This window comes from Phacochoerus africanus, chromosome 11 (genome assembly GCF_016906955.1).
Source record: "Phacochoerus africanus isolate WHEZ1 chromosome 11, ROS_Pafr_v1, whole genome shotgun sequence".
Lineage (NCBI taxonomy): Eukaryota > Metazoa > Chordata > Mammalia > Artiodactyla > Suidae > Phacochoerus > Phacochoerus africanus.
Window position 1 is genome coordinate 122,794,889 of NC_062554.1, and position 127,240 is coordinate 122,922,128.

The 127,240-nt window shown below is 44.9% G+C and overlaps 2 protein-coding genes across 3 annotated transcripts; both read right to left on the minus strand.

The window, feature by feature from the left end:
• Positions 1 to 35,789: 35,789 nt before the first annotated feature.
• Positions 35,790 to 38,515, minus strand: ZNF648 (zinc finger protein 648). The gene is given in 4 exon segments (XM_047754408.1): positions 35,790 to 36,914; positions 36,917 to 37,292; positions 37,640 to 37,802; positions 38,179 to 38,515. Coding segments are annotated over 4 exon segments (1,749 nt in total). The 3' UTR covers positions 35,790 to 36,041.
• Positions 38,516 to 72,707: 34,192 nt separating this feature from the next.
• Positions 72,708 to 120,449, minus strand: LOC125111644 (uncharacterized). 2 transcript variants are annotated; one of them, XR_007130913.1, is made up of 6 exons: positions 120,349 to 120,449; positions 118,564 to 118,811; positions 113,963 to 114,746; positions 103,939 to 104,066; positions 81,527 to 82,013; positions 72,708 to 74,699 (listed from the first exon to the last, which is right to left on the minus strand). XR_007130913.1 is itself a non-coding variant. In XM_047753661.1 (3 exons), exons 1-3 carry the CDS (start codon positions 113,971 to 113,973, stop codon positions 81,769 to 81,771), a joined length of 384 nt encoding a protein of 127 aa, XP_047609617.1. In that variant the 5' UTR covers positions 113,974 to 115,140; the 3' UTR covers positions 80,192 to 81,768. The 2 variants fall into 2 exon arrangements, 1 of the variants encoding a protein (XP_047609617.1); XM_047753661.1 differs by lacking the exons at positions 72,708 to 74,699; positions 118,564 to 118,811; positions 120,349 to 120,449 and having other exon boundaries at positions 80,192 to 82,013; positions 113,963 to 115,140.
• Between the last annotated feature and the right edge of the window lie 6,791 nt (positions 120,450 to 127,240).

Here is a 127,240-nt window from a genome sequence, read left to right on the forward strand (position 1 = left end):
CATCTAAGCTAGAAACCCCATTATCCCACCATCAACCTTCTTTGCAGCCTTCTATTGGAGTAATCACCAAATTCTCTTAATTCCACTTTAAAAAGGCCCACCGTCCCTATTCTCCAAACCATTTCTACTGCCCTAGTTCAATCTGCTGTCATCTCTCACCTGGATTATTAGCACAACTGCCTCCAGTCTTATCCTTTCTCCACTCTCCTAAAATAATGAGCTTTCTAGAATTCAGAGCCCTTCTAGAATTCTAAGCAGTTACGGCCCTCTTCTGCTTAGAATTCCACAATGGTTCCCCCTACACAGGGCAAAATCTGAAACCATCTGCCTGGCATATAAGCGCCTTCGTATCATTTGACCTCTGCCCACATGCCTGACCTCACCTCCCATCTCTGCTCCCACCCCGCCCACGGCAGCATGACTGAACTGATGACAGCCCTCTCAATTTGCACTCATCTTTCCCATTTTCTTCCTGCATATCATTTTGCAGCTGCCTCTCTGGAATACTCTCTCACTCTACTTTGTGAGTCTGAGAGCCAATTTTGACTTTTTCTTCAAAACTCATCTTAAAAGAAAGTAAGTCCTTTGAAAATATTGAAGAGGAGGTCAGATGAGGACAGGATCAGCTCTGTAGTTCTGCTGCATCGCTTTGCATAAAAGCACTGGCTGGAGCTATCAGTGTGGAAAAATTCTCAGGACAGCATGAAATGAGAGACAAGCCGTCAGCCACATTAGAAGGCAGAAGAAGGGAAAGAAAAAAAAAAATAGGAAACCAAGAGGAGCGTAGACACATGCAATCTCCCAGAATCCAAGGGAGGGGAGAGGTTTAAGCAGAATGGTATGACGAAAACTGTCAAATGCAGAAGAGAAATGGAGTAGGGTGATAACCTCCAAGGGGGCACTGGTTTTGATACTGAGGAGGCTTTTGTAATCTTGGAGCAGTTTCAGGGGGAGATGGAGGCAAAATCTGACTGCAGGTGTTTGGCTGAAGAAGAAATGGAGTTGACAACTCTAAAACTACGCTTTCAAAGGATGGGATTAAAGTTGGAAAGAGGGCCATTGGGTGATGGCTTGAGGGGTAGATAGGATAAGAGAAGGATTTTTTTTTTTTTTTTTGGTCTTTTTAAGGCTGCACCCATGGCGTACGGAATTTCCCCAGCTAGGGGTCCAATCGTAGCTGCAGCTGCTGGCCTATCCCACAGTCACGTGGGATTTGAGCCACATCTGTGACCTACACCACAGCTCATGCAAATGGCAGATCCTAAATGCCCTGAGCAAGATCAGGGATCGAACCCACATCCTCATGGATCCTAGTCAGGTTCGTTAACCACTGAGCCATGAAGGGAACTCCTGTTTTTTTGTTTTTTGTTTTTAGGAGGGAGTATCAGCGAGCATAGAGGACAGAGCAGGGGAGGAGGGAGTGATGAAAGACACAGATCTGAGACAGAGGAAGATCTCTGAAGACACCAAAAGGGGTGTGATCAAGGGCCCAGACGAAGGACGAGGTGTCATGGGGGAGAAGGGACCACCCGAATGTAGGAAAAGAAAAACAGGCTGTTATGTGATCCTCAATCCCCAAAACATTGCATGAGGCCTTGTTAAAGTCTGCCAAATGATCTGAAGAGAAAAGAAGATATGAGAGGATTTCTATATACTTCACCATATTACTTCTGGCCAGTTTTGAAAGTGAGTGGCAAGGATTTAGCGATACATGCGAATATGAAAAATGGCAACTCAAAGTAACTCCCTTGGAAGGGAAAGGGAAAAGGTGGTGTTAGTTCGCAAAGAAGGTGAGGGAAAGAAGGGAGGGCATGATGAAGGTAAACCGAGGAACGCACAGTCTTTGGAACCAGACAAACCTGGAAGCAATGTTGGCTCTACCACTTACTTTGATTTTAAATATGTTTCTTAACCTTCTCTGCTCCTGAGTTTCTTCTTTCAAAATGCTCTGAATAATACTTGCCTCCTGGGATTGGAATGAGAATCAGAGACAGTATATTTGAAAAAAAAAAAAGTAGTACATGTTTTTCACCTTCCATTCCCTCTTTTCCAGGAAATATCACCTGGAGATATTTATTGACTATATTTAAGTGATCTTCATTAAGGTGTGTGCCAGGGAAGTTTTTAAAAGAAATATGCCATGTATAGATAAATTAAGATGGTTACCTTAAAAAATATTCAGTAAAAAATGAATAGCATGAGGAGTTCCTAGTGGCTCATTGGGCTAAGGATCTGGCACTGTCACTGCCATGGCTCAGGTTGCTTCTGTGGCTCAGGTTATTGCTACAGCTATCATGCGGCCAAAAAAATAAAGATGAATAGCATGAGGCCAGAATGAATGGGAGGAAAGGCAAAACATACATAGCTTTATAGCTTGTGGCTATAAAAGATAGTAAAAGAAACAGTACTTTTAAAGATAATATTGGTAGAGAAGTCTTAAAAGAAAGAAGGAAAGAAGAAGAAAAGAGAAAGAAAGAAAAAGAGAAAAAGAAAGAAATTAAGAAAGAAAGAAAGAAAAGAAAAGAAATATTATTCATAGGGAATATTGTAAAGTGAAAATAGAAGAGAACATCACTTTTCTAGTATGAGTCAGTATTTGCTTTTATACCATTTCATCACAATAAAGTAGAATCATTGATTCAGCTCTGTGTAATCAAAAGGGCACAGATTTGGGAGCCAGACAGCCATGGCTTTGAGTATTGACTTTGTCTCACACTAGCTGGATGATCTCAGACAAGTGACAAATTCCTTGAGTCACCGTGTGTTAGTTTCCTAGGCCTGCCCTAATGAAGTACCAAAAACTGGATGGCTTGAAACAACAGAAATTTATTGTCTTATAATTCTGGAGGCCAGAAGTCCAAAACTAAAGTGTCAGCGGGGTGATGCTCTCTTGAAGCCTAGGGGAGGATCTCTTCCTTGCCTTCTTCTAACTTCTGCTAATCCAGGTGGATCTTGACTAGCAGACGCATCACTCCAATCCTCTGTCTTCATAGGGCATCCTCCCTGTGTGTCTCCGTCTTCATGCGGCTGTCTGCTTACAGCAACCAAGTCATATTGGATTAGGAACCCACGCCATTCCAGCAGAACCTCCTCTTAAATAACTATAGCTGCACTGACCCTACTTTCAAATACAAGGTCACATTCCAAGGTGCTGAGGGTTAAGACTTCGACATAGATTTTTTGGGGAGACATAATTCAGCCAATAATACTCATTATCTTCAATCCTTAGGTGAGACTAAAAGTACATTCTTTGCAATGTTGTTATGAGAATCCTGTGTAAACTTCCGGAAAAATACCGAGCATGATATACAACACACAGTAAATGAGAAAAATGAAGAGGAATCAAAATCAATCATCAAAACTGTCTTTTGGTGTCACGATCCGATTCCCTCTGAGTTATGCGCCAAGAAGTATTGGTGGAGAGGTCTTAGCAGGTTCTGTGGCTCTTTAACACGGCATTCACGGGTGACCTGGGTTCAACATTTACTGACCACTTACTGTATGTTCGGCATTGTACCAGATACAGAGGGATACCTGGGGAGGAGACCTGAGGCCACTTCTGTGGTCTTCTGAGGTGGTTTATAGTCCATCTCCCATCCCAGGTAGCCCTCCAATCTAGAAGCCATGGTCTAGAAAAGGGGTCAGCAAACCATGACCCGCGAGCCAAACCCAGGCCACTGACTGTGTTTGTAAATAAAGTTTTATTGCAAGATAGCCGTGTCCATTTGTTTATATTTGTCTGTGGTTATGTCTGTTTCCACAGCAGAGTTGAGGAGTTGTGACGGAGGTAGGCCCACAAAGCCTAAATGATTTCCTACCTGGGTTTTCATAGACATGTTACCTTTCTGATAATGCAGACTTTGACTTATATTCTCTTTCTTTTTTTCCATCGTAGGAGACTTAGACCCTTCGCAGTCCACAGGCTTATCAATTCCCAGAGCTTCAAGTTCAGGTAGAGCTTGGGTCCTGATCTCTCTGACAACTTCGACTTGTCTCATTTTGAGGCCCCACACCCTGGGGTTAGTCATTCATAATAATGCATCAGTAGTAGTTCACCACCTGTCACAAATGTACCACACCAGTGTAAGAAGATAATAACCAGGCAGGTATATTTCCCACCATCCACTCTTAAACTTGGTACTCTGCCTACCTCCATTCTTTTTCTGGATCCTATTGAATAATTTGTTATTTCTTTTACATTTGAAAAGATACAATACAGAAAAAATTCATTCTTCAGCAAACACTTGTTGAATACCATTTACTAATTACATAAGTTTTACTATAATAATACTAAAGTACTGGAACATAGTGCTTTAATACATTTCTGATGAGATCTGAAAGTTAGATTCATTTGTAATAGATGGTATTTTGGCTCAAAATATCCATTGCCTCTTCCATAGGGCCCCAGCCTATGGGAGGAAGACATACCTGCGCTCAGAGCAGGCTTGGTCATGCGACTTGCTTTGATCCTTTGATCATTGGAATAGGACTGGAGCAGACCCACTTTTTTTTTTTTTTTTTTTCCTTTTTAGGGCTGCACCCACAGCATACGGAGGTTCTCAGGCTAGTGGTCAAATTGGAGCTACAGGCTGCCCGACTACACCACAGCCATTGCAACTCGGGATCTGAGCTGCTTCTGCGAACTACACCACAGTTCACAGCAACATCAGATCCTTAACCCACTGAACGAGGCTAGGGATCGAACCCGCAACCTCATGGTTCCTAGTCAGATTCGTTTCCGCTGCGCCACGACGGGAATGCCTGTCCTATTTCTGAAAGAGTTTTTCAGAGTCATTCTCTGGTCGGTCACCACCCCCTCTTTTTCATTCCGACATGAAACTGCCATGTTTTAGATAGGGGCTGCATTTTCATCCTTGGTTCTGGGATGACAAAGACATGAAACTGAGTCAAACCTGACCCCAGTATAGACATGAGAAATAAATCTTTGTTGTGAGCCATTAAGGTTTTGAGATCTTTATTGCCACGTAGCCTAGACTGAAGGAAAAATCACTGACTATATTTCTTCGCATTTTTCAGATCGAATAACATTTAAGAGTTCTTTTTCTAACTTTCATATTATGGATGACAATTTGCAACTTAAAGATAATCAAAATAAGGCCTAGAAATAAATGTCACTTGTGAATTAAATAGAAGTATCCAAACTTCTAGTTGGCAACTTAGAGTATTACGCATAGTGTCTAATTATATAAATCCTATTTGACTTATACTGCTGCATACTCTCTATTTTAACATTTTACTGTGCTTACTTTATTCACATATCTAAGCATGTATCCATCTAACAACCCACCGTATTTTCTGAGGTATTTTACGTAAGTTTCAGGTGTTAGTTACACTTCACTCCTGCACATTTCAGCATGTATATCATTACCTGGATTTCAATATTGGCTTATGATTTTTTCTTTTGAGGCAAAATTTATATATAACGTACAAATCTTCTGTATATCACTCAATGCGTTTTGCTAAACAGATGCCCCTATGCGACACAAATCTCTATCAAAACATAGAACACGATCACCAGCCAACAAAATTTTCACTGTTTATTTTAGCCCATATATTTACTCTGTGTATGTGCTTCTGAATGTTGCATATATTTTTATTCTGAGCTTTAGATATACAGAGATTTAAATGCATTTCTAGAATTCACAGTTCATGTCTCCAGAGCTTATGAATGATCCACTTGGACAGGAATTTGTTCCTAAAAATAATTTTTTTAACATTTGATAATTTATAGATTTTTTTTCTGGATAATTTTCTTTCTCTGCTTTTGCTTTTCGAATAATAATTTTGTTTCTGTAATAGCCACCCAACAGAAGATGTCTCTCTACCACATCAAGCAGTAGCATCATTTCCACTAATTGAAACTTTGGCAGTCTCATGTTCTACAAGAGTCACTGGAGGTGCTGGGATGTATTTTTCTGTTGCTAATCACGATGCAATTATGTTGGCTTCGACTGGTTAGGGCTGAGGCTAGTTACTAAAAGTAGGAAAATGGCAAAAAAAAAAAAAGAGAGAATAGAAGGTTTATACTAAATGTTTGTGGCTGTATACATGTAACAGACTGGAGGAATAAATTATATCTTGAGTAGATGGGCTAGCATGGAAAAACAGGGAGAAATATGGGCTGGTTTTTATGCCACTTGGAATGTGGTCTTCATTTTCTTCTACTGCTTCCCTGATCCCATCCCTTTTTTGGCCTCCAAGATAACATGTACCCATATCACAAAAAATAAACATTGTAGCAGAGCAGTCTGTTTATATATTATTATACAATATGCATGTAAAATGCTCATACCTAAAATCTACAGATTGAGGTGTTGAGTCCTATGTTATTCATACAGAGAGAGGTAGCTTTTACTGGAAATTAGTTTAATCAATGGCTTCTATTGATTAACTTCACTCTTCAGTACTGTTCTAGTCATCTTTCTCAAGATATTTGTCTTTCAGGATTTAGGCACCAAGATTTAATGCAATTAAGTCAGATGTTGCAGAAATTACTATAAATTAACGGGAACTAATATGCACCCTGTTTCCAGGAAATCTACAGTAGAATCCAATTTGGGAAGAAAAGAATTGCTGGACAACGAATAAATCCTGCTGAGCACAGCGTAAAGGAATTCATGGCTGAATTGAGGTATCCAACTACACTTAATCTTGAAAATCTTTTCATAATGATCTTTCTTGGCTATAATTTAAAAGGCCAGAAATAGAAGAATGAGGAAAAAGAGAACAGACACCATGAACAATCTATAAAATCATCTATGATCTTTCTTTCTGTATTTCTTCTGAAGATCCTTTTTATCCCAGCTCACTGTCTGCTCCTCTCCAGGTACCTTCCTAGCTTCCTCTTGAGATATTCCTTGGACTCCCTGTTTGTGAAACTTTCTCAGACACAAATTAGTAGAGAGGTTATTATAAGCTTGGAGGCAGAGTCAAAAATCCCTTGAATGAAGTAATCTATCAGCAAATCATTCTCCCAGCCCCTACTTATCCCAGACCCATCACTGAAAAATTACTGCATTTCCTCTATTTATTGAAGTACATAAATGTGTTAATTTTGTAATTAGGAATAACTTAGAGACATGATTATTCTCTTCAGTATCTTAAGAGCTATCATTTCTAAGATGAACTTCTCTTTATATCTCCTTAAGGTGAAATTAAGTTTTATAAGTAGACTTATCTATAGGCCAGTTTGGGGCTACTCTAGGGAAAGCCTTTCCAATAACTAGTCAGATAGTAGGATGGAATACCTAATGACTAGGAGAGATTTCTATCATTGAAGTCACTTGAAGGTCACGGAAGAGGCTAGGTGACCACCTGAATGAGTTTCCTGAATACAGTGGTCCTTTATCAAAATTTTGTCTTGGAGATACTTAAACCCAAGGACTTTACATCAGATTTTCATTGATCTAACCATTTGTCTACTTATCTATCATATCATATTGGATGTCACAGTCAAGGGTTTGCAGTCGATAGGTATATTTCTTACTGTTAGTAAGCTTGCTCTGGGTTTATGAGATCCAGTAAAGATACAGCTACATCAAACTGTTTGTCTTTATGTTATTCATCAGTCGACCACCTCTCAAATCCATATCCTTGGCACTTGTCTGAACATGTGAGACAGGAGCTTCAAAATGCTCTATCAGAGAAGGGTATACTTTTGGGAATTAGAGAGACCGGCATATTACTAAGAAGTAAACCCATGTATGTGATTGCAAAATTCTACAGGTAGTCTTCAAGAAGTTTCATGTTCATATTCTGTGCTTAATTCGGCTTCATATTTTCTCTTTAGAAGGGTTTGTATAAGGACATTGTTATTCTGGCTGACAGTTTCATACCCCTGCTTTTCCAGTAAGAAATGACCTCAGGAGTTCCCGTCGTGGCGCAGTGGTTAACGAATCCGACTAGGAACCATGAGGTTGCGGGTTTGGTCCCTGCCCTCGCTCAGTGGGTTAACGATCCGGCGTTGCCGTGAGCTGTGGTGTAGGTTGCAGACGCGGCTCGGATCCCGCGTTGCTGTGGCTCTGGCGTAGGCCAGTGGCTACAGCTCCAATTCGACCCCTAGCCTGGGAACCTCCATATGCCGCGGGAGCGGCCCAAGAAATAGCAACAACAACAACAACAACAACAAAAGACAAAAAAAAAAAAAAAAAGAAATGACCTCAAAAATGGCATGGCCCAAGGTCTGTGCTAAAAAAATTAAGCTTCTTTAGAATTTGACTCCCAGAAAAGTTGTACTGTATTTTTATATATTACAAATATGCACTATATTTGTAATTCATGCTGCTTTGAAGCTGAATCTGTGGTTACTCCACTGAGTCCATATTAAAGCAATTCCCTGATTGTATATTATACTCATGAGATTTGGTGATTGATTATTAAAATTCTTAGAGTTAATTATGTTTATTGCACCAATCCTTGCTGAAGGAAACTTGGGAATTGTCTTTCTCATCCTTAATTATTAAATCATAACATGCAATTCTGAGGACATGGGAATTATTTTCCTTTGCTCAAAAGCCTGACCCACCAATTTTACTAAACAAAAATGTCTCTTGATACTGGATAAAACATTTTAATTTTACTATTAAAATATAAAAGGATATTCTACTCAATAGCAGATCAGCTTTTGTCCTTAATTGCTGCTTCCTCCTTTTACATTTTTAAGGGCAGAAAGGTTTTATTTTTTCCTTGCTTAAAACATATGTTTCTCTTTAAAGAACGAAATTGTCTTACAAGGTTATAAATGTCCTATTAGTGCGCTAGGGCTTCTATAAGAAAACACCAAAAATTGAGTGGCTTAACAACAGAATTACTGTCTCACAGTTCTGGAGGCTAGAAGTCTGAGATCAAGGTATCTGCAAGTTTAGTCCTTCTGAGGGATATGAAGGAGAATCCCTCTCCTTAGCTTGTCAAGGGCCCTCTCCTCGTGATATGTGTCTGACTCTATGTCCATTTCTCCCCTTTTTATAGAGACATTTGCCTAAATAAATAAATATCTCTCTTTAGTTTGTCAATGGCCCTCTCCTCCTGATAGCATCTGACTCTATGTCCAATTCTCCCCTTTTTAGAGAGACACCAGTCACACTGGATTAGGACCCACCCCAATGACCTCATTTGAACTTTAATTCTGTAAAGACCTTATCTCAAAGTAAAGTAACATTCTGAGGTGCTAGGGGTTGGGACTTCATCATGAGCACTTTGCAGGGGGCAGGGGGTGCATAATACAACCCAGAACCAAGTGTCATCATGGAAAATGTCTTACAATGTAAGTTACTTGTCCAGCAACATTTGTTATTTCTTAAAAGGAGCTGGAATTATCTTTGCAATCAATGTTACCTCTTTACTTTTTTCCTATATATTTTAAACCATGGAAAAACAGACAAATCCATAATCATAGTGGGAACTTTTTGTACATATCTACTTTAGTAATTATAGAGCAAGTAGACAAAAATTTAAGGATACGACACCATGAAAGAATAATCAAGAAACTTGACCTAATGGACCCATATAGAATACTCCACCCAAGTATTTCAGAACATACTTTCTTTTCAAGCACATATAAAACATCTGTAGAGGAGTTCCCATCATGGCTCAGGGGAAATGAATCTGACTAGTGTCCACGAGGGTGCAGGTTCGATCCCTGGCCTCATTCAGTTGGTTAAGGATTCAGCATTGCTCTGAGCTGTGTTGTATGTCACAGACTTGGCTCGGATCTGGCATTTCTAAAGCTGTGGTATAGGGCAGCAGCTGAAGCTCCAATTTGACCCCTAGCCTGGGAACCTCCACATGCCACAGGTGGGGCCCTAAAAAGACCAAAAAAAAAAAAAATCTATAGAAATTAAATATAAACTGCATCATTTTTTAAACTTATAAATTGAATATAAGACTGAGGCAAGTCTTATCAAAATTCAAATTAATTAAATTGATTAATTTGATTCTACTGTAGGTAAGATAGAAATGGATAACAAAGGATAACCAGAAAATTCTCATATATTTGGAAATTTAGGACATATTTTAATAACCCATGGTCAAGGAAGAAATCATAACAAAATTAGAAAATATTTTGAATTGAACAATATGACAATATTACAAATCAAATTTTGTATAATTTAGCTAAAGAAATCCTTAGAAGGAAATTTGTGGCCTTCAAATCATATAGTAGAAAAGAAGAAAGACTGTAAATTAATTGAGCAAGCATTCTATCAATCTAGGAAAGTTATAAAAGGACTAAAAAAATAAGTATGTGAAAAGAAGAAATGAAATAACAAAGAGCAGAAAGGAGGCAGAAAATACATATACAGCAGAGAATCAACAAAACGAAACAAAAAATTTTAAGGACTAACAAAATCAACAAGCCTCTGGTGAGACTTTTCAAGAAAAATAAACAGACAAAACAAATATCCAATAAAAGTAATGAAAAAAGAGACTATCCTCCAGATCCTGCACACATTAAACATTTGGTAGGAAGAAAACCTAAGAACTCTTTCAGACAGAAATTCTTAATGTCTTATCCTCTCCATTCTCAGCTTTGAGAGACTGTCAAAATCACTGCATAAAATAAATGGACTATTGGATAGGCCTTGCATACATTTATCCTACAGGAAGCAATAATACGGGAGCCAGCTCCTTATTATTAATGCAAATGAAGGCTATTGGAAATTCCTACAATTAAATTTGGGGAGTAATCATCAAGTCGCCTTTAAATCAATAGTGTTAGGAGTTCTCTGGTGGCCTCATGGGTAAGGATCCAGCATTGTCACTACTGTGGCTTGGATCACTGCTGTGGTATGGGTTTGATCCCTGGCCCAGGAACTTTCACATGCCGTAGGCATATCCTGCCGAAATAAATAGTGGCAGTTCTTTTTTCTCACTAAAATGTAATTAATTCTCCCAACACACAGTAAAATAGACCGATTTTAAGTTTCACTCTCTCTCTTTCCACTGGAGGTAGGGTCAGTACAAGGTGCAAACATAAATGCTGTTAGGAAGCCAAATGTTAGACAAATCTAAATTAATTTGCTTTTATTATATGAGCATAACTTGAAATACTGAACTAAGGAAGCCATTTGCAAGAGGCCGGTAATTTTACATAGAAGTTGTAATGAACTATATAACATGTAACTCAGCAATATACAACTTTTGTATTATTAAATAAATTCCTAACCTCCAAGAGAATTTCCAGTTTAATTACATAAATCAAGATAAGAGTCAATGTTTTATCACTGCAGAATATTTGGCCTCCACAAGGCATCACTTGTGACCCTACATGCTCCTTATTAGACTGACATTTCCATAAAATTAGGAACACCTATTAGGCAAATAAGAAACACTATCTTCTGTTGATAAGTATTTTTTTCTGAAACTCTGATACAAAGTTGTCCATAAGCTGAGACACATGGAGAGTTGTAGAAACAGGCCTGACTTGACAGGTGCTTCCACCATGGAAATTGTAATTCATCAGAGAAATGAAAAACTTCAGGTTTGTTCTGCTTTTTTGGACAACGCAAAAGGTACAGAAAAGTTCAGAGGATAATAGAGCAAACACTCAAATATCTGCTACCCAGAACTAACCAAAATTAACACTTGGGAATATTTTCTTCAGATCTTTTGATGTCTATTCGGGGAGGAAGGGGCAAAGAAAGAGAATTTTACCGAAGAAGTTTAAGCTCCATATAATCTCTTTTCTGGTGCTCATCTCCTCCATTCCCCACCCCTCAAAGCAAGGACCAGGAACTTGTCTAGGCAGTGCTTTTGTGTTTAGGACAGATGTAAATATCCATAAATAATACAGCATTTAGGAGTGTGTCTTTATTGTTCTGCAACTTCCTTTTCTCACTGGACATTTTCCAAACCAATCAGTGTAGATACAGCTCTATTTCATTCATTTTAACTGTTATTTAGTATCCCATCACATGAATAAAACACAATTTATCTTTTCTCTTACTGATGAACATGCAAGATATTTCTAAATTTTTGCTATTGAAAATCATGTTGTGGTTAATGTTATTATATATGTATAATTCCTCATGAAGGTTGAATTTCTTTCTTTTTTGGCCACCCTGCAGCTTATGAAGTTCCGAGGCCAGGAATCAGATCTCAGCCGCCACTGTGACCTGCCACTGCAACTAGGGCAACTCCGGATGCTTCAACCCACTGTGCAGGCCTGGGGATTCAACCTGTGTCCCAGTGCTCCAGACACACCCCAGATGCCATTAAGCCACAGGGGGAACTCCACGCTTGAAGTTCTTTCTTTCTTTTTTTTTTTTTTGGATTTTTTTTTTTAGGGCCATTCCCGAGGCATATGGAGGTTTCCGGGCTAGAGGTCCAATTGGAGCTGTAGCTGCTGGCCTACACCACAGCCACAGCCATGCCAGACCTGAGATGTGTCCTCAACCTACAGCACAGCTCACCGCAGTGCCGGATCCTTAACCCACTGAGCGAGGCCAGGGATCGAACCCACAACCTCAAGGTTCTTAGCTGGATTTGTTCCCGCTGCGCCATGATGGGAACTCTCATGCTTGAATTTCTTAAGGGCAGTGGTCTCCTGCTTTGTTCATCAGGTTACCCTTTTAAGAAAACATTTAACTGCCTATCCCCAATATTTCTATTTATTTACAAATTACACAAATGTCCTTTCATACAATATCCACTTTTTTTCTTAAAAGATCAAATAAATAAATCCAAAGTTCCATTATTTTCTTCCCACATCCCATCAGAATTGCTGGGGTGCAGAATATAAACGTGTTCATCTTTACTTATATTACTGCCATATTATTATCATATTATATTATTATGTATCAATATAATACATTATTATTATGATATTACTCTGCAAAGACCTGTGCTAATTTGTCTCCTTTCTAGCAGAGTAAAATTGCCATTTTCTAACAACCCTTCTACTGCTTGATATGAATGTTTTAAACATTTTATTTGAAAAAAATTTCAACAAGCAGAAAAGGTGCTAATGTCACAATGACCTCCTAGATAAGCTTCACTAGATCCACCATTAATACTTCACTGCAATGAATTCTTTCTCTAGTCTTTCTTCTTTCCTTCCTCCCCCCACTTCCCTTCATATGTATTTATCTTTTATTTCCATATTTTTTCCTGAGCCATTTGAAAATAAGCTGCAGAACGTTTGACCTGTTTGTCCCAAGTACTCCCACGTGAGGCTCCCATGAGCAAAGACATTCTCTTCCACAGCCATGGTACGTGGCCAAATTCAAGAAGCCCAACATTGATAAAGAACTATAACATTTCACCAATTCTTCCACTTAAGTCCTTTTTTGGAGTTCCCGTCGTGGTGCAGTGGTTAACAAATCCGACCAGGAACCATGAGATTGCAGGTTTGATCCCTGGCCTTGCTCAGTGGGTTAAGGATCCGGCGTTGCCGTGAGCTGTTGTGTAGGTCGAGTTGCTGTGGCTCTGGGGTAGGCGGGTGGCTGCTCTGATTCAACCCCTAGCCTGGGAATCTCCATATGCCATGGGAGCGGCCCAAGAAATGGCAAAAAGACAAAAAAAAAAATCTATCTGGAGTTCCTGCTATGGTGCAGTGGGTTAAGAATCTGACTACAGTGGCTCAGGTCACTGTGAGGGCACGGGTTCGATCCCCAACCTGGGGCAGTGGGTTAAAGGATCCAACATTGCTGCAGTTGTGGTGTTCACATCTGTTCAATCCCTGGCCCAGGGACTTCCATGTGCCATGGATGCAGCCATTAAAAAAAAAAAAAAAAAAAAAAAGGGAGTTCCCGTCCTGGTACAGTGGTTAACGAATCCGACTGGGAGCCATGAGGTTGCGGGTTCGGTCCCTGCCCTTGCTCAGTGGGTTAACAATCCGGCGTTGCCGTGAGCTGTGGTGTAGGTTGCGGACGCGGCTCGGATCCCGAGTTGCTGTGGCTCTGGCGTAGGCCGGTGGCTACAGCTCCGATTCGACCCCTGGCCTGGGAACCTCCACATGCCTCGGGATCGGCCCAAGAAATAGCAAAAAAAAAAAGTCCTTTTTTGTGTTTTATTTTTTTTTTCTGACCCAGCACCACGTTGCCTTTCGCTGCCATTTCTCTTTAGTCGCCTTTAATCTAGAGCCGTTCCTTAAATGTTTTCTTTTTCATGACATTGACCTATTTGAGAGTACAGGCCAGTTATTTTGTGTCCTGTTCCTAAATTTGCATTTGTTTGATGATTTACACAAGAGTAAACTGGGTTACGTATTTTGGGCAGCAATACTAGATAAATGATGTGGTGTTCTTCTCAGTGAATTGCATCAGGAGGTTGTCAGATTTTCCTTTTTTGAAAGTTTTATTGAAGTATATAGTTCATTTACAAGGCTGTGAAAATTTCTGCGGTACAACAAATGGACTCAGTCATACATATACACATATCCACTCTCTCTGATTCTTTTCCCACATAGATGATCACGGAATCCTGGGTAGAGCTCTCTGCGCTACACAGCAGGCTCCTGCTGGCCAATCGTTTCATATACTGACCGCTCTGTGCATTTGCCAATCCCAAGCCCCGAGTCCATCACTCCCACCTCCTCGACCTGTTCCCTTTGGTAACCATAAGTTTTTCAAAGTCTGTGAGTCTGTTTCTTTTTCTTTCTTTCTTTCTTTGTTTTTTGTTTGTTTGTTTGTTTGTTTGTTTTTTGTCTTTTTGTCTTTTTAGGGCTGCACCCGTGGCATATGGAGGTTCCCAGGCTAGGGGTCGAATCAGAGCTGTAGCCACCGGCCTACGCCAGAGCCACAGCAACGCGGGATCCGAGCCTTGTCTGCGACCTACACCACAGCTCATGTCAATGCCAGATCCCCAACCCACTGTGCAAGGCCAGGGATCAAACCCGCAACCTCATGGTTTTCCTAGTTGGATTCATTAACCACTGAGCCACCAACAGGAACTCCTCTGTGAGTCTGTTTCTGTTCTGCTAAGTTCACTTGGTTGTCATATTTCCTTAAATTTTGCCAATCTAGCGGACGAGAAATGGAATTGCATTTTATTTTACATTTCCTTGATTCATCGTAAAGTTGAACATCTTTTCCTGGGAAATTCAAGTTCCTTTTAAAATTTTTAAAAATAAACTTTGCCTATTTTTCTTTTGAGTTTTTAAATTGATTCATCTGAGTTATTTGACAGTTATATGTCAGAAATGTTCTTCTAAACTGTCACTTGTCTTTATTTATGCTACCCTTTGCTTTACAGATCTTTAAAGCTTTAGCTTCTGATTCCTTTTATTGTCTTATTTAAAATAAAATCCCTCCTATGCTGTAAAGATATCGTAAGTTTACTTCTTACAGTGTTAACATTTGTTTTTCACATCTGGCTATTTAATACTTTAAGATGTAAGAAAGAAATCTTTTTTTTCCTATATGTATATTTTGTTGTCCCAAATATATTTGGTTGAACCATTAACTTGTTCTCTGACCACTGATTTACCTGCTTTATCATATACTAAGAGCCTATGCATGCTTGGATTTTTTTCCCCAGGCTCTCTATTCTGTTTTACGGATTTGTCCAAACTTGCATCAATATAAAACAAATTTAAAATGACTTGCTGTGTCATATATCTTACTAACTAGTCAAGCTACTCCCCCTGTTGTTTCTTTTTATGCCCCACCCCCAATTGTTTTGGCTGTTTGTGGGCCTTTAACTCTTCCATGTAAGTTTTCAAATCAGTTTTTTAACATCCTTAAAGCATTCATATTGAGGTTTTTATTGGGAGTGCATCGACTTTATAGATTAATTTACAACAACTTAATCTTTATAATATTGACTCCTTCCATCCGTGAACATGAATTTGATCTATTTGGATTTAATCATGTCTGTTATGTTCCTCAATAACATTTTATAATTGTCTCCATGAGTCCTGCTCACATTTTATCGGATTTTTATTCCTAAACATCATAAAAGTTTTATTGCTTATGTAAACGTTATCTATTTTGTTACATTTTAAAATTATTGCTGGTGTATAGAAATCCATTGATTTTTATAAATGAATCTTGTGTTTAGATCCAATGGTTTGTCCATTTTTTAGACTTTTTTAATAGACAGATCATCTCCAAATAAAGATGGTTTTGTCTCTTTCAAACTTGTATCCTTTTTTCTTTTTTCTTATTTATAGCACCACGTGGGTCTTCAAATAGCCATAATGAGAGATATTCTTGCCTTGTTCCAGACTTGAAAGAATTTCACCAGTACAAAGCTAGTCGGAGCTTCTCGTTAGGTCAAGGTAGTCGATATTTTGGGTGCCCAGCATCACACCCCTCTGTCCTTCTCTAAATTCATCTGTACCAATAGTGAATGAACGTCGTTGATGCCTGCTAGCGGTATCTCACCTCAAGCATATGTCATGTGTCTTTGGGTTTTTGTTTTTGGTTTTCCCCAGTGGGCTTCTCTGTAATAGCAGGCCTTTTTAGAAACCAGAGGAACCCACTCAGTCCTTGTGTGGAGACACTCCATAGGAGTGCTGAAGGTCACCCTGAATCCAGGGTGAATGGAAGCTCATGGAGAGATGCTCCAGCCTCTAGTCTTTTCTTCCTCTTTCTTTGTTTCTATGTTTCTAGGGCTCTCAAGTGGTATCGATAACAGTGATCTTAACAACACACATTTATACGGACTTACCTTCCTCGTTTGTTTCATTCTGTGACCTCACAGTCGTTGCCTGGAGTCACCTCCCAAATAAGGTATTCAATTGTTTGGTCGTTGTTTGAAGCTCTGTTTTCAAAGAACTTGAAAAAAGTGTCTCCATTTTGTAATTTTTATCATAAATTTCTAGTGAATTTTATTGTATGTTTTCTGTCATATCTGTTGAGACAATCCTATGTTTCTTGTAGTTTAATTACTGTGGTCAGTTACTTTAATAAACTTTTTCTTTTTTTATTTAATGATTTTTATTTTTTTCCACTATAGCTGGTTTACAGTGTTCTGTCAACTTTCTACTATACAGCAAGGTGACCCAGTTACACATACACCTATACACTCCTTTTTCTCACAGTATCATGCTCCATCATAAGTGACTAGATATAGTTCCCAGTGCTATACAGCAGGATCTCATTGCTTATCCATCCAAAGGCAATAGTTTGCATCTATTAACCCCAAATTCTCAGTCCATCCCGCTCCCTCCCCCTTGGAAACCACAAGTCCGTTCTCCAAGTCCATGAGTTTCTTTTCTGTGGAAAGTTTCCTTTGTGCCTTATATTAGATTCCAGATGTAAGTGATATCATATGGTATTTGTCATTCTCTTTTTGACTTACCTCTCTTAGTAAGTCATAAGTAAGTCGTAAGAACTTAGAGAGTCTCTAGTTCTATCCACACTTTAATAAACTTTCTTGATGTTGAAACAGCTTCTCATTTTTGAGACAAACCCTTTACAAAATGTGTGTATTTTGTTTCATTGTTTTTTTCTTGGCTTTAGATTTTATTTCCTGCTGGATTTGATTTCTTAGTATTTATTTAGGATTTTTGAATTTGTATTTATATGTGAGATTTGGCCATATTTTTCTTTCTTTGTATTGTCCTAACTAAACTTGATATGAAAGTTCCCTTCTCTCTTTTATTCTCTAGGATGACTTGCATTAGAAAAGGATTATATATTCTTTGAAGATTTATTAAATTTAGTGTGAACCACATAAGCCTTTTTTTTAGGTTGAAAGAAAGACTTTAAATAAAAGATTAAATTTTTAGTATTTATTATTTAAGTTTTAATCTCCTTGCAGTCATTTTGATGATTTGTATTCTTTTAGAAATTTTTTCATTTCATTTAAGTTTTTAACTATATGGGCATCAGATTACTTTATCAATATACTTATTCCAGTTTTTAAATTTCCTACTGAAATGTAATTTTGCCTTCTTTTTCATTTCCAATATTTTTGTGCTCCCTGACTTTTCCCTTGGTCTGTCCTTTGTTTTTTTTTTTTTTTTCAATTTAATTCTATTGACATACAGTTGATTTACAATTAGTTTCAGGTGAACAGTAAAGTGAATAAGTCATACATACACATAAATCCATTTTCTTTTCCCATATAGATTATTACAAACTACTGAGTAGATTTCCCTGTGCTATACAGTAGGTTCTTATTAATCATCTATTTTATACAGTAGTGTGTATATGTTATTCCCACTCTCCCAACTCCTCCATCCCACCAACAGCTGTACCTATGGTAACCATAAGGTTGGTTTTGAAATCTGTTAAGTTTGTTTTTGTTTTATAAATAAGTTCTTTTGTATTATTTTTAGTAGATTCCACGTATCAGTGATACCATATGATGTTTGTCTTTCTCTGACTTAATTCAACTCAGTATGGTAATTTCTAGGTTCATCCATGTTGCTGCAAATGGCATTATTTCATTCTTTTTATGGCCAAGTAATATTCCACTGTATATATGTACCATATCTTCTTTACCCAGTCCTCTGTTGATGGACAGTTAGTTTGCTTCTATGTCTTGGCTATTGTAAATACTGATGTAATGAGCATGTGGGTACATGTAGCTTCTTAAATTATGATTTTCTCTGGGTCTATGCCCAGGAATAGGATTGCTGGATCATACAGTAGTCCTATATTTATTTTTTAAAGGAACCTCCACACTGTCCTCCATAGTGGTTGCACCAGTCTACATTCCCACTGACAGTGTAGGAGGTCACCAATATTTATTGTTTGTAGACTTTTTTTTTTTTGGTCTTTTCTAGGGATACCCACAGCATATGGAGGTTCCCAGACTAGGGGTCTAATTGGAGCTGTAGCCTCCGGCCTATGCCAGAGCCACAGCAACATCAGATCCAAGTCACACCTGTGAACTACACCATAGCTCAGGGCAACGCCAGATCCTTAACCCACTGAGTGAGGCCAGGGATTGAACCTCCAACCTCATGGTTCCTAGTCAGATTAGTTAACCACTGAGCCAAGATGGGAACTCCATGTTTGTAGACTTTTTGATGAAAGTCATTCTGACTGGTGTGAGGCTATACTTCATTATAGTTTTGACTGGTGTTTCGCTAATAATTAGTAATGTCAAGGATTTTTTCAATGTGTTTTTTGCCTTTGGATAAATGTCTATTTAGGTATTCTGCCAATTTTTTTGATTAGGTTTTTTGTTTTTTTGGTAAAAAGCTCCATGAGATATTTGCATATTTTGGAGAATAATCTCTTGTTGGTTGCTTTGTTTGCAAAGATTTTCTCCTATTCTGTGGGTTGTCTTTTTGTTGCTGTTTTTTTAAAAATGGTTTCCTTTGCTGTGCAATTCATTTGTCTATTTTGCAAGTGCTTTCTCTTTTTGCTTAGTGTTTTCAAAAAACCAGTATCTCCTCGTCATTTTTTTTCTGTTTTCTAGATTACTATTTTTCTCCTCTCTTGATCATATCCTTATTTAGTAGCTGTATCTGCTTCTACCTTCTACTCTAGGTATATGGCTTTAGATAAGCCAACTCACAGGCTGTGAGCACACATTCTTTGAGAACTCTAAAACGGCTGTGGAAAATGGTACCATGAAAAACAACCAATAGAATGGGAGAAAAGAGTTGCAAATGATGCAACCAATAAGGACTTAATCTCCAAAATACACTAACTCATACAACTCAACAACAAAAAAACAAGCAACCCAATCAAAAAAAATGGGCAGAGGCATAAAGAGACATTTCTACAAAGAAGACATATGGATGGCCAGCAGGCACGTGAAAAAATGTTCAATATCACTAATTATTAGAGAAATTCAAATAAAAAATACAATTAGGTACTACTTCACACTGGTCAGAATGGGCATCATTAATAAGTCTACAAATAACAAATGCTTGAGAGGGTATGGATAAAAGGGAATCTCCTACACTGTTGGTGGGAATGTGGATTGGTACAACCCAACCACTATGGAAAACAGTACGGAGGTTCCTCAGAAAACTAAATATAGAACTACCATTTGATCCAGAAATCCCTCTCCTGGCATATATCTGGACAAAACTACAATTAAAAAAGATACATACACCTGTATGTTCACAGCAGCACTGTTCACAATAGCCAAATTATGGAAACAACATAAATGCCCACAACAGATGAGTGGATTAAGATGTGATACACATAGACAATGGAATGCTACTCAGCCATAATAAAAGAATGAAATAATTCCATTTGCATGGAATATAGATTCCATGGATGCGACTAGAGATTTTCATACTAAGTGAAGTCAGAAAGAGAAAGACAAATACCAAATGATATCACTTATATGTTGAATCTAAAATATGGCACAAATAAACCTATCTATAGAACAGAAACACACTCAGACATGGAGAACATACTTACGGTTGCCAAGGGGGAGAGGGAGGGAATGGGATGGACTGGGAGTTTGGGGTTAGCAAATGCAAACTATTGCATTTAGAATGGATAAGCAATGAGGTCCTGCTGTATAGCACAGGGCACTATATATAATCACTGTAACAGAACCTGATAGAAGATAATATGAGAAAAAGAATGCATATATTTATGTATGACTGGGTCTCATTGCCATGCAGCAGAAATTGACAGAAAATTGTAAATCAACTATACTTTAATACAAAAAAAAGATACTGTGAGAAATCCCTGGTCTATCATGCACCTGAACTATCATAATTCAGATGAAACACAGAAAAGGAAGACTCCAAAACATACATCTATCTGTCCTGTTTGTTGTAAGGGGTTTTGTAAACCATATCTTCTACGGAAGCATAAGGTGATCTATTGGCAAGACAAGCCATACAAATGCCAACAGTGTGGTACGGGCTTTGTCAAGCTGGTCAGGTTAAAAAGACACCAATATTACTACAGAAAAGTAAGTGAAAAAAGGGATTAAGAATGGATATTAAAAGAAGAATCTTTAGGTAGGTTTACTCCTAGGTATTTTATTCTCTTTGATGAAATGGTGAATGGGATTGTTTCCTTAACTTCTCTCTCTGATCTTTTCATTGTTAGTATATAGGAATGCAAGAGATTTCTGTGCATTAATTTTGTATTCTGCAACTTTACTGAATTCATTGATGAAGTCTAGTAGCTTTCTAATAGTATCTTTAATAGTATCTTTAAGATTTTATATTTATAGTATCATGCCATCTGCAAAAATCATGTTATCTGAAAACAATGACAGTTTAACTTGTACTCTGAAAGCTATAAGATACTGATGAAGGAAACTGAAAATGACACAAACAGATGGAAAGAAATACCATGCTCTTGAATTGGAAGAACCAATATTGTCAAAATGACTATACTACCCAAGGCAATATGTAGATTCAATGCAATCCCTATCAAACTACCATTGGCATTTTTCACAGAACTAGAACAAAAAAATTTAAAGTTTGTATGTTGTTGGATTCAGTTGGCTAAAAGATCATACACCATAACCAAATGGGATTTATCCCAGGTTCACAAGGTTGGTTCAACATATGCAAATCAATCAATGTCATACACCACATTAACAAAAGAAAAGTCAAAAACCACATGATCATCTCAATAGACGCAGAAAAAGCATTTGACAAAGTCTAACATCCATTCATGATAAAAATTCTTACCAAAGTGGGTATAGAGGGAACATACCTTAACAAAACAAAAGCCATTTATGACAAACTCACAGCAAATATAATACTCAATGGAGAAAAGCTGAAAGCCTTCCCACTAAAATCTGGAACAAGACAAGGATGCCCACTCTCACCACTTTTATTCAACATGGTATTGGACGTCCTAGCCACAGCAATCAGACAAACAAAAGAAATGAAAGTATCCAAATTGGAAGAGAAGAGGTAAAATTGTCACTCTGTGCAGATGACATACTATATATAGAAAACCCTAAGGACTCCACACAAAAACTACTCTAACTGATCAATGAATTCAGCGAAGCAGCAGGATATAAGATTAATATTCAGAAATGGGTTGCATTTCTGTATACTAACAATGAAATATTAGAAAAGGAATATAAAAATACAACACCTTTTAAAACTGCACCCCCAAAACATCAAATACCAGGGAATAAACCTAGCCAGGGAGGTGAAAGACTTATATGTTGAGTACTATAAAACATTAATCAAGGAAATTAAAAAGGATTCAAAGATATGGAAAGATATTTCAGGCTCCTGGGTTGGACAAATTAATATCATAAAAATCACTATACTACCCAAATCAATCTACAGATTCAATGCCATCCCTATCAAATTACCCATGACATTTTTCACAGAACTAGAACAAACAATCCAAAAATTTCTATGGAACCATAAAAGACCCAGAATTGCCAAACCAAACAAGAGACATAACTCTCTCAGACTTCGGGCAATATTACAGAGCCACAGTAATCAAGATAGCGTGGTACTGGTACCAAAACAGACATAGAGACCAATGGAACAGAATAGAGAACGCAGAAATAAACTCAGACACCTACGGTAAATTAATCTTCAACAAAAGAGGCAAGAATATAAAATGGGGAAAAGACAGTCTTTTCAGCAGGAGGTGCTGGGAAAACCAGACTGCCATATGTAAATCAATGAAACTGGAACATACCCTCACAGCATTCAAAAAAAAAAATAAATAAACTCAAAATGGCTTAAAGACTTAAACATAAGATAGGACACCATCAAACTCCTAGAAGAGAACATAGGCAAAACATTCTCCAACATCAACCTTACAAATATTTTCCAGGTCAGTCTCCCAAAGCAACAGAAATAAAAGCAAAAATAAACCAATGGGACCTAATAAAACTGACAAGCTTTTGCACAGCACAGGAAACCATGAAAAAAACAAAAGACAACTTACAGAATGGGAGAAAATAGTTTCAAATGATGCAACTGACAAGGGCTTAATCTCTAAAATATACAAACATCTTATACAACTCAACAGCAAAAAAGCCAACGACCCAATAGAAAAATGGGCAAAATACCTGAATAGACATTTCTTCAAAGAAGATATACAGATGGCCAAAAGATACATGAAAAAAATGCTCAATGTCACTGATTATTAGGGAAATGCAAATCAAAACCACCATGAGGTACCACCTCACACCAGTCAGAATGGCCGTCGCTAATAAGTCCACAAATAACAAATGCTGGAGAGGGTGTGGAGAAAAGGGAACCCTCCTACACTGTTGGTGGGCATGTAAATTGGTACCACCACAATGGAAAAAAGTATGGAGGTTCCTCAGAAAACCAAATAGATAACTACCATATGACTCAGCAATCCCACTCTTGGGCATATATCCAGACAAAACTTTCCTTGAAAAAGACACATTCACCCATATGTTCATTGTAGCACTATTCACAATAGCCAAGACATTGAAACAACCTAAATGTCCATCAGCTGATGAATGGAATAAGAAGATGTGGTACATGTACACAATGGAATGATACTCAGCTATAAAAAAAAGAACAAAATAATGCCATTTGCAGCAACACTGATGGAACTAGAGACTCTCATGGTAAATGAAGTAAGTGAAAAAGAGAATGACAAATACCATATGATATCACTTATATCTGGAATCTAATATATAGTACAAATGAACCTTTCCACAGAGAAGAAAATCATGGACTTGGAGAAGAGATTTGTGGTTGCCAAGGGGGAGGGGGAAGGAGTGGGATGGTCTGGGAACCTGGGGTTAATAGATGCAAACTACTGCCTTTGGAATGGATAAGCAATTATAGTTCCCAAAAGTAATGAGCAGTGGGAACTATATCTAGTCACTTATGATGGAGCACGATGGAGGTTAATGTGAGAAAAAGACTGTATATATGTATGTGTGACTGGGTCTCTTTGTTGTACTGTAAGAAAATTGACAGAACATTGTAAACCATCTATAATGGAAAAAATAAAAATCATTTTTAAAAAGTTTGTATGGAAATATAAGAGACCCAAATGGCCAAGGCAATCTTAAGAAAGAAAAACGGAGCTGGAGAAATCAGGCTTGCTGGCTTCAGACTATACTACAAAGCCATAGTCAGCAAAACAGTATGGTATTAACACAAAAACAAAAATATACATCAATAGAAAAGGTTAGAAACCCCAGAAAAACACCCATGCACCTATAGTCAATAAATCTATGACAAAGAAGGTAAGAACATGCAATGGAGAAAAGACAGCCTCTTCAATAAGTGGTGATGGAAAAACTGGATAACTACATCTAAAAGAAGGAAATTAGAACATTCTCTTACACCACAAAAAAAAAAAATTCAAAATGGATTATAGACCTAAATGTAAGGCTGGATGCTATAAAAATTATAGAATAAAATATAGGCACAACCCTCTTTGACACAAATCACAGCAACATCTTTTTTGATCTACTTCTTAGAGTGACATCATATGGTATTTTTAAGGACTAGTCTTTACTGGAGTTTTCCACAGTTGTAAGCCCTGAACTGGTTTATAGCATTTCAGGAGGCAAACTAGCCTCTTTCCTAGAGAACACTAGTGAGTTGGTTTGTCTTTGTCATTAATTGTTGCATTTTTTTTCAATATCAAATCTTTGTTTTCTTAAAAGCTGTTACAATCCTTTACATGAATGAACTTATACCTTTTCAACTACATTTATATATTATGAGAATACCTGTCACCTTCCTAAGAAGAAGATGACTAATTTACTATTAGTAGTAAATTTATTTCAGCATTTAAGAAATCTGTTTAATCCTTTCAGAGTATGAGTTGTCTTAGTCATCTTCTAGTTGATTTTCCTTTTGCAAAATCTTTTCTTAATTTTTTTAATTTTTTTTAATTTTTAGGGCCACACGTGTGGCATATGGAAGTTCCCAGGCTAGGGGTCGAATTGGAGCTACAGCTGCCTGCAGGCCTATGCCACAGCCACCACAGCAACATAGGATCTGAGCTGCATCTATGACCTACACCAGAGCTCATAGCAACGCCAGATGCTTAACCCACTGAGTGAGGCCAGGGATCGAACCTGCAACTTCATGGATCCTAGTCAGGTTTGTTAACAGCTGAGCCACAAAGGGAATTCCCAGAAATTCTTAATTCCAGGCCATGTGATGGGCTTTATGAAGACGGTGACTCTCTCAAACAAAAATACAAAACATCAATAATGTGGGGGTTTTTTTGGATGGGATCTACAGCTTTCACTGGATTCTCAAAGAGCCTGTGATTCAAAGGTTCACAACTGCTTTACAAGACTGAGGGAGTGACTTCCAAACTCATCACTCTAATCTCATCATTATCTTTAGCGTGTTCTACTACTTCTCTCAGGACTGGTGGATCATTACAAAGCATCATCTCTAATATGCCTTGAATAAATGATTTATTTTACATTTGTGATTATACTGGCAGTAATCTCTTTTGTGTGGTGTGTGTTTTAAGATCTTTTGAAATTTAATGGAAGGAGAAAAATTTGGAAAATTCCATGCTAAAATGGAAAATCCATTTTTTTGCTTTTATCTTTTCCCAGATAATAAATGGTGATGGTGAAAACAAGTTAAAATAAGTAATAATGGTGATGGAATAACTTGAAAGCTCAGGCAGATAGTGTCATGGAAATGGAATGGGAATTATGAATGGTCCTTAGAAGACAGAAATGGCTCTAGATCTAGAACTGAAGATAGAACCTTATAGAAAGGTTATTAATATAAAAAGAAAATTAAAATTTTCATTTTTGAGATCTGTTCTAAGTATTTATTTAAATCTACCATAACTTCTGAAATCAAGAAAAGCTAATAAAAGTTATATCATCAGTGAATTTAAAGGACAGAAATAAAACTTCACACAAAAATGAAAACAGCTCTGGACTGCCACTAAAAGCTGTGTGATTTGCAGCTTACTCACTTGTAAAACAAGTGATCTCTAAGGTCCCTGTAGTTTCAAAAGTTTCTTTAAGTGACAGGAAAAGCATGTTTCCATTGACCTTTCAGCAACCTGAAGTGAAATAAGTACTTATCACTTAATATTCATGGTTGTAAGAAGACCCTGATACTATCTGCTGTGCATTCGGGTTGTAGTGAGCTAAATAATGGCCTGAAGATATCACACCCTAATCAGGTGTGATTGAGGATTTTGAGATGTGCAGATTTCCTGGATTATCCACTAAATGCCATCATAGTGTCTTGAGAAAGAGAGGCAGGTGGGTATCTGACATCGACCGAAAAGCTGAAGACATTGCAACCACAAGCCAAGGGGGCCAGCGGCCATCAGAAGCTGGAAAAGAAAGGAATGGATTCTTCCCAAAAGCCTCAGGAGAGAGCTTGCTAAATTTGATTACTCTGTGATTTTAGCTCTAATTTCAGAGCTTCCAGAAGCTTCTGGCTTCCAGAATACTGAGATGAGAACTTCTGTCATTTTAAGCCACTAAGGTTGTGGTACTTTGTTACAGCAGCCACAGGAAACTAATACGAGTGGCTCAACATGCTCACACTGACGTCCAGGCATCATGCCTGAACATAGTTATACTGAGGAAGATGAGGTGCATACTCAGTATACTCCTGTGTTGTCTGTTCAGAGTCAGAGATGTTCCAGGCTGGTATGGAATAATTACATGTCAACTTCCAGATGTTTATCTCATGATTTGAGGAGCACCAGAAGGATGCCTCTTCCACATATCTCCTTCCACTGATGCCTAAAATCCTCTTTTTTAATTCTTAAAGCTTATTTTTTTAATCTTTAAAACTTTTTTCTTTTTAGGGCTGTACCTGTGGCATATTCCCAGGCTAGGGGTCACATTGGAACTGCAGCTGCCAGCCATAGCCATAGCCGCAGCCACGCCAGATCCAAGCCGTGTCTGTGACCTACACCACAGCTCATGGCAGCGCCAGATCCTTAACCCACTGAGCGAGGCCAGGGATTGAACCAGCATCCTCATGGATACTGGCTGGGTTGATAGCCCACTGAGCCACAAGAGGAACTCTCTCTAATACAATTTTAAAGCTTACTTTCCATTTACAGTTATAACTAAATATTGGCTATATTCCCAGTGTTATACAATACATCCTTGACCCTGTCCTATACCCAGTGGTCTGTACCTCCCCCTAAAATTCCTTAAGATATACCTCTGTAGTCTCAAAATGGAAAAACTTCAGCTATCTATAGGTCTCATGTCCCTTTCCTCCCAGAAACATGAGCTGAGGATTACCCGGGAGGAGCTTCAGCTGCCTCACAAGTGTATCCATATCACCATCTTATTAAACTCCCCTTCCTCATTAACCTCCTCATTCCTTGGAGATAGCGGATGAAAAGGAAAGTCAGAAAGAAAAAAAAAAGGCTAGCTCTGGTACTTACAGAAGGCCTAGGGCAAGGAAGGGGAACAAAAAGAAATTAGGAGAAGAGCCAGTGGTCACAGTGGAAGTAACACTGACTCTGTCCAGGGAGCCCAGGGAGGACCCAGGCGCTAAGCCTTCATTCCCACACCCTCCCCCACTTCAAGGTGTGCTTCAAGGAGGCAGCACAGCTCTGCAGATCTGACTTGGTGTTCTGCTTCTGTGCTTCCTAGCTCGGTGACCTTGGATGTGCTACTTGAACTCAACACTCCTTTGTCTCCCTATCTGCAAAAAGTGGATAAGAGTACTTCCTTCATAGGATTGTGTTGTATAGTCTAGAGATTTAAAGAGTTCCCCCCTCTCTGGGGAAGGCCATGAATTGATTCACTTACTTCCCTGGGTGAGCAATTGCAGTATTCCAGACAAGAGGGCAATCGAGAGGCCTTTGTTCTTAGCATCCTCTATCAAATGGGGCGCTACTGTTCAGATATCATGCGCCCTGCTTCTGCCCCCTTCCCAGCGGGGGTCTCCTGCTGGGCCCTAGACTTGGGACAGATCACTTGGCAGTGGTGCCGATGACAGAGATGCACACCAGCTGAGCTTCTGCCCGCTGAACAGGGACCAACTGGGGAAGGGGCGACAGGAAGTGGAGATGCTTTCCAACCTGTCAGTTACTTCAGGGCAGAAAGCATGGCTCAAGGTGACATCTAGTGACTGCTCTCGGACTCACTAGGGGCAAGTTGTTCTCATTGTTTGTGATCTATTGCTGTGTCACAAATTGCCAACTAAAACAGCATCTCTGTTTTTGGAGGTGGGGGCAAGGACATATGGAAGTTCCTAGGCCAGGGATCAAACCTGAGCCCTAGCAGTGACGCAAGCCACAATCGTGACAATGCCAGATCCTTAATCCTCCAGGGAACCCCTAAAACTTAGCATCTTCAAACAGCAACTAGCATTGATTATTTCACACAGCCTCCAAGAGTCCGAAATTTGGGGGCCACTTAGCTGGACAATTCTGGCTTCAGGTCTCACCCAGGACTGCAGTCAAGCAGTGGGCAGGTCTATGGTCATCTGAACTCTTGAATGGGGCTGGAAGATCCTGTACTAGCTCCCTGATGTGGCTGTTAGATTTCTGTCCTCACAGCAAGGGCTCCTCTCTAAGGCTGCTCATGGCATGGTAGCTGGTTTACCCCAGAGTGAGGAATGAGAGAGGGAGGGGAGAGAGGGAAGGGAGGAAGGAGGGAGAAAGAGAGCTGTAGAAGCCAGAGTGCCTTTTATTATCCGGCCCTGGAAGGTGTGCACCAGCATCTCTGCTTTACTCCACTCATTAGAACTGAGACACTGAATCTAGCCCGTGCAAGAGAGGAGAGGTTCTATTTCTTGAAGGGAGGAATGATAAAGAATTGTGGGCATATTTTTTATTTAAAACTTTACTTTTGGAGTTCCTGCTATGGTGCCATGGGTTCAGAATCTGACTGGGGTGGCTCAGGTGGCTGTAGAGGTGCAGGTTCCATCCCCAGCCTGTCACAATGGGTTAAAGGATCTGGTGTTGCTGCCACTGTGGCATGAATTGCGGTTGAGCTGGGAACTTCCATATGCCATGGGCGCAGCCATAAAAATAAATTTTTTAAAATCTTAAATTAAAAAAAAATTCAGCTTTATCAAGGTATAGCAGACATATAAAATTGTAAGATATTTAAACTGTCCATTACAGTGATTGGATACATGCAGACCTTGTGAAAGAATCCCCCTCATCTAGTTAATTAAAATATCCATTCCCTCATCCACTTATTTTTTCTTTTCTTTTGCCGAAAACATTTGAGGTCTATTCTCTTAGCCTATTCCGATTACACGATACAGTGTTATCAGCTATAGTTACCATGGTTCACATTAGATCCTGAGAACTTATTCATCTTAGAGCTGAACGTTTGTATCCTTTGACCAACATCTCCCCAATTCTCCCACCTGCCCCCGAGTCCCCTGGAATCTCCATTCTACTCTCTGTATATATGAACTCATTATTTTAGCTTCCACATATAAGAATATCACACAGTGTCTGTCTCTCCCTATCTGATTTCTCTACTTGGCATAATGTTTTCAACACACCCATCCACGTAGTTGCCAATAGCAGGATTTCCTTCATTGTCACGGTTGAAGTAATAGTCCATTGTATACATACACCACATTTCTTTAACCATTTACTTGCTGCTGGGTACTTATGTGGGTATCTTTTTTAAACCACAATTATGGAAATAAAAATGTAAGGAAGCATGATTTCTAAAGCAAAAGGCAGGGAGTTTGCTGCACACTCTCCTTGTTGCAGGTAGGCAACATATTTCTTAGAAGGGGCCCATCAGAGTTCCCTGGTGACCTAGTGGTTAAGGATTCAGTGTTGTCAGGGCTGTGGCTTGGGTTCCACTTCTGGCTTGGTAAATTCTGCATGCCAGCGGGTGTGCCAAAAAAAAAAAAAAAAAAAAAAAAAAAAAAAAAAAAACAAAAGAAGAAGAAAAGAAGGAACACAGAGACCCTAGCGATTTAGTGACCCTGGCTCAACAATAATAGACAATAGGTCATGACCTTACCTGCTTTTCTAGAAAGGAAAATTTTTGCAGACCTCACATGGGAATCTCTCTCTAGAGTCTCCTGGAGTCTCCCATAACAGGAGACAGGTTTGGTAACAAACCCAACTAGCATCCATGAGGATGCAGGTTCGATCCCTGGCCTCACTCAGTGGGTTAAGGATCTGGTGTTGCTGTGAGCTGCAGTGTAGGTCACAGATGTGGCTCAGATCTGGCGTTGCTGTGATTGTGGTGTAGGCCAGCAGCTGCAGCTCCAATTCAACCCCTAGCCTGGGAACTTCCATATGCCACAAGTGTGGCCCTAAAAATTAAAAAAGAGTCTCCTATAACAGATTGTTGTAAGGATTAATTGAGATAATGAGTGTAGTGCCTGACCCCTAAAAATTGTTCACTAAATGACAGCTGTTATCCCATCATCCAGCCTAAATGACTCTGCCTTTGAAATCTCAGGCATCTCCTCATTTGATCTATTATCCCCACTTGTCCTAGATTTCACCTGAACTATCAGACAGGATCCTTGTGTTTTTGTTTTTTTTTAAATCTGAATCATAACTTATGTTTTACACAAGCGCCGTTCACTCACTGAGCCAATCCACTGACAGCCTGACACTCCTCAGACAGTGAAACTCCAAGCCAATTTGTCTGAGAAGGAGAACACGAAGCGGAGAAAGATTTCTAAAACATTATCCATTCATAATGGAAATTTTTTTTTTTTTGTCTTTTCTAGGGCCGCTCCCTCAGCATATGGAGGGTCCCAGGCTAGGGGTCTAATAGGAGTTGTAGCCTCCGGCCTACGCCAGAGCCAGAGCAATGCAGGATCCTTAACCCACAGAGTGAGGCCAGGGATTGAACCCACAACCTCATGGTTCCTAGTCAGATTTGTTATCTACTGAGCCACGACGGGAACTCCCAATGGAAAAATTTTCATTGTACTGGCATGGTTTTATGAAGAATGGAAAGAGGGCAGGTGACAATAAAAATGGGCTTCCCTCTCAGCTGTAAAAAGATACCCCTCTCTGGTTTGATGAAACAGTGAGTCATTCCATCTTCAGCAATATTTTCATGGGTCACTGAATTTGTAATTGTCTAGTTCTGAGTCTAGTGATGAGCTCTGCTTGAGCAGTCTAGCAATTAAATTGATGCTTTACACAAAATTTCCTTCCAAATAAGATTTTTAAGGCTTAGTTGGAACTCCTGGGTGATCTATGGTGTTCATACCAGGGGTAAGAGAGCTGTTTGATGTGCATGCATTTGGTTTGTAAAATCTTATGTAAATATTAAGTGCCACTCTGTTCTTGATTCCTTTGTCATAAGCTTGGTCACTAGGCTATATAGCAGAAATTGACTCAACACTGTAAATCAACTATACCCTAATAAAAAATAAATTAATAAAAAAGCAAAAAAAAAAAAAGTTAGGTGCCGAGATTCATTGCTGGTGTATTTTTCTCTGTCCAGCATAGGCTCAGAATATTTCTTTCCTCAGTGAGATGAAGTAATGGTGAGTCTTCAAGGAAGCATCATTCTTTTAGCTCCAATTCCTTCCCTCTGGCCAGTTTAGTGACAGTTTTCCAGGGCATTAATGATTAACAGCTGTCAACCTAGGCTCTCCCTGACCCAATCTCAAGTGAGTCACTGGCTTTCTTCCCCGAGTCACGAGGTGCTTTCTGCCATGCTGTGTTTCAGCGTTTATCTTCTCTTGAATTTACGATCACCTACTTTTATTTATTTATTCATTTTGTCTTTTTGCCATTTCTTGGGCCATTCCTGAAGCATATGGAGGTTCCCAGGCTAGGGGTCGAATCGGAGCTGTAGCCTCCAGCCTCCGCCACAGCCACAGCAACGCGGGATCCAAGCCGTGTCTGCAACATACACCACAGCTCATGGCAACGCCAGATCCTTAACCCACTGAGCAAGGCCAGGGATCGAACCCGCAACCTCATGGTTCCTAGTCAGATTTGTTAACCACTGAGCCATGACGTGAACGCCTGATCACCCGCTTTTAAAATGCATGTCATCAAGAACTTCAGAGTATTCCTCTATCCCAAACAGAAACAGTCAGCCCTGTGGCTAAGGACATAGTCTCTGAAGCCAGGATATCTAAATACCAAATCAATTTTTTTTTGTCTTTTTGTTGTTGTTATTGTTGTTGCTATTTCTTGGGCCGCTCCCGCGGCATATGGAGGTTCCCAGGCTAGGGGTTGAATCGGAGCTGTAGCCACCGGCCTATGCCAGAGCCACAGCAACGCGGGATCCGAGCCACGTCTGCAACCTACACCACAGCTCACGGCAACGCCGGATCGTTAACCCACTGAGCAAGGGCAGGGACCGAACCCGCAACCTCATGGTTCCTAGTCGGATTCACTAACCACTGCGCCACGACGGGAACTCCCCAAATCATTTTTATGCTACTTTCCAGCTATGGTATCTTGGACCTATAACTTTTTTTTTCCCTCTTGATTCTCTCATCTTAAAAACAGAATGGGGAAATAGGTTTCCTTTAAAAAGGGGATCATTAATACATGAGGAACACTTAAAACACTTCCCGGTACACCAAGTATCATCATTATCTAAACACTGTGGATCATGGTGACTGCAGACTCTGGGAATACATTAGGAGAATTTTTATTAAGTGAAAACTTGTAGGTGAATTTCTTACTGGGTATATCCAAATTGCCTTTGGCAAACAGAAGTATGGGAATAGCTCTAGTCCAGAGAGAAGCTTTAAATTCCTTCCGTCACAAAGAGGTCCCTGCTCTGATGTTAAATTAAATCAGAGGGAAGTAAGATGGGATGTGCAGTGGGTAGACAGAAAACCAGAAAAGTAGCTCAGCATCACTTGAGGCAACAATCTGAGTCAGAATAACCTATATCCTAGCACCGATACTTCTGCAAAGAGAGGCTTCAACTGCCTTTAATTCAGAAGGACAGACTATTGGGCAGAACATGTGCCAAGCCAACTTGCAGCAGGCTGATTTCTCTGTTGTCCACCCCCACACACTTGTGCACCATGGGATGGTGCTGTGACTATGGCAATGAGATTGCTTCCCCCCACTCCACCCCCCATACCTACTCAGCATGACCCTGGAAGCTGATGTGAGAAAAGACAGGGACATTTTTTCCTTTAAAAAAATGTCCCTTTTTGGAGTTCCCTTTGTGGTGCAGCAGAAATGAATCTGACTAGGAACCATGAGGTTGCAGGTTCGATCCCTGGCCTCCTTCAGTGAGCCGTGGTGGAGGTCGCAGACACGGCTCAGATCTCGTGTTGCTGTGGCTGTGGTGTAGGCCGGGCAGTTGTAGCTCCAATTCACCACCCTAGCCTGGGAACCTCTGTATGTCGCAAGTAGGGCCCATAAAAAAATAAAATAAAATAAATAAATAAAGTTAAAAAAGGCCCCTTCTTTGTGGAACAAGCACTGAAGAACTAATGAAGTTTTCTTCAGTATATTGTATTAATAGTCAGTATATGATATACCCTTATATTCCAGAAACACAGTATTCAGCTCCTAAAATACCTAGCACAGGCTCATCTAGTTAGCCTATTAACTCACTCTCTCCCCAAAGGTGTTAACTGCCTGGAAACCACACCTAGATGCTGCATCTCCTCTGCAGAAATGAAATTATGGGACCCTTCAAAACCTGCTTGCTGGTTTGGGTCCACCATATCCAAGTCAGGGGTTGTTCTAGTAGCTTGTGCCTGTTTTTTGCCTAGTTCTATTGTGATTTCATCCATATCGCCCACTTCTTAGCTTGTATTATTTGTTTACTAAATAATAAAATTTAAGCATCACCAATATATTAATTACACTAGTGGTCCCAACGTAGCTGTGCATCAGAACACAGAAGGAAGCTTTATGGAGCTCCCGTCCTGGTACAGCAGAAACAAATCCGACTAGGAACCATGAAGTTGCGGGTTCGATCCCTGGCCTTGCTCAGTGGGTCAAGGATCTGGCATTGCCTTGAGCTGTGGTGTAGGTCTCAAACATGGCTCAGCTCTGGAGTGGTTGTGGCTGTGGCATAGGCCGGCGGCTATAGCTCCGATTCGACCCCTAGCCTGGGAACCTCCGCATGCCGCAGGTGCGGCTCTAAAAAAGCAAAAAAAAAAAAAAAAAAAGAAAGAAAGAAAGAAAGGACACATAAGGAAGCTTTAAAAATTAGATTCCATTGAGAACTTTGTCTAGATACTCATGTTGCAACAGAAGAAAGGCTGGGGGAAAAATGTAATTGTAATGTATACATGTAAGGATAACCTGACCCCCTTGCTGTACAGTGGGGAAAAAAAAAAAATTAGATTCCAAGATGCACTGCAGAGCTGTATCAATATTCAAGGTGAAGATTCAGGAGTTTGTGGCGAACAAACATCCAGGTGATTTCTTTTTTAACTTTATTTTTTTTAATGGCCACATGTGTAGCATATGGAAGTTTCCAGGCTAGGAGTGAAATCAGAGCTGCAGCTGCCCACCTATGCCATGGGTACAGCAATGCCAGATCTGAGCCACCTCTGTAACCTATGCTGCAGCTTGTGGCAAAGCCAGATCCTTAACCCACTGTACGAGGCCAAGGATCAAACCGGCAGCCTCATGACATCATATCAGGTTCTTAACTAGATGAGCCACAGTGGGAACTCCATCCAGGTGATGTCCATATAGCCATTTATGAACTGGTTTGGGGAACAACCGACTTAAGAAACGATAGCCCAACCAAATTTTGTAACTAGGAAAAACTGTACTAAATACCATCTTAAGAGAACACAAGGGTAAAGGAATATTAATTATAGTTTTCAAACATTTCAAACATTTACACAAGGGTAAAAGGAATATTAATTATAGTTTTCAAACATTTCACTGATTACCCAGAAAAAAAATATACTAGCCTTTACTCTCTGCATAATCACAAGGTTACGGCTGATGGTCAGAACTTCTCTATCTAATGCTTTTGCATTTGAAGTTCTTCTCCTGGTAGGATGGTGCTCACTTTTATGATTCCATTATTATCATTCCTATTTGGCCAATAGCAGTCACTCCCTGAGTCCAAACCAAGAGGAAACCAAGAGAAATTCAGATTTGGCAGGCTTTGGTCACAATTTAAGAAATATACTATAGATATTCTCAAAAGGAGAATACAGTACCTTTTTGCAGAATAACTTCTTTAATTTTGGTAAGATCAGAAGTGCTAAAAAAAAAAAAAAAGTGCTGTTTGCCTCTGTGCATCAAGGAAACTCTGAAGTTGTGGATTCCTCCCACTTGAAGTCTAAAGCTAAGAACTACTGACTTTATTTCATTTTTCTTTTTTTCTTTTTAGGGTGGCACCCGTGGCATATGGAAGTTCCCAGGTTAGGGGTCAAATCGAAGCTGCAGCGGCCAGCCTACGCCACAGCCACAGCAACACCAGATCCGAGCCACACCTGAGGCTTTGGCACTGCCGGATCCTTAATCCCCTGAGTGAGGCCAGGAATCAAACCTGTGTACTTATGGGTAATAGTCTGGGTCTTAAACCCGCTGAGCCACAACGGGAACGTCTAAGGACTGCTGACTTTATACAAAAATCAATATATGTGTCAATGCATTTTGAAGAATGGCTGTGGGGAGTGCAAATTTCAAAGAACCTCGTAGGCAACAATCTAAGTCATTCGGGTTTTCAAGCCTGGTTTTAATGTCCGTGAAACAGACAAGATGATTGGCACTTGCGCAAGAGGTGCTCTATTTACTTCAAATTGGAGCGCACGGTCCTGGCGAATTGAAATGAACCTAGGTTTTCTCAACCATGGTCAGGCCCATAGGGAGAAATTTTGTATCTCTCTTTCTCTAAAAATGGGCAGATTCCTCTGTAAATGTAACAGGTGATGGAAGCTCCGGGGATGGAAACAGGAAAAGCGGGCCGAGAGAAGGCCCCCGTGGCTTTTGTGGGCGAGGCTCAAGTTATGGGCGAGGCTCAAGTTAGCGCCAGGCACTAAGCTCCGGGGTAAAGCGCAGCAGGCTACTCTTCCAGATGCTAAGGCTGTTCTGGAATTCTAGGATAACCGGTTCTAACACAGGACATAAGCGCCCCTGTCTTTAAGATAAAGGCCTTCTCTAATTCAAGCTAAGCTCATAAAGACATTCCCCAGGGTAGTCATTTCATTAGGAAAGTGAGCCAGCTGGCTCGGTCTGAGTTATCCCAGGTACACTTCGCTGCTTTGGAAGAGTCCCTCATAGAGACCACTTCGGGGATTCCTTTATTCATGTAAAAACTGAAAAGTACCTTTCTTTAGAGAGAGGTCCAGGTCCAATGCCTTCTCAGTATTTGCATTCATCAGCGCAGGAAGGGATGGGCTCCTTCTTGCAGCTGTGGTGCTTGGCTCGGTGTCGTTGGAGGTGGTTGGAGCGGGTAAAGGCCTGGCCGAAGTCCTCACACTGTTAAGGCCTCTCGCCGCCGTTGTGCACGCGAATGTACGGGGCCAGCTCCGAGGCAATGCGGAAGGCCCGGCCACACTCGGCGCAGAGGAAGCCCTTCTGCCCAGAGTGGATCTGCTGGTGCCCCTTCAGGGTGGAGGAGCGCGTAAAGGCCTGGCCACACTGCGCGCAGGGAAAGGGCCTCTCGCCCGTGTGGATGCGCGGGTGGCGCGCGAGGCGCGAGGGCTGCTCGAAGGCCACGCCGCAGTCCGCGCACTTGAAGGGCCGCTGGCCCGGGTGCAGCGTCTGGTGCTCCATCAGGTTGGAGGATTTGGTGAAGCACTTGCCGCCGGTGGGGCAGGGGCAGGGCCGCTCGCCCGAGTGCACGCACTGGTGCTCCATCATCCGGCTGGCCACGGCGACCTCCCGGTCGCGGGCGGGGCAGCAGAAAGGCTTCTCGCCCAGGGACGTGCGCTGGTGGCACAGCAGCGAGAGCGGCTTGTTGAAGGTCAGGCCGCCCTCGGCGCAAGGCAAGGGCTTGTTGCTGTGCATGTTGCGCTGGTGTTTGCGCGGGTCAGAGGAGCGCACGAAGGCCTTCCCGAAGTCCGGGCACGGGTAGGGTTTCTCGCCCGTGTGCGTGCGGATGTGCTTGCGGTGGTCCGAGGACCAGGTGTAGGCCTTGTCGCAGAAGGGGCACTGGTAGGGCCGCTCGCCCGTGTGCAGGAGCTAGTGCTGCTGGAGCGTGCCCCGGTGGGAGTAAGTCTTGTCGCACAGCTTAGCTTGCACGCATAAGGCCTGGTGCCGGGCGTCTGTGTGGGGCCCAGTGGATGGCTGGGCTTCTGGAAGGCCCCGCCGGGCAGGCAGTTATAGGGACGGGCCTTGTTCTGCCGGCCCTCCCCCGCACCCGCCAGGTTCAAGTCCTTAAACCCCTTCTGCACTTGGGCCAGCGCCGCTGCGGCCAAGCTGGCCGATCCCTTGGCTGATGCTTGTGTCCTCTGCGTGGAGAGGTCCCAGTTGCCCCCCACCTTGGGGACACACGCCAGAGAGGAGCTGTCTGGGGACGTGTCTACACCTTCCTGCTTACAGAAATATCTTCCAGCGTACAGAAATATCTTCCAGAACCAGGGAAATTGGATGGGACACCCAAGGCAGTGTCTAGGTTTGCCCTGAAGTCTCCATCATGGCCAGGAGGTAATGAGTCCCTAGGAGGCTGCATCCTATGAAACCACTTGTAGGAGATGTCCCCGGAGAGGGCACTGGGAGTTGTGCTTGCTCCAGGGGAGTCCTAGGTTGGGGTGCTTTTGAATCTTGTCTTTCTCAGCTGGCCTTCTTCCCCATGCCCCTGGAACTGGAGGAGTCAGAGAATTTTCCTTCCCTTGTGCTGAGTGTCTGCTGCCATGACAAGTCAGGATGGTTCTGAGAGCCACCCCTCAGACAGGCCTGCTGCTCAGGGTCACCAGTGCCCCCTTTGGCTCCTCTCTTTCCACCATCCTCATGTTCACTCTCCAAGTTCATGCTCAGCATCCAGGGCTCTTAAGCCTTCTGGGTCAAGCAGCAGAGCAGAGACAGCTGGCTCCACCTGTCCTGGGGGTCCACCTGTGCCGTTACGTTCAGGCCCTTCTAGCCCTGCTCCTCCAAGACAGACCTTGGCCTGACTCAGGATACCTGAAAAAAGAAAATCACATAGAATGGACTTAGTCACCGTCATGGCCACAGACACAGAGTTTCTCACTACATTCTAGGTCCGGCTGGAATCTGTCAGCCACAGCGTTGTGCCTCAGAGGCAAAGGAAGGGCTGGGCCCTGCTGAAAGCCCCGTAGTCACCCTTAATCCTTTGGAGGTCCCACTTGCTGGAAGCCCCAGGAGACAGTGCTGTCAGGATGGCAAGCATGAGGCACTTGCTGAATACCAGCTGTGCCCCGCCCTGCCAGGGGGCTCAGACATCACCTGCTAGCCAGGTGTGTTCTCCGTGAGGATGGGGAAGCCAAGATGAGAGGCAGGAAGCAGGTCCTCCTGGGATCTCTTAAGCTGTCAGCCAAGCCGGGAAGCTGAAAACCAGGCTTGGCTCTTGCCATTCCTGCCAGGAGTGCAAGCCTGCCCTCTTCTGATGGTGGCAGGTTGAACTGCTTCCTGGGCACTGGGCTGTACGGGCCACCTCTTGCAAAGACAAGGATCAGCTCCTGGGAGAATGGGGATGTGTCAGGAAGATACCAGGATAGTCCCAAGAAGATACCCAGCCACCCCTCACTGCTTAGGTAGGGTTTCTCAGGCCTTGGCAGCGAAGAACCCCTGGCTCCTGGGCAGGGTAATCGCATACTCCCTGGGGACAAGGAGTGCCTATCAGAAGCCTGAACTACATTTTGCTTCATCTTAAACATTCGCAAGAATACATAGTCTGTGTCATGGTTGCGTTAACATAAACCTAGTGCTTTAAGTTGCCTTCAGTTGAAATGTTTAACTTTCCCAGGGGTGCTCTAGTTACCCCAGGGCCTCCTGTATTCCTGGCACACCCCCAATGCTCCCAGGGTGCACATACCCTGACTCGAAAGTAGGGACTTAGGGTTTTGACAGCAGGCCTGAGACAAGGGAGGCTTGGAGTTGTACGCTCGGATTTTATTTTCGCTTGAAGACACAGAGAAAGCCTGCCCAGCTGGTTCATAAGAATTGTTTGTGTGAGTTTTGCAGGAGCTGCTGGAGTGAGAGGCAGGCTAGGGAGGGTCTCTGTGGAGGTGGGGCGGGGGGGGAGAGGAGGTGGGGAAGGGGTCGTTTCTGACCAGTTGCTTTGGTCTGGAGGGAACTTTCTGAGAAACCCAGAGGGCAGTAGTACCAGCAGTTCCATTTTTGGGGCAGACATTACGAAGCGGGCAATGTGGCAAGCATTTCCCAAGTATGCCTTCCTTTATTCCCCCCAGCAGCCTTGAAGACAGCTTCTGCTACTATTATAGTCTTCTGTCCATTTTACAGACCAGAAAACTTAGGCATATAGAGGTTACTCACCTGCCCAAGGCCACACAGCTCATAGACAGCAGCCCTGGGTTTCAGGCTTCAAGGAGCTGACCTAGCATCCCAATGTGGCCTGTACATAGAGGCCTGCCCAAGAGCAGCCTTGGCATCCTGGGGAGGGGTGAGGAGCTGCTGCTTTCTGAGGCCTCAAAGCCTCTTGTGTTTTCTGGGCCAAGGACCCTTGGCGACAGGGCACCACGGCTGGGTGCCTCCCTGCTCCCGTTAACCCAGATTGCCCTCCGCAGGAGATGGAGGCCAGGCCACCTGCCTGGGGTGGTCAGGAGGGTGAGTCACGGTGTGTTTACTTTCCGAAAGCCACGTCTCTGCTCGTTCACCCACCTTCCACTCCAAGGGATGAGAGGATTGGTCTCTTCACTTGGTGCAGCTCCAGTGCGCGCCCCTTAAGGGGGGAGGCGTTCCATCTTCCCGCAGCAGGATGGACTTGGTCATTCCACAGATATTGACTGAACCGTCAAAATCCTGTGCCTGTGGGACAGCAAAACCTCTGAGCCCGGTTCTCTTCACCTGCTGAATGGAGATACTGTGCCTACGGTGTCGCCTGCAGGACGCCCCTGCACGTAGCTGTCATCCAACGACTGGTGCACTGTTAATTGTGCTACCAGCTCCTCTGCACAGCAAGGGGACTTCTGGGCACAACCAGATGGACTGTCACCGCTGCTTGGTGGTGGTGGTTCATATAGTAAGGTCATGTCCTGTTAGATTAGCCCCTGTCCCAACAAGCTGTCCTTCCCCCAGCTCCTGCCTGATCATCAGCCTGTGTGTGTGTGTGTGTGTGTGTGTGTGTGCGCGCGCGCGTATGTGTGCACGCTCGCGCACAAGGGGTAGCAATCAGAAGGAGTCCCCACTCTCTCCCTGGATGCAGAAGCTGTAGATAAAGGGAGGACAGAATGCAGTGGTGACTGGTCTTCAGCCTCTCATGTCCCTTGGTGCCCTGAAGCCCAGGGTTCACCCCCTTCTTCTGACCCATCTGCTGTATCTGCACAACATGTCAGGGTGGCTGCCATACCTCTTGGCAGGAAACCAGGTTGGACTTATTTTCAGCACAGTGGTTCTTAAAGAATGTGTGTGGGGGTGATAGAGGGGCCATAGCACTAGCCAGCTTACAGTGACTTATGGAGGCCAGCTTGCCTGACCAGGGACCGTGATCCACCGGCGAGATGCAAGGGGATGCTGGGGTTGGAGTGAAAAGGACTTGGGAGGCTACTTTCTTTCTCTGTCCGTGCATGTGCACAGGGAACCATGCTCAGACTGCTTAGCTCGCCCACTCTCCACTCCACCTCTGGCACAGGGAGCCCATTCTACACCACATGAGCCTCAGCCCTTTCCTCTGGGCCTCAGGTGAGCCTCCTTGGGTGGCACTCAGCCTTCTGCTGGCTCACAGCTGAAGGGAGGTTGCCTCTCCAGATAGGAGTGCCCTCCTCTGTCTGCAGCCACATCCCTGGTGAGTTGGTCCTGCTCTCTTTCTCCTGTAGCTGCCAAAGGTGCTCTGTCAGGGTTACCTCCATTCACAGGATGCTGAGGATGCTGAGACGCCGACAGCTGCGTACCTTTTCTAAGCTCACAGCCACACGGTCATTGTGGGGCGGAGCTGTGGCTCAGTTCCAAGGTATCAGGGTCTGCACTTGAACCTCTGCAGTTCCAACTGCCCAAACACAGTCACCTCAGAGCCCGTGTGAACAGCTGGCCGGCCTTTGCCCAGCTCTGTGCCCCTTTCCTGCTGGAAACCCTCAGCCCCTCCACCCCGAGGCTGCGTGAACCGTGTGTGTGGCCCCTACTGTCCTCCCCCGAGAAGACCTCTGTTCCCTCAGCACAGCTGCCCCAGGAGACGTGGGTCCCATAAACACTACACCTCAAGAGGACTCCTCAGATGGATTTGTTTGGTGACCTTGATCAATTTCCTTAACTTCTCTGAACCTCAGACTCTCTGTCTGTAGCCTGGGAAGAAGGATTCATTACATCCCTCATTATAAGGTGGTGGTGAAAAAAACCTTAAAACGACATTGGAAAAGTATTCAGCCCAAGGGCAGCCATGTCATTGTTTTTCCATAAATGATCATTTTTATCCTCGAGCTGGTGGGAGCTTGCCTGATGCCTTTACGCCATCCCTGTCCTTCCAGAACGTGCACCCTTAATGACTCCATCACCAGAAAGGCACCATCTTTCTGGCTCTGATGGTGCTCTCCTTGTCCCACGCATTCCTACTGAGAGGCTGGCCAAGCAGACTTGTTCCCGGAGCAGGGATGTCCTAAACCAGGACGTTTCACCATGTGCTGCCCTGGACCCCTGTGGTGGTCAAGGACAGGAGCAGGAGGTCCCTGCTCTAGACAGGATGACAGAATGTGGTGATGACTCCAAATATCATCAGTACTTCCTAGAACTTTCTGCAGGACCACACCAGGTAGAAGGCCCTCCCTTGACTGACAGCCACCGCCCCCCCCCTCCGGCCCCCCAATGAGGCCTACACAGGGTAATGACCAAGTTCGTGGGCCCTGGAGTCAGGCTTCTTGGGTTCATTAATCCTGTCTCTACCACTTGCTGCATGTGGGCAAGTTACTTAACCATTCTGTGCCTCAGTTTCTTGAGCTGTACGTTATGGGTAATAATATTGTCTACCTTCCAGAGTTGTTATGGGGTTGAAACAAGATGATATACTTTGCAGAGTGCAAGCGATAGGCAAACACGCAATCAGTGTTAGAGCATAACAATATTATTTGGGAAGGGGGGACTCGCCTCCACTCCAGTCCAAACAGCAGAGAACACTACCTCTGGCCTCCATCAGAACCCTCTCCTTCAGCTGTCCCAAGGCCTCATCCCGCGGATGAGCAGGAGCAGTGGTCACCAGAGCCCCTTGGGTGAGCTCCAAGAAGACCACCCTGCTCCCAGCTCCTCAAGACCCACACTGTGCTATAGTGACCTTCTGTTGGGCTGCACACCACAGGCCTGCAAGGCCTTGTGCTTGCCCAGCTTCACGACCAAAGAAAGAGCCCAGAGTCAGAAACAGAGATATGAGAGATTTAATGGCTAGAGGAGCGTATGTGTCAGAAGCAAGGTCCTGGAGCAACACCCCACTGTGGGCAGCAGGCAGCGGCCAGGACATGGCAGCAGATTTGCTCACTCCTGGGGTGGAGGATGGGGTGGGGGAGACGGCCAGTTCTAAGGGGTATTGGTGCCAGGTTGACTCATTAGTTACCATGGAAACCAGCAGAGGGGCACCCCTCTCACAGCCCCTTTGATAAGCTATCACTAGTTGGGGCCTGGGGCAAGTCTGTAGGAAGGTCAATCAGTCGTGTGAGTAGGTGTGGGTGAAGCAGGCACTGGTCAAGCAGGGGGATGTACAGAGAACAAGAGGACAGCCATCTTGAGAGGCCTCCCTCCCAAACCCCTGGTTCCTGCCCCAGGGAGATGAGCTACAAGTAGCAGGATGGGAATCCCTGAGGTTCACAGCACCCTCTGGGCACAAAAGTTCAAATACTTAAATACTCATACTCTCTACTGACACAACAGAACACCTCCCTAACCTCCTGAAGAGCACCCCCTTCCAGGTCACAGGGACTCCTCTTCATTCTGCCTCAGCCTTGGGATGGCACAGAAGACAAGGGAAGAAAACCACAAACACAACTCCTGGAAATCTCCTGTTCTTTGCATCCACCTCCTACCTCTGCTGTCCTTCTAGCCTCTGGGATGGCAGGTCCGGGGAGGTTAGAAGGGAAGACACTGCATGTCTTTAGTGAACAAATCAAAATTGAACCCTTGGAACCCTTGTATCAGTGGAGATCCTTTTAATGAAAGATTACCAGAGCCCAGGGGCATGGTGAAGCTGTAGGAATTGGGGAAAAAAAAAAAAAAAAAAAGCATCAGAACTCAGATTTTTTTTTTTTTTCTTTTTAGGGCTGCACCTGAGGCACATGGAACTTCCCAGGCTAGGGGTCGAATCAGAGCTACAGCCACCAGCCTACACCACAGCCACAGCAACTCGGGATGTGAGCTGCATCTGTGACCTACACCACAGCTCATGGCAACGCCGGATCCTTAACCCACTGAGTGAGGCCAGGGATGGAACCCGTATCCTCATGAATCTCAGTTGGGTTCGTCAACCGCTGAGCCATGAAGGGAATGCCAAAACTCAGAATTTTAAATGAAGAGATCTTAGAAGTTATCTCATGCAGCCCCACGGTTTTCCAGTTGTTGAGATACACGTATGCATTGATTTATTCCATCCTTCACTCATTCATTCATCACACACTCGCTGAGCACCACCAGGGATGTGTTTTTCAAACTGCAGGACACAAGCTGTGAACAGGACAGGGAATCATGTTCTTGAGCCACAACCAACACTCTTGTTTAGATAGAATAGGGTAGAATGGATCAGAGTGTCTCAGACATAAGGAAAAGTTTAATTTCAAGTATTCTTTATTTTACTGGTATATACAGACATGTGAATGGAGCTGCAGTGAAAACTGTATTTCTTACTCTGGTTTGCTTTGATTCCTGGTCAAAATACTTGAAAAACACCACACTTTGTATCAGTCTTTCTCTGCATCAGAATAATATAGGGATTAGCGTTCCCACTGTGTGCACAGTGTGTTATGGATCCAGCGTTGCCAAAGCTGTGGTATAAGTTGCATGGGTGGCTTAGATTTGATCCCTGGCCTGGGAATTGCCAGATGCTGCAGGTATGGCCGAAAAATTTAAGTAAATAAATAAATAAATAACAGGGATTTGTTAAATATGATGATTCCAGGGCTACACTCCCCAAGATTCTTCAGGTCCCCGCAGACCCTAAAATCAACATTTGAACAAGCCCCTGCGTGGCGGGGGCATGCTGGGGTATCTACGAGAAGGAGGATTGGCCATGCCTGGGCTTTGGGGAAGTCTTTCCAAAAGAGATGCCTTCGGAGATGAGCCTTGAAGGATGAACTTGAGTGTGCCAAGCAAAGGAGGGGAATGGATGGGGCCACACTATTCCACCATCAGGAATTTGACCTCACATTCCCTGGTTTGGCTTTGCTCTTCTCTGCCCAGGGACCAGCCTCCCAGCTCTCTGGCTCCCTCTCTGGCTCGCTGGAGCATTACCACCATAAATCTGACTTCTGTCTGCAGCTGCAAAGCTCCCACTCCCAGCCCTCCTGGACCACCTACAGGGCTGGCTGGTGGGGGGGCGGGTAAAAGGGTCATTTTCTTTCCCAGGCCTCCACCAACACACACACACACGTCTTTCCTCGCAGCCGTCTAGCTGGGCTGCCTGAACACAGAGGTAATTCACAGGAAAGGAGGAGAGGCGTTTGAGGTTTCCATTAAAATGCACCTCCCTGTCCCTTTTTCAGCTGCTGCGCTGAGCATAACCGGGAAGGACCTGTCTTCAAAATGCTCTGGCCGAGAGAGAGAAGCCAAGCTTCTTGAAAGAAGTTCCCTTTCCGGCCCTTGGGCTGTGCTATTCCTCCGTATGTGTGGTTTCTCCTGGCCAGGGTGAAAGACCATGAGAACCTCTCAGATCTCGTGGGAGGGTGTCGGTGGGGGAAAGGAGATAAAAAGACAAACAGAATGAAAATGACTATAAATATACAGGCATACTTTGCACAGTTTCATGTCATTATGTCTGAAAACAATGGGACAAGTTTATAACGTGAATAAAAATAAAATTTAAATTAAACTCTTGCATTCAGTATAAAAAGTATCCACAATCTGCTAGTGGCCGGGCCTCATTGGGTGAAGTGCCTCGGCTGCCTCCCGTCCTCAGCCTTGTAGAAGCAGACGCCTGATTTGGATGGGGCACCGAGGTGATGGGGCCGGTGGGGTGATGGCTCCAGGCAGGGCTGCTCTGGAGCTGAGAACCCTCCCTGTCCCAGTTCAGCTTTTCAGCCAGGTTCATTCATCCAGGAGGAACCAGAGAGGGGAAGGAGCATGAGGGATGGCAGAGGCTCTTTGCACAGAGATTTCCAGTCGTTCTTTACCGGGAGAAATGAGGTGGGGTGAGTATGCCGTCAGGAGGATAGTAAACGCCAAGGCCCTGAGTTCAGATCCCGCCCAGTTTATTTGAGGGGCAGCAAAGGAGCCAGCATAGCTGAGGGAGGGACAGCAGGAAAGGAGGTCAGAGAAGTAGCAAAAGGCAGTCTGTGGGAGTTCCCGTCGTGGCTCAGTGGTTAACGAATCCGACTAGGAACCATGAGGATGTGGGTTCGACGCCTGGCCTTGCTCAGTGGGTTAAGGTTCCAGCGTTGCCGTGAGCTGTGGTGTAGGTCACAGATGTGGCTCGGGTCTGGCGTTGCTGTGGCTCTGGTGTAGGCCGGTGGGTACGGCTCCAATTAGACCCCTAGCCTGGGAACCTCCATGTGCCACAGGAGCGGCCCAGGAAATGGCAAAAAAAAGACAGGGAAAAAAAAAAAAAAAAAAAGGCAGTCTGTGTAAGGCCTTGAAGATTATGTAAGGAATTGGCTTTATTTGGAGTAAAATGGGAGCTCTTCAGAGGGCCTTGGGTAGGCAGGAGGTATTTATTCATTAATTTGATGAATATTTAGTACCAGCTATGGGCCAGTTACTGTTTCAGACTTTAGGGTTTTATCAGCAAACAAAACAGACGCAAATTCCAGCCATAAGACACTTGTAACACTAAAGGTTTGTGTTATAAAAGAAGAAAGGCCTCAAATAATAACCTCAATTTCCACCTTAAGACACCGACAAAAGATCCAAGTAAACCTGAGGTTGGTAGAAGACAGGAAATGATGACGATCAGAACAGAAAAAACTAAAATAGCAAACAAGTACAATAGGAAAAAAATCCCAAGGAAACCTAATGTGGGTTCCCCGAGAAGATCAATATGATTAATAATCCTCTAGGCAGGAGTTCTCGTGGTGGTGCAGTGGAAATGAATCTGACTAGTATCCAGGAGGATGCGGGTTCCAGCCCTGGCCTCCCTCAGTGGGTTGGGAATCTGGTGTTGCCATGAGCTGTGGTGTCGGTCACAGACATGGCTCAGACCCCCGTTGCTATGGTTGTGGTGCAGGCTGGCAGCTGTAGCTCTGATTCAACCCTAGCCTGGGTACCTCCATATGCTGCCCATAGGTCCCTAAAAAGCAAAAAACACACAAACAAAACAAAACAAAACAAAACAAAATCCTCTAGGCAGACTGATCAAGTGTAAACAGAGAATGCATCAATTAGTAACATCAGGAATGGGAGATATGATATCTCTACAGATTCTTCCGATATTAAGAGGACAACAAGGGGATATTATGGACAATATTATCCCAATGGATTTGACCACTGAGAACAGAAAGTTCCTTGAAAGAAACACACTACCAAAGCTTACTCAAGGAGGACTAGGCAATGTATCTATTAAGGAGATAGAATTTGTAGGTGAAAACCAGCAGAGAAACAAAAGTCTAGATCCAGAGGCCAGACTTTTCTCCCTCCTCCTGCCTGGGTCCCCCGATGCTGGAAGCTGATGGGAGCCGTGGCAGACCCAGGAAGATCAGTTAGGAGGTTTAGCAGTCATCTGGGTGAGAGATGATGGTGGTTTGGGCTGGAGTGGCCGCAAATGGTGAGAAATGGTCAATGTCTGTGTATTTTTTGAAATTAGAACTAACATGATTTGGTTAGAGATTGGATGTGGAAGTGAGAGATGGAAGAGATATAGGACGACTCTAAGGTTTTTGGCCCAAGCAACTGGAAGGATGGAGATGCCTGGTAACTGACTGCGGGAAACATTTTAGGGGAGAAGAGCAGGGCGTTCAGGTCTGGACCATGTTTCCAAGTGGAAATATTGAAGAGACAATTGGATATTGGCACTGGATTGGATATAGGCATCTGGATTTCAAGATAGAGGTCTTAGTCGAATGTAAGATTTAAGGGTTCTCAACGGATGCATTGCATGTAAAGCCACCTGGTTCTATGAGTCACCAAGGGTGTGTACAGAGTGAAGAGAAGAGGAGCCTTGGGCAGATTCAACGTTCATAAGTGTGGGAGATGAGAAGGAAAAGAAGATGTCTTCAGCAAGAGAGATGAAAAGAAGAGAACAAAATGCTTTGAAGGGAAATAAGAAGGATGTCATATGCTGGAGATCAAGAGTAGAAGTGGTTCCAGGGGAAGGAAGTGATCCATGATACCCAGTGCTGCTCGGCACTCACGCTAAAATGACCGCTGAGACATGGCCATGTGATTTAGCCACGTGGGCAGCCAAAGCGGACTGGAATAGATTCAGGAGATGAGCGGAATTGTAGTCAGTGAGCATTGACAGCTTCTTCAAGGCGTTTTCCTGGAAGAGGGAGCTGAGACATGGAGCAGCAAGTTCGTGTGCTGGAGGAAGGGACCCGGGAGAGAAGGGGAACTTGGTGGGGCAAGAACAGAGGGAACTGCTGGGGTGACGTCCTTGAGACGGTGGGAGAGGATGGGATCCAGTGACCAAGCAGATGCTGGCCTCCGCACAGGCCGTTCATTCACAGGGACAGGAGAAAAGCTGAAAGACATGGACGCAGATGGATGCAGATGCAGGTGTGGGGGGTGATGGGTGGGGGTGGGGCTGGGGGAAGTGCTCTTTCCAGGGCTGCTTTCTTCTCACCGCAATGGGCAGAAGACTGAGGTGGAAGGTGGGGGCGGAGGGGTGGGAGGTCTGAAGAGAAACGGGTACGAAATATTCGAGTAGGAGGGTGAATGGGGCCATGACTGCCGGGCATCACTGAAGTCCCACTTCAATGGTTAGTGGTCATGAACTAAAGTTAGACCGGTCAGGAAGGTTGTGTACTTTGCTCAAGCCATGGTCAGCTGTGTGGGCACAAGAGTGGAGTAGGCTCAGAAGAAGAGTTAACCAGGGAGGGAGTTTTTCCAAACCAATACGGTGAAGCCAAGGAGATGTACTGGGGATGAAGAGGTATGAAAAAAATATGTGATTAAAGTGATAAACCATGGTTGATAAGCAATGCGATCCTGCTGCATAGCACAGGGAACTATATCTAGTCACTTATGATGGTACAGGATGGAGGATAATGTGAGAAAAAGAATGTGTGTGTGTGTGTGTGTGAGAGAGAGAGAGAGAGAGAGAGAAAGACTGGGTCACTTTGCTGTACAGGAGAAATTGATGGAACATTGTAGACCAACTATAATGGAAAAAATAATAATCATTAAAAAAAGTGATAAACCATGAGATTTAAACTGAATAAATTAGGGAGAGAGGACATGAGGGGAGCAGGATGAGTTAAAAGGTAGAAGAGCCAGTGATCCCGCTGTGATGAAGGCTTGTTGCTGATGGCATTTCAGGAACAGCACCCCGGGAAGTTGGGAGGTGCTGGTCAGAGAGGAACATACACTAAAACTGGGAATGTGGAGGAGGTGTGGATTTTATCAGTGTCGGGCTTTAGAGCATCTGCAGTACGGTGGAGAGTGAGATCACTGGAGGAGAGGCCATCAGGGAACTGAGCAGCCAGGTACATGAGGTTCTAGTCCCCAAATTAGCGCACTATGGTGTTGGTGAGAGGGCCAGTGAGCCAGGTGCTAAGAGCCGCATGTGAAGTGAAGGGAAGGGATCTGGGGTTTGGGGGAGACTGTACCAAGGAGGGGGCTGCAGGCTGATGACTTGACCTTTAGAGCTGGGAATTTCCTAAAAGAATGGCCCAAAACAGCAAGAAGGGAAGAAAAAGACACCTGCCCCACCCTGTACATCTGTAAGACAGGAGAAAAATACATCACCCTTGGAGCAGCCTGCATGGAACTGTTCCAGAAGAGAGCCAGAGTTCAATGAGAGTAAAAAGGGAAAGAGAAGATACAGGAGAATGTTTCTGTTGGTAACTTCCCACCACACCTAGAACCTCTCAGACCAAGTCTCAGGCCACCTGCTCACTCCCTCTCCAGCCACAGCGTCTGTAGCATGCTTCTTAGATATGCCGCATTCTTTGTGACCCCAGGTCCTTTGCATAGGCTGGCATGCTTTCTTTGTTTGAAATCACATCCCTGCCCCCACCCTAATCCTCTCCATCTCATGTTGAATATTACTTCCTCTAAGAAACCTGGCTGAATGCCTTCCTTAAATCAGGGTGCTGTGCAGATGCCATAGAAGAGGTCCACACACACTTTCTGCCATCAAGTGGTCCACACTCTGGTGCAGCAGATGAGGAAGTGAGCGGGTGATTTGAAGTTTGCTAAGAGCCATGCTGGGGCAAACCCAGAGCATACGGGGGCACACAGGAGAAACCCTTAGCTCAGCCATAGTGGTGGAGATTCAGGAAATGATGGAGCAGAGGCCCAGAGGAGGAGCAAGAGTTAGTCCAGAGAGGGTGGGAGGCGACGGAGAGAACACAGGGACCTGGGAGCCTTCTGAGGGCTGGAGTGAGAGGAGGTGGAAGGGGCTGGTGCTCTAGAGATGAGGATGCAGGGCCTTCAGACATGCTAAGGAATTTGGGCTCCCTCCTGGGGATCATGGGGGTCCACTAAAGGATGACTGTTTTGTCTTTCAAAGGTATGCAGTTCTTTCCTGAAGCATTAGGAGCAGAAGCAGACCATGCTTGCCCTTGGCCCCCATGATGTTTGGCCCCAGAAGGAGTGCAGAGCTGGCACTGGGGAGCCAGAGGACCCCAACCTTCTGGGGCACAAAACAAGGCCAGAGGAGAATATTTGGCTCCAATCCTGGAGCCACGAGAGCTACAGGATGTCCTGGACGACTGGCCTCCCACCCACGACCCAGATGGTTTGATTCACCCACCTTACAACAGGTACACCTTCTCCATTTGATTCTCATGCCATGTCTCGACCTTCGTTGTACCTGTTATCAGTAGAATCTGCTACGGACCCTGCTGTGCAAGAACAGTGAGTTCCTTTGTTTTCTTTGTGGTTTGCAGGCCTATTGCTCTACTTCTGGGTCTATGTCGAGATCCCCGAGTCCTTCACAGGCCCAGAGGTCCTTGGACTTTGTCTCCACGGGTTGCCATGGAGACAGCCAGGGCCCATAGCTGCCTCTCTGCTATTCTCAGGACCTGGAAGCTCTTTGCAAAGCTGGGAGGGCAGCACGTCCTGGTACGGCAGCCACTTCCCTCTGGGGCCTTGATATGCCCCTGGGGCCCTGTGGGGCCAGGTGCCAGGTTGGGAGTGGTGAGTTGGAGCCCTGGCCCCACGTGGGCCAGACCTCTGCAGAGGGGAGAAGCCTTCCCTGCCTTCTGCTTCCCCTGGTTACTCGGCCCGTTCTTTCAAACCCAGGCTTCTCTCTTGTACTTTTATAATAGCCCTGGAGGCCTCTAAAACCCAGAATCTAGTTTGAGCAACTGAAAACTGGTTTCCCTTTCTCATAATCCTTACATCTGCTCAGAAATTGAGGGGAAATGTTTGCATTCCATCCTCTGGCGGGTAGCCAAGAAGTGGATTAAAAGGAAAACCATTCCGTTTCCATATTCCAGCAGCTGGAACGTCTTGCTAGTCCTGTTGCCTGAAATCTCCTCTCCCATCTTTCACCTGCCTGACTCCCACTTAACCTCAGCTCAGATGGAAATTATCCATATTCCTGAATCCGAATCCCCCTCCCTTCTCACTCCCCTGCATTACTTCCCTCGGTGTGGCCAGCCCACACCTGGCTGGGGTCAAATGTGTGATAAACTGAACCGAATCCAGGGCAAGATCTGCTTGTTGACTGGCAGGTGCCCAAGAAAGATGGGTTTAAACGAGAGGCTCCAGGAAAGGCACAGGATTGGGGGACACTGCAGTTCTCAGAACTGGGCATTCAAAGGCAGAACGGGAAAGGGAGGGCTGGGCCACGCCCCCTGAATCCCACCTCCACTTACACCAGGCAGCGGACGATGGGAGACGTTTCTAGGATATACCAGCAGGTGGCAGCATTGCCCCTCAGATGAAGGGCTCCCTCGGCAAGATAAGCTAGGACAGCTTCCTGCTGTGGGAGGCAGCCCCCCAGGTCCCCTTCTTCAGGCCCCAGTCTGAGGGTGATTTGAGGCACAGACAAGGCCTGTGCTCTATATGAAGTAGGGATCTGTAACCATTTGTGGATCCAATTTTGTTTAATTCCAAGCCTAGATCTAGAGGTAGATCCACAGGCCTCAGCCAGAACCACTGACTCAGAATCTCCTGGGTGGTCTCTGGGGAGCCCCAGGTGATTTCGATGCAAGCAGGTCAAATTCTCATTTGTGTGATTAGATTCCGAAGGCCAGCCTTTCAGGCACCAAATTGACTTTATCCATAGGAAAACCTAGCACAGCTCAGCCCACAGCCCCCACCTGCTTCTCTGCCCAGAGGCACAGAACTTCAAGGGCAAGGCTGAGCAGGTGTCTCCAGGCGTCGGTAGGAGTGGGCTGCTAGTTGCAAAGATAGCAGTGCCCTCGCGCTCCCATAGCTCCCTCGTCTCTCCTTGTTTTTTTTTTTGTTGTTGTTGTTGTTGTTTTGTCTTTGTCTTTTTGCCATTTCTTGGGCCGCTCTCGAGGCATATGGAGGTTCCCAGGCTAGGGGTTTAATCGGAGCCATAGCCATTGGCCTACGCCAGAGCCACAGCAACATGGGATCCAAACCGCATCTGCAACCTACACCACAGCTCACGGCAATGCCAGATCCTTGACCCACTGAGCAAGGCCAGGGATTGAACGCGTAACCTCATGGTTCCTAGTCGGATTCGTTAACCACTGAGCCACGACGGGAACTCCTCTCCTTGTTCTTACACAGGCCTTAGCTCTGTCTGCAGCCAGAACACAGCCCACCCACCTCCAGCTGAGCTTTAACCCCAGGACTCACTGATGGGTCTGCTGAAGGAAGCGGTCTCATGGCCAGCTCCACCACCTCTCAAGCAGGTGGCATTTCCAGCAGCACCTCGTGAAATTGTGCTGTGGTGTTGGGAGGGGGGCAAGTTGGCAGGGCTACCCACATGTGGAAAATCTGGGGTAGGGTGGACCCAGCTCACCCCTGGAAAGGAACTTTGAGCACAAAACCAGAGAGAGGGCCAGAGAGGATGTGCCATCTGGGCAGACACAGGAGCTTGTGGTAGGGTCATGCTTGACACCAGCCCAGCAAAGCCACATCCTAAAACCAAAGAGGGAGCAGTCTGAGAGGCAGAATCGCTGTCTTTGGGGAGCAGGAGGACTTCTGTGTGCTCAAGCCCCTCCCCACCTCCCTGCCCCCAAGGATCTCATGGCCAGACATTGCAGGCTTCTCCCCTTCAGTGAAAAGTTTGGGGTCTTTGCTTAATGAGGTCAGGATATTTGGCGGAGACAGCAGGCAGGATGGAGAAGGAGGGGCCACAGGGTGGGTAAAGCCTTGCTCTCTGCCTTTTTGGCTCCAACCTGACTGCATCACCCCTTCTGAGTTTGCCTACGACAAGGAAAGCTTCCACCAGGAAATCCCCTCTCAGCCACCCCATGGGCCCCGGTGAGTGGGTGTAGGTGCCACGGATAGGGTGGGGAGTGGCAAGCCCATGACACGGCTGGTGCCCTACCCTCCCCACGTCTCTCGCAGCCTCACCCCTATTGTCTGGAAAAGGAGCATTTCAAGAACAGAGCCGCCTTGCGTTCCAGGAGGATGCACTCTTTCTCTGCTATCTAATGGCGCTCTGGCCAAAAAAATGTGCATCTCCCTGCCTTCCTTTCTTCCTCCTCGAGGGCCTCATGGTGTCCTTTATCAGCCCACATTGCCGAGCTCCGGGAAACAGGTGAGTTATGTCCACTGGGAGCAGACTCCTCCCTGTGGCGTCCCCAGATCTCGGCATCTGGGGCCAAGTCCCTCCTCCTCTGCCCCAGGCCTGCCACCTCCCATGAGTCACTCAGGTAACCAGGAGGGCAACCACAGGAGGAAAACCACCATCGTTGCCCTGCGGGGCAGTCCCCACTCGGGGCAGAGTAGAGCTGGGCACTACTCACAGTCCACCAAAGTCAGACCTGTCAGAGATGCTGGGCGGGGCAGCCGGAGAAGCATCCCAGGACTCAGCCTGCGTCCTGATTTGCGAATGCTGATGTCAGCATTGCCCGATGCCCTCTTATGGGGTAAGAACCAGGAAGGGCAGAGATAATGAGGCCAGAATGGTGCTGGGTGAATTGTATGGAAAACGCGCATTGAGTCCATCACGCCGGTCAACGCCTTTTCATAAACAAGCTGCCTGCTGCTCTTCCTTCCTGCCTCATCCCAAACACACCCTCCCTCCTCCACGTCCATATCCCAGATTTGCTGCTTCATTTGAACACGTGTGGTTCATTTATGGTGTGTCCACTCACCCAGGGAGCCCTGGATGGCTTTGGTGACGGAGCAGCTCTTGGGCTTGGGGTCCTGATTTGGCTACACCACTCAAAGTGAGGGGAGAGATGCTGTGGGGGGAGGTTGCAGCCTCTGAGTTGCTAATTTTCAAGGACAAGACTGTCCTCGGGGTGGGTAAAGCAGCCTGGTTCCGTCCGCACGCCTGTGTGGTGCTGTTTCCTCCCCTTGACTGTGCCTCCTGGACAGCATGCCAGGGTCTCATTTAGTTTAGAATTCTAGCCCAGAGCCTGGTCATCGCTGGCACCTAACACATGCCCCTTAGCGGAAGTGTGGGCTCCTCCACACCTGCGCCTGGGTGCCGTTGTCGCCCCTCCGTTACCGCTGTAAGGGGGCTGTTTGAGCAATGTATTGACCCACCCTTGCTGGCACCTCCTGGGACAGGAGCTCCAGGAATGGGTCCTTTTCCGACTCCCTCCCCCAGCATCTTCCCCCGAGCCTGCTTGCAGCTCCCTGGGATCCTGCAGCCAGGGTCAGCCCCCAGCACACAGAGTCATTATTTGTAAGACGCTCTCATGGGTGGAGGAAAGAGAACATGTTCTAACTTATAGAGGCTTGAGAAAGTCTCAGAAGGAAAAGGAGCTGCCTCCTCAGATTTGACCCCCACTGCCCAGAATGTTGCCCCCGCCCCCCCCCCAGCCTCCTTCACCAAGCCGCGGGGGACAGAGCGTCAAGCCCATCAGGCTGACCAAGACACTCGGGGTCATTGAAGGACCTGGGGCACCTGGGAGAGACATACCCTCCTCCCCTCCTGCCAGGAGCCCAGACCCCCTCAGAGAAGCCTGCTGGCTCTGCAGCTGCCAGATGCGGAACGTGCATCTTGCACGTGGTATCTTGAGCCCGGCCGAAGCACAGGAACCACCTCTGATTCAGCAAAGGATTTGTGTAAAGGAAAAGGAAATCTCCCAAGCCAGCCACAGCAGAGGCGCATCATGCAGTCCTGAGTGTTTGCTGAAATGAGCACCGGTTGACACTCCCGAAACCTCAGACCTCTGTCCCACACACTCACACCTCCTCCCCTCAGCCCTGAGCGCTCGCTGCTCCCTCGGCACCAGCAGGGCAGATACACCTAAGGCACTGGCTTTCTGGGCTCGCTGAGCATGACTCATATCGGGACGGGGGGGACCCTGAGAACCGTAACAGCCCACGGGACAGACAGTGGCAGGAACAGGGACAACCACACCCATAGGATGAGATCCCCGTGACCTGTGAACATGGAAGCCACAAAAACCCCACGTGGAAGCCCAAAGACCAGCTAGACCCCCATCCTGTCTCTCTAGGCCAGAAGGCCAGTGTCCAATTCCTTATCCCAGGAGCAAGCAGCGAAAGTAATACTTCCCGAAACCCAAATAAACCAGACGAAACCTTCTCAGCCTCTGTGTTCAGTTTGATTGCGCTGGGGGTGGGGGTGCTCAGAGGTGGTGGAGAGTCGCTCTCTGGGCAGGGGTCTGCCCTGCAGCCATGGTTACTCATGCCCCCCAGGCCTGCGCAGGCTCTGATTTACCCTCTGAGGAATGGGCTGCAGGCTGGCTCTACTGTGCCGTTGCGTGGGTGAGAGCCGGCCCCATCTGGGCCCTCTGTTGCGGCCTTGAGCTCCAGCCTGCTCAAGAATAGTAAGGTTTTTTTCCCTTAAAGACAGGAGCATGCAGTGACTTCTGTGAACCTCAGCCCTCCAACTAACACTAGTGCATTGAACTTTTCCTGCTCAAAGCCCCCAGCCTGCTCCACGGTACCCCAGCTCCCTGGAACTGAATCCTGGTTCAAATTCACACCCAACAAACTCATTTAAGTGCCACAAATGCTGAGAATACTAATAGGCCTTTTCATGTTAGGCCTCAGAACAGCCCTGCAAGGGGGCATAGTTTTCTTTACAAATCCAGAAACAAAAAAACAAAACAAACAAAAAAGGTACAACTTTCCAGTTATAAAATAAGTATTATGGCTATAATGTACAAAACGATAAATATAATTAACATTGCTGTATATCACATATGAAACATAAGAGAGTAAATCCTAAGAGTTCTCATCATGAGGGGAAAAGCTTTTCTCTATTTCTTCAATTTTGTATCTCCTATGATGCAATGGATGTTCACTGAATTTAGAGTGGGAACCAATTCATGATGCCTGTGGGTCAAATCTTTATGCTGTAGACCTTCTACGGTGCTGAAAAAGTCAACTCCATCTCAATAAAATTGGAAGAAAAAATTTAATAAAATAAAAAGTAATCCTTTAAATAAATAATCCAGAAATGAAAACTCAGTGCTTCAGTGACTTGCCTAAGGTCACAAAGCTAAAGGGTCTTCCGATTCCTAATTCAGTGTTTTGCCATCACACAAATGCTGCCCCTCCTTTGAACCTGGAATGGAGCCACTTACCCTGAGTCCCCCGGCCTGGAGACAGGGCAGGCAGAGGGGAGCTTGGAAGAGTTAGTGCCCTGGCGTGGACCCCTTCCTCCACGTGCCCCTCCTCCTGTGGACAGTAACTGACCATGTTCCCTGGAGGCCTAGCACGGTGGGTAAGCACACGGACTCAGGAGCCACACTGCCTGGTTTAAATACGATGCTCACCCTGACTACCCATGTGACGTCAGACCTCTCTGGACCTCAGTTTCCTCATCTGCAGAATGGGATGATAACAGTACCACCTCCTAGAGTTTGTTTGGGGGATAAACTGAGTTAATTTGTGTAAAGCACTTAGAACAATGTTTAGCACTTTGTAAATGTCATGTAAGTGTCTATTATTTTTGTTGCTAAGAGTTACTTTTTTTGTTTGTCTTTTTAGGGCTGCACCTGCAGCATACAGAGGTTTCCAGGCTAGGGGTCAAACAGGAGCTACAGCTGCTGCCTCAGTCACAGCCACAGCCACATAGAGGCCGAGCCATGTCTGCGACCTACATCGCAGCTCATGGCAACACTGGATCCTTAACCCACTGAGTGAGGCCAGGGATCGAACCTGCAACCTCATGGTTCCTAGTCGGATTTGTTTCCACTGTGCCACAACGGGAACTCCTAAGAGTTATTTTCAATACTTAATATTACTTCCAAACAGGGCAAAGCGGTTGCCTTGTTCCTGTTTTATGCAGAAAAGTAAACAAAAACAGCTGAAGCCAAATGGCCAACAGGTGCTCTAAAGTCAGGGTCCAGGCCACACCTCTTGCTGAGCTGAGGGTTCTGAAGCTTCCCCAGAGCCCCTTATGCCCAAGGGGCACCAGAGTGCCTGGACTGGGCCTTCTGGGAACTCATTTGTTTCTCTGGCCAGGGAGCCCAGCCTGCTTTCGCCTGTTTCTCTCCCTCATCCGTTTGTCCTGGGAATGCTTGGCTTGTCACTGCAGCATCAGGTCCGCATGAAAGACACATCAAGCCACTTGGGGGGGCAGGCCTTCCAGCAGCTTCTTGCTGCCTTGCACAGAGGATGGCAAGTGCCTGCTTCTTGGCCTGACCCTGAGGGCCAAGTGCAAAGTTTCGTATATGGCCTGGAGCTTATTCCAGGCTTCCGAACAGGAAGAACCAAACCTTGACTCCTCTCTGAATCCTCACTTCCTTCTTCCTTCTTTTTTTTTTTTTTTTTTAGAGTAAATAAAAATGTTTATTGAATGTGTAACATTTGCAGATAGTATATTTAGGATACAAATCACGGCCCAAGTACATATTTTTATTTTTTTATTTTTATTTTTTTAGTACTAAATCTTTTTTATTACTCAGTGAATTTATCACATTTGTAGTTGTATAATGATCATCACAATCCAATTTCACAGGATTTCCATCCTACAACCCAAGCACATCCCCCCACCCTCCAAACTGTCTCCTCCGGGGACCATAAGTTTTTCAAAGTCTGTGAGTCAGCATCTGTTCTGCAAAGAAGTTCATTGCGTCCTTTTTTCAGATTCCACACGTCAGTGAAAGCATTTGATGTTGGTGTCTCATTGTATGGCTGACTTCACTTAGCGTGATGATGCCTATCCTTAATAGGATCCAAGTGGCTCCTTATCCAAGCCAGTCGTGCAGAGAACTGCCTCAGCCATGCGTTTCTTTTGATGATTCTCTCCCCCAGAAGGTAACAACCTGAGGGAAGCTGGGACAAGGACCTCACTGCGATGGAGAAGAATTGCTTGTGAAGCGGCAGCAGCGGAGTTGTTGGGAGAATGTACCCATTTCCCTGTAAAGCCTGCCATGGCCCAGGAGAGAAACCCATGCTACAGGTGCAATGCATTTTCCAGGCTGCAGGGAGAAGATTCCAGTGGGCTCATGGAGAAACACAGATATGATCCGTTTTAGGGAGGATGATCCAAGCTGGTGTAGTATACAAATTCGCAAGTCTCAATGGCTTAACATACACGTTTATTCTGCACTCCTACAACATCCGATTAGGAAAGGGCTCCCTCAGGGAGTTCCTGTCGTGGTGCAGTGGAAATCTGACCAGTATCCATGAGGATGCCAGTTCGATCCCTGGTGTCACTTGGTGAGTTAAGGAGCTGGCATTGCCGTAAGCTGTGGTGTAGGACATAGACACAGCTCAGATCCCGTGTTGTTGTCACTGTGGTGTAGGCCAGTGGCTACAGCTCCAATTCGACCCCTAGCCTGGGAACCTCCATATGCTATGGTGCGCCCCCCCCCCAAAAAAAAAACGGGCTCACCGTGGCACTGCCCATTTAACACGTGGCTTCTGAAGGCAGCTGGAATGGAGACATCCAATTCAGGAAGAGGGCCGTGGAGGGTCAGGGAGGGAGCCTTTATGGGTCAGCCCAGCAAGAACTGTGTATCATGTCTGCCCACATGCCACTGGCAGGAACTCACCCACTGGGTCCCCTGTCTGAAGTGGGGCTGGGAAATGCAGTCCCTGCTGGAAAGCCCCTCCCAGCGCCAGCTCCACGCTGAGGACAGAGAACAGGACTCTGGAGGAATCAGGATGGCAATTCTGCAGTGAGATCTTGTCTGCTCCTGAGAGGAAGGGCAGTGGGAGGATCTAGAAAGGCCATCTTAATAAACAGGGATCACTAATAAAAATGGCAGAAGGGGCTACCTAGGAAACGCTCAGATGAGCTCAGTTTTAAAAGAACATGTACCAAAGGTGGAAGGGTGGATGCTGACCCCAAACAACCTAAAATATAAAAGACTTGCATGGAGCTGTAAGAGTCACATCAGGAAGGTAGGCTATCTAGAAAATGTTCACAACGGTTTTAAGGCTTCGAGTAGACAAACACAGGAGGCTTAGGTCTGTCCCTAGGGATGGGTGAGGGGGTGTCACTGAATGACAGAGAAACAGTCCCACCCCCCCTACTGTGCTTCCAACTTTTTGGTCAACGTGAATGATTTCACGACCCAAACGAGCAGATGACATTGAAATCCTCCAAGAATGAAGGGTGTGCAAGAGTGAGACTTCCTTCTCAAGGTAACTGGTTTTTAATGTTAAATGATTTTTACTTTTTCCATTATAGCAAAAAAAAAAAAAAATTTTTTTTTTTTTTTTTAAAGAAGAGATCACTGTAGGTGCAGAAGAAGAGTGAAGAATCCAGGCCCTGGAGCTGGACTGCCTGGGCTTGCATCTTGGCTCAGCCACTTGCGAGCTGTGTGGTGTTGGGGAAGTTACCTAAATCAGTCTCTGCCTTAGTTTTTCCACCTGTTAAATGGGTAAAGCAATAATGCCTACTTCATAGGCTTGTCCAAGGATTAAAGGATAAGAGTCTATTAGCACTCCCCCGAGGAAAAGATCAAGGTAGCGGAGGAGTAAGCTGTGGAGCTCACCTTCTCCCACAAGCATTCACCTGGCACCTATTCAGGGCTCAAAAACTCTTAGCTTCTGCGTCGGCTGCTACCACTCTGTGGCTGATCTGCTATGAAACATCTGCTCGGAAGCATCATTGCCATCAGAGAAAAGTCTAGAAGACAGAACAAATATGTTCTGATTTTGAAACTGAAAGACCTGAATTTTCTCAGTGCCAGGCAGATTTTCTGGCTATATGGTTATTCCACACAGAGTATGACATACCTACTCTGTGTTGGCCCCTGGGAATGGAGCAGTGAAAACAAACAGAGATCCGTGCCTTCTTCAGTGCAGTACATCTAGCAGGGAAGACATATAATTTTTAAAAATAAATAAGTATATTACATGTTGGTTGCTGACAGGGGGTGTGGAGAAAAACAAAGTCGAGCAAGAAGATACACCAGGGAGAGGGTTTCAGGATTAGAGGAAAGAGTCAGGCAAGGTCTTCGACACGAGATTTTTTAGTAAAACCTGAAGATGTGTTACTCCCTGGAGATGGAATGGCAAGTGCAAAGAGCTCAGAGGGAGTCTTGTGTGGCTGCAGTGGAGGGACTTTGGGGGAGAATAATAAGGATGGGGCCAGAGAGGTAGGAGGAGGCCAGGCCCGGCAGGGCTTTGCAGGCTCTTGGAAGGACCAGGAATGGGACTTAGACGGCAGCCATTGAATGCTTTGATTTATATCTTAAAAGTTCACTCTATGGTGTAAGAGACTGAAGGGAGGCTTCGGGGAGCCTCTTTATTCATCTCCGTCTTCTAGACTTTTCTCTGATTGCTATGAGGTCTCAGTGCAGATGTTTCACATAAGATCTGCCACAGAGCAGTAGCCGTAGAAGCAGCAGCAAACAGTTTTTGAGCCCTGAATAGGTGCCAGGTGAGTGCTCAGAGATAGAGCCTTATCCTTTAATTCTTCGACAATCCTATGAAGTAAGGTGTTGTTGTTTACTCATTTAACAGTTTTACCCATTTCCAAACTAAAGGAGGCCTGTTATGAGGTTCTTATAATAAATGGTGCAGTAATGACAGCTTGAATCAGACTGGAAGCCAGAGGAGGTGCAGAGATGTGGTCTAGGAAGTAGTCAAGTTCTAGACAGAAACAATCGGATTTTGTTAATAGAGTGAATGAGGATGAGAGAAAAATAGAGGTTACTATCAAGGGTTTGGGTCTGATCCGCTGGAACGATGGAAGAGCATTCGCTGAAATGGAGTGACTCCAGGAGCACCTGGCTTACGGGTTGGGAGGAGATGGGGAGCCTCTTTTTGGATGTGTTACATTTAAGGTGCTTATTTGGGACCCAAGAAGACTCACGTGGGAGCTAGTTGGATTTGGGAGTCCGGAGATCAGGGAGGAGGCCAAGGTTGGAGAGGCCTATCCATGAGAATGTGGATATTAACAAGAGGCTAAAATAACGAGAGAAGAGAAGTCCCAAGGACTGAGCTGGAGCATATCTCAATGTGGAATGTTGAGAGGAGGAAAATGCAGCAGCACAGGGAGATCAAGAAGGAGCAGCCAGTGAGGTCGGAGCAGTCAGGAGAGGCTGGAACCTTGAGGGTAAGACAAGGTTTTAAGGAGGAGGAAGGGATCAACTGCATCCATTTCTTCCCAGAAGTCAAGTATGATGAAGACTGAAAAACGACCATTGACACAAAACAGCTGGATAAAAGGATTGTCAGTGGATGCTTGGAAAAGAAAGTGGTGATGACAAGAATTCAAGATTGGTTCACCAAGAACAGGTTTTGCCAGATGAAGCACATTCTTTGATTTAGAAAGAGTTTCTGGACAATGCAATAGTTTGCCCAGATTTCAACATGGTATTTAAAAAAAAAAGATTCTTCCGGTATTTTTGAACATGATGGCAAAATGTGGGCTTGAGGAACAGTTTTATTACTTGAATTTGTAAATAGCATGTTCTACCCTCTCTTTCCTTGGCCTCTTCAAAAATTTTATCGAAGACTTGAATACAAGCACCATTGGGATGATGGCCCAGTGTGCAGATGTTGCAAAGCTAGGCAAGGCAGAAGTATGTTGACAGAACACATAGGATCCCAAACAGTTCTTCTGGACCAGATGAATGGGCATAGTGAACAGAATAACATATAACAAGAATGAATGGGAATTCCTGCATTTTGGTAGTAAGAACTGAATATCTCTGTATCTGATGAGGACCCAGTGTTTGGCCACAGTAAATGAGAAAGCAGCCCCAGAATTTCACGTTGATAATAATTTGCATATGAAGCAGCAGAGTCATAGGTTACCGAAACCTAGAGCCATCCTAGGTAGCAATTAACAGAAGCGTGCTATCTATGATAATTACGGCATCTCTGCTGGCCATTCCACACCCACAGTATTTTGTTCTATTCTGGCATCAGGCTTCAAGAGGGAACCTGACATAGCAGGGTGCCCAGAGAGGAAGAAATCGGGCCCCACAAAACCCACTGCAACCTGCTGGCCTTCCAGCATCCATCCCTCGCTTTCCCTGCTGGAGCCCCAAGCGCTTTCCTTGAACATCAAGGGGATTGTATCACTCACTTTAATATCCTCAGCGCACTTTCTCCCATCACCTTCAGTATCAAACCCAAGACTTTCCACACGCACACCCTGTCTCCGCAGCTGCATTTCTATTCATTCAGTGGGCTCAATGCTCTGGCTGCCTGCTCCCTGAGCTTGCCAGGCTGGTTCTCATTTTGCACTTTTGCTCATGTCATGCCCTCCTGGGAGCTCTTAAACACCTACTGTCTCCCCCTGTGTTCTTCCCTCAACTTACTATGCCATTGTTGCTTTTTTTCTTACCTATATCTCAAACTTGACTGGAAGCTACCTGAGGGCCGTGTGTCCTCATTCACTGTTATTTTCTTACTTAAAGCAGATCTTGCCCCAAAGCAGGTACTCGGTAAGTATTAGTTGAATGAATGAAGGGGGAATGAATGAATCAGTGCTGATTCCTCTGCCTGAAATGCCCTCCCTGCCCTTGTGTCTGTCTGGTGGATCGCGTTTATCCTCCAAAGCAGCCAGCTCAGGCGCCAGGCATCCTGAGGATCCTTCCTGCTTCTGTAGATGCTCCTTTCCCTGAACTTCCTGCAGCACTTGGCACGTGGCCCCACAGCGCACCCAGGGCCTGGTACCCACGTGCCTACCTGGTCACTCTGTCTTTATCTCCGTAGGCCCAGGACAGCGGCTGGCCACATGCCTGTGTCTGATGTCATACCTTATGAGGAATGCTAGTAGTAACTGAGATTGCATAGCACAGAGAAAGGAAAAACAGGATTTTTTCATCAGGAGATTAAAAAAAAACCAAAAAAAACTAGATGGCCATGTGGCCTTGGTGCTGCAGTGCAAACCTATCGATGAGGGGTGAGTGTGGATAGCTCTTTTGTCTTTTCCAGCTCTGGGACCTCGTGACTCTGAGCTCTGGGCTTCCAGAGTTGCTCTACCATGAAACCGATGGTCTTGCTTCAGGCTAAGTGGCCCCAGAGAAGGGCTCGGAAGAGGTCTGGCCCCCTTTGCTACAGGTGGATTGAGGGTGAGAATACATAAGATGGGCACCCTCTGAGGCAGCAGAGAGGTCAAGGGAGGAGCTTCTGATCTCCCCCTTGCTTTGTGAGGGAGATGTCCCTGCTCCCACAGGAGTTGGGGGGGAGAAGGCGACTCTTCACCCTCTTCCTAGAGGGCTCTCTCCACAGCCAGGCTGACCCAGGGAGCCCTGGGCACTGCACCACAGAACTTTGCCCCCCCTGCACTTGGGGAGACCCAAGTTTGTGCCAAAGCCACAATCCAGTCAGGCTCAGGGGCGGTCTGAATTCTCACAGAGGTCTAGCAGGAGGTCACTGGTGTGGGAGGAGAAGGGTCACAGCAAAGACAAAATGTCCCTGTGACCTTCAGCTGCCTGGGCCCGTTGGCTCCGGGATGCGGATGGTGGGAGGGGTGGGAGGCAGGAGGATATACCTGCAGCAGGTGATGAGGTTTCTAGGAAATCTGTGGGTCAGGAGAGAAAGAGCCTGGCCTGGCCTCAGCTTTCAGGACATTGATAAAGGTTCAGAGGACCTGATGCTTTGTCCCTGAAGACCCGGCTTCCTGGAAAGTAAATGAGAAGACTGTATTGAGCCCGCTGGGGTCTGCTCAGGTGTCGACAGGTCTGGACTCTTGCGTGTGGGATAAGAACCAGGCTGGCCAGGGAGCATTTCTAGTTTGTCCCCTCAGAATAGGTGTGATAAGATAATAGCGCTCGGGTTTTCTGTTCCATCCACCTTATCAAAGGGACAAAGGTTGTAAGGGCCACTCTCACCTTTACAACCACCTGAGATGACATTTGACAGTCTCGGTGTCCCTCTGAAACATTCCCCTGGCTTGACTCTCCCTGCCTGTTCTCCTGACACCTGTCCCTCCCACTGCACCAGCTCCCATTAATCCCATTACCAGAACCTCAGAAAACAATTCAACTCACAAGAAACTAGTAAAACTCTTAAGCTGAGTTCCCGTCTCTGTCTTTTGAGTGAACTGGGGGGGGGGCCCCTCAAGGCTCCTAGACCTTGTAGTAGTAACTTGCTTCTGGCCTGTCACACTCAGTAGCAGGTCCTGGATCACTGGGACAAGGACTGGCCCAACCCCGCTGTTGGCCCTGGGCTGGAGTTGGCCTGGGTGGAGGCAGAGAATAGTGCCTTCCCTTCTCTATTCTGGGAGACTGCTATTCTAGGGAGAAGCAGGGATCTGATGGGCTAGTGTTTTTGTTTGCTTTTGTTTGCTTTTCAGGGCCACACCTGCAGTATATGGAAGTTTGGAAGGTCCTAGGCTAGAAGTTGAATTGGAGCTGCAGCTGCCAGCCTACACCACAGCCACAGCCACAGCCACAGCAATGTGGGATCTGAGCAGAGTCTGTAATCTACACCACAGCTCACAGCAACGCCAGATCCTTAAACCACTGAGCTGGGCCAGAGATCGAACCCACATCCTCATGGATACTAGTCAGGTTCGTAACCCACTGAGCCACAACAGGAACTCTCTGATGGGCAATTCTTAAAAAGCAGTTGAAAACCATGTTGCAACTGTAAGCACCTACCTGGAGAGTTACCTTAATAAAAACATGTGTTTTTTGGTAGCTCAGTGTCGGCCACACAGTATCTATTCCATTAACATTTGGCAGATATCTTTGTTGAATCTGTTCTATTGACAGGAATCTAATGAAGACCTAGTATCAGTTCTGGATACTGAGGGAGAAGTTAAGAAGAACAATGATGAGTCCTGGTCCTCTGCTGGCTTGCAATCTGGTGGTGGAGGAAAGACTTGCATAGTTGAAGAGCAAAATCCCACTGAGAGGCAGCCTAGGACTAGGGCACATCTGGGCAGTGCGGTCCTGCGGGCTCCGCGGGCTGAGTGATGCTCTGCTTTGTCTCAAATCTCCAAGATCTACCCAGGGTGCCCTGGGGCCATCTGCACTAACTACGCAGGAGCCACGACCTCATCTTGTGCAAGGAGATGGCCACACCCCCCATCTCTCGATGTTAAATCCAATTCTCCCTGCTCTCATTTGGCTGGAAACACTTTATGAACATTAGAGATGCTGTCATGAGGGAGGATTACCCAGGACATGTCGGTGTGAGACTGTTTAATTGTGGCAGTGAGCATGACCAAGGTAATGGATGGGTGTGTTTGATGGTTTGCAGATGAGGAAATTGTTAAGGAAGAAAGCTTGCCCAGGGTCATGCAGAGGAACCCAGAGCAAAATCAAGATGAGAAAGATCTCCCCTTTCAGATCTTTCTGCTGCCTCTCTACCAGTTGATTCTGGAAATCAGGGCATGACCAAACCAGCAGGCAAGCCTGTCCCTGGGTCAATCTCTTACCGCCCCAGACAGTAAGTGAGAGACGTCGCACTTTCATGCCCCACCCCTTAGCAGACTGGCCGCAGGGGCCCTTCTTAGCTGACCTCTTGGTGGTCAGTCTGCCATCTGCCAATCACGTTTTCTCTTCCCTCTAGTTCTGGACTCCCTGGAAGAAAATACTCAGACGAGCATCTGTGATATTATCTAATTGTTTCTGCTGTTTTACGTGATGGCATTGCTCTGGCCTTTAGTGAATCTATCCGGTTCTTGACACAATTTATATATTTATAGACATGACCAGTCTGCCCAACCACATCCCTGTGTCCACTTTTTCACCAGCCCATTTTGGGCACGTTCCTGTGGGGGCCCCGGGTATGCAAGCTGCCTATGTCGGCCTCCTGTGCTACCCGCTTCAGACCTTGCTCTCTGGCGAGACTTCTGCAGACCTGAAAAGGAGGTGGTTATTCTGACCTGCAGGTGCCCAGCTATTTTTCCTCTCTTTTGTAAGCCTAGTCACCCTGCAGTGCCCATGTATTTATAGGTGTCTAGCCCACTTGGAACCTGGTTTTGAGCCACATCACCCTCCTGTCCTTTTAACCCCTGGGGTGAAGAACAGAGTATCTCTGACTGGCCCGTCTGACTCTTGCACCCAGCATAGCACAGGGATACTATATGTCCTCAATAACTATTTTGTTTGTTTGTTTTGTCTTTTTGCTATTTCTTGGGCCGCTCCCACAGCACATGGAGGTTCCCAGGCTAGGGGTCCAATCGGAGCCGTAGCCACCAGCCTACGCCAGAGCCACAGCAACGCAGGATCCAAGCCGTGTCTGCAACCTACACCACAGCTCACGGCAACGCCGGATTGTTAACCCACTGAGCAAGGGCAGGGATCGAACCCTCAACCTCATGGTTCCTAGTCGGATTCGTTAACCACTGCGCCATGACGGGAACTCCCTCAATAACTATTAATCAATAATCTAATCCTCAGAGATTCTCACTTCGACCAAACCAGCAGGATGCCTCTTGCCTAACGACACAGGTCCAAGAAAGTGAGGGCTAGATGTCCTCTTCTGACTCCCTCCCTGTCCCCACCTCCTTCCCAGTCCCTAAGGAATTCCAATCTGATCCCCCTTGCAGAACAAATCTCTGCTAAAGGTGGAATTTTCTTTGAGGTCACAAGAAGGAATTTCCACATCAACTGAAAATAAACCTCCCAGGTCCTTCTTGATTTCAAGGTTTGGCCTTTTGAACTTGTTGCTCACTTTCAGGCCCAGAAATCTCATTCTTTCATCTCTTTCCAAGACTGGTGTTTTTCAGGTGAATTGGTTGGGGGTAGGAGGTAGATATGGGAGGGTGGGATGTGGCTTGGGGGAAGGTAAAGGGACTTTATAAGTGGTGTGGCACCTCCTTGATTTTCAGATGCCTTTGATTTCTCATCTGATAGAGTTCAGGTGTTGTTCCCAAGTGACACTGCCTTCTCCCCAGTTGTAAACATGTCAAGTGGCTGCTGTGGCTGGATGAGGCCTGAGCCCAGCGGCTGCAGGCTGAGACATGCCTGCTGGAGCAGGGGCAGGTGAGCAGGTGAGCAGGTGAGCAGAAGCTCCTGAAACCACTGCCTCCCACACCACCCCCCATACCCCGTCCTCCCAGGCATCCCAATCTCCTGGCAGACAACACCTCCATGGCAGGCCTCTTGCTTCCCTGATGCACAAAGAATGTCTGGCTTGATAACCATGTATTCAGTGATTATCGGATTAACTGCAACCTGCAGCAAAGGTAAACCTTTCAACCAAGACTTTGTTTTTTTGGAAGTGAAAAGAAAATACAGAACAAACATATTGTCTGTCAAAGGGCACTTTCAGCTTAGGATCCAGCAATTTAGTTATTAGTGAGGCCATGCTCCTGCAAGGAGGTCATCAAGATCAGGTGGCCGTGCCCACATCCCCCCTTTGCTTTAGGCTCGACCTTTGATTGCAGTCGCCATGCCCCTGCCCATAAGGTCATTGCATGAGAACAAGAGAGGGATGGTGCCGGTCCTTGGAAAGTGAGGTGTTTATGAATATTCACATTCTCCTCGTCCGCCCTTGGCTTTACTAGAAAGGAAAAGCAGTGGGGGAAGAGGAGCAACCTCATGTTCTCTGAGCATCTATTACATGCCGGGCATGAGGCTAGGTGCTAAACACATACACTGTGTGCCATGTATATGTGTGTGTATAAAGCCTTTTTTGTTATAAACTGCAATCCACCGACCAAGGAGCACACAAAACAAAGATGTTCAGCTCAGCGGCTCATCACAAAGCCAATACGCAGGTAACATGAAGGAGGAGACGTTGCCAGAACTCCACTAGAGGCCCTAGGCGCACCCCTTTCAATTTTTAGCATCTCTTTCCCTTCAAAAGAAAAAAGCTATCCTGACTTTCAGGGAAATCGCTTGCCTTTCTTTGCAGTTTTACCATCTAAGCATTCCGGCTTAAATAGTATGCTTTAGTTTTTATCTTTTAAAAATCTTCACATGGATGGAATCATACAGTGTGTATGTTTTTTGTGGCTCTTTTGCTTAATGGTATATTCAAAGCCTCATCCACGTTGTTATTTGTGGCTGTATTTTTTCCATGTTCACATCTTTATGGCACTCCATTGTGTGAATACATTTACTTTGTCATTTATTCAATTTATTTATTCATTCTCTTGTTAATAGGCTTTGGGTTGTTTCCAGTTTGGGGTTCTTTTAAACAATGCTATGATTAATATTCTCCTACATGTCTTTGGATGCACATGTACTCACATTTCTGTGGGTCTGTACCTAGGAGTGGAAATCCTAGGTCCTAAGGTACTGGAGTCAGTAATGCCAAACAGTGTTCCCAAGCGGGTGAACTCCCACCAGCAGTATATGGGGTTCTGTTTTTCCACAACCTCATCAATACTTACTTTCTCAGTCTTTTTCATTTTAACCATCCTGGTGAATGTGCAGCAGAATCTCAGTGTTTTTTGGTCATTTGAATATTCTCCTTTCTTATGCGACTGGTCAAATCCCACTTTTCTATTGGGTTGTTTCTTTTTCTCTCTTTTTGGGGCTGCACCAGGCTAAGGGGCGAATCAGAACTGCAGCTGTTGGTCTACACCACAGCCACAGCAACTCAGGATCCAAGCTGTGTCTGTGACCTACACCACAGCTCAAGGCAACGCTGGATCCTTAACCCACTGAGCAAGGCCAGGGATTGAACCCACGTTCTCATGCATACTAGTCGGGTTCATTAACCAGTGAGCCACAACGGGAACTCCAGGTTGTTTCTTCTTATTGATTTGCAGGTATGTATTTCATAACCTGGATACAAGCAGATGTCCTGTTATATGTATTGCAGATATCTTATGCTGTGGCTTATCGTTTTATCCTCTTAATGGTATATTTTGATGAAGAGAAGTTATTGATTTTCTTTTATTTATTTATTTATTTATTTATTTATTTTGGCCACCCTGTGGCATATGGAGTTCCCCAGCCAGGCATCAGATCCAAGCAACAGCTGCAACCTATGCTGCAGCTGTAGCAATGCCAGTCCTTAACCCATTGTTCTGGGCCAGGAATCGAACCTGCATCCCAGCACTCTCAAGATACTGCCAATCCTACTGCACCACAGTGGGAACTCCTTATTAATTTTTTTTGTCTTTTTAGGGCTGCACCCATGGCATATGGAGGTTCCCCAGCGAGGGGTCAAATCGGAGCTGTTGCTGCCAGCCTACGCCAGAGCCACAGCAACGTGGGATCTGAGCCACGTCTGCGAACTACACCACAGCTCATGGCAATGCCAGATCCTTAACCCACTGAGCAAGGATCAAACCTGCAACCTCATGGTTCCCAGTCAGATTCGTTTCTGCTGCACCACGATGGGAACTCCTATTTTAATATGGTCCCAATTACCAATGCTCTAGGTTCTTAGCTCTTTAGTTTGAAGAAGTTAATTAAATAATAATCATTAAGATTAGTAAAATTAGATTGCATATTGTCCAAGTATATTGATCATTTTAATAGGTGGTTTGTTATGTTGTTTCTTATGTTTTATTTTTTCTTTTAATTTTTGATATGAACATTAGTATTTTATATTTTAAAGATATGTTATATTTTCAGGCTTATTAATTTCTTTTTGATTACCTGAAAAGTTGACTTTTTTAAAAATATGGCTGGATAGGCATTTTGAGAGTGAGATCTCAATTTCTCTTTTTAGAGCCTTCACATACTTGGATGTTTCTTTCCATTCTCCTTCTTCCTGAGAAGAAATGCAAGTTTCTTTGCTGTGCTCCACAGCAATGAGCTTCATTTATTAATATACTGCCATTATTAATATGTTATCTTCTTTACTAGTGGGCATGGGACCTACATTGCTTCATGTCTTCATTCATGCCACATGTTAACCAGTTCCTTATATGTGTGTCCTGGTAGCCCCTGATTGCTCAGAGGAAAACCCTTCCTTCAGCAGAAATGAGACATTCCCTTGTGGGTTATTCTGGTTGCTAGAGCAGTATTTAGCCTTGTTCTCCTCACCCTACCATGACTCCTGGGATCACTGTTGATCTTCTTGCTTTTGATGGAAAAAATCCCAGCTTCCCTTGGCTTTCCAACTGATAGTAATGGTGGTGCCTGCTTCAGGGCCCATCTCAGTGGTTTGAAGAGGCAAGAAGGATATGAAGGGAATGGATGCCTCTTACAATGGACTTGCCCTGTACTTGGTTTTGGTGCTTTGTTCTCTCACAACTTATAACTCTTGAAAGGGAATATGAAAATTTACTAGTCCAGTTTCTGACAGCCCAGGAACTACTAACGCTTCAGACTGATGTTGCCTCCATTGACTCACTCTTTGTGGCACGCTGAACTTGCCAAAAAGGGCCAGAGCTCTATTTCTCATTCTCTATGCTATTCTGTCCTACATGCGGTCCCCCCATCAGGAAGTGAAGTCTATCTCCTCCCCCTCAAACCCGGGTGAGTCCTGTGACACCCTAGATGAGTATAACACAGTACAAGTGACACTGAATCATTTCTGAGGTTAGGTTATAGAAGGCGGGCTACACTTCGAGAACTTTGATTCAACCTGTCCACCTACCCTGAGACTGCATGCTGGAAAGGCCATGTGGAGACATCACACAGAGACAGAGACAGCTGTCCAAGGAACCCCAGCTCTTTCAGCCCCCAGTTTTGTGTCCTTTCCACCCAAGTGAGAGAGATGGAAGTGAGACTTCAGAGGATTCCAGATCTCATCCCCTGAGCTTTCCCAGCAGACACAGGGTGGATCAAAAGTTTCTCTCCATATCTTTTCCAAGTTGCAGATTTATGAGAAAAATAACAGTTGTTGGTCTAAGAGACTAGGTTTTAGAGTGGTCTGTCATGCAGGAATACATGGAGAGAACACTTCTCATTGCCAGAGTTCAGACACAGACTCTGATTTGATGCCTTTTCTGTAAAGGTGGAAATTTGAGATTCTAGATGTGCCCTTAGATGGCAGAGTAGAATGATAAGTCAGAAGGTTTTAAACTCTTTGTGTTGAGGCTTCTGTGTGAAAATAACACTAGAGATACTTTTCCAGGGCCCTTTGGAGGCTGGGAGAAAGAAAAAGGAATTAAAGTGGATTGGAAGGAAGGGAAGCATGTGACAGGCTATTCCTGGTAGCTCCACATCGGAGGGCAAGAGACTACCATTTCTTTCTGTGTCATGTGTTACAATCCCAAGCCCCCAACAGTGTTCACTGCCCTACAGAAGAGCACAAGAGCCTTACTTTTCCTAGTGCATGATTCCTCCACAGAGAAAGAAGACTCTTTCTTTTCATTTGCTGCTTATATTTTTAGGACATCTGACCTCAGGGATCAGGAGAAAGATGGGTGACTCTCCATGGTGCTGGCCAAGGATGACCCTGTCTTTTGAATGCCTCCTGCTCCTGAGATGCCTTATTCCTTCACGGGAACTCATCTATAGGCCCTCTGTCTTGACAAAGGCATCCTAGATCCAAAAATGATCAAGGACTTGTCACTAGGTTTCAGATATTTAATTGTAGGATGTGATATAGAGAACAACCCAAAAAGGAAGACCACTACTTGTTCACTTACTTTAGTACCACAAAGATGCATGTATGTCTGTGTGTTTTGTGTGTGTGTGTGTGTGTGTGTGTGTGTGTGTGTGTGTGTGTAGTATATGTACTCAACAGACCAAGGACTAAACTAGCCCTTCTAGAGAGTCTGGGATACTTTATTCATTGAGAATGTAACACTCCTTATACTAGACTTTCAAGTATGTTCATCAGAATTTTCTCTGCTGTTACTGGATGTGAGTATAAGCATTCCATGTGCCACTGTCCTAGAAAGTGGAAGGTGGGAACCCTTGGGTCTGGGGAGGACCAGAATCTGGGACATGCAGTTGGAGGATCAGTTGGTCTGCCTTCCTCTTTCCTCCACCTACCCTCCTGTCCCCCATGTCCTCTCTCCAGGTCCTTTCATTGCTGTACAAGACCACACCCAAGAATGGTAGAGGAGCTCGAAATGGAATGCCAGTGAGGAGGTCCTGTGGGGGTAGGAGGATAGGCTTCTTTCCACCGCCTCCCCCAGTATTGTGCTATACAGGTGGCCGCTGTGGCAAGGGGATGAGGGAGAACTCTGGACCTGAAGGCAGACCTGTGTTCAGGTCCAGGCTCTGATGTTTGATTGCAAACCAGTCATCAAGTCACTTTTTTTTTCCTCAACTGTAAAAAGATAACTAGTTGTGAGGACTACGTGGGATGGTGAATTAAGAAAGAATTTTGTCAACTGCCGAACACTCCACTATGCCTACTAGTGAAGACATAAGAAGTGGTAAAGGGGGTGAATCTAAGAGGCTGGTGAGCACTGCAGCAATGAGGGGACAGAGGGGAAGAGAGGAGAGGCATCCGCAGAGACAGGATATCTGGATCAGAGTTCCTGCCAGCTGAGTCTGGTGAGTCCAACCCAGGAGTGGAAGAGGAGAGGCTCCCATGGAGGTGGGCATGGGCCCAGACTGAAGCTGCAGGTGAGAGGGGAGAGCAAGTGAATAATAGCGGCCCTGAGCCTGACACTGGCTAAATGCCAGGACTGTGCTGAGGCCTGACATGCCTGTTTACTTTTCATCACAACTTTGATGGGACAGGTGCTATTATCCTCATTTATGGAGGAGAGTAAGTTCTAATAGGTACAAAAAGCTCTAAAAACCACACATCCAGTACATGGCAGAATATGGATTCAAATCCAGATTTTTCAGACTCCAAAGCCCCAGCCAGGAAGACAGAGGAAAAGTTTTATTTTGTTTTAATAGATTTTTTATATAACAAGGAGCAGAGTCAAAAGAACCTACTGTGAGGCAGTTCCCAAAACCAACATTTCAAAGAATCAGAGTCAATAAAAGAAAGCAGGTTGCAGGATAAGTCAGAAGATCAGGGTGAGCTGCGGAGTCAGAGCCCTGTGAAGGGGCTCACGGGTGGGCTGGATGCATTTAAAAGGCTGTGGAGAGAGCAACTTCCTGCAGCCTATTCTATTCTGTTTTTTTTTTTTTTTCTTTTTTCCTTTTTCTGGGGCTGCTCCCTCAGCATATGGAGGTTCCCAGGCTAGGGGTCCAATCGGAGCTGTAGCCACTGGCCTATGCCAGAGCCACAGCAACGCGGGATCCAAGCCGCGTCTGCAACCTACACCACAGCTCACGGCCACGCTGGATCCTTAAGCCACTGAGCAAGGGCAGGGATCGAACCTGCAACCTCATGGTCCCTAGTTGGATTCGTTAACCACTGAGCCATGACGGGAAGTCCTGCAGCCTATTCTTATATGAGGACCACAGAGTCTACATTTTAATCTTCTCTATTCATTGCAATTAATAGAATTAGTGAATGACACAGAACAGCATTCACCACAGTATGTATGGTCCAGGGCACCTTAGTTCTGTAGGATGTTAATGGTCAATTAAATTTGCTTCAATTTAATTTAAAACATTTGTTGAAGACCCAAAACAGGGCTGTGAACTACAAATTCAATCATAAAAAATACAGGACAAGTCTCTGTCTTCACAGAGCCTGTAGACAAACAGTCAAATAGGTGTGGGGGGATATTATACCAAAATGAGGTAGGTTTCTTTACTGCAAACATGTCAGGGTTTTACTATGATAACATGCATTTAAACTTTCCAAGAGGAGGGTAGAATATGCAGAGTATACTCTATGCAAAAAAATATATATATATACTATAGCATATACTCTATACTCTAGCAAAAGATACTAGCAAAATATATTCTAGCAAAATATCCGGTTAGGCAATCCTATTTTATTTGCCACACAGTCTCTTCTCATGTCTCCAGGGCAGGTGTTCTGCAGCACAAGCTTGGGGGAAATGCTGGGGCAGATAAAGAAGGACACACACCACTCCCACCTTCCTTCATTTCCCCACAAAGGAGATGATGGATAACATTTAAGCCTGGGACATGGCATCCAGGTGATGCAAATGTGGGGGAGAGCAGCCCCCCTTTGTGGACATCAAGCTGCCTCTTGACCCTGAACTCTGATGGAGAGTCAAGGCCACCTGGAAATTGCCAGAGGAAAGTCCAAGGAGGGGGGTAGGATGTATGATTCTCTAAGCAGGATTGAGAGGCTCCCTGGGCCACTGATTGAACATGCGAGGGAGACACAGAGAGTGCTGAGTGTGGAGGGGGTAAGTCCTTTCCTCCTAGGCCACAGGAGAGGGGCTAGAGTTTCTGGTCAGAGTCTCATGGGAGGACCCAGGTTGCAGCTGCACAGCATGGGCCTGCGTGTACAGCACGTCCTGTCTTATGTATAATATAAACACAAGCACTCACTTGAACCGGCCATGGGCTTTGTATGCCAGCAGTCGAAGTTTATCACTCAGGCAAACAAGCCCAGGAAAAGAGCTGACAAATGGCTAGTCGTCTTTTTTTTTTTTTTCCCCTTCCTTTTCCAGGAGACACTTTGGTCTCTGGGTTTTTCCTCTCTGATCCTCTCGCTCTCACGCGATGCTCCCTGCACAGACGTTACATAACAGCCAGCCTGCAGGGAACACCTAGACAAGAGGGCATGACAGTCAGACAATGGGTGGGCAGAGCTGCCCTGAGAAAACAGAGTCATTCATGAGGCCTGTGAGAGGCGGCTCTGTTCCCAGCTTGGCTCACGGGTAAATGAAGTGCGCTGGGGACAAAGAGGGAAATTTTGCACTCTCGCAATTTTCCCACAGTGGCAGGCTCACAGAAAAACAAGGCACTGGTTGGCTTAGAGGAGAAAAGGCAACCATATCCATAGACTTTGCTTTCTCTCCCAGGTCGTTGTCTTGTGCCAAAACCGCAGAATAATCTCCCCAGGGAGGGAAGGCAAGGCGAACTTGCTGTGGGCTTAAAAGGCAGAAGCCAGAGGCGATGGATGGGTCTGCCTTCTGCTTCCACTCGATGGGTTTTCATTTCTGAATCCCTCGTCTTTCACCTCTGCACCAGTTCCCTTGGCAGGGGAAGAACCTTGTCCATGAAGATGACCACTCTGAGACAGAAACAACATCTTCTCTGAGGGCAGGATGCTAAGAGGCTGGGCTGGACCTTCCTCTGCTCAGCCCGCCAGCTCACCTGTTCTTGGACGTGCTTCAGCCCGAGGACAGGATGGCCATTGCTCCAGGCCTGTGTCTAGAGTCACATCCAGAAAATATTTAGCAGCTGGGCCCAGGGACTCTTTGCTTGGGAATCGGTGCTGTAGCCATAGGTCTATTGCTGCTTTAACCTATAAGCCACAAAATGCTGAAAATTTAACCTAAAAGTTACATGTCCTATAGTATTTTATGTAAGCCTAAATCTCATGCCAGGAAGATATGAAAATTATGTCAAATAATCTTTTTTTTTTTTTTTGGCTTTTTAGGACCACACCAGCAGCATATGGAGGTTCCCAGGGCTAGGGGTCGAACTGGAGCTGAAGCTGCTGCCCTATGCCTCAGCCACAGCAACACAGGAGCCGAGCTGCGTCTGCGACCTACACCACAGCTCACGGCAATGACAGATCCTTAACCCACTGAGCGAGGCCAGGGATGGAACCCGCAACCTCATGGTTTCTAGTCAGATTCGTTTCCATTCCGCCACGACAGGAACTCCATCAAATAATCTTATACATGAAACAAAGTTCCCAAAGACCCTCTTGTCCAAATCACTTATTTAAAGCGATTTTTGGAATCCTTTACAGCATCATTTGACCCGTGTCATTATTCCTACCACTAGGAATCCCACTGTAATTCCCAGGTGCAGAGTGGATCCTGCTACGGGATAAGTAAATATGTGATTATAAAATATAAAGGACCTGCTTTATCTATCCTGGGGGCTGTCTTCCTACCCAGAACCAGAGGACTCCACAGAATAAAGTCAGGAGGTGTAACATCCTTCCAGAAGGACACAAGGAAGACGAGTACGATGCAGTCTAGGATACAGGTATAATAAAACAGACCTGGGTTTGTCAGCTCAGCCCCACACAAGGAGCCTTGGTCCTTGTGGGCACTAAGCCTATGATGTGAGCAGGTGCCTGCTAAAGAAGAAGAGGGTGGTTAAATGCTCTGGAATCACGGAATTGATCCTGGATCTTGACTTTAAAATTTGGTAGTTATGTGACCTTGAAGAAATGACTTTTATTTATTTATTTATTTTTGTCTTTTTGCTATTTCTTCGGGCTGCTCCCGCGGCATATGGAGGTTCCCAGGCTAGGGGTCCAATCGGAGCTGTAGCCACCGGCCTACGCCAGAGCCACAGCAACGCGGGATCCGAGCCGCGTCTGCAACCTACACCACACACAGCTCACGGCAACGCCGGATTGTTAACCCGCTGAGCAAGGGCAGGGACCGAACCCGCAACCTCATGGTTCCTAGTCAGATTCGTTAACCACTGCGCCACGACGGGAACTCCAGAAATGACTTTTATTTCCTCAGTGTACCAACCAGAATGGTGGCTATAGGAAGGTGGGCAGAGACAGACTAGACATCTGTCCTGGGAGAACCGGAGGATGTGGACTGTGGGGCAACCCCTTGTCTGAAGCCACTTACAGCACTGAGCAAGCTCCAGGGGCAGGTGGCAATTTTTTGAGAAGAATTCTTATTGACCCGAGAAAACTTCACACAGACCAACACCGGGTCATTCGCTGCATAAATGATCTGCTATGGTTTAATCCTACACTGGCTTTAAATCTATTTCTTAAAGAGGAAGCTTTCAACGTTTATCATTTATGCTTCTGGAGGAAAAATGCGGCTTTCGCGAAATCCATGGGCCTCTCCTAACTGCTTCCACTTCAGAATTTAAAAGAAGGGTCCAAAGGCCCTGGGTTTGCAGATGATGAGAGAAGAGGCTGCCATCAGGTCCCAGGTTCCAAGCTAGACTTGAGTCACTTACAGCACTTACAAAAGACAGGCGTGAGAGGTGATCAAGTGAATTACATTCGAGAGAATGTAGCCTGGGAGCCTGTGGGTGTTCGCCTTAAGCAGAACAGCAGTGGCTGGGGACTTTTCAAAGGAGGTGATACCTGAGCAGAGTCTTTTTTTTTTTTTTGTCTTTTTGTCTTTTTGCTATTTCTTGGGCCGCTCCCGCGGCATATGGAGGTTCCCAGGCTAGGGGTCGAATCGGAGCTGTAGCCACCGGCCTACACCAGAGCCACAGCAACGCGGGATCCGAGCCGCGTCTGCAACCTACACCACAGCTCACGGCAACGCCAGATCGTTAACCCACTGAGCAAGGGCAGGGACCGAACCCGCAACCTCATGGTTCCTGGTTGGATTCGTTAACCACTGCGCCACGACGGGAACTCCCATGAGCAGAGTCTTGAAGAGCCAGTCAACCCAGTGAAAGTATGGGTGTGCCCAGGCAGAAGGTGCCAAGCCTGCAAGGGCATGGAAGGCAGAAGAACAGGTGTGTTTGATCCATGGCAGTAGTTCCTCATGGCTGGACCATATGGTGAGATGGGATATGGTGAATAGGAACTGGAGATGCAGACAGGGGCCAGATCGCCAGAATATTCATAATTAGCCCTGAGACATTCTTCCTCCCCCAAGAAGTAAATATCCAAAGGGATATTTACTGCTCTAAGCATTTCCTGGTATTTTAATCCTCTGAGTGGAACTGTAAAGCAAAGAAAGACACTAGGTAATGTGTATTTATGTTTTCACACCTATTTAATGACCTTTTTCTTTCCAATCTGAAGAGAATTCTTCAGGCAATTTAGTTTATGCTTCTGTGACTATTGCTCTTCTCCCTACTGACCTTTAAAACTGATCTTTGTTGAAAATGCTATTTTTCATCAAACTGGTCTAGATGACTCAGTGACTCGTCTACCAACCACAGCTGCCTTTCAAAAGGGCCTCACCTTTTAAGCTTAGTGATAGCTATCATTATTGCGCTATTATTATCTGCCTGGCACTGTGCTAAATGCTTTGAAATACTTTTGGTCCAATGCTCACAGCAAATCAGTGAGGAAAGTACTATTACTACTATTTCTTTTTTACTTACACACACACATATATATATTTTTTGTCTTTTGTCTTTTTGAGGGCCACACCCACGGCATATGGAGGGGCATATGGAGGTTGCCAGGCTAGGGGTCTAATTGAAGCTGTTGCTGCCGGCCTACACCATGGCCACAGCAATGCCGGATCCGATCTGAGCGACCTACACCACAGCTCACGGCAATGCCAGATCCTTAACCCACTGATTGAGGCCAGGATCGAACCCACAACCGCATGGTTCCCAGTCAGATTCGTTTCCACTGCACCACGACGGGAACTCTGACTTACATATATTTTATATCTCATTCACTTGGGGGGGGGGCATAGCTGATTTATAAGATTATATAAGTCTCAGGTGTACAACATAGACAGTGATTCACAATTTTTAAATGTTATACTCCATTTATAGTTACTGTAAAATGTTGAGTATGCTCCCTGTGCTGCATAATACATCCTTGTAGCTTATTTATTTTATATGTAGTAGTTTGTACCCCTTAGTACCAAACCCCTATCTTTCTACTCCTCCTTCTCCTCTCCCCATTGGTAATCCCTGGTTTGTTCTGCCTATGACACTGTTATTATTTCCATTTTACAGATGAGAAAAACAAGGTTCAATAAAGTAAATTGCTTCTAAGAGGCAGAACAGGGATTCAAAAATCTCTACTCTTTTGATTCCAAAATCTCTGCTCTTCACCAGTTCACTCTACTGCTATTTTATTTTTATTTTTTTAATTTTTAATTTTTATTTTTGCTTGTTAGGGCCACACCCACAACATATGGAGGTTCCCAGGCTAGGGGTCTAATCGGATCTACAGCTGCTGGCCTACACCACGGCCACAGCAACACAGGATCCCAACCACGTCTGCGACCTACACCACAGCTCACGGCTACGCCGGATCCTTAACCCACTGAGCAAAGCCAGGGATCAAACCTGCAACCTTATGGTTCCTAGTCGAATTCGTTTCCACTGTGCCACGACGGGAACAACATCCGCTGCTATTTTAAAACATTGATGGGAGGGGGAGGGAGTGGGAGGGATTGGGAGCTTGGGCTTATCAGACACAACTTAGAATAGATTTACAAGGAGATCCTGCTGAATAGCATTGAGAACTTTGTCTAGATACTCATGTTGCAACAGAAGAAAGGCTGGGGGAAAAATGTAATTGTAATGTATACATGTAAGGATAACCTGACCCCCTTGCTGTACAGTGGTAAAATTTAAAAAAAAAAACAAAAAACATTTTTGAGAAGAACACAAGAAGTCTGAGAGTTGCTTCACAGTGGGTAGCCAAGTTCTTAGATCAGAAAGCATTTTTTTTCTTTTGCAGAAAGAAGGCAGCAAAGCCGCAGCCAGTGACTGTTCTAAGAGGTGATGTGGGAGCTCAGAGGTCAGAAAAGAACTTCTGTGATGTGAAAACCTGAGTTAAGATACCTCTCAACTCAGTTAAGAATTTTAATGCCAATTTTCCGTAAAACTCTCATTCTTTGAAGTGTGGGTGTTAGTTAATAATCGTGTATCAATTTTGGTGCATTAACTGTAATAAATACACCATAATCATGTAAGATGTTATTCATAGGGGAAACTGAGACGTACATGGGAACTCTGGACTATCTTTGCAGTTTTTCTGCAAATCTAAAACTGTTGTAAAAAAAAATAAAGTTTGCTTTAAAAAAACCCTCATTCAGAGTTCCCGTCGTGGCTCAGTGGACCCCTAGCCTGGGAACCTCCATATACCACGGCAGCAGCCCAAGAAATGGCAAAAAGACAAAAAAGTAAAATAAAATAAAATAAAATAAAATAATAAAAATAAAAAACCTCATTCTCCAAAGTCACATACCTATTCCAGAAGACTCTTTACTCCTAGAAACATCCAGAAAAAACTGATTTGCTGTACATAAGATCATGGCCCAGATAAGAATGAGCAATAATTACTAAAGAGTAAAGTTTAATGCAGAAGTTCCAAAATGGTACACTAAAGTGTTTGTGCATCTCTAAATCTATATATGGGTGTGTGTGTGTACACACATATATAAGTCTATTATATATGATATATATACATTTATATATAGAGAGAGATATCAGTGATTCCTGTTGCTCTTTATTTTGATAAACATGCATGATTGACCAAAAATATGTCACCTACTTTTCTACTTCATTATCTATATCTTTGGGAAACGGGGACATTTGAAAGGCATGTTGCTGACTTGGGCCCCTCTATCCATCTCTCAACAACTGATGCATTACAGTCATACTGCCTGGGGTTGAAGAGGAGGCGTCCAAGGAGCTGATCTTGTGATCGTGTGCCCATTTGGGGGGCATGGTTGATGCAGCTTTGGTGTTTTCTCTGGGCTGCTTTTCCCTGTTACCTATCCTGCCCCAGCCAGATTAATGAGAGCATGTTTTATGAAGAAATCAACTCCCTTGGTCAAGATTATTCAACTTCTCACTCTCATCCCCTTTCTCCAGGTGGAGATCTGAAGTCCAAGGAGGGAGGCTTCCTGCTGGAGGTTGTACGCCAGGCAGGAAGCCAGCAGGTAGGCAGAGTGAGAAAGGCGCTCAAAAAGGCTTGCTTTCCTCATCCCGGCCACACCACTGCTGTCTTTTTTTTAGAGAACAATGTAATGAGATTGGTCAACCTGAGTTTAATTATTATCTAGAAAACCATCAGGGGCTGGATGAGCTCACCCACAGAGGCCACTGGATTCCAGGAGCAGGGATTTTATTCCTCTCGATGGGGAGAGCTGAGTTGTATGAAAGAATCCAAGCTTTATTGAATTCAGACCCACATTTTGTTTCCAAGCCAAAGGTCATCTTGAAGCAGAGCAGGGAGCCAAGCTTCCCTATAAGAAGCAACTTAGGATCTGAGGTTGCTGTTTACATTCAGACAATGAGGGCGCAGCTGATTGCATTTATGGTGTGGTTACAATGTAATACTTAGAAAAAGTAGTTCTCAGTATAGTTTGCTCTCTCTCCCTGCCAGAGTGCTTGTGGGGTATCCCCATAAATCCCTTCTCTTATTACGATTCAGGGGGTTACTGATGAGCCCTTCTGTGGACTGAGATCTGGAAAAGGCAATTCCTTCTCTGGTTTGAACTTTTTCAAAATGCCTGTAATTTGCTGCTCATCTTCCAGGGAGGAGATCAACTATAGGTCTGGTGCCAGGTCATCAAGAGTGAGAAAGAGCTGAGCAACAACGCTGGCCCCTCGGCTCATGAGGAGCTCCCTCTAGGGTTAATAGGAAAAGAGGTGAAAGACAGAAGTGGGGCCAGAGCCTGAGATTTCAGTCCAACACCTCACTCCAAAGGGGCAATTTGGCCAACTGACAAAGGATTCTGCATGCTGGACCTGCTTACCTACCAAGATGGAATGGAGGGAGGTGGACAGGGTCAGCCATTCTCCAAAGGCAGCAGTAGACCTTGGAAGCCTTGTGCTTGGAAAAATGAGGTAGGAAAATTAAGGGGAACCAGTAGAGCCAGGGACTTAGCAAGGTCGAAACTACTGCACAAGGTCTCATAGACTCTGAATGAGCAAGCTCTGTCTCCAGAACAGATTTTATCTGGCACCAAAGTTCAGGCCCTTTTACTCGAGATTTGAGCCTCTCAAGCGGGATGTGGTCAGTGACGGCTGCAAAAGGGAGAGGAATGGAATCCCAGTGTTGAATAGACATGAATATGTAAACTCCTGAACACAGTCAGCAGTAAAAGAGCCGGGAGCTCTCTGCAGATAGAATTATAACCATGCCAAGAGGTTGTAATTAACATTGAAAACCTTTAGTGCACTTGCTGTAGGAGCCATTGAGTATTCCTGACCCTGTGATGCAGAAAGAAAGAGAAAAAAAGCCTGAGACTTTAGCTCATTCAAGTCACTGACACATCAAAGGAAAAGCTCTTCTAAGTCTATTTAGGTGGTTTAGGGCTGGGGAACATGCCCAGAATCCCTAAATAGAAATAAGTACTGGTCATCAGAGCAGTGTGGTCTGGCCTGGAGGTCACCTCGGACTCCAGCAGTTACCTCTTCAACTCTGGTATCTAAACATCCAAAGTGACTTAGGCGCTTCAGAGGGTAAAAGATACTCACCTCCCCCGGATTGTCAGATGGAGTTTTCCAGTATAAAATGTCTTAGGCACTGGGAATCCCGCCAAAGTAAACTCCTAGTCCTGACCCACCCCATGCCTCTGAACTGGCTGGGAAGGGAGAGAGGGAAATCCCAAAACACTTGTAAAAGCAGCTTGTCGGTTTGTGCTCGGGACCTCCCCTCCCCGGGGCAGGTTCGCTCCAGGTGAGACAGGCTGTGGGGAAAGCCGTGGGTGATGAGCAGGTCACGGACAGGCTGTCAATGGCACCTCTGTTTGGTTCCAGGCCTGAGTGGGGCCACGGCTTACATAACAGTTTGGCAGGGGGACGCAGCCAGGCGGAAGCACGCGGTTTTCCAGCAGCGTATAATCATCTTGATTTCTCTGTTTGCTCAGCAGCTTTTCTGCAGTGGTGGTGGCGGGGGGTGGACGGTAGTGGTGCAGGAGGAGGAGGAGCAGGATTCTGATACACAGCAATCTTCTGTTTCCTTCTGCAGAACAAACAACCCCAAACAGATGCTCGTGGCCAGAAAATTAGCAACTGCCACACAGGTCCTCTCAGGGGGAGGGGCTGCCCTGGAGGCCTTGGTCCTGGCCTAAGAAAGCCAGAGACTGACTCAAGTCAGGCCCTCAGCAGGTGCACATGAGTCCAATGGGCTTTCGGGAGGCTGTGGTCCTAGCAGTGCCTGACACTGTTTGCCTTCTTGGCTGTGAGAACTACAGTGTCCCTCTCTCGACCATGCAGGTCGCTGTGTCCCATGCCATATTCATCCGGAAAGGCAGGTATTCAGGCTTTGCATCTTGCTAACCAATGTCTCTCTGTCTCTATGCCATCACCTCCATGTAGTACCAGGCTGATCGTGCTGGAACCCTGAGCACGTGGGAGCAACCAATTCCCGTAGGAACATTGCACGTCGTAAAAATCGCCAGCTTCTTTTTACCTAAATTTGCTTGGAGTGGCGTAGCAATTATCCCCTTGAGAATGAACACACACTCCCTATGGGTCGTAGTCCCCACTAGTCCCTAATGTCTCTCACTTGGAGTTCTCTTCATTTACTTATTTTACTTTCCTGGCTCCTGCAGACATTTTTAGAATGTCTTTTTTTTTATTATTATTATTTTTATTTCTGTCTTTTTGCCTTTTCTAGGGCTGCTCCCACGGCATATGGAAGTTCCCAGGCTAGGGGTCGAATCGGAGCTGCAGCCACCGGCCTACACCAGAGCCACAGAAACACAGGATCCGAGCCGCGTCTGCGACCTACACCACAGCTCACGGCAACGCTGAATCCTTAACCCACTGAGCAAGGTCAGGGATCGAACCTGCAACCTCATGGTTCCTAGTCAGATTCGTTAACCACTGAGCCACAACGGGAACTCCTCCCTGACCTATCTTAATTGTAATCATCTGCTTACCTCTCTGTTTCACCCAATAGACTGTGAGCTTCATAGACAGGGGCCCAGACTGATCACTGACGTATGGAACAATTAACTTGGGCATCTTCACCATGCGCAGAATGACAAGTCCTAGTCATTTTGTCAGGAACATAGTTTTGATCATGGACTTCCAGTGCCTGGCACTCACTCAGCACATGCTCTCTATATGTGTTTAGATTCAATGAATAAATGACTACTTCTTTCTTACGCAACCTGTTGATCTTGGCAGTAGGGATCTGTTACTAAATACTTCCATGCACTCAACCTTGTAAGTAGGTTTCCTGAGAGGGTACACCTTGTTTTGCAAGTAATTTGCATGAACTTACGTAATGCTGTTTTGCTCAGATATTTCCCTATGTTCAGACATTTCTAATTCCCAGCTTACATCTCTGGCCTCATTTTTGGCCACTCCCTACCCTATCCAGACGTGCAGCACGGGCTTGTGCAATGTCCCTCAGTTCACTTCCCCCTGGAACCTCCAGGCCCTGGCTCACACTGTCCCCTCCATCCAGGATGACCTCAGTCTTGCTCTTTACTTTGCCTCCTTGCCACCCCTCCTGGCCAGATCCCAGTCAACTCCTAAGACTCAGCTCTGAGAGAACCTCCCCTAGGACCCCCCCCCCCCGGCCCCCTGAGCTCTCCAGGCTAAGTTAGAGGTTCCTACTTTCTCTTTCCATTTTTTTTGTGCAGATCTTTTATAAAGAAATCTATCTACCACCATGCTGACAGCCCCTGAGGTCAGGGACTGTCTGTTTTCACCTCTGGATTCTCAGGACCAAGCCCATACTAGGAACTTTATATATAATAGAGAGAGAGGAGAGCGATTCAGTTGTGCTGATAGATGCGACCCAGAGCCTGTGTTAGCACCACAGTGGTGCACACATATCCTCACCCTAACACCGAGGCCGCATTACTGGCCAAAGAACCAGCTGGATTCTTGCTTTGTACAGAGTCTAGCTCTCTGTTGACACAGCATGTTCCTTCCCCATTATAATTGCTACTCATGCGCTATGTGTTTTCTCAAGCTTTCAGTGTTTGAGTACATGAGATTCTTTTGCTCTTCATATGAAAACAATGCCATCTGTTCACTAGACGGAAATTCCAGAAAGCTTCAGAAAAGCAACCAAGTTTTTGCTGCAGAACAGCCTCAAAATATCTCAGTGGGATCCTGGGTGGGAGGCAGATAAGATCATGACAAAGATGACTAAGGGTTCTTAGTTTTGTGTGATTTCCCACCCTTTCTTCCACATTAGAATTCAGAACTTTTCTCTTGCATCCATTTCAGTGGGGATTTGTGGCCCAAGGAAAATAAACATCCTCCTTAAACCTCAGTCTAGCAGCCCCACGATTGATGGTAGCCTCTAGGAATGCATGGCTCAAGCCCATGTGTCAAATACCCACAAAGCACTGATCCCTGCTGTGTACACACCAGCTGACAGGTGCTTGGGGGTCTTGGAAATCCTGAAGACATTCACGAAGTTTACCTGGTGGGCCCGTTGGAGAGGAGACAACACATACAAACCACAGCAGCAAGAGGCAAACTGAAACAAGCAGTGTAGTAAAGTCAAGCCAGTTGCTATGGAGAAGCAAGAGAGGCAGTAAATTCTATAATGTCACCCCTGCTGAAGGCCATTCAGTGGCTTGCCATGGATTCCTGGTAAAGTCTAGATGCCTTGCTATGACATTCAAGACCTTCTGTAATCCAGGTCTTGGCTGTTCCCCAGCCGCCTTTGTTTCTTTGGTGCCTCCCCTGACCCACACTCATGCCTAGTGCTCCAGCCACGGGGACCCACTTGTCCCCAGATGAAGCATGCTCCCCTTCATCTCTCTTTGTATCAGCAGTTTTCTTTGCCTAGAATATCCTCTTCTTTTCCCACCAACTATTAGATTCAGCTAAGGCATTCAACCCCAGAAAGACCTCTCAGACCAAGTTAATGTATATTCTTTCTGCAGCCCTGAGCATCCAGTGCATGCCTCACTATCTCCATCACAGCTATCTGTCTGCCTTCTCCACTAGACTGTAAGCTTCCTGGGGACAAGGACTGATTTCCATCTCTTTAGCCTCAGAAAACAATAAAAAATACAAGGACTCTAGTAGAGGTGCAATAAATGTCTGTTGAGCATTAAACTCAAATACAGATTGTGACAATCAGGGAAGTCCTTATGTGGCAAAGCCTTGAAAAATGAATTTTATGAGAACTGATTAAGAAAGGGAAAGGATTTTTCAAATTGAAAGAAAACTTATCTGGATACATTTCAAAGGACTCAATAAATATTTATTGCTAGCTTGGTAGAATAAAGTTACCCCTACTTTGTAATCCAGTATTTACCCAAGAGAAATAAAAATATACACCCACAAAGAAACTCATGCAAGAATGTTTTTGTAAGCTCTAATCACAGTATCCCCAAGCCGGAAACAACCAAGTAGCCATCAATAAAAGAATGGATAAGCAAGTTGTGGAATATGCATGTATGGAACCACTACAGAGCCAGAAAAAGGAACAAACTACTATCATGTGCAAACATGAATAAATCCCTACAAGATGTTGAGTTTAAAATTCTGACACATATAAAAGAGCTCATATGAAATGATTACACTTATATGACGTTTAAGAACAGGTTGTTCACTGTAAGGAAAGTTTAACTCAATTTTTATTTCTAATTTTTAATTTTTTTAGCTTAACATTTTTTCTTTTATAATTATTATTAAAGCATAATTGGTTTACAATATTTCTTCAACTTCTGTTGTACAGCAAAGTGAACAACAAATCACACACATTTCCCTGTGCTGTACAGTAGGATCCCATTGCCAATCCATTCCAAATATAACAGGGTGTATCCAAAAAAACCCCAAAATGCCCATCCATCCTAATTCCTCCCCTTCCCCTGACCCAGGAACCCCAAGTCTGCTCTTCTTGGCCATGATCTATTTCTGGTTTTTTGTTTTTTGTTGTTTTTTTAGATAGGATCTCCTCTTTCATATTTTAGATTACACAAATAAGTGATATCATATAGTATTTGTCTTTTTGTTTCTGGCTTACTTCACTTAGTATGAGAGTCTCTAATTCTATCCAGGTTGCTTCAAATGGCATTAGTTCATCTTTTTTATGGCTGAGTACTATTCCATTGTATATATATGTACCACATATCCTTAATCCATTTATCTGTCAATGGACATTTAGGTTGTTTCCATGTCTTGGCTATTGTGAATAGTGCTGCAATGAACATAGGGGTGCATGTATCTTTTCTGATGAAAGTTTTGTCCAGATATATGCCAAGCAGTGGAATTGCTGGACCATATGATAGTTCTATTCTGTTTTCCGAGGTACCTCCATACTGTTTTCCATAGTGGTTGTGCCACTTTACATTCCCACCAACAGTGGAGGACGGTACATTTTTCTCCACACCCTCTCCAGCATTTGTTATTTGTTGACGTACACTTTTACCACTATTATTCAACATAGTTTTGGAAGTCCTAGCCACAGCAATCAGAAAAGAAAAAGAAATAAAAGGAATCCAAACTGGAAAAGAAGAAGTAAAACTATCACTCTTTGCAGATGACATGATACTACACCTAGAAAACCCTAAATACAGCACCAGAAAACTGTTAGAATTCATCAGTGAATTTGGCAAAGTTGCAGGCTACAAAATTAATACACAGAAATCAATTGCATTTCTATATGCTAATAATGAAAGATCAGAAAAAGAAATCAGAGAAACCATCCAATTTACAATCATATCAAAGATAATAAAATACCTAGGAATAAACCTACCTAAAGAGATAAAAGACCTATACTCTGAAAACTATAAAATATTGATGAAAGAAATCAAAGACGACACAGATGCTCTTGGATTGGAAGAATTAACATTGTCAAAATGACTATATTACCCAAAGCAATCTATAGATTTAATGTAATCCCTATCGAATTACCAAAGACATTCTTCACAGAACTAGAACAGAATATTTTAAAATTTGTATGGAAACACAAGAGGCCCCGAATAGCCAAAGCAATATTGAAAAAGAAAAACAAAAATGGAGGAATCAAGCTTTCTAACTTTAGGCAATACTACAAAGCTATGGTCATTGAAACAATGTGGTACTGGCATATAACTCAATTAAAAAAATAATCCTTTCTTAGAGTTCCCATTGTGGCTCAGCAGAAATGAACCTGACTAATAATCCATGAGGATGCAGGTTCGATCCCTGGCCTCACTCAGTGGGTTAAAGATCCGGCATTGCCATGAGCGGTGATGTAGGTCACAGCTGTGGTTCAGATTCCATCTTGCTGAGGTTATGGTGTAAGCTGTCAGCTACAGCTCCAATTCAACCCGTAGCTTGGGAATTTCTATATGCCACAGGTGCAGCCCTAAAAAGCAAGAAAAAAAAAAAAGTCCTTTCTGGAATACCAACTACGACTGGTATAATCTGGTAGCATTCCAGGTATACCAGGGGTACACATTAGGAAACAAAACAAACAGAACTTGCAGCCCTTGTGGTATTGTATCCTTGTAGGTCAGTTCAACATGTTCAATGTGAAAGGGCAAGCTGATATTTATTCCCATTGAAGTTGTTGACCTCCTCCAAGGACTCACCAGTGCCAGGACTAGTGAGTATTCAAAAGCTTAACCAAGTGATTGGGATTGCATTGGAATTTGGTTAGCAGAACATTGAAACATTCCAGTGAGTGATATTTGCCTTGCCTAGTGATAAGCAGATGTTTGGCAGAGGGGATGGAGCACAGGCTTACTTTATCTCAGAACCCAGACATCAGGGCCTATGGGAAAGAGCGCTCTGCAAGGAGGTCCCCTCCCTAGGGGGCAGGCCCTGTGCTGGGAGTGGAACGCAGACTCCCCATCCAAGGAGACCACCAAGTGGAGGAGGTCCATTGCCCAGGCCTGCAGGTAGCAGAGACAGAGGGGCTGATTGTACCCCTTGGTATTTCTCACCAGCAGCCAAAATTAGGCTCCTAAAATCTAAAACAGAGTCATGTAGCAAGGCATGTTATAGAGGAAAGAGGCTGTAGGAGAAAACCAAAATTGCTCCAAAGTAGCTCAGACAAGCTTAATGTGGAAGTGGTCATTTTTTCATACATACCTTTAAACTGGGGTGAGAAATTGATGAGTTGGGTTTGGTGGGGGGTGGTTTGGTTTTGTTTTTTAGTCAGCTGCTTAGTATAATAAACTTGGGAATATTGTTTAAAAACCTGTGACACTTCAAGATATACATTGCTGGTGGTAAATTACCATTGCCAACCATGCTAAAGGAAGCTTTGTGGTACTTGGGCTATGACTTGTGTCACTTAAGGAAGTTATTATGCTCATAATTTTGACAATGGATGAATGGTACAGACGCCAACGCTGTTAATCTGGTCTCAGGCATCAAAGGGAATGAGCCTTTGCTGACTTGGGTGCAGCCCTCGAGGGACTCGATCATATCTCTATCATGTCCTCATCAGCCCGCCCCCCTCTCTTTATTAATGCCACAGTGGCCCAGACCTGAAGAATGAGGGCAGGCTGGAGGACGTGGGTCATGGAACCCAGGACAAATCACACACAGCTCCTCTCCTATCATTTTTATTCTTAGGGGAGGTCTACATAGAAGGAAAAGATAAGTGCAAGAAGGTCCCCTGGGGGAGTGAAGGGGATCTTATGGTGCGGACTCTGTGCTGTGTGAGCTGGTGGTCTTCTCATACCAGCTCTCGAAGAGCAATTTCCTTCCTCCTGTGTCACACTGCCCCCTCCCTCACCCCAGCTTAGTGGTTAATACCTGAGCAGATACCACTTTGGTGAATCATGTTGCACTTTATTATTAATGTTGAATTTCTAGCCATCTGACTCCTTGGTTACCCTCTAAGTTATTTTGAGCCTGATGGTTTGCAAGCCTTTAATAGGTTTTATACCTTCTCAACTACTGAACATGAATGTGTTAAAAGTAGGCACTTCAGGAAAACACTGCTTCAGAATCTGAGAGACTTCTGGAGTGATTAATTAGTCCCCCAAAATGTACTGTAGTTTTCAAATAGCCAAACAATATGGGATGGACTAATTAAATAACAAAATACCGTACAAAGGGATACAAATCAGTCATTGAAATAATGTTGTAGTATTTACTGGAATATTAAGTGGAACAAATGTAGGCTATTGGTACAATATAATCCGGTGGGGTGTGTGTGTGCGTGCACCGGCACATGCGTGCATGTGTGTGTGTGTGCTTACGTAGTTGTGTAGGTCTGGAGGGAAAATAAAATATGTTACTAAACACTAGTTACCTTGAAGGTAAGAGATCATAAAGTTTAAACAAAACTTTTTTTTTTTTTTGGTCTTTTTAGGGCCACACCACTGGCATATGGAAGTTCCCAGGCTAGGCGTTGAATCGGAGCTGTAGCCACTGGCCTACACCACAGCCACAGCAATGCCAAATCCTAGCTGAGTCTGCAACCTACGCCACAGTGCATGGCAACACTGGATCCTTAACCTACTGAGCGATGCCAGGGATCAAACCTGTGTCCTCATGGATACTAGTCAGATTTGTTTCTGCTGAATCATGACAGGAACTCCAAGTTTTAAAATTTTTACTTTTTTTTTTATTGGAGTATAATTGCTTTACAATGTTGTGTTAGTTTCAGGTAGAGAACAAAGTGATTCTTTTTCAGATTCTTTTCCCATATGTTATTACAGAATATTGAGTAGACAAAATTTTATGGTTTTTGCCTGTTGGGATTTTCTAAATATTCTACAATGAATATTTGTTGAGTTTTAGAATAAGGGAAAAGTTACTTAAAAAGAAAGTAACCAAATATATCTAAAAATATTAGTATGGAGTTCCCGTCGTGGCTCAGTGGTTAACAAATCCGACTAGGAACCATGAGGTTGCGGGTTCGATCCCTGGCCTTGCTCAGTGGGTTAAGGATCCAGCATTGCCATGAGTGGTGGTGTGGGTCGCAGATGCGGCTCGGATCCCGTGTTGCTGTGGCTCTGGTGTAGGCCGGCGGCTACAGCTCCGATTCAACTCCTAGCCTAGGAACCTCCATATGCCATGGGAGCGGCCCTGGAAAAGGCAAAAAGACAAAAAAAAAAATGTGTATATAAAGGAAGCCTTTGCCAGAATTGGAGTCTCAAGTGTGAAATTAGAAAATAATGTGACTGTCAAGGAAAACAGAGGCAGGCAAGTCCTTTAAGGTCCTCCAAAGTGGACAGACACAGGGCTTTACAGTGAGTTTTTCTTTACAGAGAAGATTTCTGTGGCGGTGTTTTATGTAGCTACTATTTTTTTTTAAATCGAGGCTTCGAGTTTAGGATTGCAAAAAAAGTTTCCACCTGAGGCATCCTAGATGGAAAATCCTATTTTTAAGTTTAAAAAGAAATTTATAACCCCCTACAAAGAAATCTAGGGAATGTATTGAAAGAGGAAATTTCGATAAACTGTTCTTGATTAAACAATTAGAAAAAGAAAAAATTCTGCTTTGCTTTCTTCAGTCCAGGTGAGGTAGTTAGAGTGCCTTTGCATTGAGGATTATAGAACCACATTTCCTACTCCCTACCACATCTTTAAGGAAGGATGGAAAGACAAAGGCAGTCCAAGAGATGCTACATTGATACTTTCCTTTAAGATCTTTCCTTTAAGCACTTCTTGGCAAGACCCTTTTAGCTCATCCTCAGAGTCTTCAGAAAAACCACATAGGAAAGCAATGCAGGCTTGGATGACTTGTTTTCTTTTTGTTGTTGTTGTTGTTGTTGTTGTTGTTGTAGTTGTTGTTGTTGTTGCTGTTGCTATTTCTTGGGCTGCTCCCGCGGCATATGGAGGTTCCCAGGCAAGGGGTCTAACCGGTGCCGCAGCCGCCGGCCTATGCCAGAGCCACAGCAACGCGGGATCCGAGCCGCGTCTGCAACCTACACCACAGCTCATGGCAATGCTGGATCCTTAACCCACTGAGCAAGGGCGGGGACCGAACCCGCAACCTCATGGTTCCTAGTCGGATTCGTTAACCACTACACCACGACGGGAACTCCGGATGACTTGTTTTCTATTAAGGTGCTAGATATTCCTCTCAATCCTTCAATTTTACAAATTATAGGGGGATAAAAAGAGAATAACACAAGTAGCAACGAGCCTCTGTTTTGCCACTGACTAGCTGTGTAACTTTGGGGAAATTACCTCTCCCTTGTAAAATGAGTCAATCTCTGTCTTCTGCCCCCATCCTGCATTCCTTAAGGAGAACTCTAGAAGGCCAGCATCACTCTATAGCACCGCTCTGACCTGATGGATGAGTGTACTCCAGATACATGACATGGGATGTGCTAAGACATCCTAGTGCCTGTAAGGACACCCATGTGTTTGTGGCTTCACTGAAGGGCTACCTCTATTTTCTTTCCTGCAATGGACCAATTTTCTGGCCTCTGACAGCAGGCATCCTCTACCAGCATGGTGAATGAGGTGGCAGAAAGGGTGATAAACCCAAGGTCAGAAAAGAAAAAGGTCAGCGGTCACAGAAGGATGAACAAGTGAGCAACGAGAGGCATGTGAAGCCAGCTGGAAAGCAGAACACCAAGTCAAGTACAGGAAATCAACTTCATAAATTAAATGGCACGACAAATTTTTCTTGATGATATTAACATTAGGCGGCTGCTTGAGATGAGAGCCTTAGCTCAAGTGGCTTAAAGAAAACCTAATCATTGGTGGCTCTGCAGGAAGCCTGTGTCCTGAAACTTGTCTTCAAACTGAGAGTTAGTCTCAGTCCCAAATCTGATGCCCCTTCCCAATCTTCATCTCATGCATGAGGATCTCACTCACTAGCTTGAGGATCTTCCTAGAAAGGGGATTCCAGGTTGGTCAGAGTCTGGGTCTGAGTCCTAAATCTGTTGATCCTAGGCTGATCATTTACATGCAGAGACTCAATTTCTTCATTTGTAAAACAGACACCCTGCTGCCTCCCTGAGTGGCTATGAGGATGGGCTGGGAATCCACTGAATGAAGGTGAGGGCTGTACCCCTGGAACCAGGTCTGGCATCTCCCCATGCCTCCTCTGCAGAGCTGTGATGAGAGTGGCATTCTTATGGGTTAAGTAAGAGCAGAGTGATTATAACAAGGCGGTGCTGCTCTCTAATCTGTCATCAAGAAATCAGGTTGCAAAACACATGTCTTATTGTTAGTATCTGTTTCTTTAAGTATCAAGGAACAGGATCTCCACAGCTTCCTTTGCCTGCCTCAACCTTGCCACCTATCAGCCTGAGCCACATATCCAGCATACACAGCCCTCAGAGGAACCTTTGGCAGCCACTGCCAATATCATTACTGCTACCCTTTCTCTGCTCTATATCGTGAGTGCAGCCACCAAAGAGCCCTTTTGGCGCTTGATGAGGCATTTTCCCAGCACCCCAAGCTTGAGAGTACGTGCACCGTGAAGGGCTGTTTGGGGTCTTGAGTGCTTATTAGTTTAGTAATTGGAACACGTGTGGTTCTTCCTGCCAAGTGTCTAAAGACGCTGACATTAAAATCTTTCCATTTGGCATGGGTGGCTCAGGAGGTGAGTCCTGCTGGCACATGGGGCTGGAGCGGAGGAGCTGGAAGTCATCCTGACCCCTGCTCCCAGGCCATCACTTCCCTGTCCACCATCAGCAGACTTGCATTTCCATGTGAATGAGCCCAGGGAAGAGAGTGTTTCTGAGTTTTATGGGTCTTTCATTCTCTTCTTTTCTTTAAAAATTGGGCCAGAAATTCTAGTCCTTTCAGCCCTCTTCCTCTCCCTGGAGTCCCGCTGGTGCATATTCTGCTAATGGGGCCTCGGGCCGTGCCAACTCAAAGTGAAGAACAGGTCCTCTGCACCGCTGCATCTGTGGCTTAATGAGCAGCCCTGAATGGAGATGAGACTCCAACGTGCATTGAAAATACCCCATCCTCAGCCAGCTGTCCCTTCCCCACCCTCGCCATCTCCAGGTCCTAAGCCCAGGGCCAGCAGAAGGTGACCTGCCAAGCTGATACCCCACATAGCTTGGGGAAGGGCAAGCGTAGGGGACCCAGAAGCACACTCTGAACTTGTGTTCGCTCTGCTTAGCAGCTGCCAAAGCAGGGGCTGGAGCGTAGGAGCAAGTGAAAATGGGAACAGAGTTCATGTGACTGAGCAGAATGAAAAGTCTGGGGGGGTCAGGAGCAGGAGGTCAGATGCAGGGTGGGGGCCTGAAAACCCATGACTAGGAACTTCATCCTACCCTGTGAGCAGATATTAGAACTTCTTTGAGCTTCTTTAGTAGAAGAAGAGGAAGGGAGAGGAAAGTGGCAGAGAAAACATGAGCCCCTGAGTCAGGAGCCAAGGTCACTGCAGGAACTTGCTTAGGTTCTCTTGGCACCTCAGCTCCCTTATGTGGGAATCCATGCTTCACCTGCTGCCCACGCCCCAGGTGAGGACTTTGCCCACAGATGGGCTTTATCAAGTAGGGGCCCATCAAATGTGAGATGTTCGTAGCTAATGAAAGGTCTTTCTAGGCAAATGAATTAGTTAGAAATCTGGAGGTGGTGAGGCTGGCTATACAGCTAGAGAATGAGCTAGGTAGGCATGAGAGTGGGAAGTCCTGAACTTAGATGGATCAGCTAATAAAATCAACACTCAGGATTTAAAAGGCAGGTTGTTCAGGACAAACTGAATCGAGTAACTTGACAGTAGCTAAAGCGATATCCATTTCATTACAGGGCATGTTGGCAAAAGCTCATCATAGCATGAAGGGCGGCAAAGAGTAGAACGTGGACTGTGCTCACCAGACTGTCCAGGGGCAATGGCCATGAGACATCTCCAGGAGAGAAGGGCCATCTCGGCCTCATTCCCTTTAGATCCCACAGCTAGTTCCCTGTCTTGGTTTCATGTTCACCAAACCCCCTTCTGATCATATCCTGATTGCATGGAGATGTCTCACCAGGGACAAATGCGCAGCTCAGAAAACTTTACAATTCTCTAAAGCCAGTACATTTTCTTCCTATAATTATTTATGGGTCAGTCTCCTATGATTGATTCACATGAATTGCTTTTTGCTGGGTCCAATGTGGGGCCCTGACACAACTGAGTTTTTACACCCAGAAGGCTGAGGAAGACTAGAGTTAAGATCCCCAAGGACCTGACAACTTGGACTGTTTCTGGACACCTAACTGTCATCTCCTGGATGATACCACTCCCATCTGAATGACAACAGCCTAAAAGCAACCTGGACACAGCCTAAAAGCAACCTGGACCAAGGTTACAGCTGGAAGAATGGAGAGAGTGGAGAGGGGTTTCAGAAAGCCCTTGTTGATCACATATATCCAAGTGGAAGTGAAGAAGTGAAACAAATCAGACACCAATGGAGTCTCTAAGTTTTAGGAGTAGCAAACTGGGGTGGGGATAAGGCATTGGCACGGTGTTGAGAATAATGGGAAGGGTGTAAGGTTGGCATAATGTTGGCCCATAATGAGGGACATGTATGTCCCTCTTCCTCCCTCTGATACTCATGGAGATGTCACTGATCAGTGTTGGCTTTCTGTCCTTTTGCAAAAGGCCAAAATCTTAGACTCCTTCTCAACTCAAAACATTCCAGGAACCACTCTCATAGGTCAGAGCTAGTACATGAGATGAAATCATGATATGTCATCTCAGAGCTAATGGGTAAAGCAGGTACTCACCACACAGTCATTGGGTTAATTATTGATAATAACCTCAGGCAAAGTAGCTTAGACAAGTTCTGGACTCCAGGGGAAAAAAGGCAGTTAACCTCTGATATCTAATTTTCATAAAGACCACAATAAACTATGGCAAGTTCTCACATTCCCTAGGCGTGCTGGGTCTGACCCTATTTCCTGTCTCCACAGTGAAGGGGGAGAGACATTTTTGAGGTAAGCAGAAGTAGAAGCTAGTGATAAGTTCAAATACATACAAACACTTGCCCATTTGAGACCCAGTTGTCTTTCTAGGTGTAGAAACTCAGGAAGCTATTATGTGACTCTGATGAAGATAACTGCTCCTTCTGTTTCCATATATACATCTCTACCACTGTCCACTCTGTCTAAACAGACAGAAAGCTCCGAGTGTCTGCCACAGGCTCCTCTGGCGAAGAGTGACCCCTGGCTCTTCTTTCTGCCCGAATGGCTATGGTTTCTGTCATTTGTGATGAGAGATAGCAACCCTGTTCGATCTGATTACCATAGGAATGGAGCCGCAGTCAAAGGCCATCAAGTGTGGGATGATTATGATGTAAAGCCCTCCTCTGCAAGTGCCTTGGGGAGAAACTCTCCAGTGGTAGTCCTGCCTGTTGGCTTGTGACAGTGATTGACAAGGACACTCCTGGGGAACATGCGAGGTGCTCACAGAGAAGACGGGTCACAGGAGCCACTACAATAACCTGAATCATGTCACACGGCCCTGCATCCAATCTGGACCTACTGTCCATCCCATTGTGAAAGCCCTGGACCAGTATGCCGGACCCACAATGACTGTGGAACAGCGAGCACTTGACCCACCTCCTTACTTCCTGTAAATTCCAACAAATAAAACCTCCATCACTTAAGATGATTTAGGTTCAACACTTTCCTGTAATCTGAAAGAGCCTGCATAACACGTCATCTGTTGTAAAACTCAAGAGCACTGGAAGATGTCAAAGGTGTTTTGAGATGTCATTTGAAAACCATAAACTATTCTCATAATTCCACTCCACAAAATGCATCCAATACGTTAAACCTCATCTGAAGCAATTCAATATTTGGAAAATGAAGTAAATCATGAGAAACTTCTAAGTACCAATACATACAGAGACATTTATATGGCACAATATTTCCTAAGCAAATCTCTATGATGTTTTGTCACTTTGTGTCAATGAGGAGGTGGTGTGCGTTCCACCCTTACTTTCAAGTGTCTGCCATGCCTGTGGCGCCCTTTCAATTTGTACTGGGGCACGCTTACGAGGGCCTGGCTCAGGCCCGTGACATTTCATCTACAGATCTTACAAGAGAGATGTAATAGCTAGTTTTCCTGATTTTAGTCTACGTGTCCTCCAATTTATCCTGCATGCCAGAACCAACCAATATCTTCTAGAAATATATTCATGTCATTTCTTTGCTCCAGATCTCTGTGGCTCCCCATCTCCACAAATATGGAATAAACAAACAAATGTGGAATAGATACATAAATGTGGTTCATTTATCATCTTCTTTTTGGGTCACAAGGAACCATCTCACCCAGTTGCCATCCCAGGCCATTCCCTGCCATCCCAGTCCATTCAACGCTTCGTGAAGACGCTCTGCTTATTCCTTTGCCTCTGCCTTCCCTCTTGGCATTTCCTTTGCTTGGCATGGAGTCCCCCATTCATAAATCTCTCCCATTGTATCCCAAGGCTAACACATGTCCCATCTTCCATGCAATGTCTTCCTTGATCCCCTCCATCCCTCACTGGGCTCGCTCTCCAGCAACTTCACAGAGGTATCCTTTCAGCTCACAAATCTACTCTACCATACAAATTACTGCTTTTCAATGTTAGCTCCTAGATGAGTTAGCAAACTCCTTGATTTTGAGTATGAGAAAACTACATTCTTTTAAAAAAAATTTTGGCTGTACCCATGGTACTTCTGCTCCTGGGCCAGGGGTCGAACCCAAGCCACAGCAGTGGCAACACTGACTCCTTAACCACTAGGTCATTAGGGAACTCTGGGAAAACGTGGATCTTGTTGACATTGAAGAAATATCTTGACTGCTGACCACCACCCCTAGAGGCAGTTTCAGGAAGCAAGATTGCATTAGGATTCTCATTTTACCAAAAGAGAACGTGGAAAATCAGTTTTGATCTTTGAGAGTCAATGTCTAGCCTGCAAAACAGAACTAGTCAGACAGTTCTTACTACCAGAGATAATACTGCTAATACTGCTAGTACTGCTAATACTGCTATTAGCTCTAAGTAGAATTTACGACAAAAGCATGCAGGAGAGATGGCGCCATTAGAAAACAAGAATTGCCATAGGCCAGACATTGGGAGTCAGACTGGCTCCAAGAAAAAGCACTGAACCAGGTCAGGCAGCCTGGTCTCTTGTAGATCTGCCACTCTCCACCAGTATGGCTTTGGTCAAGTCTCTTAGCTTCTCTAAACCTAGCTTACCCTGTCTAGAACAGAGCACGTCATAGTTAGGATCTCTACAGGTTGCTCCAGCACGAAAATCCTTGTGTTTGTTCCCATGCCTCCTTGTAATTTCACACTAAATTGGAAGCAAACATAGGGATTTCCTAGGAAATGATTTGGACTCTGCAGCCAGTTTCAGAGTGCCACCGACCTTCAGCTCTTGATCTCCTCTCTGGCCAGAGAAGTACCCTCTACAGCAATCCACCAGGAAGCCTGACCGTAGCCCCACCCACGGCCCTGCTATGTTTCCAAACCACTGCTTAGTTCCTGTAAAACCTGCCCCTTGGCTTATAAGATGTTCTTCTGCTTTCAATTCACTTGGTTATTAACCTTGATACTGAACCCAATTTTGTTTTGCGGCTGTTGTTCTTAGCTGACTGGTAAACCCTTGGAGACTGCTGTTTAGCCGAACCTGGCTTGTCTGTCTTACAAGCTGTCCCCCGCCCCTGCCCCCATGTGTTCTTTCTAGTTTGGGCCACAGTCTCTCCTCCTTCCTCTGATCCTCTGATGACATTGCAAACAGTTCTGTGAACTACAGTGTAGAACACAGATCTTTCCATGGAGCTTAAATCCCCTAAGGAGATTAATGGAGAACAGAAAAACTGAATGACCAGACTTCAATTCAGTGGCGATGAGAAACTTGGGACATTTCTTTTCTTCTACTTAGCAGCCCCAAACCCATTCTAGCTGCAGTAACATGAATGACGTGCTTACTTGTCAAGCTTATGAAGTCTGCCTTGAAAGCCACCGCCAGGCCAGCTTCACGTGGACCTGCAGACTCTTGTTGGGGGAATCGACCTGATAATGCCTCAGGGAGCCCAGGGCATGAAGATGCATCTTAATCGCATACAGGCACAGGAGGGCTACTGCTAACACGGATCTGGTGACCTGAAGTTTAAAAAGCCAAGCCTGGGGTGAGAGTGGGCGCTCTTGAGAAGGGCTGCTGTGGGCCAGGCGTTCTTGGTAACAGTGAACGTGGCCTTGGGGAAGAGACTAGAAGAGTGTTTAGGCCTCAAGAAGTCACTATCAAGGAAAGAATGACCCTTGCTTGATTTCTGTGACATAACAACATCTTATTTGAATAAGGGATTCTCCTGACTAAAATAAAATGAATCAAAATACATAAATAAAAGTAGATTTGTGAGGCAATGTACGTTGGTTTTCAAATAATGCTGATTAAGAGTACAACAATACAGCCTCCCTCTGAAGTTGGAGTAGCCTCAGCTGAAAATCACAGCTCGGTTCTGTGAAGGGTTTGGTGTCCATAGTTCCTCTTCTTCCTGGGATACATATCATGAGAAGCTTTCAATCCTTTCTTTCTTTCTTTTTTTTGGTTGTTCTTGTTTTGTCTTTTTGTCTCTTTTAGGGCTGTACCTGTGGCACATGGAGTTTCCCAGCCTAGGGGTCTAATCAGAACTGTAGCTGCCGGCCTACACCACAGCCAGAGCCACGCCAGATCCGACCTGTGTCTGTGACCTACACCACAGTTCATGGCAACACCAGATCCTTGACCCACTGAGCGAGGCCAGGGATAGAAACCGCTACCTCATGGTTCCTAGTCAGATTAGATTCATTTCTGCTGCGCCACAATGGGAACTCCTCAATTCTTTCTTAAAAGAGAGAACTGAAAGAGAAGGGTGCCAGGTTGCAAATCACAAGTCAATATAAGAACAACTTTCTATTGCTCAGGCATAAAAAAAAAAAAAAGAAGAAAAAAAAGAATGAAATATTGCCATTTGGAGCAATCCGGATGCAGAGATTATCATACTAAGTGAAGTCAGTCAGAAAGAGAAAGACAAATACCATATATATCACTTATATGTTGAAACTAAAAAATGATACAACTGAACTTATTTACAAAACAAGAACAGAGTCACAGACAAAGAAAACAAATTTAGGATTACCAAAGGCGACAGCAGGAAGGGGTGGGGAGATATTTTAGGAGTTTGGTACTAACATACACACGCCACTATGTATACAAATGGTGAACAACAAGGACCTACTGTATAGCACAAGGAGCTAGAATCAGTATCTCGTAATGCATAGAAAGAATCTGTATATATGAAAGTGACCCGAATCACTCTGCCGTATGCTTGAAACACAACACTGTACATAAACTACCGTTCAACTTTTTTTAAAAAAAGAACAACGTCCATTTCTTGAGTTATCGTCTCTGTACTGAGCATACGCATAGGCTTAAGGTGATGTACACATATGTTTGCTAATCCTCCCCAAAATCCTGCAAGGCAGATGTCCCCAAGGTTGCAGAGTAAGCAGATGGCAGAGCCAGGGGTAACCCCAGGTCCGTCTGACTCCAAAGCCTTTGTCTTTATGAGCTCTCAGAAAAGTTCACAAAGCCCTGGTTGGACTTAGCACTAACATTTGGCAGACTTTTAAAATCGTGAAGCCATTCTGCTCAGCCATAGTAGCTGTCATTATTCCGACATTTATATACGAAGAACAAAGTCAACAAGGCAATGCTGCTTGCCTCGGTGCTGTAGTCTTGAGGAGTCTTAGATGATGGATGGGTCCTGGACTTTTAAGGTGTTTCAGTGGTTCCTGCCGCCAAGGACCAGGGACCTCACCACTGACTGTGGCCACAAGGACCCCCTGTTCCTCTGAGCCCAGACCTCTCCCCATCCAGCACACCTTTCTCCAAAGCCATGTTCCCTCACTGGGACACGTCAGAACTCCTGGATCTGCTGACACCACATACAAATCCCAGGAACTGTGCTGCTAGAACCATTTCTCCAGGCACCTTCCTCTTCCATGGTGGGCCCTTGCTTCTTGCCATGATGGACATGATGCTGTGCTGAATGAGCACATCTCTGACAGACCTAGAGTCTCCCCAAGCTGGACCCAAGGAAGCAGTTTGGGACCCAGGGACAGCCCAATATATTTGGCTGTTTCTGTAGACCAAAGGGAATTCATCCTCCAGAACAGAGCAAGGGCTCTCACATTGGAACCTCTGCCCCTTCTCTGTGCCCCACTCCTCAGTGACTGAAAGAGGTTTTCGCCTTCCTTGGGAGGGAAACTCTGCACCACATGTCTTGTTTCTTTCAACATCACGGCTTGGAGTAAAACCTCCTCGTTTTACTTTTGATATGTGAAGGGAAACATTGGAAACTTCAAAAACCTTTTAGCTCTCAATAAATCCTGGGTTTCAAGATGAATTCCTCAAAAGACTCCAATGTGCCACTGAAAGCTGGGCAATGATTCCCCTTGATCATCGATCCAGTGATTTCCACTCACACTGGCGCCTGCCCCCCCGTGAGTCTGTCACTTGTCTGCAACAATTAAGCAGAGGAACTGAGGCTAAGTGTTTAGGAACTTGTCTAGAAATCTGGCAGACTAATTCCATGTCTGTTGAATTTAATGAAACCCTTGTGTCTCTTACATTTATGTTTATTCTTAATTTCTCTAGTCATTCAGACTTTATATTTATCAAAATAACGAATTGAAAGAAGAAGAAGAAAAAAGAAACACTTCACCACAGAAAGTTCGACACACAGTGTTCTTGGCCATATCTGAACCCCCTTACGGAATGAACTTCTCCCTTAAGTATCTTGATGGGTAGAGAGGAACCCCACCACTCCAGGAAAGGAGGAACTCAGTATTTTCTAAGACAAAAATACACTGGTTTGAGATTTCGAAACAACCACCACAAAAAGGTCTTCATTCTGCGGACATTATATTAATTCCCTTGAAAGAAAAAAAAAAAAAATGTGCCTTCCCTTTTCAAGGGAAAAAGAAAAGGCTAAGTGTGTATAATCCACAAGGTATTTCAAGCAGTACGATTGCCCACTGGCCTATCTCAGTTGGGGCAAGTCGAATCCTAAGGGACATAAGACTCCTGGAGAGCAGTGGATTGTGGGCACTAAATGCCTCATTCTATCTCCTGGTAGGTGTATTAACTAGGGTGCAGGCTCGACTGCAGCAAAATGAGTCCCCAGAGTGCAATGGCTTGCACACAAGAAAGGTTAACTTCTTTTTCATGTGTTGGTCCAGAATCAGTGGGATGGCTCTGCCATCTTCAACACGTGGCTCCTCCAAGCGGGTCCAAAGGAACTGATCCACTTGTCACTACCTCCCAGCCAGTGACAGGGAAAGGGCCCAGGGGAGGTGTGTACCCAGTTCGTCCCTTTAAGGGAATTCCTTTCAGCCTTTAGCTAAATGGCCAATTGCCCAGTTGAAATTCTATTTCTTTTTTTTTCTCTTTTTAGGGCCGTACCTATGGCATTTGGAGGTTCCCAGGCTAGGGGTCGAATTGGAGCTGTAGCTGCCAGCCTATACCACAGCCACAGCGACACCAGATCTGTACCACGTCTATGACCCTACACCACAGTTCACAGCAACGCTGGATCCTTAACCCACTGAGTGGGGCCAGGGATTGAACCCACGTCCTCATAGACACTCGTCAGGTTCATTTCCACTGAGCCACAGTGGGAACTCCCTGAAAAGTCTATTTCTATTAATGATGGAGAAAACATATAAATAAGCAATTTGCTACACTACAGAATCTTGCTAGGCTAAAAATTTTTTACAAACCTTGAGATTTTCTGAACTTGTCAATATCTAGTCATTCATTCTTTCACATTTAGAAGCCTAAATATTAATCATGCTTCCAGAGCCTTTCAGGTTCAGCACACATTTCTATTGCATTTGTAGTTTTCCAGTGTGAAAAATTTCCAGCCAGACACAGTGCTTGTATTGCAGTCATGAGATAAACAGCAAAATTGATTTATTTTTTTAAAAAAGGCTGTAATTTACCAAAGTATACTTATGAATATGTATAAAACTTGAGCAACTGTTAGTAAAAAAAGAAATTAAATCACTAATAAAAATCTCCCTACAATGAAAACACTAATCTCAGACCATTTCACTGGAATGTTCAACCAAATATTTGAGAAAGGAATAATTCCAACCATATGTAATCTAGTCCAGAGAAGAGTGTAAAGACAGATAATGGGAGGAAAGCCATCCTCAGCAGGAACAGCATGTGCAAAGGCACAGAGGTGGAGAAGAGGATGACGAATTTGGGGAATTAGTAGCTCGGTATAGCTGGAGCTCAGGAGCTGTACTGAAGAGAAGCAGGTGATGGGGCTGAAAAATCAGGCAGGGGTAAATCTTTCCAAGGCATGCGGAAATTTAGTTTTGTCGTATAAACAATTAGAATCCAGTTAGAAGGTCAGATCAGACCTGCATGTATCTCTAATGAGGGTCTGTGCTACTGGATGATCCTGAGATACCACTTGGTATTTAAGCAGGAAAAAAAGTATCTATAGAATACAATCTTATCTTTTTTTTTTTTTTTTGTCTTTTCTAGGGCCGCTCCCACAGCATATGGAGGTTCCCAGGCTAGGGGTTGAATCGGAGTTGTAGCCACTGGCCTACGCCACAGCCACAACAACACAGGATCTGAGCCGCGTCTGCAACCTACACCACAGCTCACGGCAATGCTGGATCCTTGACCCATTGAGTGAGGCCAGGGATGGAACCCACAACCTCAGGGTTCCTAGTCGGATTCATTAACCACTGCACCACGATGGGAACTCCTAGAATGCAATTTTAATACCACCATCAACTGAAAACCTTTTGCTAATATCCTAGGAACAAAGAAGTTTCAATAGCCTCTACAAATGCCTTTAAAAGCTGTCTTAGCTAAATTCTTATAAGCACTCATATAAGCCTGAACCTGGAATGGCAGATATGCTGAGCACAAGCTGCCTTGCCCCCTCCTCTGGGAGGAGCTAATATTTATTGAGTACCCTGTGCTAGATACATTGCTAAGCACTTGGCATGAATTATCTCAACCAGTCCTCATAAGAATCCTGTATTATAACCTATCTGCATTTTATTGATAAAAAACAAGCCTGAAAAGTGATTAGGTAACTTGCCCAAAGTCACCCTGTTAATAAGTGGCAGAGACTGAACCTGATTTTCTATCTGACTACATCACCCAGGCTATTAACCACTATGCTGTCCTGCCCATGGCAGACATGACTAATCGATCATTGCATTCCTTCTCACTCAGCCTAGACTGGGCCTCCCACATTAGCATAGTGGTCTAGGAAGTCATTATAGATAGATCAGCATTGGCACATGGTAGCACTAACTGCTGCCCTTGATACCCTGGTGATGTCATCTGAGATGCAGCCTCAGATTCAGATTCAGCCCTCTAAGCCTGAACAACATCAATAGCTGAGCTGCCACCATAGATTATATTCTAACACTTTTACTTGGAGTTTTTACATTAGAGGGTCCCCCTAGATTGCTTTTCCAAGCTTATCCATATTGGTCAGTGTGTTAGTGTGGAATAATGGAAGAAGGAATTCAAGCCATCCACCAGCTGTCAATATGAGTTTGGTACCCATAGAGAATGCTTTTGATGAGAAAATTGCAGAAGTGATTCCAGAAAGACACTATGGCTTTATGTTACATGCTCCACATATCTGGATTATTTGAATTAATGCAGAAGTTAGAAGCATTGTGGAAGACTCAGAGTTGATTTGGATTTTTGAAAATAATGTATTTCTAGATATTTTCTCTAACACATTAAAGGCAACTCGTCGTTCTACACAACCATACAAAGTGGCAAGAAGCCCAGTGTCCATGTTAAGGTTATAGAGCCCCTCCTGGCAGATGGCTCCACCTTAATGCAACTGCTTCCCCTTTTCTTTTCAAACTCCACAATAGTCACAACTTGCCACCAAGTATTTACAAAGCACAAATGGTATGGTGGCTTGAGATAGCTCAGGAATGAATGGTAAATTTGGAGCTAGGAGGAGGGGAGAGGTCTGACTGGACCAAGCAGGGGCCTGACCCTTGTAATAAGAGGGAGAGACAGGAATGACCCACCTGGATTTGAGGCTGGTCCTGGAAGGGCAGCTGGGTGCTCCAGGTGTGGTGACATGGGTAGCACAGCCATTCTTGCCTCAGGGCTGGAGCAGGTGAGCAGGTGGAAGAGCCAGTCAAAATCCAGGAGCCTGTGATTACCAAAGGGGCAGAAGGTGATGTTGGAACATGTGCTAGCGTAGGCTAGGAACCCAACCAGGGCTGAGGTGAGAGGGCCAGGCTTTCACCCCAGGGAGCAATGATGATAGGAGTTAAGTGAGGTACCAGGCTAGACACTCGAGGAAGTTCTCCAAAGAGAGAGATGACAAGGGTGAGTCCAACAACAGGGCAGGTCAAAAATCCCAAACATGTGGACTAGGAAAAGTTGTGGGAATAGGGAGAGGCAGAGCAGTTTAAACAACTTAAGCATAACCTGGACATTTGATCCTAAGATACTGGATCCTAGAAAAGCTGGCAGTGCAACAAGGTTTTGGGATAACTTGAGAGCCCAGGAACCATAGCTGGTCTCCCTCGCAGGCCTGGCAGTCTGAATGCACACCCAGCTCCCACGGGATGTGGCAAAATGGCTCTACGCTACGCTGTGGCGTAGGTTGCAGACACGGCTCGGATCCTGCGTTGCTGTGGCTGTTGTGTAGGCCGGTGGCTACAGCTCCGATTCAACCCCTAGCCTGGGAACCTCCATATGCATCTCTCATCTCTTCTAGGATGGTCTCAGCACCCACAGAGGCCTATAAGGGGACCTGATTGTATAGAAACAGGGAAGGGAATTGACTTGTCATAAAGTGGTGTTAAATATCCCACTTTGATTAATTCTCAGGATACCTCAGAATGTTATGACCTGCCAAAAATCACAGCTAGTTGGTGATCCAGCCAAGATCTGAATTCATGCATGACTCCAATGCCTTGGCTCTCTCTACCCCATCAGTCTGCTTCTCGGAGCACTGAGTCACATGCTACTGGGAAAGACAGAGGCGAGAGACACTGAAGACCAGGCAAAGGAATCTGATTCCATAATCATCTCAGGGGTTTTTAACCCTGGCTACTCAACAGACTCTTCTGGGAAAGTTTAAAACATATGTATGTGTACGTGCGTGCGTGCGAGCGTGCACACACACACAAACACACGTCAGGTCCATGCCCAGAGATCCCAATTTAATTGCTTTGTGATGGAGTCTGGACATGGGTGTTTCTCTTTAAAAGTTCTCCCAGTGATTCTAAGGTACAATTGAGGGATTTCCCTCATGGCTCGGAAGTTTAAGAATCCAAAAAAAAAAAAAAAAAAGACAAGGAGTTCCCGTCGTGGCGCAGTGGTTAACGAATCCGACTAGGAACCATGAGGTTGCGGGTTCGGTCCCTGCCCTTGCTCAGTGGGTGAAGGATCCGGCGTTGCCGTGAGCTGTGGTGTAGGTTGCAGACACGGCTCGGATCCTGCGTTGCTGTGGCTGTTGTGTAGGCCGGTGGCTACAGCTCCGATTCAACCCCTAGCCTGGGAACCTCCATATGCCGCGGGAGCGGCCCAAGAAATAGCAACAACAACAACAACAACAACAACAAAAAAAAGAATCCAGCATTGTCACTGCTATGGTGTGGGTTGGATTCCTGGCATGGGAACTTCTGCACACTATGGGCGTGGCCAAAAGAAAACACCAAAACAATAAGGTGCAACTAGGGCTGACAACCATGGACTTGCCTTGTTCCTGGCCTTTTAAGGCCATCTAGTGCACTCAGGCCTGCTGGTCCAAGGAGGTAAATTGAACACCAGGGCTCAGTTCCTTCCTCACCTGTTTCTAACTTTTCATTTGTTCTTATTCCTCTTGGCTCTCAGGTCCTTTGCTGTCTTGGACAGGAACACCCAGTTCCTGCTCGGGCTATGGAACCCAACCCTTGTTCTCTGCTCTAGACAAGGATGAGGCCTAGAAGCTGAACACAGGTGGGGTGCTGTGTCTTGGAAGCCAGTGGTGCTAGGGCACTAGAAATCTCACAGAGGGATGCAGGACATGGAGGGAAGGGGAGGGGCTCAAGGGGGAAAAGAGAGCTAAATCCAGGGAGAACATTCCAGAGAGTCATCACCAAGCCGAGGATCTAGGCAAAGAGAACTCGGCAAAGAGATCTGCAGAAAACAGCTCAGAGAGAAGAGGGTTTACAGCTGAGGTCAGGAGGGAGCACCTGGAGAAATTCTCTGAGGTTGCGATATTACCTGCATATCCACTGTCTACTTATCAGGAGCTGGCAACCCAGGGCCGGGTGAGGTCAACACATGGGCTGGCCTGGACCCATCTGCTTACCTGCCCAAGCTCAAGGAATCTGTGTGCTCTTATCCTTGGACTTCCTCACCCTTGAACAAAAGATTTGGCTGAAAGGGCAGAGCAGATGAATATGGGAGCCTGAAGCAGAATTTCAGAAATGAGCCAATGTAGAGACACCTGGGCTCTCCGTGTGTTGGGGGGTCATGGTTGATTTTGCTGAATTGCTGATGAGAGTTACCTCGATCGGCTCCGTTCTGACCTAGTTGAGAACTTAGAGGAAAAAGATAAACCTACTCTTTGCTTGTTTGATCAAGAGAACTGGTCTTTTGCCAGCAGCGGTGAACAGGCCAAGGAGAGCTCTACCACCGGAGGGCTGGGACTGGCAGTGCCCTTCCTGGGGCCAGAGTTCCAGTCATTTCTCTGAGTTTATAGCTTCCTGATGGCCTTCGTCCTTAATGGTTCAGTTACCTTTCACTACCAGCCATGTTTTAGGCTAAACAATCCATCCTTTCCTGGAGCAGCCAGGCCATGGAACAACAGGAGTCCCTTGAATGGTATCTGGTCCAGTTCTTCTCAAACCTGCTCATCGTCAGGGTCCTAAAGACACAGATGCCCTCATCTAGAGAGGGATTTACAGAATGAGAACATCCTCTGGGGATGCGTCCCCACTCATCTTGCAAATTTCTGTTTTGTCTTTTTTAGGGTTGCACTTGCAGCATATGGAAGTTCCCAGGCTAGGGGCTGAATCAGAGCTATAGCTGTGACCACAGCCATGGCAACTTGGGATCCAAGCCACCTCTGTGACCTACACCACAGCTCATGGCAACATCGGATCCTTAACTCACTGAGCGAGGCCAGGGATCGAACCCGAGTCCTCAGGGATACTAGTTGGGTTCCTTACCTCTGAACCACGATAGCAATGCCTGAATTTCTTTCTTTTTTTTTAATACCAATTCTAACGAACTTCTATTAGCAGCAGTTAAATAATCCCTCAAGTTAATATGAGATACTACATTAGTGTTCTTTTCTATATTTGGAGGGTTTTTTTTTGAATCTTAAAATTCTATGGATATATAGTTGGTTTACAATGTTGTGCTAATTTCTGCTGTGTGAAAAAATGATTCCGTTATACATATAAATATATCCATTCTTTTTCAGATGCTTTTCCCACAAAGGTCATCACAGAATATCGAGTAGAGTTCCCTGTGCTATACAGCTGGTTCCTGCTGACCATCCATTCCATATTCAATAGTATATGTCATCTGGCAAATTTCTCATCCAAACAGACATCCACCTCAGACTGGAGAGAAACGAATTTTCCTTCTGTATGTTGAATTCGCAGCTTCCTTTCATGCCTATAAATGTTTTCTGTGACCTCTGATATAGGTGCAAGTCCAGTACTTAGGAAGAACCATAGCTGCAATTGATACTTTGTGAGCGAATAGTCATTTGCCCCTCTGCCTCCTAAATCAGGTGGTTTTTTTTGTTTTTTTGGGTTTTTTTTTTTGTTTTTTTTTTGGTATCAACTCTCCAGGAGAAAAGAGATTTAAAGCTTTTAACTACCCAGCTGCTGTGTCTGTCTCTAAGATAGCACATTACTTGGTAGAGTAAGAGGAAGTAAGCTAAATTTTGAATCACAAGACCCAGGTACACTTTCTCCATCATTAGTGGATAATCTTGGGACAATTATTCTTCTAAACTCCAAATTTGCCACAATCATCAGAAAGCTAACATTTATGAGGCAGTTACTGTATGCCAGGTACAATGCTAAGCACTTGACGGACGCCATTGGCTTCAGTGTTCCCAAAGTACCATTTCATAGAAGAGAAAACTGAGTCAGAAAGTCAGCCCCTTTTGCTACATGATCATAGGGATGCCTGCTCTGGGTTACTGTGACACTACTCGGAGCTAACGATGCAATGGTTGCCCTCTGCATGTTGCTCTCCCCAAACGGTAAGTTACTGTAGACGAGATGGTACCTAATACGTCTTCTGCGCCATCTCCCAGCACTGTACCTGGCACATTCACAGACAGGTGAATGAAAATGAATAAATGATTAAAAAACAAATTAACATTTGAATGAAGCTCTATATAAGTGAAGGCCCTATTAATGGACCTACTATATTAGTGTAACAAAGGCCCCAAGGGTACCTGTGTTCTATGTCAACTGTGGCACTGTGTCATCAGGGTGGCTGATGGGAGGTTCTGTTTACATGAGATCTTGATAGGCCTCCTTGAAGGAATAGCAACCAGACATCTGGAGAGTATGCTCAGCCCTGTTGACCTGGCCCAGGTGGGTGAAAACTTCTACCTTCTCCATGAACTCCTGCCATGCAGCAGACTCCTGACACGAGCGCCAGCATCCTTGCCTCCCAGATCTCATCAGGCCTCCTCAGACACAACCTCTTTTCCTTCCGGAACTCTCTATCCTTGGCCTGACCCTGCCTTTTTGGTTCTGACCTTGCCTGTCCTGGTTTGCAGTGGACATGCACCCAGCACAGTGCATCTGTGACTGCCAGTCTGAACAAACTCCCCTGGCCTCCAGGTTCATTGCCTATAAGGCTGATTTTTCCACTGTGATTGGTCAGGCTTCATGGATTGAATCAGACATCAGACCAACCTCTTGGTCAAAATCTGAGCAAAGTCTCTCACCTGTATTCTCAGAGAGGGCTTCTAGGTTGGCAGGGAACTCACTCTGGGACTGGACAGAGCTGCTGTCCCCAGTCTCAGTGCCCAGACTTAGATGTTAATTTAGTATTGTTGGGAGGGACAAATTTGGATGAGATACAACCTTGTACCACTCACACGGAGTAAAAACAAACACCCAGAAATATGCCCATGTCCCAAAGACTTGGAGGAAGAGGGAGCAAAGCATCTCCTAGACAAATGAAAAATATTCAAATGAAAAAGTTTGTCCACTAGCAAAATTATAAGGATCAAGATCTCCCTGATTTGGAACTCTACGAAAATAACACTAGAAGTGACTTAGTGAGATGAAGCAGCAGAGAACTGGCAAAGACAATGAAAACATGGAGTGACAATAACATGGAGATAAACGGCGCAGTGAAAGAACAGGTGGACCTCACAAAACCGAGGTGGTGACATTAATTTAGCGGCTATAAAACAGCAATTCCCAGCCAAGTCAGCCATGGACTAGCCGCCAGAGCCACCAGGTGGCGCTAGAGTAGAGAACTTCAGCGGTGGCTCAGCCATTACCAGGATTCCCCCCAAGGGAAGCGGGGCTTTGAGAGGCGGCGGGTCCAGCAGTTCCATGGATAAGGGCCCAGAGAGGAAGATGTGAAGACACCCTTTGGTCCTCACACTCCTGAATGTCCTTGCCTGAGCTGGACGCTAAAGGGGGGCGGGATCTACTGGTTTCCTACTGACAAGATTCCCAGTGGGCCTCTAGTTATTATTTCAAACAAATTGCACTGGGCAACCGTAGGGTTTGGGTCACCTGGCAAAGAACAGCTCTTTACTTCCCACTTTTCAATTCAGCGAGAATTCCATACTGTGATCCCAAACTCGATGAAATATATAAAAGGAGCCTAGCACAGTGCCCTGCTCCCAGTAAACGCCCAATGAACGCTGGTTCTCTTACACAAGCCCTGTTGGGACAGTCTGATCCCCAGTCTCACACCGGGGTGCTCCTGGCCCCATAAACCTTGCAGCCCCTCTCTGGCCAGAGACCCTTTTGTCCCAGCGCCTTCGTTGTTCCAGATTTCTCACTGTGAGGCCTGGGCAGCTGCCAGGGGCCACCCGGGGAGCAGGAATCAGCTCACAGAGCTCTCCGCAGGCGTTTGGACCCCCTCCCCGCGAGCTCTCTGGCCCCAGCCCACACCCAGCCTCCAGCCCTACTGCCCTGCACGCTCCGGGCCCCCTGGCCCCCCTGCTCCAACAATGTGTTTCTAATCTGCCCGGGAACAGTCACCACGCGAGGTTTTCCTGCCCAGTGTAATCAGCTTCGCCTCTGGGCCTCGGCGTCCCGGGGTGTGTAACCCAGAGGCTTGCACGGAGGTGATCAGATTGCAGGAACAGTATGTTTTCCTCCCTGCCTCCGCTTGTTTTCTTCAGGGGCAAGGGCCAGCCAGCTGAGCTGTCTTTCTCTTGCTCCACTCCTCACCCTCCACCCTCCCGCACACGTGCTCTGCCTTCCGTGGGTGCCGAGAGGGAAAATGCGCGCACCCCGGCACGGGGCGCGTGCGCAGCCCCCTCGGAGGAGGTAGGAGTCGCAGTTTCCTAGGGAAGGCAAGATTGCTGCGGCTTGTGGGAGCGAGGAGGAGGAAGGCAGGACAGGAATTTGTGCAGACCAGTTCTGGCCAGATCTCTTTAAATGTTTTGTTCTTGCTTTGCCGCTGCTATCGCTTTTTTTTTTTTTTTTTCCCCTCCCCTTCCCTATGCTGAGCTGTCATTTCTTCAGCCAGCCAGGCCCATATGAACTTCTGGTTCCTCTAGGCAGTAAACACCCTAGTTTCCCAGGCCACACCATTGCTCCCTTTTCTTGTTTTCTTCCAATATGCAACTTTGAAAAATGAGAAAAGTGGCAATGTCACTGATAAGGGCAGGGTTTAAATACAAGAACAATTAAATACAATGTTTAATGAATCTGATAGCGTCTCCAGTTTTTTTTTTTTTCCCCCTCCTTTCTTGTTCTTGGCAGCATTCGATCAGAAATCAGCAGTGGGGCAATACCTAAAAAATAGTCACCCTTTTAGAGCAGTATTAAATGTTTTCAATAAAAATATGCAATAGTTCATCATAAAAACATGAGCATGTTTTTGTCTAAAAGAGGTCAGAATTCCTTCTGGCCACATTAAATTTTCCACAGGAGTTGGTAACAAGGTGACTAGGAATGGGAGATGGTGAGCCTGGCCTCCCAAAGTATCACGAGGTCCGCTGGGGTGGGTTTGCCTGTGGGACCCCAGCCTCGGCCTGATGTCATCTGCTGCTTGGACTTGCAGGCACCTGTTGGCTCGCTGACCAGAGATGGCTTGTTAGCGCTCGGCAAGCCTCAGGTCCCCCTTTGGACCGCACCATGCACACCGGTGATACTTGGAACGCTTCGTCATTTTGCTGGAAGCAGCTTTTCTACTTAAAGCAATTTGCTTCAGAAGAAAACTGCATAGTTTCACTTTAAGGGCAAAATCCAGATCGCATCCACACATGAAAAGGAAGCATAAAAATAGAGAAATGACCACATGGAGTCATGAAAACTGAACAAGGTTATTTTGAACACCTTTCCAGGAGCAGGATAGCTCATCAACGTGTGCAAATAAATTCCTCTTGGAGAAAAATAAGTTTCTAATCTTCCTGTTAAAAAGGGGTATCTGGTTCAATGTCCTAAGTTTTTAAGGATAACGAGGAGCTGCATCTGTTAGAGGTAGTTGGTAGACGAAGCAGCATGACTGCCTGGGTCTGAGTCCCAGCTCTGCATTTAGGGGCTGGCAGACCACCGAAGGTCAGTTTCTCCACACTCATACATAACCTTAGTTCTGTGTTTGTCCAAAAGGACTAATAATAGCACCCATTTCAGAGATGTTTCTGAGGACTGCATGTGTTAGCACATGCACAACACTTAGGATACGCCCTGGCCTGGCATTTAGTAAGAGCTCAATGAATGTTAGCTATCATAATAATTAGTATTAGCAGGATTCATGGAGTTGAAATTCCTACTCACTAGAGTACAGTCAGAAAGATTGAAAAAAAAAAAATGTTCCCTGGTGAGACTGGTTACTAAAACTCAACTTCTAACTAAAATGATGAAAGTGACTTTTGCCCAACGAAATTCTCTTTTAATAAGGAGTCTGAAGCAATCTCTAAAATCTTAGTCTCAGAATGGATCGAGTTACCTTCCAGTGTTTGCAAAGTGGCGGAAATTGGGTTTCTCATCTACTCCCTGCTGTATCCCAGTCGAGAAAAATAGTTATAAAGATATTTTATTTCATTTTCCAAGGATTCCTACATAACATTCAAAACAATTTTCAGCGTGTTATTCAGATGAGTTCATAACCATAGGGTTCAATGACAAAAACATTTTCTGATATTTAAAGTGAGTTGAGGAGTTCCCGTCGTGGCGCAGCGGAAATGAATCTGACTAGGAACGATGAGGTTGCAGGTTCAATCCCTGGCCTTGCTCAGTGGGTTAAGGATCCTGTGTTGCCGTGAGCTGTGGTGGAGGTCACAGACACAGCTCGGATCTGGCGTTGCTATGGCTGTGGTGTACGCTGGCAGCTGTAGCTCCAATTAGACCCCTAGCCTGGGAAACTCCATATCCTGCGGGAGTGGCCCTAAAAGACAAAAATAAATAAATAAATATATAAAATGAGTTGAATGCTTGGCCCACCTTTGGAGACACATCCCTGAGTCCTTGGTGAGCTGATGGCAGCCACCACTTACTGAGGATTAACTATGTGCTCCTTGGAGTTCCCGTTGTGGTGCAGTGGTTAACGAATCCGACTAGGAACTGTGAGGTTGTGCGTTCGATCCCTGGCCTTGCTCAGCGGGTTAGGGATCTGATGTTGCCGTGAGCTGTGGTGTAGGTCGCAGACATGGCTCGGATCCCGCATTGCTGTTGCTCTGGCGTATGTCGGTGGCTACAGCTCCGATTAGACCCCTAGCCTGGGAACCTCCATGTGCTGTGGGAGCAGCCCTAGAAAAGGCAAAAAAACAAAGCAAAAAAACCCCTACGTGCTCCACAGATTAAATTATTTAACCCCCATAATAACCCCATGATATATGTATTCTGTCTCCATATCATGGTTGAGAGAACCGAGGCTCAGAGAAATCAGGCGATTTAGAAGCAAACCATTAGTGATTGGGTTCAAGACCGGGATTCAGATCTGTTTGCCAGCATCCAGGGCCTGCTCTGCATCCCACACTCCCCTGCCTCCATGGGCACTACCATGTCCTCCAAGGCTACCTCTCTGCCTTCACGTTTCCCATGAGCCTGGGCCTCAGAGCAGGGCACCAGGGTGGGATGTTCTGCCCCCTGTATATTCCTGCTGGCCCAGTCCTACCTGGAAATCCAGATGGTGAGCAAAGAAGGCTTGGTCACTTAGGCATGGGTGTGCATAGCAGTGCAGGGGTAACCAATGGCCCCAGAGACTGCGGAGAAACCACAGAGCCTTTTCCTTTGCCTGGAACTGCTCCCTACCCCAGTCCCTTCCTTCTTTCTATCCCCTCCTCTATTGCCACTAAAACCTACCCTTCTGCTATAGCTACAACCTTTTCTACTTCCTTCTGTGTACTAACAAAATCACCTCTGTTAATCATATCATAGATCTATACGCTATGTTTGGGGAAAAATGGAAATAACACATAGTAGGTCTCTAAGACGTGTGCATGAATGATATAGTCAGAAGTTCCTCTGGGGGCGAGAACTTTGTGATCTCTATCTCACTAGAACTGAGAATTGTGCCTAGCACATAGGTGCTCAAAGAGTCTCAGTTATTGGATGTTTGGCACAAAGGAGCAAGAGGAAAGCTGAAGAAGAAGAAATGAGTTTGGGTTTTGTTTTTAAGTGCCAATGTTCAAAAGTATTTAAAAGAAAAAAAATTCCCCAAACCCCCAATGTTTTATTGAATGCCTAGGACCTCTCGGCTCTGGGAAGTTCATCCTGTTCTATCTCACTCCCTTCCTATTTCTACGTCATTCCAGAAGTTCTTCAGTGATTGGGAAAAGTTCTAAAGGCAGAGGACTGGTTGTAGGAAGATGAGCAGAGACAAGAATGGAAGAAAAATAAGAGATTCAGCAAAGAAATCCAAGAGGGAGAAAATGCTTACTTTTTTTCCATGCGGCTAGTCAGCTAAGAGGGCAGCTGAGATGCAACATCGGTCCTTCTCATCCTCTCTGGTGCCGTGGCCTTGGTGAGGGGATCCAGAGTCCTGAACACTAAAGCTTGAGGGAGATTGGAAGTTGTGACTATTACTGTCATTATCCAAGGTCCCCCTTCTTTCTGACTCAATCAGATTTCTTCCAAGTCTTGACTGTTCCTGCTGGTGTTTCTTGTCAAAACAATTGAGAGAGGCAACATAAGGGGCAGCTGGGAAGAAGCTTCTGAGGATGGCTGGGTTGGGTTTAAGACAAAGACAGAAGGGCACGGGAGCTGTCTTGGATGGGGCCACATGGGCAGAGAAGGGGGTCTCTTTGGAGGTGCTCCCCAAGCACTGGTGACAGAGATCCTCATGAGGCAGCCCATCCCATGGAGGGTGGATGCAGTTCGAAGAAGGGCTCACCGTGGCCCCCCCAGAGTCCTGAGGGGCCCCGACTTCAAGTTGCCATGGAGAGTCTCACTACTGCATGGCAACAGATTTCTTTAGATGCCATCAAACTTCAGAAACACAGCTCTGAGAAGAGGAAGGAAGAGCTGGCTCGGGCCCCAATGAGTCACTGCAGTTCCCCATTTTGCTGTCTGTTCACACATTTCTTTCGTCTCGAGACTGTTCCTCACAGCCCACCTCTGAGAAAATCTTTGGTTGTGGAATACAGCTTTGAATACGGTTTTTACAAATAGGATCCTCGGGCCTCCCTCCAGCTGATATATTGAGTCCCAACTCCTCATGCTCACTGTAGGGACAGGCCAGTAAATCAGGAGATGAGATGTTAGGGCAAGAAGAGTGGCCTGATTCAGAAAGCCAGCTGACCGAGAAGACGACAGACCAATATCCTAAAAGACTCTTCTCGCTCACGCAGAGGTCAGGCTTCTTTTATAGAGAGGGAGGGGGCGTGGCCCACTGTGCGGCTGGCCATTGGCGGACCCTTAAGGGCCGCTGCTAAGGGCCTCTTGCTCCGCCCCTATTACCCAGGTGTGGCCATTTCTCCCCCTGGCCCCTGACGCTCCTTGTTTTCCTTGACGACCGAGAGCTGTGTGCTTTGATGCTTTTCTCTGACAAGCAATTTCGACTTTGTCTTTGCACCCAGGCTGGCTGGGGCTCTCTGTTATGTCGGTCTCTGTTCAGTATCACAATCACTCAGGCCACTTTTTTTTTTTAAGCCCGCTGACACTTGCATAACACATTTATTCAACTCTTTTAGCTCAAAAACCTCAAAGTCTCAGCCCAGCCAGGGGCCCAAGACTAATCCTATCTTGTGCGGATTTCTGAGCTCAACAGTTGAAGACTTGAGATAAGGAACTCAAGTTCAGGTGTGATCCAGGGCATTCAACGCTACAAGAACACATAGTGACAGCCCTCAGATGTATTGCTGAATGTGCTATATGCAAAACACCTGCTTGTTAAGCCCCGAATGAAGGCAAGCTCCGACATTTTTACTTAACTCCTTCAAATCCCTAAATTCAGACCATAGGAAATGTCACCCCCAATCAGACCCAAGGTCCTTTCAACTCAGGCCATAACCAATAGCCAACACTTGCTCTTAAAGTACCGGCATTGTGTGTTAAGCATTTCTCAGATGTTTCCTTGTTTAATATGGCTGTTCTCCTAACAATCCATTATCATTATTTTACAAATGGATCTGGAACTTGCGGAAACAAAGTAACTCGCCCAAAGTCACCTATCTCACAGGCTACTGAAAAGGATTTGAACCCTGAACCACCTGAAGCCCAAAGCCAAACTTTTAACCAATTATGCTCTGGGGCTGAGACTTTTTAGGGAAGAATCGTATTTTTTTGCAAGGAACTAACCACATAAGACTGGGGTTGGGCTCCCCGAAACACTGTTTAGTTCTCTCAACAACTATGGCAATTTTATTATCTCTAAGTAAATTAAATTCTTCTTGAATCTTTATCTCCTGCTTGTACAATGTCTTGAGTAAAATGGTTTTAACCACATTGCTGTCTATGTGCTTCCTGTTATTGGAACTACCGCTCCTATCACCCTGCTCTGAAGAACAACCCTTAATTCTAATTCACCAAGACTTGTACATTTCAATTTCCCCTCAAAGAAACTTCATAGATTTTCTTTAGATTCATTGCAGGCTACTTTAAGGCCTCATCTTTCCCGGGCAAAAAGTCATGTTTTCAGTGTTTTTGTAAGGCGGCTCTCCCGTGTCCCTTCCTGACCCCGTGATCCAGGCAAACCAGCAGTTCTAGGCTGTTCCATGTCTATGCCTTCAGTTTCCCACGACCCTCAAACTGAACACCTCAGCCTTTTCCCCACCTGTTCCTCATTGCCTCGTAGCCAAAATGTATGCTTGATGACTGGCTGGGAGATTACCCCTTCCTTAAAGCATTTTATTTATTTTTTTTCTTTCCTTTTTTTTTTGTCTTTTTGCCTTTTCTAGGGCTGCTCCTGAGGCATATAGAGGTTCCCAGGCTAGGGTCTAATTGGAGCTGTAGCCAACGGCCTACACCAGGGCCACAGGAATGTGGGATCCAAGCCGCGTCTGTGACCTACACCACAGCTCACGGAAACGCTGGATCCTTAACCCACTGCGCAAGGCCAGGGATCGAACCTGCAACCTCACAGTTCCTAGTCGGATTCCTTAACCACTGCGCCACGACAGGAACTACCTTAAAGCCTTTGAAAATGCCCCAGGTGGAAGTGATTCCACTCTCATGTGAAATAACCCCAGGACGACATGCCCTTAGATCTTTCCCGTGGTGCCTTTCACTTCCGCTATTAGAGTTTAGTGACACTAAACCTTTCATAGTTCTCCTTTTAGATTAGAGCTACTTGAGGGCAGAGAGTCTGTATCGATTTCCTAAGGACTTGGATTAAATTAAATACTCACATATTGGCTCAATGCATGAAGGAATATATATATATATATATATATATCCGTGGTGTCGTTTGATTTCTTTTCTGGAACATTTCTCTTTCTTTAGCAGAATTAGATAGCCCAACTGCTTGCAGCATTCCATGTGATAGATTATTGGGGGTTTATACAAGATTAAGATGGTATTTTATAATTTGTGTCTGACAATCTCCAGTATTGTATTGCTCCTTTAAAATGCAATAGCATATTGATAAGTGAAATAAGTCAGACAGAGAAAGACAAAAACCATATGATATCACCTCTATGTGGACTCTTCATAAATAAACTACTGAATATAACAAAAAAGAAGCAGATTCACAGATATAGAGAACACACTAGTGGTTACCAATGCGGGGGGAGGAAGGACAATAGAGGGGTGAGTTTGTAGGAAGTACGAAGTATTGGGTATAAGACAGGCTCAGGGATGTACTGGACAACACAGGGAATATTGTCAATATTTTGTAACAATTGTAAGTGGAATTTAATGATTAAAAATTAGATAACAACTTTAAAAATTCAATCAATAAAATAAAACTGCATTAGCACATTGTATCAAAGTGTCCTTGGAAAGGTTGCGACCTTTCATGGATGAGGATGGGGAACTCTGTGCTTGTTTTTTCAGAATGGATTGTGGCTATTTCCCTCATAAGTGCATTACTTTGCTTAACTTTAATCTGAAAACATCTTACATATAAATGAATATTGCACTGGGCATACGTTCAAATTATGTATCTTACACAGATATTATCATATTATCACAGATATGGCATTATCATATTATGCCATTACTACCAGCAAAATCTCAAAATGATAGACACTTTTGTGGCCAAAGGAATTGGGCATCCTGATTCATCTCCTCCAAAACTCAAAATCTGTAATGAGTTGGCCTGACTTTCTGGCCAATGCTGGAATGCAGAACTATCAACGATGGTAACACCTCTGCTGAGCTCCCTCTCAATCTTCATTCCCTGTGCACAAAACATGAGTATTTTGACAAATTGTATTCAAAATATATTGTGCACCCATGTGCAGCTAATGCTCAGAATACTGAAAGGCATAATCTGAACTTAGAGCACTAAGTGCCGCTTTTCACGTCAAAAATTGCCCCTTTTAGAGAGATCTGAGGGTATGCCAAGAAGAAAAAGAAGTCCTGATTATCTACTAGTTACAGCTGCAATCATATTATGTTACCTTTGCAAATGCCTTCTTTTGAGATGATGATAGTGCTTGTAACATAAGGGCTTTCAACTCATTTTAATTCATAGTCTATTTTGCTACCACATGAAAGAAATCTTCCCTGTGTCATATAGATCAGGATTCCAGAGCCACTCCAGGAGGAGCAGAACTTAAAGGTTAATAAGCATTAGGAGATGTCTAGGGCGCTTCATGTCAGAATACAGCCTTGCTGGCCCCACCTCAGACCCTCTAATTCAGCATCCCTGGGGGTGAGGCCCATAATCTGTATGCTTTTTATTACCTTCTTAGGATTCTCATCAGTGGTTCTGGGACCAGTCTTTGCCAAAACAATTGGAAATGGTAGAGGAGAAAGATTGTGAGGGAGTTATCCCCACATCCATGGATGACAGAATGGAAAAATGCTTACTTTCTGTGAGTTGTGGGGTCAACGCAGGGCCCCACGTACACTCTGCTCCACACCAGACCTCCTTACCTGGGTCCAAATGTGTCCTGGAACTGCCACGGGCTGAGAGCACAGGCCAACCAGAGTTCTTGTCCAGCCAGGTGTGAGATTTGGGAGAACTTTACCTCTCAGATCATCATTCATGAAATGAGAGGTGGACCTGAATATCTCCGTGGTGCTCGATTAGCCCATGAATTCATTCAGCAAAGGCCTCAAGAGCATTGGCATCCAACAAAGACATAATATGAGCCACATGTACATGTGTAAATATCTAGTAGCTGTATTTCCAAAAAGAAAAATGAATAATTAATTTTATTTAACCCCTATATCTGACATGCCATATGCAATTAATATAAAATCATTGAGGAGTTCCCATGGTAGCACAGTGGAAACGAATCTGACTAGTAACCATGAGGTTGCGGGTTTAATCCCTGGCCTTGCTCAGTGGGTTAAGGGTCTGGTGTTGCCGTGAGCTGTGGTGTAGTTTGCAGACATGGCTCTGATCTGGCATTGCTGTGGCTGTGGTGTAGGCTGGCTGCTATGGCTCTGATTAGACCCTAGCCTGGGAACTTCCATATGCCACAGATGTGGCCCTAAAAAGACAAAAAAAAAAAAAATATATATATATATATGTATGTATATATAAATCATTGAGCTGTTGTATATTCTCTGTTTGTATGTACTAAGTCTTGGAAATCTGGGTATATTTTATACTTTCACACATTTGAGTACAGACCAGCCACATCCTGAGAATTCAATAGCCAGCCATGAATGTGCAGCTATAGCGCAGAGGCCTGCAAACTAGGCCCATGGATCAAATATGGTTTTCTGCCTGTTTTTTTTGTATGGCCCATTAGCTAAGTGGCTCAGTGACAACCCAAGTCACTACAGTGAAAACGCCAGGTCCTTAATCCGCTGTGCCACAAAAGAACTCCTACACATTTAATTATTGAAAAACAATTAAGAGAAAAATATTTCATGATACAGGAGAACTGTATAAAATGTAAATTTCAGATCTACAAATAAAGGTTGATCGGAACATAGCCATGTCCATCCATTTACATATCACCTACAGCCGTTTTGGTACAACAGCAGAGTAGCTGTGACAGAGACGATATGGCCGGCAAAGCCTGAATGTCTGCTATCTGGATCATTATAGGAAAAGTTTGCAGACCCCAAAGGACACCTAAGAGCTAGCCCTAGAGGGTTGGCTGCCTCTGGCCCTTCGTCATTTGCATATAAGCAGAGTTCAGCTAAGGCTTGACTGGTTGATTTAGCAAGTCTTCATCCAAAGAGGTGGGGACTAGATGATAGAGGTTCAAGAGGGTGGCCCAAAAACAAAGTACTGATGGAGGTGATGGGCCTAGCACAGGGGCTAGCACAGGGGCTTGGGACAAAGTGGGACATCCTAGTGGGTAGGATACTAGACAAGGGCCAGGATTGGAAGTGAGACCCTACAGAAGAAGGGGCCTAAAGGTAAGTTTGGCCGGCTTTGGAAGACTGAGCCATTTTCCTGTGGAAGGAACTGGATTTGGGCCTTCACTCAAATAAGGACATGAAACAGCAATTGTCTGCTCTTATTTGCTGCTTTCTCATCTTTAAAGGTCAGCTCTTATCTGGCGGTGAGCTTAATTAACCTTGTTCAAAGTCCATTGCTTGACCTGCATCCTCCCTGTCATCTCAGGCTCTGGATTTGGATTCAATTGGTTTGTTGGTTGGTTGGCTTTTCTTTTGCCTAGCTGCATATGTGGATGATTGAGAGGGAATCTAGCCCAGGACCTTGAATGTAGAAAACCTTTCCGGGACTGTAATTACCTGGGATTTAGCTCCATCAAATCCATGTTTTGATCTGTCGACCCTTCATCCTGGCCCAACCCTTTCAATTCCTGTAAGTCACCTTTGGGTAAAATAAAGATAACATTTATTAATTTTTCTGCTTTAAACAATTGGAAAAATATGACTAGGGCTTTGGAGGGAAAAACCTTTCCCCGACCTCTTTGATCCATTTCCTTGTGAGTTATAAATTCCTGGTAGTATTTCTTTAATGTGGTAGCATTTTTTGCTGGATTATTCCATGACTGCTCTTAACCTGTTTGACCCAATCAATTCTGCTTTCACTCATTTTAAAAAAAATTCTTTTCAAGCACTTCCATTTCCATAAATTTATTTCAGTCTGACAAATGGTCCCCTGTTGTGGGGAGGATGTTATTTGTTCCATTTTTGCAGATTCAGAAAACAAGGCCCAGAGAAGTCAAGAGATTTACTCGGCTTCACACAGCTAATTAGTTGGTAGCTAACTAATGTAAAATCTTTTGATTCCTGGGCTCATGATCAGAATTCTACTGCATTTTATTGGCTGCCTATTCATCTTACTCTCTTCTTTCTTTGTCTCAATAATCCATTCTCTCAACTCATTTTAATCTTAGTCCACACTTTCTCCACCCCCTCAAATCCTCTTCCTCCCTCCTAGCCACATGCACATCCTGTGTTCTCTGAAGCGGCCATGCCCACCTCTGGACCCCTCAGCATTGCTCTTTGCTGGACCAGTGGGGCCACATCATGGAGAGTCTCTCTTTTCTCCTTCTTGCACTTGATCTCACATTATGCTCTTTTCTCAAATTCTTTTGAGCCACAACCCACTTGATGTGGGAAAGAAGGTTACTCTCATCTGCGCCAGGAGAGAGCATCAAACCTGAGACAACCAGAGTTGAGGTTTCCAGCTAGTATTCTCTTCCGCCCTACATGACTTCCAGTGAGCTTGCAAGACGGTGGATTTTTATTTTTTTTCAAAGCATTCAAAAGTCAATGTTAATTACCTTGGTTTTTTTTAAGATGTTAGAGCTGGAAGATACTTTAGAGATGATGTCATCCATCTTTCTTATTACGGATGAGGAAACTGAGGCCCAAAGAGGTGACTATAATTCACCTTCCCACACTTGTTTCAAGATTTGGGAAAAAGGATTTCCTGTTGTGGCTCAGCAGGTTAAGAACCTGACATAGTGTCTATGAGGAAGCTGGTTTGATCCCTGGCCTCACTCAGTGGGTTAAGGATATGGTGTTGCCAAAACTGTGGTGTAGGTGGCAGATGTGGCTCAGATATGGCGTTACTGTGACTGTGGTGTAGGCTAGCAGCTCTGATTCAACCCCTAGCCTGGAAACTTCTGTATGTTGCAAGTGTGGCCCTAAAAAAAAAAAGCTTTTGGAACAAGCATCCAAAATCCTCTAATGATAGGAAGATTTTAGTTGGAAGAGATGGGACATCTTGGTTTAATTTATCTTTAAGAATTTACCAAATTGTTGCTTACCTAGGTTACTGGAATATCTCCAGATAAAATGGGGGACCAGGAGGAGTTCCTGTTGTGGCTCAGCAGAAACGAATCTGAATAGTATCCATGAGGACACACATTCAATCCCTGCCCTCGCTCAGTGGGTAAATAATCCGGCATTGCCATGCTGTGGTGTAGGTCGCAGATGCAACTTGAATCTGTATTGCTGTGGCATAGGCTGGCAGCTATAGCTCTGATTTGACCCCTAGCCTGGGAACCTCCATATGCCTTGGGTGTGGCCCTAAAAAGGCAAAAAAAAAAAAAAAAAAAAGAAAGAAAGAAAGACCAGGAAACGTGAGAACCTAATTGTACAAAATGTTTCTTCTGAGACTTTTCGAAAGACATTTTTTTCCTTTTTGAAGTAGGTACTAGCTCCACTCTGAGTTTTCCATGCGTCTCTGAAATATTACCTGTCTTTTATTCATTCATTTATGCATTTAACCAACATTGGTCAGGTTAGGCAATCTCTGTGTGTCAGATATTTTTCTAGAAATGAGTTATAATCCTTCCCTTACAAAGCTTACCATCTGCTTAAAGAAAAGGACCTTCCTTCAAGCAATCAGGCACCATAAGGCACATGGAGAGGTAGGCCTGGGGTGAAGGGGAACACTCAGGGCAGACGCCCCACCAAAGCCTGGGAGGGGAGCTCGTGGAGGGCAGTCAGGAGAGACGTACACGAGGAGGCAATTGCCTTCCAGGTAGAATTTGGAAGGATGGGTAGAAACGAGCTACTCTTTCATCTATTCAATAAATATGGCACCAGGCAGTATGATAAAGTTGGCTTAACTTTTATGCCTCCGAAGCATAAAAAGTCCCTGACTCATTGGCCTTCATAGTTTAGTCAAGAGTAGGACAATATAAAGTAAACAAATATCACAAATGCTGCGAAGAAACGAGAAGGGTGCTGATATACAGAACAAGGAGGGGGCACATTAGAATGATCCAGAAAGGCCTGACTGAGGAGCTGATGTGTGATAGGACCTGAAAGATTAGAAGGAATTAACTATAGGAAGCCAAGAATGTGCTGGAAGGGAGGGCTGGGGCTGGGAGTGGGGCCTAGATGTGCAAAGGCCCTGCAACCGAAAACTGCCAGGTCTGTACAGTAACTGCACAAAGGCCTTTTTGCCTGGTGCAAGGTGACTATGAAAAGGAGAGATGCACGGTAAACCACTAGGGAGGAAAGCAGGTGCTGGTATGTTCAGGGCTTGATAAGCCAAAGTAAAAATGGGTGGCAAGGACTTTCTAAGCAAGAGTAGTGGAAACAACTGGCAGAGGGAGACATTGGTATGTGAGCATGGTAGCCCCACAGCATGACGGCACATACTCCATATGCAGCATGAGTAGGCACCTAGAGGCTTCGGTCGCTCCTCATCTGGGTCTAATAAACCATTCAAATAAGCTAAAACCGTTGGACCTCTCCCTAGATCATGTGTATGGCCATCTTTCCAGCCTTTCTCACCAGCTGCTGGAGGCGATAGTTCAGAGAGCAAACTTGTGACAGCAGCTCAGTCGGTGTACCAAGCTGGATGAAAACAAACTCTGCAGTCCTTGTGAGATAAATAGAAATTCAGAACTGAGAATGGCAAGGACAGCTGGCCAGCAGGGAGACAGGCAAATGGCCAAGGGCTCATGTTTGGATGATGAGGAAAGAAAGAATAATATGCAAGAAAAAACAAGGACTCTCTCTTCAAAGAGTTGGGAAACACCCTCAGCTTTCCTTCACTTCCCAGCTTGGGAGGGCAGCAGCGGCAGGACAAGAGGTCAGGAGGAAGCATTCAGTCCCGGACACCCTGCCTGCTACCAGGAGACCTGTTAGGGTGGATGCCGCTGGGCCGGATGCCGGAAACGGGACACAGAGGATGCGGTGCCCAGGCCCCTGCTGATGCCAGGGCCTGCCCTAAAGAACTGGACGTCAGCAAACAGAAAACCATTCAGACCCTGCAGCAGGCAAGGTTCCCATGGCAACCAACTCGTTTCCCCCCCACCCCCAGCAGCTCCCCATCCCGTCTCTTCCTGGATTAAACTTTCCACTTGATCACTTTGGGGAAAGTACAAGTTGGATGAGAGGTGCTGGGTGGGGGATGGACATTGAAGAGGGTGTTGAGTGTGGGAAGAACATATCTGGTTTTCCGCTTAAGTATTAAAAGCCCAGTGGATCTCTAGGCCAAGATATAACCAGGCTGTTTTTTGTTTTGTTTTGTTTTTTTTTTTTTTTTTGAGCCCAACTTTGCTTCCAGCTCTGGCACTTGCCCGAGGCTGTTTTATAGCCAAAGGCCACTGGTCACTGCTTCCTCTTGGCCATTCCCTAGCCATCATTCTTGCCTGCTGGAAGGGATGCTCTGCTGCCTGACACTGTTCCCAAGTCCGAGCTGGCTGAAGTCCCTCTGCCTTTCAGTGGCTGACAGATTAGGCAAAGGGAAAGGCACCCTGAGAATGTTAAAGAAAGGCCACACTCCTGGGCCCCACCTCCAAGGGCGGGGGTCATTAAGGCTTCAGTGGAGTTCTAGAATCTGCTCTTTTCACGAACACCTGGGTCTATGCAGGTTGTGATGGATGCCGAACACACACTGAAGAAACACTGTTCTCAGGGATCACCCAGATTGGAATATAGCCTAGGCCGTAGGATAAACAACTTCCAAGCACATAGCCGCATCCAGGCTATAGGGTGTGTACTCCTCAGGCCATTTGCAGCTGCCTAGGGTCCTTCAGCATCTTTCAGCTGATGCTAAAACTTTTCAAAGGAAAGAGGTGCTAGGTCTTCCCCTAGTGAAATGCCTCCTCCACTCCCCCTTCCAAAATGACTCCAGGGTCCCTAAGAACAGTTCATGCAATGCTTGACTTAGATTTAAGTGGGTTCAGTGGCTGTCGTTTCTGATTCTAACAATCCAAATAAGACCCAGGGGAAGCCCCATGAAGTGAACCAGAAAATGAACAGAAATGAGCGTGACCAAAATGCTGGGAGGAATTCCTCTCATGTTGGAAACACAGGAAATGTTTTTGTTGACCTTGCTTCCCTTGCTGGTGCCGATTAGCTTTATTTTTGAGTGCAGTGAATATATTTTGCTTTGAGCCTCATCTGGCCCTTGGTTTCCCTGCCATCTAAGACAAAGAAATTAAGGAAGTCCTTAAAGGAATATTGCAGTTCCTAAAGAAATTGATCAACAAGAAGTACACGGTAAGGGAAGAAATGGGAAGTGATTGGATCTCTGCTCTAGAAACAAAGATGAGTGGTGACTTATGGAGGACATGTGCCAGCATCATATATTAAAAGGTAGCATATAGAGATTTTCCTGAATGGACCATCCACTGCTCAATGCCCAGGTGTTGGAAAACTAAACCCTTACTTTTATATCACCCTGTATGGGTTCATAGGAGCTGGTTTTAACAAAAGAATCATGCCACATTTCTTTGTATCCATCACAGTATTCAGCATAATCCTGGCCATCTAGTTGGTATTCAAAAAAGTCCATGTTGGAGTTCTCTTGTGGGTTAAGAATCCCACATTGTCATTGCAGCAGCTTGGGTTTCTGCTGTGGTGCCTGTTCGATCCCTGGCCTGGGAACTTCAATGTGCCGTGGGCTCAGCCAAAAAAAAAAGCAATAAATGTTAATTGGTGAGCTTTAAGAAGTAATTATATATATATATATATACATGTGTATAATATATATATATATATACATGTGTATATATATATATATATACATGTGTGTATATATATATATATATATATATATATTTTTTTTTTTTTGCTTTTTTAGGGCTGCTCATGTGGCATGTGGAAGTTCCCAGGCTAGGGGTCGAATTGGAGCTGCCGCTTCCAGCTGCAGCCACAGCCATAGCAATGCAGGATCTGAGCCGATTGTTAAGAGGCATTTGTAAGACTGCTTGATCACAGTTAGGCTTCCGAGCTGAAGGATGAAATGAGGGTAATACAGAAGAGTGCTGAAGAGCAAAGGCTCTGGCCTCCCATGACCTCAGCTGGAATCCCAGAATTACCATTTTTCAGTTGCATAACTTCATACAACCACTCAACAAGTCCTAATCTATAAAATGGGAATTGCAATGGAATTTATCATAGTGTTATCATTGAGGGTTAAATGAGAGAATGCACTTAAAGAATTTAGAAAACAGTCTGATCCACAGTAAGAGTTCAATAATGGTAGTTATTATTAGTATTATCGAGTAGCGACCAGGAATGGATTGGCTCAAAAACAAAGGCTCAGGACTACAGCCACAGCTCAGACCCCACCGACACACTTGGGTGGGAAAATGTCTTGTCTATATCTCTTGCCCACACTGCTTTCTATACCTGAATTTGCCACTGAAGCATTGACTATAGTGACATCAGATACCTAAATATGAGGATTCTTGGCCTCATGTCCTGTTCACAGTCTTACTGAGAGGCAACTGAGAAATTGTTTAATGAGTAAAAAGTTTCCATTTGAGATGATGAAAAAGCCCTGGAGATGGACGGTAGTGATGATTGCACAACAATTAAAATGTACTTAATGCCCCTGACGTGTACAATTCAAAATGGTTAAAATAGTAAATATGATGTCATGTACATTTCATTACAATAATAAACATGTGAGGTGGAAGATTTATACACTGAGAACTATAAGGCATTAATAAAGGAAATTAAAGAGGATTTAAAGAAATTGAAAGATATCCCATGATCCTAGATTAGAAGAATTAATATTGTTAAAATAGCCATACTACCCAAAGCAATCTGCAGATTTAATGTGATCCCTATTGATTACCCATGACATTTTTCATAGAACTAGAACAAATAATCCAACAGATGAATGGATTAAGAAGATGTGGTGTGTTTATACAATGGAATACTACTCAGCCATAAAAAGGAACAAAAAAATGCCATTTGCAGCAACATGGACGGAGATTTTCATACTAGGTGAAATAAGTCAGAAAGAGAAAGACAAATTCATAGCACTTACATGTGGAATCTAAAATATGGCGCAAGTGATCAATCTACAAAACACAAACCAACTCACAGACATGGAGAGCAACTCATCATTGCCAAAGGAGGCCTTAGTTGTGGGATCTGAGTTCCCAGACCGGGGATTGAACCTGGGCTGCAGCTGTGAAACCTTCCCTTCCCGGGCTTCTGGAGTTTGCCTACAATCCTCCGTGTTCTTCGTTTGTAGGTTCGTCACTGCAATTTTTGCCTCCAATGTCACATAATTATCTTTTCCATGTGTGTCTCTGCTTCCCCCTTATAAGGACAGAGTCATATTAGATTAAGGGTCCATCCTTCTCCAGCCAGACCTCAACTTAACACTTGATTACATCTACAATGACTCTATTTCCAAATAAGTTCACATTCGAAGGTATTGGAGAACACATATTTTGAAAGCCTATTC

What these genes read in the sequence shown, in the direction of transcription:
- LOC125111644 (XM_047753661.1), bottom strand. An exon ending in AGGACCAGCCTCAAATCCAG is followed by an intron (nt 82,014 to 103,938) that starts GTGGGTCATTCC and finishes TTTGTTCTGCAG; the next exon opens with AAGGAAACAGAAGATTGCTG.